Source organism: Bombina bombina, chromosome 4 (genome assembly GCF_027579735.1).
Source record: "Bombina bombina isolate aBomBom1 chromosome 4, aBomBom1.pri, whole genome shotgun sequence".
Taxonomy (NCBI): domain Eukaryota; kingdom Metazoa; phylum Chordata; class Amphibia; order Anura; family Bombinatoridae; genus Bombina; species Bombina bombina.
Genome location: NC_069502.1, coordinates 837,251,644 through 837,395,822, shown reverse-complemented (window position 1 = coordinate 837,395,822; position 144,179 = coordinate 837,251,644). Strand labels below are relative to the sequence as shown.

The 144,179-nt window shown below is 40.6% G+C and overlaps 1 protein-coding gene across 1 annotated transcript; it reads right to left on the bottom strand.

Moving 5' to 3' along the window:
- Positions 1-28,878: 28,878 nt before the first annotated feature.
- Positions 28,879-139,520, bottom strand: LOC128655639 (oocyte zinc finger protein XlCOF6-like). The gene is made up of 6 exons (XM_053709230.1): positions 139,407-139,520; positions 112,832-112,939; positions 111,750-111,854; positions 85,342-85,455; positions 67,347-67,454; positions 28,879-30,850 (listed from the first exon to the last, which is right to left on the bottom strand). The coding sequence occupies exons 1-6, from the start codon at positions 139,450-139,452 to the stop codon at positions 29,037-29,039; spliced, it is 2,295 nt and encodes a 764-aa protein (XP_053565205.1). The 5' UTR covers positions 139,453-139,520; the 3' UTR covers positions 28,879-29,036.
- Between the last annotated feature and the right edge of the window lie 4,659 nt (positions 139,521-144,179).

Below are 144,179 nucleotides of genomic sequence, written 5' to 3'. Positions count from 1 at the left end.
GAATCCGGTCCCAAAATTTTGCTGAAAATTTATTGGGGGCATAAATATTACAAAATATGTATTTGACAGAGTTTATCAACACCTGTAACAACATATATCGGGCCAAAGAGTCATACTCCACAGCCAGTGTTTTGATAACCAATTTGCGCTTTGCGGGAGAGGAAATCCCCCCCACATTCCATGAAAGAATTCTACAGCCCACCGCTATACTTTAGTCTAACTCGCATACCAAGCCCTATAGCAGACATATAACTGGCAATATCAACCAACAAAAACAGAAGAAAAACAAATAAAGGGGGGGCACGGGAGGGAGGAAAGGGAAAGAAGAGAAAAAAAAAAAAAAAACAGAACCCAAAATATTGACTCATTTTCAGAGATTTTCGTAGAACAAATTTAGCATATACATGTCTCTCAAACAACATTGAGGAAAAAAAAAAGAAATTTACTAAAAATAAATAAAAATCAGGAAATAACCAAAAACCAGAAAAATCAAAACTTTCCTGAAAGAATATATGAGCCTAAACTAGCCTAAAAACAAAACCTAGCTTAATAACAAGCCCAAATCTAGGAGTCAAGAGTTTTCAGAAAATCTTTAACCTCAGCAACTTCATTAAATGTAAATTTGGCTCCCTTATTTTCCACTATAATTTTGGCCGGATAAAATAAACTGGCTTTAATACCTTTAGAAATCAATTGAGAACAGTACGGGGCCATAAGTCTTCTACGAGCGGAGGTCTCCGCCGAGAAGTCCTGGAACAGCAAAATCTTGCTGTTCCCAAATTCTAATGAACCAGCTTTCTTTGCTAACTTTAGGATCTCAAGCTTATCCTGAAATTTTAATAACTTAAAAATACACATCCTGGGTTTACCCAGACCACTAGCTGAATCCCTTCTGGAACCCACTCTGTGGGCTCTCTCTATTGCTAGAGGGAGAGACTGGGGTGTAAAACCAATGGCGAGGGGGAGAGTGGAGGAAGTGAATTTAACAAGATCCTCAAATTCAGGCAATTCAGGGAGACCTATAACCCTGATGTTGTTGCGCCTGGAGCGATCCTCAAGATCCTCCAGGCGCGACTGCATGCTATTGAGTTTGACTTCCTGGGCCTGGATAATAGCACCTTGGGCTGTTAGCCTGTCTTCAGTAGCAGAAATTCTATTTTCTGCTTCTCCAATTCTCTGCGAAAATTTTTTGACTTCTACTGAGAGTGTAGCTAACTCTGAGGAAATACCTCCCAGCTCTTTTTTAATACCCTCAAACTGGGGAGAGAAGATTGCTGTGAGTTGAGCAATCAAGACCTGAGTATCAATTACTGTAGGTGCACTTTCTGCGGATATATCTACACTTGTGTCACCGCATTTAGAGTTTTTCTTGTCCCTAGATTTAACAGGCATTTTAGGTGTAGTGTTGTTACTGTGAGTTATAAATTTTTCCATGAATAGTGACAAGTGAAAGAAAATAACAAAAACAAATACTGTGCACAATTAAACAAAATATAGGTCCCCTCTGTGAGGGAGAACAATAGTGAAGCCAAACCTGACACACAAAAATTTGTCTCTTCTTTTTTTTCCCTTTTTTCTCCCTTTCTCTTCTCTCCCTTTCCTTCACCCCCTTTCTCTCTACTATTTCTTTCTTTTCCTTTCCTTAACTTAAGTGCACACTTACATTAGTGCTTGTGCGTGGATATAATCTATATAGTGGAAATAAAAAAAAAAAAAAAAGCCCCTAGAAAAATTGTGCTATATAGACTTTCAAAAATGGAGCCTAATATCAATGGCCAGTGTTATTATAAAATAAAAAAAATAAAAAAAACCGTGCCTTGAGGAAAAACCTATAAACAAATGCCTGTACTTTTATAAGAAAAAAAAGAAAAAAAAAGCACACCCCTTTATATTCTTATGTGTATGACAAGATAAACACCTGTGTAGAAAAACATTGCCCTATTAAACCTTCCAGCATAACACACAGGATATAAAGTATTATATTGATATAAGACTCAGGGTGACAGTCCCCACTCTGCCTAAGCCCCAGGCAGAGTCCTTTAAAAGTTCATAGGGCCCAGTAGACTTCACGGCCTTGTATCATACAGCTTCACTTCTGAGGAAATTAAGTAATCTCTGGAAAGAGAAATGTTAGTACTTCAGCCCGCTTCTGCTCCCGGCACAGCTTCCTCTATAGTGGGACAAGACTCCAGGGCCGTCCCTCCCAGGCTGGCTGCTCACAGGGTCGATTCACCTGTCACTCACGAGGACTTACTCCACCTCCTCAGGCTATCTGCTCCGCTCCTCCACCAGCCCCACAGAGGGGCAGCGAGACCGGCGATTCACTCCGGCAAGCAAGATAGAGGCAGGTTAGTGCTAACTCCTTGGCAGTTCCGATAATTCTGGCAACAGTTTGTGTAAAAATAAATGCGGATTTACCGCTGCTAATTCAGCAATAGAGGTTTCCCTTAAGCTTGCGGTGTCATGTCAAGCTATAGCCCAAGCCCAAACAGGTACAGCGGGCAAATAGTGAAGGCTGTGATGGCTGCTGTCGGCTCAGACGCCGAGTCGGAGCACCTGTCTTGTTGCTCCGCCTTCTCACCGGAAACCTCAGACTGAAGGTATTTCAAGAGAAGACTCTAAACAATATATATGTATCTGTTAAGGACAATATTGGTTTACGCAAATATTCACTTAAAAGCGTCCTACACCTAATTTGTTAAAACAATATTTGCTAACGTGTCTAATATGTAACATATCAGTTAATAACATTTGCGATTTACTGTGTAACAAGTTAGTTCAGATCATTCTTATCCCTCACTGATATTCTAATATTCCTTATCTATAACAAGTTTATGCATACTTATATTCAGCAAAATAAGGTCCTGTTTTTTTAAAAGGTATCATCAAAAACTTAGATTCACAATATGTATATATAAATAATGTTCTACACATAATATTATTTGATGACATTTTTAAGCGTAAATGAAGGTTATAGATTATAATATCAGACACAGATATTCGTTATGATATCAATGATTTTTTATATTTTGTAATTATTACAAGTCTGTCTTAAAATAAATAAATAAGGGTATTCTTAGTTAGTAAGAGGATTTCTCAAGGATGGAAAGTGAGTCGTATATTTATAAGAAATGATGTAACTCAAAGTCCTTGTTAAGGCCGTTCAGTATGAAACTGTCCATAATATGGATCCATTTAATCTCAAGACGACCCAATTGATTCTGTACATCACCTCCTCTCCAACTATATTCTATCTTCCTAATACCAAGAAAAACACAATTTATGCTTACCTGATAAATTTATTTCTCTTGTGGTGTATCCAGTCCACGGATCATCCATTACTTGTGGGATATTCTCATTCCCAACAGGAAGTTGCAAGAGGACACCCACAGCAGAGCTGTAATATAGCTCCTCCCCTAACTGGCTTAGCCAGTCATTCGACCGAAAACAAGCCGAGAAAGGAGGAACCATAGGGTGTAGTGGTTACTGTAGTTTAAATTTAAAAATTACCTGCCTTAAAATGACAGGGCGGGCCGTGGACTGGATACACCACAAGAGAAATAAATTTATCAGGTAAGCATAAATTGTGTTTTCTCTTGTAAGGTGTATCCAGTCCACGGATCATCCATTACTTGTGGGATACCAATACCAAAGCTAAAGTACACGGATGAAGGGAGGGACAAGGCAGGAACTTAAATGGAAGGAACCACTGCCTGTAAAACCTCTCCCCCAAATATAGCCTCCGAAGAAGCAAAAGTATCAAATTTGTAAAATTTTGAAAAAGTATGAAGCGGAGACCAAGTCGCCGCCTTGCAAATCTGTTCAACAGAAGCCTCATTTTTAAAGGCCCAAGTGGAAGCCACAGCTCTAGTGGAATGAGCTGTAATCCTTTCAGGAGGCTGCTGTCCAGCAGTCTCATAGGCTAAGCGGATTAAGCTTCTTAGCCAAAAAGAAAAAGAGGTTGCCAAAGCCTTTTGACCTCTCCTCTGTCCAGAGTAGACAACAAACAAAGCAGATGTTTGACGAAAATCTTTAGTAGCTTGTAAGTAAAACTTTAAAGCACAGACCACGTCCAGATTGTGTAACACAAGGATGGAACCACAATCTCTTGATTGATATTCTTGTTAGATACCACCTTAGGTAAGAACCCAGGTTTGGTACGCAGGACTACCTTATCCGTATGAAAAATCAGATAAGGAGAATCACATTGTAAGGCAGATAGCTCAGAGACTCTAGGAGCCGAGGAAATAGCTACCAAAAAAAAAAAAAGAACTTTCCAAGATAAAAGTTTGATATCTATGGAATGAAGAGGTTCAAACGGAACTCCTTGAAGAACCTTAAGAACCAAGTTTAAGCTCCATGGTGGAGCAACAGGTTTAAACACAGGCTTGATTCAAACTAAAGCCTGACAAAATGCCTGAACGTCTGGAACATCTGCCAGACGCTAGTGCAAAAGAATAGACAGAGCAAAAATCTGTCCCTTTAAGAAACTAGCTGACAATCCTTTTTCCAAACCTTCTTGGAGAAAAGATAAAATCCTAGGAATCCTGACCTTACTCCATGAGTAACCCTTGGATTCACACCAATAAAGATATCTACGCCATACCTTTTGAAAAATTTTCCTGGTGACAGGCTTTCGTGCCTGTATTAAGGTATCAATAACTGACTCGGAGAAGCCACGCTTTGATAAAATCAAGCATTCAATCTCCAGGCAGTCAGCCTCAGAGAAATTAGATTTGGATGGTTGAAAGGACCCTGAAGTAGAAGGTCCTGTCTCAGAGGCAGAGACCATGGTGGAAAGGATGACATGTCCACTAGATCTGCATACCAGGTCCTGCGTGGCCACGCAGGTGCTATCAGAATCACTGATGCTCTCTCCTGCTTGATCTTGGCAATCAGTCGAGGGAGCAGAGGAAACGGTGGAAACACATAAGCCAGGTTGAAAGACCAGGGCGCTGCTAGAGTATCTATCAGTGTCGCCTTGGGATCCCTGGACCTGGATCCGTAACACAGAAGCTTGGCGTTCTGGCGAGACGCCATGAGATCCAGTTCTGGTTTGCCCCAACGGAGAATCAGTTGTGCAAATACCTCCATATGGACTTCCCACTCTCCCGGATGAAAAGTCTGACGACTTAGAAAATCCGCCTCCCAGTGCTCTACACCTGGGATATGGATAGCTGATAGGTGGCAAGAGTGAATCTCTGCCCAGTGAATTATTTTTGAAACTTCTAACATCTCTAGGGAACTTCTTGTTCCCCCTCGATGGTTGATGTAAGCTACAGTTGTGATGTTGACCGACTGAAATCTGATGTACCTCAGAGTTGCTAACTGAGGCCAAACCTGAAGAGCCTTGAATATCGCTCTTAGTTCCAGAATATTTATTGGAAGGAGAGACTCCTCCTGAGTCCACGATCCCTGAGCCTTCAGGGAGTTCCAGACTGCACCCCAACCTAGAAGGCTGGCATTTGTTGTTACAATAGTCCAATCTGGCCTGCGAAGGTCATACCTTTGGACAGATGGACCCGAGATAGCCACCAGGGAAGAGGATCCCTGGTCTCTTGGTCCAGATTCAGTTGAGGGGCCAAATCTGTGTAATCCCCGCTCCACTGACTGAGCCTGCATAGTTGCAGCGGTCTGAGATGTAAGCGTGCAAACGGCACTATGTCCATTGCCGCTACCATTAAGCCGATTACTTCCATACACTGAGCCACCAAAGGGCGCGGAATGGAATGAAGAACCCGACAGGAATTTAGAAGCTTTGATAACCTGGACTCCGTCAAGGTAAATTTTCATTTCTACAGAATCTATCAGAGTCCCTAGAAAGGAAACTCTTGTGAGTGGGGATAGAGAACACTTTTCCTCATTCACTTTCCATTCCAACGCCCAGGGATCCTGAACATCTCTTGCCCACGCCTGGGCGAAGAGTGAAAGTCTGCCCCCTACTAGATCCGTTACCGGATAGGGGGTCGTTCCTTCATGCTGTCTTAGAGGCAGCAGCAGGCTTTTTGACCTGCTTACCTTTTTTCCAGGTCTGGTTTGGTCTCCAGACCGTCTTGGATTGAGCAAAAGTTCCCTCTTGTTTATTATTAGAGGAAGTTGATGCCGCACCTGCCTTGAAGTTTCGAAAGGCACAAAAATTAGACTGTTTGGCCCTAGATTTGGACCTGTCCTGAGGAAGGGCACAACCTTTTCCTCCCTTGATATCAGCAATAATCTCCTTCAAACCAGGCCCGAATAGGGTCTGCCCCTTGAAGGGAATGTTAAGTAGCTTAGATTTTAAAGTCACGTCAGCTGACCATGATTTAAGCCATAGCGCTCTGCGCGCCTGTATAGCAAAACCAGAATTCTTAGCCGTTGGTTTATTCAAATGAACAATGGCATCAGAAATAAAATAATTGGCTAGCTTAAGTGCTCTAAGTTTGCCAAGTATGTCATCCAATGGAGTCTCTACCTGTAAAGCCTCTTCCAGAGACTCAAACCAGTACGCCGCAGCAGCAGTGACAGGGGCAATGCATGCAATGGGCTGTAGGATAAAACCTTGTTGAATAAATATTTTCTTAAGGTAACCTAATTTTTTATCCATTGGCTCTAAAAAAGCACAACTGTCCTCGACAGGGATAGTAGTACGCTTTGCTAGAGTAGAAACTGCTCCCTCCACCTTAGGGACTGTCTGCCATAAGTCCCGTGTGGTGGAGTCTATTGGAAAACATTTTTCTAAAAATAGGAGGGGAAGAGAACGGCACACCTGGTCTATCCCATTCCTTATTAATAATTTCTGTAAACCTTTTAGGTATTGGAAAAACATCAGTACACACCGGCACTGCAAAGCATTTATCCAGTCTACAAAATTTCTCTGGCACTGCAATGGTATCACAGTCATTCAGAGCAGCTAAAACCTCCCTAAGTAACACGCGGAGGTGTTCAAGCTTAAATTTAAATGTAGAAATATTAGAATCAGGTATCTTTCCTGAGTCATTAACATCACCCACTGACTGAAGCTCTCCTTCCTCAGCTTCTGCATATTGTGAGGCAGCATCAGACATGGTTCTTAAAGCGTCAGTATGCTCTGCATTTTGTCTCACCCCAGAGCTATCTCGCTAACCTCTAAGTTCAGGTAGTCTGGCTAATACCGCTGACAGTGTATTATCCATGACTGCCGCCATGTCTTGTAAAGTAAACGCTATGGGCGCCCTAGATGTACTTGGCGCCATTTGAGCGGGAGTCCCTTGGGCGGGAGTCAAAGGGTCTGACACGTGGGGAGAGTTAGTCGGCATAACTTTCCCCTCGTCAGATTCCTCTGGTGATAATTTTTTTAAAAACAGAATATGATCTTTATTGCATAAAATGAAATCAGTACATTTGGTACACATTCTAAGAGGGGGTTCCACCATGGCTTTTAAACATAATGAACAAGGAGTTTCTTCTATGTCAGACATGTTTATACAGACTAGCAATGAGACTAGCAAGCTTGGAAACACTTTAAATCAAGTTAACAAGCAAATATAAAAAACGGTACTGTGCCTTTAAGAGAAACAAATTTTGTCAGAATTTGAAAAACAGTGAAAAAATGCAGTAAATCAAACGAAATTTTTACAGTGTATGTAATAGGCTAGCAGAGCATTGCATCCACTTGCAAATGGATGATTAACCCCTTAACACAAAAAACGGATCAAAAAAACGAAATAGACTTTTTTTTTTTTTTTTTTTTTAACAGTCACAACCAACTGCCACAGCAAGCTGTGGTCCTACCTTCCCCAATAAACGACTTTGGAAAGCCTTTGAGCCCTTTAGAGATGTCCTATAGCATACAGGGGACTCCTGAGGGAAGCTGGATGTCACAGTTTGTAATTTTAACTGCACCAACTGTAACTTTTATACTATAACAGTGGAAAGCCTCAGTAAAACTGTTTCTAGTCAAAATTTAAGCCAGCCATGTGGAAAAAACTAGGCCCCAATACAGTTTTATCACCAATGCATATATAAAAACGATTAAACATGCCAGCAAACGTTTATATTGCAATATCATAAGGGTATTACCCCTGGGAGTAAGCATGATACCAGTCGTTATTAAATCACTGTATTCAGGCTTAACTTACATTAATCCGGTATCAGCAGCATTTTCTAGTGTTTTCCATCTCTAGAAAAAATTATAACTGCACATACCTGATAGCAGAATAAACTGCACGCCATTCTCTCGCTGAAGTTACCTCATCTGTGTAATCCCCTCAGACATATGTGAGAATAGCAATGGATCTTAGTTACAACCTGCTAAGATCATAGAAACCTCAGGCAGATTCTTCTTCTATTTACTGCCTGAGATAAAATAGCACAACTCCGGTACTATTTAAAAATAACAAACTTTTGATTGAAGAAAATAAACTAACTATATTTAACCACTCTCTCCTACAACATCCTAGCTTGTTGAGAGTTGCAAGAGAATGACTGGCTATGACAGTTAGGGGAGGAGCTATATTACAGCTCTGCTGTGGGTGTCCTCTTGCAACTTCCTGTTGGGAATGAGAATATCCCACAAGTAATGGATGATCCGTGGACTGGATACACCTTACAAGAGAAATCAAGATCTTCTATTCTCCTATTATGTTTTCTGTCAAAGTGTGCCGATAATGAATGTTTTTGAAAACCTTTTTCTATATTATAAATATGCTCATTTAGTCTAGTTTTGAGAAGCCTAGAAGTGCGGCCTATGTAAATTAAATTGCACGTACAACGTAATAAGTATATTACGTTCTTGCTGTTACATGCGATGAACTGGTTAATATCATAGGTTTTATTGCCATCAGCAGAATGGAATTTATTGCATATCCTGGGTCCCTTTCTCATTCTCTTGCAGGCATTGCAAAACTGGCACCTTCTAAATCCCGCTTGGGGAGAGGATAACCAGTTGTTATTTAAATTCATTTTTTCTACCTTTGTTATTTTGTGTGAGAGTTGTAGTTTTAAGTTAGGTACCTTTCTAAAAATTATATTTGGTCTGTCTTCTATGACTTCTGTTAGACTTGGGTCTCTAAATAGAATACCCCAGTGTTTCTGTATAATCTCTCTAACTTCGTTACTTTGAGTGCTGTGTTGTAGAATAAGTCTACTTGCTGTTTTATTATTATCCATTATCGGTATCCCCTTACTTTTATGTTTGTACTGCAATAACTCATTCCTATCTAATTTCGCAACTTCCTCTATTTTTTCTTCTAAGAAGGCATTAGGATAGTTTTTTTCTTTGAATCTATCTTTTAGTATTTTAGCTTGGGTTTGGAAAACAGCCTCATCCCTACAGTTGCGTCTAAGACGAACAAATTGCCCATTTGGTATATTTTTTAACCAATGTTTTTGGTGACAGCTATTAAGACTAATATAGTTATTCACATCAATACTCTTGAAAAAGTTTTTTGTTTTTAGCATATTATCTTCTATATAAATTTCTAAATCGAGAAATTCTACCCTAGTACTACTATGGGTCCATGTTAATGATATATTAAACTCATTATTTTCCAGATATTTTTTAAATTCGTCTAATTGACACTCAGTTCCTGACCAAATCAGGAACAGGTCGTCTATGTAACGACGATAGGACACCAGATACTGCGCCCAGGGGGAATTGTAGATGTGGAGATTTTCCCAATTAGCCATATAAAGATTGGCATAACTGGGCGCAAATCTGGTGCCCATAGGCGTTCCACTTATCTGAAGATAATAGTCTTTATTAAACCAAAAATAGTTGGTTTCAAGTATAATCCTAATCCCATCTAAAATAAACTGTAATTGTTTAGGGTCAAGGGTAGTGTCTTTTAAGATATTTTGCACTGAAGTGATACCCAGCTCCTTATCTATAATGGTATAGAGAGATGTTACATCTCCAGTTACTAGTAGCCAGTCGTTATTCCATTTGATGTTTTCCAAATCATTCAGTATGCTGATCGTGTCTTTTAAATACGATTTGGTATTTTTGACATATGTTTGCAAGAATGTATCTATATAGGCTGACAGATTGCTAGTGTGTGAATTGACCCCAGACACAATAGGTCTCCCTGGAGGGTTTTTTAGATCTTTATGGATCTTGGGGAGTACATAGAAATTAGCAGTCTTGGGGAATTTATTATATATATATTGATATTCCTTCTTATTTAGAATACTTTCTTTTAACCCTTCATTCAGATATTTTTCAATTCTTTTTTTGAAGGTAAATGTAGGATTTGAATCTAATTTTTTATATGTACTTGTGTCGTTCAACTGTCTGAGGCATTCTTCATTATATTTATTTCTGTCCATTATAACTGTGCCTCCACCCTTATCGGCCGGCTTCACCACTATCTCATTATTATCTTGTAATTCTTTTAATGCTACCTGTTCCTCCTTAGTCAAATTGGATGTATAATTAGTTTTAAGATGTTTAATGTCCCTATGAACTAATTCCAGGAAAGTTTCCATTGGGGCTGATTTGTATTGAGTGGGATTAAATACAGATGTGTTTTTCACTTCTGTATGTCTGTATTTGTTAGATTCCGGGATACTATTTTTTACAATTGGACTGTTCAAAAAATACTTTTTAATGCACAAGTTACGTATAAATGTTTGCACTCCTATGTATGTATCGAATTTATTGATCCTATAACTGGGGGCAAAGTTTAGTCCCCTATTTAGGACTGAAGTCTGTGCTTCTGTTAGTGTTACTTTGGATAAATTAAAGATACCTTTGCCTGACTTTTCCTTATTTTCATTTTCTATTGCAGGTTTTCGTTTAATGATTTTTTTTGTTTATCAGTGTTCTACCCTGTCCATATTTCTTCTCCTTTTGTTGAACAGGTCTAAGTCTGTTCGATTGTATTTCCTTTTGCCTGCCTCTAAAAAAACCTCCTCATCTTCTTCTGAGCTAAATCTATTTAAATTGTCAAATCTATTATGTGTAGAGATATCTTCCTGATAATATACTCTCTGTTTTTTAAAGGGATTTCTAGGTTGCTGCCAGTCATATTCTTCCTTCCTCTGTTGTTCTGTGCGGTAATAGTTCCCTTTGTGTTGCATATGATTGAACAACAGAGGAAGGAAGAATATGACTGGCAGCAACCTAGAAATCCCTTTAAAAAACAGAGAGTATATTATCAGGAAGATATCTCTACACATAATAGATTTGACAATTTAAATAGATTTAGCTCAGAAGAAGATGAGGAGGTTTTTTTAGAGGCAGGCAAAAGGAAATACAATCGAACAGACTCAGACCTGTTCAACAAAAGGAGAAGAAATATGGACAGGGTAGAACACTGATAAACAAAAAAATCATTAAACGAAAACCTGCAATAGAAAATGAAAATAAGGAAAAGTCAGGCAAAGGTATCTTTAATTTATCCAAAGTAACACTAACAGAAGCACAGACTTCAGTCCTAAATAGGGGACTAAACTTTGCCCCCAGTTATAGGATCAATAAATTCGATACATACATAGGAGTGCAAAAATTTATACGTAACTTGTGCATTAAAAAGTATTTTTTGAACAGTCCAATTGTAAAAAATAGTATCCCGGAATCTAACAAATACAGACATACAGAAGTGAAAAACACATCTGTATTTAATCCCACTCAATACAAATCAGCCCCAATGGAAACTTTCCTGGAATTAGTTCATAGGGACATTAAACATCTTAAAACTAATTATACATCCAATTTGACTAAGGAGGAACAGGTAGCATTAAAAGAATTACAAGATAATAATGAGATAGTGGTGAAGCCGGCCGATAAGGGGCGGAGGCACAGTTATAATGGACAGAAATAAATATAATGAAGAATGCCTCAGACAGTTGAACGACACAAGTACATATAAAAAATTAGATTCAAATCCTACATTTACCTTCAAAAAAAGAATTGAAAAATATCTGAATGAAGGGTTAAAAGAAAGTATTCTAAATAAGAAGGAATATCAATATATATATAATAAATTCCCCAAGACTGCCAATTTCTATGTACTCCCCAAGATCCATAAAGATTTAAAAAACCCTCCAGGGAGACCTATTGTGTCTGGGGTCAATTCACACACTAGCAATCTGTCAGCCTATATAGATACATTCTTGCAAACATATGTCAAAAATACCAATTCGTATTTAAAAGACACGATCAGCATACTGAATGATTTGGAAAACATCAAATGGAATAACGACTGGCTACTAGTAACTGGAGATGTAACATCTCTCTATACCATTATAGATAAGGAGCTGGGTATCACTTCAGTGCAAAATATCTTAAAAGAAGACACTACCCTTGACCCTAAACAATTACAGTTTATTTTAGATGGGATTAGGATTATACTTGAAACCAACTATTTTTGGTTTAATAAAGACTATTATCTTCAGATAAGTGGAACGCCGATGGGCACCAGATTTGCGCCCAGTTATGCCAATCTTTATATGGCTAATTGGGAAAATCTCCACATCTACAATTCCCCCTGGGCGCAGTATCTGGTGTCCTATCGTCGTTACATAGACGACCTGTTCCTGATTTGGTCAGGAACTGAGTGTCAATTAGACGAATTTAAAAAATATCTGGAAAATAATGAGTTTAATATAGCATTAACATGGACCCATAGTAGTACTAGGGTAGAATTTCTCGATTTAGAAATTTATATAGAAGATAATATGCTAAAAACAAAAAACTTTTTCAAGAGTATTGATGTGAATAACTATATTAGTCTTAATAGCTGTCACCAAAAACATTGGTTAAAAAATATACCAAAGGGGCAATTTGTTCGTCTTAGACGCAACTGTAGGGATGAGGCTGTTTTCCAAACCCAAGCTAAAATACTAAAAGATAGATTCAAAGAAAAAAACTATCCTAATGCCTTCTTAGAAGAAAAAATAGAGGAAGTTGCGAAATTAGATAGGAATGAGTTATTGCAGTACAAACATAAAAGTAAGGGGATACCGATAATGGATAACAATAAAACAGCAAGTAGACTTATTCTACAACACAGCACTCAAAGTAACGAAGTTAGAGAGATTATACAGAAACACTGGGGTATTCTATTTAGAGACCCAAGTCTAACAGAAGTCATAGAAGACAGACCAAATATAATTTTTAGAAAGGTACCTAACTTAAAACTACAACTCTCACACAAAATAACAAAGGTAGAAAAAATGAGTTTAAATAACAACTGGTTATCCTCTCCCCAAGCGGGATTTAGAAGGTGCCAGTTTTGCAATGCCTGCAAGAGAATGAGAAAGGGACCCAGGATATGCAATAAATTCCATTCTGCTGATGGCAATAAAACATATGATATTAACCAGTTCATCGCATGTAACAGCAAGAACGTAATATACTTATTACGTTGTACGTGCAATTTAATTTACATAGGCCGCACTTCTAGGCTTCTCAAAACTAGACTAAATGAGCATATTTATAATATAGAAAAAGGTTTTCAAAAACATTCATTATCGGCACACTTTGACAGAAAACATAATAGGAGAATAGAAGATCTTGATTTTCTTGGTATTAGGAAGATAGAATATAGTTGGAGAGGAGGTGATGTACAGAATCAATTGGGTCGTCTTGAGATGAAATGGATCCATATTATGGACAGTTTCATACCGAACGGCCTTAACAAGGACTTTGAGTTACATCATTTCTTATAAATATACGACTCACTTTCCATCCTTGAGAAATCCTCTTACTAACTAAGAATACCCTTATTTATTTATTTTAAGACAGACTTGTAATAATTACAAAATATAAAAAATCATTGATATCATAACGAATATCTGTGTCTGATATTATAATCTATAACCTTCATTTACGCTTAAAAATGTCATCAAATAATATTATGTGTAGAAGATTATTTATATATACATATTGTGAATCTAAGTTTTTGATGATACCTTTTAAAAAAACAGGACCTTATTTTGCTGAATATAAGTATGCATAAACTTGTTATAGATAAGGAATATTAGAATATCAGTGAGGGATAAGAATGATCTGAACTAACTTGTTACACAGTAAATCGCAAATGTTATTAACTGATATGTTACATATTAGACACGTTAGCAAATATTGTTTTAACAAATTAGGTGTAGGACGCTTTTAAGTGAATATTTGCGTAAACCAATATTGTCCTTAACAGATACATATATATTGTTTAGAGTCTTCTCTTGAAATACCTTCAGTCTAAGGAAGTCTAATCATTGACCATAAACAACATATTATGACCACTTCCAAAATGGAGGACTAAATACCGGATATCCGGTTCAACGAATCTGAAGTATTCAAATAAGGTTTTCAGACATGCGCACACCATTCCTTGAAAAAGCTCTTTTGCGAAACGTACGTCGGATATATTGTTCTTTGGCGTCCTTCCAAGAATCTGCACACCAGTAAGGAGAGCAACATATACTGGACTCTTAAGGGGGAGGTTGTGTGGTTAAATTTCTGCACTCCTTACCACGGTCTCTGGTATTGTGTATAAGCTCAACTTGAGCAAATACTTGATTGTATTGCCAATCCTATTGTATTTGGTGGTCTTTGCAGCTCTTGTGGCGCTTTTTATATTTGTATTTTAAATAAATCTTTTTATTCAAAATCCTGTTCAAGCAGCTGTTTACCCAACAGTATAACATTGGGTGTGCGCACTAACCTGAGCTTGGCTATAGCTCCATCTCATGTGAGTAATCATTTGTACATACACATTCTGCATTGAAAAAAAGGTTACAGAGTTACGCTATGTGGCATTTCTTCTTTCTTTTCATATGAGGATCAAAAGAAAAATAGAAGCGTGAAGATTTTGGAAGAACACACATATCCTTATATGAACTTTTATAAATATTTAGGTTTCACACATATGTATATTTTATGATCACTTTTTGTCCACAATTTTATCACATTTATTTCATATTTAGGATGGATACCTCGTGTATATATATATATATATATATGTATATTTCCTTTTATCTTATCTTTTTTTATATGGTAGGAAATATAGATATAGGTTATTTTTAATATTATACACATGGAGAGAAAAAATTATTGTACACTTTATAGATACGTCCCTTAGTAATATTAAACTTCTCAAGCAACATAAATTAGATTGAGTACATTGGTAATAGGGAACACTTATTTATAGCCAGATCACATCTATAGTTTATATATACAGATCACATTTGTAGGTCACACCACACATCACATTATAATAGTAATATTAAACTTCGTAAGCAACATAAATTAGTTGAGTTTATTGGCAATAGGGAGTTCTTGATAACAGTTAGATCACAATTATAGTTTATACCACACATCACACTACAATAGTTCCATTTGGATACATCACTTGAAGATGGATGAATATGAGCATAATTGATGTGCCATATTATAATATTGGGACACTTCAATTATAGACAAATATAGGGGAAAAGTTATCCCAGATTTAATGTAGTGTATATAATATAATTATTTGATTAGTCAGATGATATATTTCACACTATTATAACTCATTAGAATTTAGATTAAGTTACAAAGGGGTTAAATCATAAAATCACATATGATGACTTATCAGCTTTTAGTAGATATAAACTGTATGATATTAGAGAAGGGAATATAAGACGAGTCCTCATTGTTGTTAACTAAATCAAATAGGATAAACTTTTAGATATAATAGAATGGGGTTAAGATCTTTCTGTAAGCCATCGGTAATGCTGTATTAGCTTAGATAGGGTAATTTGAACAATCTAACTCACTCCAGATATAGCCTCCTTCACTATTGTAGTCTTCTCACAAGTGACCACACTAAAAGTTCTTGAAAAAAGGCTCTGTTGCCGATACGCGTTGATCCGCCCTACAGCTACAGACAGACTTGGCACCCAGGACCGTTGTCTCTAACAGGAGGTTTGAAATAAGAAATCCCTGTTAGTTATTGTACAGCGAGAGGAGCCACATACTGAAAAATATTTAAAGGAATGAGTGCGCGCACTTATTTAAACAAGGAGATCCTCTGATTAGTCACAAACAACCCACGTGACTCTATTGCCGAACCGGACAGCTGATATATTAAAACGCTGACAGGAAAAGTAAGAATATACAGAGGAGCGGTTTTTTTATACATAAAGGTACTGTGTGACATCTCTAATTGGGAACTTTTAAAGGAACCACAAAAAAGGAAAGACTGTGGGTAAACACCTGCTAGGAAAAGCCCTCTAATTAAAGCTTGCAACACTGTGTTTAATAAGACACATGCCACTTTGAAAAACACTTATTACAGACTATCAATACAGAAAAGGCTTATCATTGTTTTTTACTATTGGTTCATACTGGTGTATGAAAGCTAACCGCACGTATACTATATACAGAGAAGATCTACCTGGTGACATAGAGTCACTTTAAACTTAAACTGCTCTAACACTAATTTCACACCTATTTACTCTCACAATTGAATATAATCTTTTGCCCTAAACAAGGAGAAATTAGCATGTTTTAAATTTTATTAACACTTTCACTAAGTAGCTTTCTACGCAGCACACTTTATACTATCACTGAAAAGATAGAAGATTATTATACTATTGTATTTTATTTTTAGCATCACACCTGAACCTTATATTATTGGTATTCTCTACCCTAACTAAAAGATTAACACTTTCATTAACACTTTCACTAAGTAGCTTTCTACGCAGCACACTTTGTATTATCACTGCAAAGATAGAAGATTATTATACAAATTTATTTTATCATCACACCTTGAACCTCATATTATTGGTATTCTCTACCCCAACTAAAAGACAGAAGATTATTATATTATATTATTTTATTTTACCATCACACCTCATATAAGATTTAATATTGGTATTCTCGACCCCAACTAAATATAAATTAATGCAAAGGTCTTAGATATATACATTTCCAGATTGCAGTCCAGCGCCCCTTCCTACCCCACTATAATCTCTTTTTTTTTTTCAAATGCTGTATTAGCTGTCAGGTGTTTGAAGGGGCGATAGTAGAAGCACACACACCTCCGCTTTGATAGGTTACTTTGCTAGTATACACGCCTTACACCGGCATTAGCACATATGGGCCAATCAGATTCCAGCTGAAACCAAACACAGAAGTGTATCATGCTTGTATCACAGTTAAATTACAGCTGGAACAAAATACGGAAGTGTATCATGCCTGTTACACAGTGTCAACTTAGAGCACTCAAGCATTTGGCTAGCGATATACTGTTGGAACTGATACAGTTCGAGACGGTAATAATGTAGACATTCTCTTCTAGGGAAGAGAAATGAACGGTTCACGCATACAAAGGTAGGATGTGAGTGTATACGTGGGAAACTTTGTCTTTTTGCTATTATTGTTTGGGGGGGAATAAATGAGAACTCCATCGAGTAACAGGTTCACAACAACAATACAAATGACTTTAATTTATTACCCATTGAAACCAAGTGGTGGATCTAACCTATTTGAACATGAAACATGATATCCATATCATATGGAGGAAGGGTTGTTTGCTTCTGTTGCTGTTTATTTATACATACAGTACAATACAATGAGAATATATATATTGTTTGTTAAAAAGTATGAAATGAAATAATATACTCTTTATAAAAAGGAATATAAAAAGGAAAGTAAGAAATGTATGATGGGAAATGAATTAAGTTTTGTTTTTGTTCGATAATTGTTTTTATATATATATATATATATATATATATATATATATATATATATATGGTAATCTAATGGATGCAATATGTGTCTTACAATAGTTATATTATCAACAAGAAGAAATTCCCCTGTATACGGTTCCCAGACCAAGTGAGATGTCCACTAAGTCAGGCACAACACAAGCACATAAGTCGAGATAAAGTAAATCAATTCATACCTTTATTGTGGCATGTCGGACAAACACTCTGCATACAATTGCGGTGACTACCAGGAGACACAGGTGTGTGTGGAGTTTGACGTCATCTGACGCGTTTCACGCCCTTCTGGCGCTTTGTCAAAGATGTGGAGGTGTGTGTTATTAGCATACTTTTAAATGGTTACCAAAGAACCTGAAAAACTCCTCCCTTAATGTGATGTCACAGTATTAAACTATATTTCAAAATTCGCTAGATACATTTTATGTGATAAAAAGTGCTAAAGATAGTGATAGAGGTGCAAGTTACGTGTATTCATTCAATAGATGAATATTAGATTAAAGACTAAGAAAACTATAAAACTATACGGCTCTTAGATACTCATATCTTATGGCAAGATTAATGACTGATTATTTATATTTATTAATTTGTAATAAATTACTTGTGTTGGATTTTCACTTTTGTGATACTATTTTATCAACTATTTTGTTAGTATTGCATAGATGTATATTTGTATATTGTTGTTTCTTCATATCTACAAAGTGTTATTCCCTTTCTCTATTGACATTTAAATTATTTCAAGCTTCTTGTCTGTCTGTGGTCTTGCCTTTCATGTGACTAACCCTTTCATCACCATTTCGAAACTATTGCGTTATAGCTCTTAATTCGCAAATTGCTTGTATTATTGAGTGACCGGTTAGCTTAGAGTGTTAGAGCCGATGTTTCATATCAGCACTAGAATATTAAAATATTAAAAATATTTAGTGTATGAAATATATGAAACAGTTGTTAAACTTTATACCTGACTAATGTATTATTTAATATTGAACTTTATTCATTTGACCCTTCTATATTGAATGTAAAAATTTATTCTATTGTGGATATTTACTAAACTACGTAATGTTTCTAAAAACTATTCTTACTTATGGATTTTTATTGACTTAATTTGTTGAACTTACAAAAATGGGATGTATTCGTTGCTATTAGTAATAATATTTTTATAGACAATTTAGATGGTGTTTGTATAGAGAGTAAAAAGGATTATAGTTTCTTCAAGGAATTTAATATTGTTTTAATTTTTGTTTTAATTTCCTTGATATAGGTCTAAATCCCAGCTAGAATTTATTCCCTTAGGTTCTTTTGTTCCTAATTTGAATATCCACTTCGCCTCTCTGTCCAGCAATTTTCTAAATCTATCCCCTCCTCTCTTGTTAGCTGGTATAAAGTCAATAGCTTGAAATTTGAATGCTTTTTTACTTTCTTCAATGGATACTCGGTGGTTAGCATAATGTTTAGCTATTGGTGTTTTGGGTGGAATTAAGAGCTATAACGCAATAGTTTCGAAATGGTGATGAAAGGGTTAGTCACATGAAAGGCAAGACCACAGACAGACAAGAAGCTTGAAATAATTTAAATGTCAATAGAGAAAGAGAATAACACTTTGTAGATATGAAGAAACAACAATATACAAATATACATCTATGCAATACTAACAAAATAGTTGATAAAATAGTATCACAAAAGTGAAAATCCAACACAAATAATTTATTACAAATTAATAAATATAAATAATCAGCCATTAATCTTGCCATAAGATATGAGTATCTAAGAGCCGTATAGTTTTATAGTTTTCTTAGTCTTTAATCTAATATTCATCTATTGAATGAATACACGTAACTTGCACCTCTATCACTATCTTTAGCACTTTATCACATAAAATGTATCTAGCGAATTTTGAAACACAGTTTAATACTGTGACATCACATTAAGGGAGGAGTTTTTCAGGTTCTTTGGTAACCATTTAAAAGTATGCTAATAACACACACCTCCACATCTTTGACAAAGCGCCAGAAGGGCATGAAACACGTCAGATGACGTCACACTCCACACACACCTGTGTCTCCTGGTAGTCACACCGCAATTGTATGCAGAGTGTTTGTCCGACATGCCACAATAAAGGTATGAATTGATTTACTTTATCTCGACTTATGTGCTTGTGTTGTGCCTAACTTAGTGGACATCTCACTTGGTCTGGGAACCGTATACAGGGGAATTTCTTCTTGTTGATATTTATACCTGAGAACTAGCAGCCTGATCTGTAAGCTTAGGTTTGTGCCGGGAGAGGCGCCGACACAGCTTCCCTTTACGCTCCCATTCAGACCTAACCGCTCAATTCTTAACTCTCACCCATCCGTGTACATTAACAATAGTTATATTATATATATAAAACATTATAACTTGAATATTAGTTAATCATGTAAGCAGATTCAGGGCCAACAGGTGTCCCACATTAATTAGAGAACACGCTCCCCTAAAGGGAGGAAAATGTTCATTTCTGTCAGGGAGCAGATATATAAAGCAGGGTTAGTGGTAAGGTGAACATATGCCTGAGGAAACGGCGTTCTAAGCCGAGAAACGCGTTGCAGTTTTAGGGGGTCATTGGAATACCCCTTATCCACTTTTTTTGCATTGCTGTTTTTTATAAATATTATACTTTTTATGAAAAAATCTTTCTGAGTGGATATACCTTACCTGCCTGCTATTCTGATCAATATATGGGTGACCAACCATTTAAATCTGTATGCTCCTGAAATACAGCCTATTTTGGAGTCCTGCATATGGGGTGAGCTGACACACCTTTCCCCAATCTGCCAGCCTGCTCCTACCAGCACATTAGTGTGTTCAGCCTAAATGTGAGTACCCATTTGGCAATCTACTAAAGCTAATATAATTGTACTCTAAATGATCTGCACATGTAGTGCCTGTCTTTGTGTTTGCTTTATCCCAGCACTACAGCACACGGGAAATTCCTATTGTGGGTGAGCTGTTACACCTGTTTAAATCTACAGCCTGCACCTACCAGCACATTGGTGTGCTCTTGGAATATGTGAGTACCCACTTGGCTTTATTGCTTATTGTATCTATATATACTTGATGATACTACACATGAGGCACCTCTCTGTTCTTCCTTATTCTTCATAGTTAACCCGGACCAGTCGTTGAGGAGGAGGCAGCCATTATCTGTTTCTTTGGATTTAAAGAGGACTTTTTGATCTTTACATTTTTAAAAGTGATAATAAATCCATATTATTATATTGTTATTTTTACCTTTATGACAATTTTGCATATATCACATATATATCACTTTGGTATTATATAATAGTTAGTACTTATTTTACATTCTATATATCTAGTTTGTTTGTTCTCTCATTAGCGCCCCCTCCCTGTGACTAGTTTTTATTATCACAAGTGTGACAGGTTAGTAGCATCGCTCCTGACATGGACTTGAGTGCAGAAAGCAGGCAGCGAAACTCGTCAACGCTGATTGCTAATGAAGCTGTTAATCTGAGTCGGGATGGTTTTGCAGAAAGACTCTCCCTGCATCTTCGGACTCTAAGTTTCATCCATGCCCTCACTGAGACTAACAGGACTACGTAAAACTCCAGTCCTATCTCGAAGAGTACTACCCTCCATAAGAGACTACTCCTAATATTCCGACACTTCTCTGCCAACCTCCTGTGACGAAAGGCAAAGAATGACTGGGGGATGAGGACAGTGTGGGAGGTATTTAAGCCTTTGGCTGGGGTGTCTTTGCCTCCTCCTGGTGGCCAGGTTCTTATTTCCAACAAGTAATGAATTGTAATGCTCATGGGATACTCCTCTATCAGACCAAACTCGGCCAGTAGTCTTGTTATCCCGGCGTCGAGCCAGAATGATAAGGAATATCCCAGAGCAGAGTAAGTTAGTAAGATGAGGGTGGCACTCATCACAGGCAGGACAGTCCCCAGTGGCAATGGCAGAGCAGTCCAAGGCAAATCACTAGAATGGTCAGACAGGCAAGATTTGGCAACAGTAAAGCAGTCCAAGGACAAACCACTAGAATGGTCAGGCAGGCAGGATTTGGCAACGCTAAAGCAATCCAGCAAATTAGGGGGTTAAACAGGCAGAGTAGTCAGACAGGCAGGGTTCAGCAGCAATATATCAATCCAGCAAATTAGGGGTTAAACAGGCAGAGTTCAGCAGCAGTATATTAATCCAGCAATTCAGGGGTATAACAGGCATAGTCAGACAAGCAGGGTTCAAACACTTTAAGGCAATACTGAAGTAACGATCTATCATACCCAGGAGCACACAAAGTAAAACCTATACTTGGGCAGTGATAGATCGTTACTGAGAGACTTACATAGGCGCAGGATTCGTGCCACAGGAATCCAGACCACAATCTGAGAGGAGCGTGCAGCGATGACGTCAGCACCACACGCATCCGGACCCGACAGTCCCTAGCAACGAGCAGGGAAGGAGACGCCACACCCCTAGCTAGAGTGGCGTGACATAGCCCCCTTCTCAAGGGTTCCCTCCGGGAACCAGAGCCGGCCTTAAAGGATGAGCAGCATGGAATCTGGAGACCAAAGATGGAGCATGCACATCACGGGCAGGAACTCAGGAATGATCTGCCACAGAGTAACCCTTCCAGTGTATTAGATACTGCAGTTGTCTGCGCCTGTATCTGGAGTCCAGGATCTTAGCTACCTCATATTCAGGGTCAACAGGGACTAGGAGCGGAGAAGGATCTTGGAGACGGGTATTTCTATCCATGATGTAAGGCTTGAGTAGTGAGATGTGGAAGACTGGGTATATGCGCAGGGTTTTGGTTAAGGCCACTTTGTAGGCAACAGGAGATAATCTTTTCAGGACCTTGTAAGGGCCGATAAACCTAGGCCCCAATTTGTGACAGGGTTGACGCAGATGAATATGTCTAGTAGAGACCCAAACACGTTCACCCACTGGGATGGCACATACAGAAGCTCTATGACGATCAGCAAACGTTTTATATCTAAAGACAGCTGAACATAGCTGAGAGCGAATACGTTGCCAATGAGTGGTGAGTCCAGTGACGTGTTCGTCTGCAGCAGGAACCCCAGTGGACTGAGCAGAAAGAGTGAAAACACTAGGTTGATACCCTGCTGCGGCTTGAAATGGAGAACATTTAAGAGAAGAGTGCCAATGAGTGTTTCTTGACAGCTCAGCTAGGGGTAACAACTCAGACCAGTTGGTATGGCGAGCATTGACAAAGGCTCTAAGATAGGCTTCAAGATCCTGATTTACTCTCTGTTAGTCCATTGGTCTGAGGATGGTAGCCAGAAGACAAGGAAACAGTGGTTCCAATCAACTTACAAAAGGCTGTCCAAAAGGTAGAGATGAACTGTGGACCTCTGTCGGAAACAATATTCACAGGAATACAATGAAGTTGTACCACATGCAAGAGAAAAAGAGATGATAATTCTTGGGCAGAAGGCAGTTTGGTTAGGGGTACAAAATGAGCCAGTCTGGAAAAACAATCCACCACAACCCAGATAACTGTATGGTGGCCAGAAGGTCCACAATGAAGTCCATTGTTATGTGTGTCCATGGTTGTTTGGGAATGGACAATGGTTGGAGCAAGCCAGGAGGCAAGGATCGTGGAATTTTGTTTACAACACAAGTTGTGCAGGCTTTCACATAATCCTGAACATCAGACTTCATAGTAGGCCATCATACGTGTTGGGAAAGACGGTTAAAGGTCCTAGTCAAACCAGGATGTCTTGAGAGTTTACTATCATGAGCCCAGGATAGCACAGGGATCTGTAGGTTCAGAGGTACAAAGAGGATATCAGAGGCCACGGGGGCTAAAGGAAGTTTACTAGACTGGGCATGTAGCAATCTTTGCAGAAGGGTGGTGTTTAGTTGAGCAACCACACAGGAGGAAGGTATGATGTGTTCATAAGGAGCTTCAGAGGAGTCACTTGAGTGAGGGAACTGACAGAAAAGGGCGTCCACCTTCCTGGACTCAGGAAGATAAGAGACCACAAAGTTAAAACGGGAAAAGAACAAGGCCCACCTGGCCTGTTGAGGATTGAGTCAATGAGCAGTCTCTAGGTAAGTGAGATTCTTGTGGTCAGTGAGAATCTGAATGGGAATGGCGGTGCTCTCTAACCAATGATGCCATTCAGTCAAAGCCATCTTAATAGCTAAGAGCTCACGATTACCCACATCGTAATTCCTCTCAGCAGGAGTAAAATGTTTAGAGAAAAAGGCTTCAGGTTGTAACTTGGAGGTCAAAGGATCCCTTTGGGCTAGAACTGCTCCAGCCTCTATCTCTGAGACATCAACCTCTAAAGTGAACTGTAGGTCAGGATGGCGGAGCACAGGAGCAGAAAAGAAAGCCTTTTTCAGACAAGAGAAGGCATTTATGGCTTCAGGAGGCCAATGTTTATAGTCTTATTTCCGTTTGGTCAGTTCAGTAAGAGGAGTGACTGTGAAAAGTTCTTTATAAACTTGCGATAATAATTGGAGAACCCCAAGAACATCTGTATTTCCTTTAAAGAAGTAGGTTGAGGCCATTCTAGAACTGCGGTGAGTTTAGCAGGATCCATTGCAAAACCTTCTTTTGAGATGACATAACCAAAGAATTGGATCTAAACTTGATCAAACTCACATTTTTTTAGCTTGGCTACCAAAGAATTGTCTCCGAGACGTAGAAGAACTTGTCTCACGTGTTTGTGATGCTCCTCTAAGGTGGAAGAGAAAACAAGGATGTCATCCAGATAGACAATGACAGTTCGGTTGAGAAGGTCGTGGAAGACATCCATGCCCGGAAGACTGCAGGGGCGTTACAAAGTATTCGTAATGCCCGGATCTTGTGTTGAAAGCGGTCTTCCATTCGTGGCCTGGAAAGATACGAATCAGGTTGTATGCCCCACGTAAGTTCAACTTGGTGAAAAAGCAAGCATCCTGGAGCGAGTCATACAGTTCGGTGATCAATGGAATGGGATAGCGATTCTTGATAGTTATGTTGTTCAAGGCCCTTTAGTCGATGCAGGGTCTGAGACCACACACCCTTTAACTGACAAAAAAGAAGCCTGCCACAGCAGGAGAGGATGAAGGGCGAATAAAACCTTTAGCTAGGTTCTCTTGGATGTACTCCTCCATGGATTTGGTTTCAGCTTTGGAGAGTGGATAAGTCCTCCCTTTAGGAAGTGGGGCTCCGGGAAAGAAGTCGATCTTGTAGTCATAAGGACGATGAGGTGGCAGCACGTTGGCTGCTTTTTTTTTTAAATACATCTGCAAAGTCTGCATATACTGAAGGAAGGTTTGGAGGAGTCTGTATACTGGCTATGGGGATGCGGAGTAGAGGAATGACTTTAGCAAGGCAGGAGTGGAAACAGGAGGTACCCCAGGAGGCCAGTTGTCCAGCCCAGTCGAACTGTGGATTGTGTACCCAAAGCCAAGGAAAACCAAGGATGACAGGCTGTGCTGGGGAATGAATGACCTCGAACTGCAGCTGTTTGGTATGAAGGACTCCCACGGTCAGTTAGGGGTGTTGACTCAAAATGGATCAACCCTGAACCAAGGGGGGTGCCATCCAGAGTAGATATTTTGAGACAATGTCTTTTCTGCAAAAGAGGCAAACCAGCTTGAATCATGAAACAGTGATCCAGGAAGTTTGCAGCTGCCCCTGAATCAATGAAGGCTTGAGTGTGGACAGTATTATGAAGGTAAGGGTAACAGGTAACAGGATCCGAGAGAAGTGAGGGGATTTAGTAGAGATCAAGCTTAGAGGTACCCCTGTGCTATCCCCTAAGCATTGGCATTTCCCGGCCGAATGTCACAGTCCTTTAGTTGGTGGGTATTGGACCCACAATAAAAGCATAGTCTCAATTTCCTTCTCTGTCTTTCAGACTCTGAAGGTTTGAAGGAGAGATCCATGGGTTCCTCCACTGAGGTAACTGGAGCTTCTGAGGGGGTAGAGGTTACTGCCGAAATTGGACGAATAGGACGGGAGGGAAGGAACCTTCTTGTTCTGTCTCTCTCGGCTTGTCTCTCCAGAAAGTGAGAGTCCAGACTGATACAAAGCATTATAAAAGTCATCCATAGAAGGAATATCACGATAAGTGAGTTCATCTTTGATGCATTCATGCAGACCCCTCCTAAAGGCTGCCTTGAGAGGACTGCCCTCCCAAGTGGTTTCAAGTGCCAAGGTGCGAAACTCAATGGCAAATTTTATCACAGTTCTATTGCCTTGGTGGAGGTCTAGGAGAGAAAATTCTACAACAGAGGTATGGCCAGAAGTCCCAAAGACCGAAGACAATGCAGAAATGAAATCATCAGCATCATCAGAATATCCCAGAGCAGAGAAAGTTAGTAAGATGAGGAGGGTGGCCAGGCAGGTCAGTCCCCAGTGGCAACGGTAGAGCAGTAAAAGGCAAATCACTAGAATGGTCAGACAGGCAGGATTTGGCAAAAGTAAAGCAGTCCAAGAACAAACCACTAGAATGGTCAGGCAGGCAGGGTTTAGCAACGGTAAAGCAATCCAGCAAATTAGGGGTTAAACAGACAGAGTAGTCAGACAGGCAGGGTTCAGCAGCAGTATATCAATCCAGCAATTCAGGGGTATAACAGGCAGAGTAGTCAGACAGGCAGGGTTCAAACACTTTAAGGCAATACTAAAGTAACGATCTATCACATCCAGGAGCACACAAAGTAACACCTATACTTGGGCAGTAATAGATCGTTACTGAGAGACTTACATAGGCGCAGGATTCCCCCACAGGAATCCAGACCGGCATCTGAGAGAGGAGCATGTGGCGATGACGTCAGCACCGCACGCATCCGGACCCGACACAGCCACTGCAACGAGCAGGGAAGAAGCGGCGCCCCTGGCAACAGCTGGAGCAGCGCAGTGTGACATGAATGAAGCCGTGGACTCTCGTCCCATTAAGATGGAAATTATATGCATGTGAAACACCTGTAAAGTTTAAAAAATGTACATGAGTGAAAACATACATAAAAAAAGGTTTTAAAGGTAAATTAAATAAATATATAACAATAACCTAAGAGGCTAATAGATTGCCAAATAACAAAATATATAGTACTTAACATTGGACACCCTACTAAGGGAGAAACCAGTAGGAAGCCAAAACCAGTGCTGAAACATAACAGCGGAGGATCTGGAATAGGAGTATATTCACAAACCAACAGAAAGAGGCAAAGGACATGTCCCTGTGACACATGTGGAAAGGCTTGTGATTAAATCCCAATAGGTGAAAAATATATCACTACCTATACTACATATAAATCCCTCCAAAAATCACTGTACTCTGAGGGGAGAACCCCTCCCACCAAAGAATCAAATGGATTGTGGCCTCTCACCACCTGTATGAAATAAATATTTTTATTACAATTTCAATACACAAGATTATTGAGGGTATTTTTTCAAATGTAGTCAAAACATTTATAGATTTATAAATATATTAAGAAACCTTTCTAAAATAATTCAGTGTTTTTATTTTTAATAAAAATTTGTATTTGGAAATCAAAAAACAAAATAGTTTATTTGTTATAATTCAGCACTATGAATTTTATGCAGCTAAGGGGAATATCCTAAACCAGATAAGGGCTTAACATAGGGGTTCACTCTGTGCAAAATATTAGAATGTGTTATCTCCCAAATGAATTTTCTGATGCACAATAAGTTTTAACTTCGGAGAAAAACTTTTCCCACGTTCAGAACATGAGAATTCATAAAGAAAACTTTTCCCACGTTTCAGAACATGAAAATGCTTTCTCTCCTTTATGAATTCTCTGTTTAACCCCTTAAGGACCACAGCACTTTTCCGTTTACTGACCGTTTGGGACCAAGGCTATTTTTACATTTCTGCGTTGTTTGTGTTTAGCTGCATTTTCCTCTTACTAATTTACTGTACACACACATATTATATACAGTTTTTCTCGCCATTAAACGGACTTTCTAAAGATACCATTATTTTGAACATATAATTTACTAGAATTTATTTTATAAAATATGATAAAAATGGAAAAAAAACACTTTTTCTAACTTTCACCCCCAAAATCTGTTACACATCTACAACCACCAAAAAAACAATGCTAAATAGTTTCTAAATTTTGTCCTGAGTGTTCTTTGCTTTTTTTAAAGTTATAAGGCAATAAATACAAGTAGCACTTTGATATTTCCAAAACCACTTTTTTTTTTAAAAAATAGCGATAGTTACATTGCAACACTGATATCTGTCAGGAATCCCTGAATATCCCTTGACATGTATATACATTTTTTTAGAATACAACCCAAAGTATTGATCTAGGCGCATTTTGGTAAATTTCATGCCACCATTTCACCGCCAAATGAAAAAAATTGTTCACTACTTTTTTCACTAACTTTAGGTTTCTCACTGAATTTATTTACAAACAGCGTGTGCAATTATTGCACAAATTGTTATAAATGCTTCTCTGGAATCCCCTTTGTTCAGAAATAGCAGATATTTATGGCTTTGGCATTATTTTTTGGTAATTAGAAGGCCGCTAAACGCTGCTGCGCACCACATGTGTATTATGCCCAGCAGCGAAGGGGTTAGTTAGATAGCTTGTAGGGAGCTTGAAGGGTTAATTTTAGCTTTAGTGTAGAGATCAGCCTCCCACCTGACACATCCCACCCCCTGATCCCTCTCAAACAGCTCTCTTCCCTCCCCCACCCCACAATTGTCCCCGCCATCTTAAGTACTGGAAGAAAGTCTGCCAGTACTAAAATAAAAGCTTTTTTTAAATATATTCTGCTGTGTAGGATCCCCCCTTAGCCCCCAGCCTCCCTGATCCCCCCAAAGAGCTCTCTAACCCTCCCCCACTATATGCCCCCATTTTGGTTACTGGCAGCTCTCTGTTAGTACTCACTTTGCAATCAAATGTGGAGCTTTTTTGTAAAAAAATAAAGCCCACTTTTTCTGTAGTGTAGCTGCCCCCTCCATACCCTACCCCCTCCCTGATCCCTTTTTTAGTTGCTAAATATCCCCCTCCTCTGCCACCCACCACCCTCTCCAACCACCCTCTCCTACAACTTCAAATTTACAAATGCCTTAGATCACAGCCGTGCATGCGCACACACTGGATAACCTCCAGAAGTTTACCAGCGATGGGCCATCCACCCTTCTCCCTGCAGCTGCTCCCACCCTCTCTGCATTGGTGTGCCAAAAAAGGTATTGCAGTGATGCCTCAATATTGAGGCATCACTGCAATACCTTGAAAGTGGCTGGAAGTGATCAGAATCGCTTCCACAGCTTGAAACCCCTAAGGACGTACAGGGTACATCCTTCGTCATTAACTGACCTTTTTTTGTAGGATGTACCCTGTACGTCTTTGGTCGTTAAGGGGTTAATAATAGTTTATTTCTGATTAAAACATTTCCCACATTCACATGAAAATACTTTCTCTCCTGTACGAATTTTCTGATGGCTTCTAAGAGTTAATTTTTTACTAAAATACTTCCCACATTCACAACATGAAAATGCTTTCTCTCTTGTATGAATTATCTGATGTCTAATAAGAGTCAATTTGTCAGTAAAACACTTCCCACATTCACCACATAAAAATGCTTTCTCTCCTAAATGAATTCTCTGATGAGCATGAAGAGTTGATTTCCAAGTAAAACATTTCCCACATTCAGAACATGAAAATGCTTTCTCTCCTGTATGTATTTTCTGATGGTTTCTAAGAATTGATTTCCACGTAAAACATTTCCCACATTCAAAACATGAAAATGCTTTCTCTCCTGTATGAATTTTCTGATGGCCTCTAAGAGTTGATTTGTCAATAAAACACTTCCCACATTCAGAACATGAAAATGCTTTCTCTCCTGTATGAATTCTCATATGTCTAATAAGAAATGATTTCTGAGCAAAGCATTTCCCACATTCAGAACATGAAAATGCTTTCTCTCCTGTATGAATTTTCTGATGTCTCATAAGAGTTGATTTCTGAGTAAAACATTTCTCACATTCAGAACATGAAAATGCTTTCTCTCCTGTATGAATTTTCTGATGGCCTCTAAGAGTTGATTTGTCAGTAAAACACTTCCCACATTCAGAACATGAAAATGCTTTCTCTCCTGTATGAATTTTCTGATGGCCTCTAAGAGTTGATTTGTCAATAAAACACTTCCCACATTCACAACATGAAAATGCTTTCTCTCCTGAATGAATTTTCACATGTCTAACAAGAATTGATTTCTGAGCAAAACATTTACCACATTCAGAACATGAAAATGCTTTCTCTCCTGTATGAATTTTCTGATGGCCTCTAAGAGTTGATTTGTCAATAAAACACTTCCCACATTCAGAACATGACAATGCGTTCTCTCCTGTATGAATTTTCTGATGGTTTCTAAGAGTTGATTTCAAATTAAAACACTTCCCACATTCAGAACATGAAAATGCTTTGTCTCCTGTATGAATTTTCTGATGTCTCATAAGAGTTGATTTCTGAGCAAAACATTTCTCACATTCAGAACATGAAAATGCTTTCTCTCCTGTATGTATTTTCTGATGTTTTCTAAGAGTTGATTTCAAAGTAAAACACTTACCACATTCAGAACAGGAAAATGCGTTCTCTCCTGTATGAATTTTCTGATGGTTTCTAAGAGTTGATTTCAAAGTAAAACACTTCCCACATTCAGAACATGAAAATGCTTTCTCTCCTGTATGAATTTTCTGATGTCTCATAAGAGTTGATTTCTGAGTAAAACATTTCTCACATTCAGAACATGAAAATGCTTTCTCTCCTGTATGAATTTTCTGATGTCTAATAAGAGTTGATTTGTCAGTAAAACATTTCTCACATTCAGAACATGAAAATGCTTTCTCTCCTGTATGAATCTTCTGATGGCCTCTAAGAGTTGATTTGTCAATAAAACACTTCCCACATTCACAACAGGAAAATGCTTTCTCTCCTGAATGAATTTTCACATGTCTAACAAGAATTGATTTCTGAGCAAAACATTTACCACATTCAGAACATGAAAATACTTTCTCTCCTGTATGAATATTCTGATCTCTTAAAAGATTTGATTTCCTGGTAAAAAAAATCCCATATTCAGAACATAAATTTTCCACGTTGCTTCTTTGATTTTGAAGAAGATTGAAACAAGTATCTGTATTTTCACCATGGCTAGGACTAGGATTACTGAAGTTTGTAAATTCACCTGTTAAGATATACAATGGGATTAATGTTAGTTATTAATGACATAATAATTATATTTTGAGGACTTTTCAACTGTTATTAATGAGTGTCTACCACAAGAGTAAGAGGCAGGCTATGACCCCCTACACCTTTCCCTAGCTTCATGCTAATGCTTAAAGGGATATGAAACCCAACATTTTTCTTTCATTATTCAGATAATACAATTTTAAAAAAGTTTCCAATTTACTTCTCTTATCAAATGTGCATCGTTCTCATGTTATTCTTTATTGAAGAGATACCTAGGTTAGCAGCTTGCACATGCCTGAAGTATTACATGATAGGAAATTAAAGCTTAAGTTGTTGCAAAACTGCTGTCATATAGTGCTGCAGACAGGTGTGCACTCCTGAGATTACACTCCTGCTTTTTAAACAAAGGAAAACAAGAAAACTAAGAAAATGTTATAATAGAAGTCAATCAGAAAGTTGTTTAAGAATATTTTATATTTATTTTATAGCCAACATTAAAGGGACAGTCAAGTAAAAAAAAAACCCTCATAATTCAAATAGGGCATGTAATTTTCAACAACTTTCCAATTTACTTTTAATCACCAATTTTGCTTTGTTCTCTTAGAATTCTTAGTTGAAAGCTAAACCTAGGAGGTTCATATGCTAATTTCTTAGACCTTGAAGGCCGTCTCTAATTTGAAAGGATTTTTACAGTTTTTCACCACTAGTGGACATTAGTTCATGTGTTTCACATAGATGACATTGAGCTCATGCACGTGAATTTATCAAGGAGTGAGCACTGATTGGCTAAAATGCAAGTCTGTGAAAACAAATGAAATAAGGAGGCAGTCTGCAGAGGCTTAGATACAAGTTAATTACAGAGGTAAAACATGTATTATTATAACTGTGTTGGTTATGCAAAACTGGGGAATGGGTAATAAAGGGATTATCTATCTTTTTAAAACAACAATAATTCTGGTGTTGACTGTCCCTTTAAATTACAAAAGATAGGATTTATTTATCTATTGTAAACGTAAAATATGTTTATGTTGTCTACAAAATAAAATATGGTAAACAGAGAATTTGTCTATAAATATAACACGTCAAATATTATTTTCTGTAATGTTAATCTTATAACGCAATATTGACTTTAAAATGTATTACAATTTAGACCAAAATTAATAACTATTTGAAAAATACCAGATATAAACCCAGATTACAAGTAGAGCACTAATTATAGTGTGGGGTGCAATATCACTGGACCATGCTAAAATAAGCGCACAATTTAATACTACAGGTCCAGAGTAAAACAAATTTACCAGAGAAGGTTTAACGCAGCAAACACATCCTTAGCATGCCCTCTAATTTTAATGGAGATTGTGACTGTGATAAATATTGCTCATATTACAAGTTTAAAGTTATAAAATAGCGCTAAAAGGGGGGGGGGGGGCGTGCCTGACCATCGCCCAAGATGGCTGCTTAAAACTTGGGCTGTGATTTAGTGCAATTCAGTCCGCTGGTTATTGCCTAATTACCACACAATTTACAGCATCCCTGAGGGGAATAGTTTATTTAAACATCTGAGGAACAGACTTATATATTTTTCTCCTACGACAATCCAGCCCAGCAGACCATATTAGAGGAGGTATACAGCGGAGGCCTTCCTGCGGCCTAGACCTTCATCTACCCCCCCCTCTATACCTGTTTAAGGTTTGAAGTACACAGATACTATAGTTGTTCTAAGCCCTTGCGCTATACTCAAGACCTATTGAGAGAACTTTACTTGGTTTATGCCGCTGTCTAATATGGAGGATATCCAGCGGGTGCTGCAGGCCCTCTTTGCAGATTTCAAGGTGGAACTAGGGAAGCAGCTGGAGCGGCTGGGAAAGATTACTAAACCCAGTGTGATGCAATCACCGGATCACGGGCAAGTACCTACAGATGCGCCATTGATCGCAGTGCAGCGGGAACCCGACTATAATGAGATGGTATGGGACAGCTTAGCCACGGGGAAAGTAGCAGACCCGGAGACATGGGAGGTATCCCAATCGGCTTATACAGGTGGCAGACCAATTCCCATACAGAGCAACCCCCAGGAATGCATGGAGTCCTACATGTTTATTTGGCCATTTCTTTCTGTGGAGTGGGTTGGCTGTGTTCTCACGCAGCTGAGTCTGAAGGCGCTATCCTCAGTACTACAAATCTGCTTCGTAGGAGCCGGAGCCATGGGTATGCAGTCCCTACCTAGCTGCTCTGCAACCCCATTGGGATGTATTGTCTGGCAATTTGATACGGGGTAAGATAAACATTGCTTCACCGGTGGAAACTGTCTTGCTTTGCTGGTGAGACACTGTCCTCCTTCAGACTGTTTAGCTAGTTATAGGAGATATGAACGGCAAGACAGCAACTGACATTACAGCATGTTAATCTCCTACTTGAGGCTATGTTATACTCTGTTATGAGATGCTGGGAACGCTTACAGCACCTACCGGTCAAATCCCTCAATAGAGCAGGAGCAGGCTGAATCTACAGCTGTGAAGCTGGATAGAGTCGCAAGTGTTTTTATTTTTTTTATTTTTTTTTTACACTGATGCAGGGTATCTATGCTAAGCGAAGTAAGATCGCTGATTGAGGCAACCATACGGAGCAGACTTGGCATAGGATAAAGACAAAGAAAGGGATAGCGTTAACAGGACTGCTTATCAAGTCTCTGCAAATGAGCCAGATCTATGTTTGCAAGACTCATATGTTTAAATTTAACATTAAGTTTTTTTTGTTTTGTTCTCTCAAGCATATACCTTGATTTGCTTTGGACTTTTATATGGGGTCCTTTGATCTTCACATATACGGTTAGGGTACAGTTACCCATAGTTTTTGCTTCAAGCTCTAATAGTACATATGGACTTTAATAATACTTTTCTTGTACCTCTCTTTGAGGGATAGTGGCGATGTTAGGCACATTTATGTCTTTATTTCTGCACTTAGTTATAGGACCTATTGCATATTATTTCTATCTGACCACGATATTCTGTATGTGATACTGCTTAGTCACAATATTGTCCACTAATAATGAAAAAATGTCAGGGCTGTTGAGAGTACTGTTACAGAAGCATTAGTTATTTTGTTGTGAAGAGCTTATTTCCCAGCAGCAATGCCTGAACCAGCAAGCCAGCGCCTAAGAAGGGCTCCAAGAAAACCGTAACAAGTATCATTTCATAAAGAGTTAACTCTTTTTTTTCAGCTTTTAGAAACTATTGTCTAATTACACATTTGCTGGCCTCAGCTCTAAGTTTAGTGATAACAAATCCCATTGTCTAATCACCTCTGGAGCCAGACTGCTAATTGATAAGATGAACTTGTAAACTTGTTATCTTAAGTACTGTAATCCTATTGTGGCCTGTCAAAGGACAGTGCTCTCTATCTAAATGTGTGATGGGGGATTTTGTGCTTCCCCCCCTCTCCCCCTGGGAGTGCCCTGTGTGCATGTAACCTTAATAAAAAGCAGGCTGGGCATCCCAGTCCTGAGTTCTTGTTTGACCCTCAATCGCAGCATTGACTCGTTTTTGTGGGCAGAAGGGTATCCTAGCTGTACTGCAGCTAAGGGAGATTATTCTATATTTGCGAGACTCATATAGAATACTATGGAAAGCAGCTTCTGCCCTCTTTAGCAATAGGGATCCAGGCTACTAAGCGGTCCATCTCTCAGCGAGACTAAGGGTAACCGTAACATTTGGCGGCAGCGGCGGGATTTTCCTGGATTTCCTAGGAGAGGTACAGAACGGATGGAGAGCGCTTACGAAAAATTGAAGCGTACAACCCTAAAGGATTTACTTGAAAGCAGAGGGGGGTACGCCAGCAACCGGCCGAGGAGAGAGCTGATCCCAGAATTGACCGAACTGGATCAGAGCTTCACAATGGCGGAAACAAGGACCACGATTAGTGACGAAAAAACCAGGATTGTTCGGGAAAGGCTCTCATTATACGGGCCGAACCCCTCCATGGAATTGGTACAGCAGTTGATGGCGGAGGCGGACGAGGATATACGAGAGACTCGAGCCCACGAACTCAACCTAGCGAACGCACACCGCAATGCTGAAGCCCCGCAGGTAATCATCCCTGTCGAAAATGCTGGGAGGCCCAAGATACCCTATGCGGCATTTCGACCCTTCCTAGAGAGCGAGACAGGGATTGATGAATATTTGGCGGACTTCGAAAGGCAATGTGCCCTGCACCAGATTCCCAACAGAGAGTGGCCCACGATATTGTCTGGGAAACTATCCGGGCGAGCCCTGGAAGCCTTTCGTACTCTGGGTGCTGAGGAAGTGACACAGTATGAGCTAGTTAAGGAGACACTGTTGCGACGGTACGCTGTAACTCCGGACACGTATCGCCGACAGTTTCGGGGCACGGAAAAGAAGCCTAACGATACCCATATGGAATGGGCGCACCGAATGCGGAGAGCGGCAAATCACTGGCTGAGCGGAAGTAAAGCGGTGACTGGGGAGGAAATTTTACAATTGTTTCTCTTAGAACATTTTTATAATGGCATGGAACAGCAAGGGAAGGAATGGCTGCGAGACAGGCGGCCTTCTACCTTAGAAGAAGCAGCCAAATTGGCCGATGAACATTATGACTCCCGTCTTCACGAACCCATGAACTACCGAGCTCCAGCACGGGTCGAACCCAGAGAGGTTTACCATGCACCCCCTCGTGCTGAATTCCGAGCCCCGGTGCCCACAGGGCCCGTCCGACACTCAGGACCACCCAATAACAGCTCTGAGCGTCCCAGACCGACTTGCCACCGATGCAAGCAACCAGGGCATTTCATGGCTAGCTGCCCCCTTAATACGCACCAGACACCCAGGAATTACAATTACCCCTCTGGGTCCTATCGTCCGGCCCGGGCCCTCTGTGTTAACCAAGAGGCCCCTATGGAGGGATATGTGGGGCCGCTTCACGAGGCAGACCCTGTATATGCTGCCTCAGATAACCGCCAGCACCATCGGCAGAGGGTATGGCTCGAGGGGCGATCTACCGAGGGATTGCGAGACACAGGGGCTACTATCACGCTGGTACAGAGTCATTTGGTGCCAGAGCACAAGCGATCCGGACAGACTGTGGCCGTTAGAGTGGCGGGGGGGGATGTGTACAAAATTCCAACAGCTAAAGTGCATCTTGATTGGGGAGCGGGAAAGGGGGCTGTGAACGTGGGCCTAATGGATAATTTACCTGCCGAAGTACTACTGGGCAACGATTTGGGCCCCATGAATTCTGCCTATGCTCCAGTATGCAACAACGAGGCGGACCCAGTGACTACACGGGCCCAAGCCCGGACGGAGCGAGAGCTCTCACCAGTGCGGGAGACACAGGTAAGACCTACACCGACCTTGCCTGACAGGTTAGGCCCCATACCCTGGGACACCCCAGATGCTTTCGAGGCAGAGTCTAAGACTGACCCGACCTTACAAAAGTACCGGGAACGAGCAGAGACCGGAGGGGGCGGGGCAGATAACGAAACATTCTTATGGGAAAAAGGGAAACTATACCGCTGGACAGAGAAAAGGGGACAGCGTAGGCGACAGCTGGTAGTGCCCCACAAATACCGTCAAGAAATCCTCAAAATAGGCCACGACATCCCCTTAGCAGGCCACCTAGCCGTTACCCGTACCCTACACCGCATTACTCACACGTTCTTTTGGCCAGGGGTGCACGCTGACGTTAGAACTTACTGTAACACCTGCGATGTGTGTCAACGAGTAGGAAGGCGAGGCGATCACCCTAAAGCCCAGCTAGTAAATATGCCCATTGTAGAGGAACCCTTCAGCCGGGTTGCTATTGACCTAGTGGGACCACTGGCTACCCCTAGTCCCTCCGGTAAGCGATACATTCTTACCGTAGTGGACTACGCTACCAGGTACCCAGAGGCTGTCGCCCTATCCAACATACAAGCGGATACGGTAGCGAATGCACTAGTACAGGTGTTCTCCCGGGTAGGATTTCCAAAAGAAATCCTATCCGACCGAGGCACCCAATTTACGGCTGAATTGACCCAACAACTCTGGCAGGTTTGCAAAATTAAGTCCCTCCTGAGCTCCCCATACCACCCCCAGACGAACGGGCTGTGTGAGAGGTTCAATGGGACCCTCAAGCAAATGCTCAAGACATTCACTCAGGAATACCGAGACTGGGAACGCTTCCTGCCGCACCTCCTATTTGCTTATCGGGAGGTGCCCCAGGAAACGACAGGGTTCTCTCCCTTCGAGTTGCTCTACGGAAGAAAGGTACGGGGACCCCTAAACCTGATCCGGGAGCACTGGGAGGGAGAGATGGAGGCTGACGGTGTCCCCATTGTGCCATACGTGCTGGAACTCAGGGACCTAATGGAGCAATTAGCCAAATCCGTGCGGGCTAATCTCCAGTTGGCCCAGAGAAGACAGAAAGTATGGTACGATCGGGGGGCCCGAAAGAGAATCTTCACCATAGGACAAAAGGTGTTAGTACTTAAGCCGGTGAAGACAGACAAATTGCAGGCGTCCTGGCAGGGTCCCTACCAGATCGTAGAGAAAAGGGGAGACACCACTTATGTGATAGCTAGCTGCCACGACAACAATCTTAGAAAGACATTCCATGTAAACATGCTCAAGGAATATTTTGAGCGACCAGAGAACGTGACGGCCGTATGTTGTTCCCCTCAGGAAGACCCCGACAGTTTACCCATTCCAGACCTATTAGAAAAGAGCCTCCCCACAGGTATAGTGGCGCAAGTTCAGATAGGGGACCGACTTAGCCCCACTGAAAGGGAGCAGCTCAACCAACTCCTCCAGTCCAAACACCTCACCTTCTCCCCGAAGCCAGGGTACACTACTTTAACCACCCACCAGGTAGATACTCCGGGACAAGCTCCCTTGCGCCAGGCTCCGTACCGAATCCCCGAAGCAGTTAGGACAGGAATGAAGAAGGAGATCGATGAGATGCTCAAGCTCAGGGTAATTGAGCCCTCCGATAGTCCCTGGGCCTCCCCAGTTGTCTTGGTGCCCAAGAAAGATGGGACCACCCGGTTCTGCGTAGACTATCGGAGGCTCAATGAAAATACCGTGATGGACGCTTACCCTATGCCCAGGGTAGACGAGCTACTCGATCGTATAGCCAGGGGAAATTACCTGACCACTATTGACCTCTGCAAAGGTTACTGGCAGATTCCCCTGGCCCCGGAGGCTATCCCCAAGTCGGCATTCGTCACCCCATTCGGCTTATATCAGTTTAGGGTAATGCCGTTTGGGATGAAGAATGCCCCAGCTACATTCCAGCGCTTGGTGGATAGGCTCCTGGATGGCTTCCAGAGTTTTGCTTGCGCCTACCTGGACGATATAGCGATCCACAGTGAGTCCTGGGAGGACCACTTAGCTCATGTGGGAATGGTTCTGGATCAGATCCGGGCTGCTGGCCTGACTCTGAAGCCAGAAAAATGCCACTTTGGGATGGCCGAGGTACAGTACCTGGGTCACCGGGTGGGGTGTGGAAAGCAGCGACCAGAGCCGGCCAAAATAGAAGCTGTCGCCAATTGGCCCACCCCCATCACTAAGACTCAGGTCCTAGCCTTCCTGGGCACGGCAGGGTACTATAGACGGTTCGTACCAGACTACAGCACACTTGCCAAACCCCTGACTGACTTGACCAAGAAGAACTTACCTCGACAGGTCCTGTGGTCTCCCCACTGTGAAACGGCTTTCCAGGCTCTCAAAAATGCTCTAATTAACGCTCCTGTCTTGGCGGCCCCAGCCCTTAACAAACGTTTTATCGTCCATACAGATGCTTCCATGTTCGGGCTGGGAGCCGTCCTCAGCCAAGTAGGCGAAGATGGAGGGGAGCATCCAGTTGCCTACATCAGCCGGAAGCTCCTGCCCCGCGAAGTCAGCTATGCAGCGGTCGAAAAGGAGTGTTTGGCTTTGGTGTGGGCATTAAAGAAATTGACTCCCTATTTATATGGTCAGGAGTTCACTCTGGTCACCGACCATAACCCGTTGGTGTGGCTGAACCGGGTCTCTGGAGATAACGGCAGGCTATTACGTTGGAGCTTATCGTTGCAACCCTTCAATTTCACCATTACTTACAGACCTGGGAAACAGAATGGCAACGCCGACGGGTTGTCCAGACAAACCGACCTCAGCCCCGCATAACCAGCGGTCTGGACAGCCTTAGTCTGCCCCGAAAAGGGGTCAGACCGTGTCTGCCAGAGTGTTCCACAGAAAGGGAGCACTGTTACAGAAGCATTAGTTATTTTGTTGTGAAGAGCTTATTTCCCAGCAGCAATGCCTGAACCAGCAAGCCAGCGCCTAAGAAGGGCTCCAAGAAAACCGTAACAAGTATCATTTCATAAAGAGTTAACTCTTTTTTTTCAGCTTTTAGAAACTATTGTCTAATTACACATTTGCTGGCCTCAGCTCTAAGTTTAGTGATAACAAATCCCATTGTCTAATCACCTCTGGAGCCAGACTGCTAATTGATAAGATGAACTTGTAAACTTGTTATCTTAAGTACTGTAATCCAATTGTGGCCTGTCAAAGGACAGTGCTCTCTATCTAAATGTGTGATGGGGGATTTTGTGCTTCCCCCCCTCTCCCCCTGGGAGTGCCCTGTGTGCATGTAACCTTAATAAAAAGCAGGCTGGGCATCCCAGTCCTGAGTTCTTGTTTGACCCTCAATCGCAGCATTGACTCGTTTTTGTGGGCAGAAGGGTATCCTAGCTGTACTGCAGCTAAGGGAGATTATTCTATATTTGCGAGACTCATATAGAATACTATGGAAAGCAGCTTCTCCCCTCTTTAGCAATAGGGATCCAGGCTACTAAGCGGTCCATCTCTCAGCGAGACTAAGGGTAACCGTAACAAGTACATTATTTCAAATTGATTTTTTCTTACTTTTAGGTTCATGTTATCTTGATGAGCTGCTTATATTTGCACCATTCAAATATTTACATTATGTTGGAAGAGATATGTCTCAGCTGTATGCTATGGGTTGATATGTATATATTTACATCTTAGTATGGTACCATACTTACTTTTAGACATACTAACCAAAATCCAATACCCTTTAGATATACTGTTCATAACATAAGATTGGGGTTACAAGTCAGTCAGATGCGCAGTTTATACTATTTTGAGGAATGTATTTCTCTACTGCTTGTTTATTGTGCACAATGAATCATGCTGCATTTTTGTGTTTGAATGTACTAATAGCTGTTTATTCTCATGTAATAGAATAATGTAATGTAATGTAATATTACAGATATGAGTGGTGGCACTTAGCAAGTGGGCCTGGCACACACGCTGGCAGGCAACTGCAATTAGATTACACTAGCAGACTGATGTTTCACAGTCAAAATTACACAGGCAAAAAAAAGATGTTCTAGCCCTAAAAAGGGCTTTTTGAGGTGCTGTCCTTACAGCAGAGATCAGATGAGTCCTTCAGGACTGTAGTGGACACTGAATACATTAGCCTAGCTATGAATTTCCCTATAAAATCAGCAGCAGCTACACTATCCCTCCTCTCACTAAGAATGCAGGATCAGAATGAATCTAAAATGGCTGCTGTCCAGGAGCTGGGAGGGTCTGGGAGGGAGTGTCTGCTGCTGATTGGCTGAAATGTGTCTGCAGACTGTGAGATACAGGGTCAAAGTTTACTCAATGAAAAAATTTCGGTACGTGAACGGCAGACTCGAACTTCCGCAACTGTTCGCGAACCGGGCGAACCGCCATTGACTTCAATAGGCAGGAGAACTTTAAAACCAACAGGGACTCTTTCTGGCCACAATAGTGATGGAAAAGTTGTTTCAAGGGGACTAACACCTGGACTGTGGCATGCCGGAGGGGGATCCATGGCAAATCTCCCATGGAAAATTACATATTTACACTACTGTTACAACAAATATGAGTGGTGCCACTAACTTGGCAAGTGGGCCTGGCACACACGCTGGCAGGCAGGCAACTGCAATTAGATTACACTAGCAGAGTGATGTTTCACAGTCAAAAAAGTTTTTTTTTTAAATATTTACACTAATGTTACAACAAATATGAGTGGTGCCACTAACTTGGCAAGTGGGCCTGGCACACACGCTGGCAGGCAGGCAGGCAACTGCAATTAGATTACACTAGCAGACTGATGTTTCACAGTCAAAAAAGTTTTTTTTTTAAATATTTACACTACTGTTATAACAAATATGATTGGGGCACTAGTTGGCAAGTGGGCCTGGCACACACGCTGGCAGGCAGGCAACATAGGGGTAAGAATGAATCTTTCTTTCTATTTTAGGGTTTGGGGTAATACTACTAAGTCCACTGTCATTATAATGTCTGTATCTAATAAAGGCATATATTTTCTATTTTAGAACAAAACCTAACCTTGATTGTTTAGGCCATAGAGATTATCTTTTATTAAATAGTATGGCAACCCCTCTAGATGATTTGGAGAAAGATGAGGAGACATCCGTTTTATATATATATATATATATATATATATATATATATATCCCTTGTCTTTTGTAGGTTCATATATGCACATAATATCACAGTCTAATTTATTTAAATGATTCAAAACAGCTTTTCATTTAATGGGGTACGTATACCCTCACATTCTGTTATACCAATTTAAACATATCCCTCATTCCATGTAAATTATTTTGTTTTGTTTTTATTCTTAAATATATTTTCATCTAAAACCATAGTAGATGAGATTGAAAGAAGTCTATGGGTCAGATTACAATTGGAGGGCTAACAATTATACGCAAGCGATAGGGTGCCGTGGTGACTGTAGTTAAAGAAATAAATTCATCAAACCTGATTAAAAAACCAGGGCGGGCCGTGGACCGGACACACCGTTGGAGAAAGAAATTTATCAGGTAAGCATAAATTCTGTTTTCTCCAACATTGGTGTGTCCGGTCCACGGCGTCATCCATAACTTGTGGGAACCAATACCAAAGCTTTAGGACACGGATGAAGGGAGCCAATCAGGTTACCTAAACGGAAGGCACCACGGCTTGCAAAACCTTTCTCCCAAAGATAGCCTCCGAAGAAGCAAAAGTATCAAATTTGTAGAATTTGGCAAAAGTGTGCAGGGAAGACCAAGCCGCTGCCTTACATATCTGATCAACAGAAGCCTCGTTCTTGAAGGCCCATGTGGAAGCCACAGCCCTAGTAGAGTGAGCTGTGATTCTTTCAGGAGGCTGCCGTCCGGCAGTCTCATAAGCCAATCGGATGATGCTTTTCAGCCAAAAGGAAAGAGAGGTAGCAGTAGCTTTTTGACCTCTCCTTTTACCAGAATAGACGACAAACAGAGAAGATGTTTGTCTGAAATCCTTTGTTGCTTCTAGATAAAACTTTAAAGCACGGACTACATCTAAATTGTGTAACAAACGTTCCTTCTTTGAAACTGGATTCGGACACAAAGAAGGCACAACTATTTCCTGGTTAATATTCTTGTTGGAAACAACTTTTGGAAGAAAACCAGGTTTAGTACGCAAAACGACCTTATCTGAATGGAACACCAGATAGGGCGGAGTACACTGCAGAGCAGATAACTCAGAAACTCTTCTAGCAAAAGAGATAGCAACTAAAAACAAAACTTTCCAAGATAACAACTTAATATCTATGGAATGTAAAGGTTCAAACGGAACCCCTTGGAGAACTGAAAGAACTAAATTTAAACTCCAGGGAGGAGTCAACGATTTGTAAACAGGCTTGATCCTGACCAAAGCCTGAACAAAAGCTTGAACATCTGGCACAGCTGCCAGTCGTTTGTGTAACAAGACAGATAAAGCAGAAATCTGTCCCTTTAGAGAACTCGCTGATAATCCCTTATCCAAACCCTCTTGTAGGAAGGAAAGGATCCTAGGAATTATGATCTTACTCCATGAGAATCCCTTGGATTCACACCAACCAATATATCTTTTCCATATTTTATGGTAAATCTTTCTAGTTACAGGTTTTCTGGCTTGTACCAGAGTATCTATCACAGAATCCGAAAACCCACGCTTAGATAAAATCAAGCGTTCAATTTCCAAGCCGTCAGCTGGAGAGAGACTAGATTTGGATGTTCGAATGGACCCTGTACTAGAAGATCCTGTCTCAAAGGTAGCTTCCATGGTGGAGCCGATGACATATTCACCAGGTCTGCATACCAAGTCCTGCGTGGCCACGCAGGAGCTATCAAAATCACAGAGGCCCTCTCCTGTTTGATCCTGGCTACCAGCCTGGGAATGAGAGGAAACGGTGGAAAAACATAAGCTAGGTTGAAGGTCCAAGGCGCTACTAATGCATCCACTAGAGTCGCCCTGGGATCCCTGGATCTGGACCCGTAGCAAGGAACTTTGAAGTTCTGACGAGACGCCATCAGATCCATGTCTGGAATGCCCCATAATTGCGTCAACTGGGCAAATATCTCCTGGTGGAGTTCCCACTCCCCCGGATGGAATGTCTGACGACTCAGATAATCCGCCTCCCAGTTTTCCACTCCTGGGATGTGGATCGCAGATAGGTGGCAGGAGTGATCCTCCGCCCATTTTATGATCTTGGTCACTTCTCTCATCGCCAGGGAACTCCTTGTTCCCCCCTGATGGTTGATGTAAGCGACTGTCGTCATGTTGTCTGATTGGAATCTTATGAATCTGGCCTTTGCTAGCTGAGGCCAAGCATTGAGAGTATTGAATATCGCTCTCAGTTCCAGAATGTTTATCGGGAGAAGAGATTCTTCCCAAGACCATAGACCCTGAGCTTTCAGGGAGTCCCAGACCGCGCCCCAGCCCACTAGACTGGCGTCGGTCGTGACGATGACCCACTCTGGTCTGCGGAAGCTCATTCCCTGGGACAGGTGATCCTGGGTTAGCCACCAACGTAGTAAGTCTCTGGTCTTCTGATCTACTTGAATCACTGGAGACAAGTCTGTATAATCCCCATTCCACTGTTTGAACATGCACAGTTGTAATGGTCTTAGATGAATTAGCGCAAAAGGAACTATGTCCATTGCTGCAACCATCAACCCTACTACTTCCATGCACTGAGCTATGGAAGGTCGTGGAACAGAGTGAAGAACTTGACAAGCGTTTAGAAGCTTTGACTTTCTGACCTCTGTCAGGAAAATCTTCATTTCTAACGAATCTATTATTGTCCCCAAGAAGGGGACTCTTGTCGACGGAGACAGGGAACTTTTATCTATGTTCACCTTCCAGCCGTGAGATCTGAGAAAGGCCAGAACGATGTCTGTGTGAGCCTTTGCCCTTGAAAGAGACGACGCTTGTATCAGAATGTCGTCCAAGTAAGGTGCCACTGCAATGCCCCTTGGTCTTAGAACCGCTAGAAGGGACCCGAGTACCTTTGTGAAAATCCTTGGAGCAGTGGCTAGCCCGAATGGGAGAGACACAAACTGGTAATGTTTGTCCAGAAAGGCGAACCTTAGGAACTGATGATGATCTTTGTGGATAGGAATATGTAGATACGCATCCTATAAATCCACGGTAGTCATAAATTGACCCTCCTGGATTGAGGGTAAAATCGTTCGGATAGTTTCCATTTTGAACAATGGTACTTTGAGAAATTTGTTTAGAATCTTTAAATCCAGAATTGGTCTGAAGGTTCCCTCTTTTTTGGGAACTACAAACAGATTTGAGTAAAAACCCAGTCCTTGTTCCACAGTTGGAACTGGGTGTATCACTCCCATTTTTAACAGGTCTTCTACACAATGTAAGAATGCCTGTCTCTTTATTTGGTTTGAAGATAAGTGAGACATGTGGAACCTTCCCCTTGGGGGTAGTTCCTTGAATTCCAGAAGATAACCCTGAGAAACTATTTCTAGTGCCCAGGGATCCTGAACATCTCTTGCCCAAGCCTGAGTAAAGAGAGAGAGTCTGCCCCCTACTAGATCCGGTCCCGGATCGGGGGCTGCTCCTTCATGCTGTTTTGGTAGCAGCAGCAGGCTTCTTGGCCTGTTTACCCTTGTTCCAGCCTTGCATCGGTTTCCAAGCTGGTTTGGTCTGCCAAGCATTACCTTCTTGTCTAGAAGCTGCAGAGTTGGAGGCCGGTCCGTTCCTGAAATTGCGAAAGGAACGAAAATTAGACTTATTCTTGGCCTTGAAAGGCCTATCTTGTGGAAGGGCATGGCCCTTACCCCCAGTGATATCTGAGATAATCTCTTTCAACTCTGGTCCAAAAAGGGTTTTACCCTTGAAAGGGATATTAAGCAATTTTGTCTTGGAAGATACATCCGCTGACCAAGACTTTAGCCAGAGCGCTCTGCGCGCCACAATTGCAAACCCAGAATTTTTTGCCGCTAATCTAGCTAACTGCAAAGCGGCATCTAAAATAAAGGAATTAGCTAACTTAAGTGCGTGTATTCTGTCCATAACCTCCTCATACGGAGTCTCTCTATTGAGCGACTTTTCTAGTTCCTCGAACCAGAACCACGCTGCTGTAGTGACAGGAACAATGCACGAAATAGGTTGCAGGAGGTAACCTTGCTGAACAAAAATCTTTTTAAGCAAACCCTCCAATTTTTTATCCATAGGATCTTTGAAAGCACAATTATCCTCGATAGGAATAGTAGTGCGCTTGTTTAGTGTAGAAACTGCCCCCTCGACCTTAGGGACTGTCTGCCATAAGTCCTTTCTGGGGTCGACCATAGGAAATAATTTCTTAAATATAGGAGGGGGAACAAAAGGTATGCCGGGCTTCTCCCACTCCTTGTTCACTATGTCCGCCACCCGCTTGGGTATAGGAAAAGCGTCGGGGTGCACCGGAACCCTCTAGGAACTTGTCCATCTTACACAATTTTTCTGGAATGACCAGGTTGTCACAATCATCCAGAGTAGATAACACCTCCTTAAGCAGTGCGCAGAGATGTTCTAACTTAAATTTAAATGTCACAACATCAGGTTCTGCCTGTTGAGAAATTCTACCTGAATCTGAAATTTCCCCATCTGACAAAACCTCCCTCATGGCCCCTTCAGAATGGTGTGAAGGGGGAGACACACTGGCTTCCATACATACAGAACATAGCTTATCTGAAGGTACAGACATGTTAAACAGGCTTAAACTTGTCAAAAAAGCACAAAAACCGTTTTAAATTAAAAACGTTACTGTCTGTTTAAATTTTAAACAGGGCACTCTTTATTACTGAATATGTGAAAAACAATGAAGGAATTGTTCAAATTTTACCAAATTTTCACCACAGTGTCTTAAAGCATTCAAAGCATTGCACCCCAAATTTCAGAGCTTTAATCCTTAAAATGAAGAAACCGGAGCCGGTTACAGTTTTAACCCCTCTACAGTCCCAGCTACAGCCTTTGCTGCGACTTTACCAAACCCAGGGGGCAGCTGCATGTCCTGCTCTCAAAAGTAACTGCGCAGTAATGGCGCGAAAATGAGGCTCAGCCTACTACAGTGAAGGCCCTTCCTGACTGAAAAGGTGTCTAAACCAGTGCCTGACGTTAAAAAACGTTCCCCAAAGTTTATAAGTGTGAAAATCAACCTCAATCTGTATAAAATGCCCAAATAAAGCAATCGATCTTGCCCATAAAGTGTCTACCAGCTTTATAGCCCATATTAAGCCCTTTATTCTGTTTGAGACTAAGAAAATGGCTTACCGGTCCCCATGAGGGGAAATGACAGCCTTCCAGCATTACACAGTCTTGTTAGAAATATGGCTAGTCATACCTTAAGCAGAAAAGTCTGCTAACTGTTTCCCCCAACTGAAGTTATTTCATCTCAACAGTCCTATGTGGAAACAGCAAACGATTTTAGTTACTGCTGCTAAAATCATATTCCTCTCACAAACAGAACTCTTCATCTTTTTCTGTTTCAGAGTAAATAGTACATACCAGCACTATTTTAAAATAACAAACTCTTGATAGTAGAATAAAAAACTACAACTAAACACCACATACTCTTAACCATCTCCGTGGAGATGTTGCCTGTGCAACGGCAAAGAGAATGACTGGGGTGGTCGGAGCCTAGGAGGGACTATATGGACAGCTTTTGCTGTACTCTTTGCCATTTCATGTTGGGGAAGAGATATTCCCGCACAAGTTATGGATGACGCCGTGGACCGGACACACCAATGTTGGAGAAAACAGCTTTTTTTCACTGAGAATATAAATCCACAACCCCACAAAAACATTTTTTTTTATAATGCTATTAAAACCAGAAACAAGTCTCAAGTAGAGAAAACTTCCTTGCAGGACCTTTCTACCAAATGCTGATTTGGAAGAAGCAAAATCATACAAATTGTAAAATTTTGTGAAAGTATGCAAAGAAGACTAAGTAGCTACTTTGCAAATCTGATCAACTGAAGCGTAATTTGTGAAAGCTCAAGAAGAGGCAACTGACTTGGTAGAATGAGCTTTAATTTGCTGTGGAGAAGACTGACCTGTTTCTGAATAAGCTTTGTGAATCAGAAGCTTCAACCAAGAGGCTAAAACCACTGCAGAGGCTTTTTGGCCTTTTTTGAGAACCAGAAAAACAAACAGACTAGAAGTCTTTCTAAAATCTCTTGTAGCAACCACATATATTTCAAAGCCCTGACAACATCCAGAAAATGCAAAGATCTGCTACTGCATGTGGATCCCTGGACCTTGCAAAGTACCTGCCAAGTTTGTTGTTCAATTGAGAGGCCGTCAGATCTACCTTTGGTAGACCCCAAAGATCCACTATCAGACTGAATACCTCCTGATGAAGGGACCACTCCCCTGGATGTAGAGACTGACAACTGAAGAAGTCTGCTTCCCAATTGATCACTCCTGGAATATTAACAGCAGAAATCAGACAAGAGTTGGTTTCTGCCCAGGAAAGTATCCGAGCCACTTCCTTCATGGCCAAGGAACTGTGAGTTCCCGCCTGATGATTGACATAAGCTACTGCTGTAACTCTGTCTAACTGGAAGCAGAGATAAGATTCCATTTTCAACAGAGGCCAAGCTTGAAGGGCCCTAAATATAGCACTTAGTTCTAGAATATTGATAGGAAGCCTCACCTCCCGAGGGCTCCAAGCAACTTGTGCTGTCAGAGACCCCCAAACTGCACCCCAACCTGAAAGACTTGCATCTGTGGTGATCACAAACCAAGTAGGATGAGCAAAAAAGCACCCTGAATAATAAACTGAAGATTCAGCCACCAATCCAGAGACTGACTTGTACTAGAATCTAGAAATATCTTTTGAAATAATTGAATAATCCCTGCACCATTGGTCCAGCATACAAAGCTGAAGAAGCCTCATGTGAAAACAAAATAATTGCATATGAGGCTGCAATCATAAGACCTAAAACTTCCATACTCTGAGCCAATGTAGAGAAAGAGAGCTACTGAAGGTTCAGACAAGCTGATACTAATTTCACTCTTCTTAGATCTGTCAAAGACAGAGTCATGGACACTGAATCTATCTGGAAACCAAGGAAAGAAATCCTTACGAGGAATCAAAGAGCTCTTCGTCAAATTGATCCTCCAGCCGTGATTTTGAAGAAACAAAAACAACTGTTTTGTATAAAATTCTGCTAAAAGAAAAGATGGAGCTTGAACCAAGATATCGCCCAGTTAAGTAAATACTGCAATCCTCTGAGTTCTGATTACAGACAGAAGGATACTCAGTACACCTTGGTGAATATCCTTAGAGCTTTAGCTAGACCAAATGGAAGAGCAACAAACTGATAGTGTCGCTACAGAAAAACAAACTTCAGAAACGGATGATGTTCTGGGTGAACAGAAAGATGAAGGTAAGCATCCCTTAAATATATTAAGGTCATAAATTTACTTTGCTGCACAAAAGGCAGAATAGTCCAGATTGGATTCCACCTTTCAGAATGGAAACTAACAAATTTGTTTAGAGTTGTTAGATTTAAAACTGGTCTAAAAGTACCGTCTTTGAAACAATTATGAGATTTCAATAAAACCCCATCCCTTGCTCCTGTAAAGGAAATAAAACAATCACTCCCATTTCCTCTAAATCTGAAATACACTTCTGAAAAGCCCGAGTTTTTACAGGATTCCTTGGAACATGGGACAGAAAAAAACCTATCTTTGAGAGGCCTTGATGTAAATCATATATCCGGTAACCCTGAGAAACAATATTCTGAACCCAAGGATCTAGGGCAGACTGAAACCAAACATCCTGAAAAAGCTTTAATCTGCCACCTACCAGAACTTCTGAAACAATGTCGGAAACTTCATGCATACTTAGAAACTGGGGTAGACTTTTTACCCTGTTTAGATTTGTTTTAATTGGCGGCAGGTCTCCAGGCTGCACTCAAATTGCCTTGTCTTTGAAAGGGTCTGACTCTCTGAACCTTGTTTTCCTTTGGATTTCTTGTCCTGAGAAAGAAAAGCCCCTGTACCACCAGTAACCGTAAAAATGATAGAATCTAAATCAGACCCAAAAAGTTTCTTTCCCTGAAAAGAGAGAGATAACAATCTAGACTTAAATATCATGTCAGCATTCCAGGATTTAAGTCACAAAGCCCTCCTGGAAAGAATAGACAGAGACATGCTCTTAACATTGATTTTCATAATATCAATATAATAGCATCTCCATTAAAAGAATTTGCATGTTTGAGCAAATTCAACAAATTAGAAATAGCAGGATCAGAAGAATATTGCTGAGCAAGACTATCCAATCAATAAGAGGTGGCAGCAGAAACATCAGCAACAGCAATACCCAGAATGCAAAAAGGACCTTCTCAAAAAGGATTCTAATTTCCTATCAAGGGGGTCTTTAAAAAGAGTCTAGTCAAAATTAAATTTTCATGATTCAGATAGGGCTTGCAATTTTAAACAACTTTCCAATTTACTTTTATAATCAATAAATAAAAAGAGAGAAGCGCTCAACCTGGGAACTAACAATAGCATAATTGTTCTATGGCTAGTTACCACCCAAGAAGCAGCCTCTTTTTGCTCAACATGTGCCTTTCGCAGAGAAGAACTTTCCTGTAGCATATCAGTCTAATCCTGACTTAACAGTACAGTCCAGCCCTGAAATACCAGGCAATCCCTCTCTGAACAAAACGTTAAAACTCCAGACGTACGTTTCGGCCTATTGTGGGCCTCGTCAGTGAGGTGCAGCCCTCTAGGCACACTGAGCAACGGGTCCACGTCTGGATTCCCGCATCATGCTTAGGGAGACTTCAATCAAGACGTGGACCCGTTGCTCAGTGTGCCTAGAGGGTCTGGGGTTTTGCCGTTTCTCTTGTTCAGAGAGAGATTGCTTGGTATTTCGGGGCTGGACTGTAACAGCAAAAATATTGATAAATTATATTTTTCCTCTAATGTTTGGAATATCCACAGCAATCTGTGTCTCTTAAGACCCATAGAATGTTATAAATGTGACTCTTCTAGGGGTAAAACGTGATCACATAGTACAGGGACCAGCTTTTAGGTCTCATAACTTGGATAAAGAGTTTGAAATTAGGTTTTCTAACAACTGTAATACAAATTATGTTTTGTATCTAATTACATGTTTAGGCTGTAATAAGCAATATACAGAGGAAACTAAATGTGACCTACTTCATAGAGTACTTGAACATATAAGAGCAATAGAAGAATTGCTGGGAGCTCTCTTTTAAAGGTTCAAGGAACACAGTTAATTCCTAGGCACACCAGCCTCTGGGATATAATGTACAAATGGTTTTAATTTATTAATTACATAAGTTTCCTTATTTTTGCATAACTTCTATGGTAATGAGGTTATATTTTCATACAGTATAAATTATACTGATTTAGTAAGCATACCTAGGAGATTGTCTAAATATATGACTTTTTACTTATTGGGGTTAGATCATACCATCAGATGAAAGTGAGTTGTATCAATTTGTATGTATCATAAATGTGAATTTTGTGTATTCTCCACCCTTAGTTTCAGTGAACAAGTGCTGTGCGCATGAAACGCGTCTGATTGTGGGGTTAGAGATCCCATTGCACCACTGGTTTATGGGGTTTCCTTTGTTTGTCACACGTTTTTAGAATATTTTTTGGAATAAAGTAAATTTCTCATATGCCGCCATATAAGGAGACAAAGAAGCTGGGAAAAAGTAACAAGTGTCTGTGCCGGAAGTGCAGGCAATGCAAAGCGGAGAGGTGTGGCTGTCCTGAGAGCAGAGATCAAAGCATTCTCCCAAGTGCCAGAGCCATTTTTCTAGACACTGCTGTTGCTTGGATTAATTTAGTCCTCAGGAAGTACAATTTCAGTATTTAATAATGTAGCAGGGCAGTATGTGGTGGCGTGCCCCAGGGTTCATTGCAGAGGCTTGTTATGTTTAATACTGTTTTAAGTAATATTGCTAATGGGCATTAAAGTGATGGTAAACTCTCCCCTTTATAAAAACAGATCCGGAAAGTTAGTGATATTTAAGATGGAGTTTAATTTACCATTTGTAATAAAGATGCGCTATAAAACTTACTTTTTAATATAGATATGAAATTTAAATACCCCACTGCCCACTTCAAAAGCCAATTTTTATGTGAGAGAATGGTATGAAATGTTCTCAATCAGCGCTTTAGCTACAACCAAAGTGTCATATGGGGAGAAAGCTAATTGGAGAACAATTCAAACCATTAACTAACAGAAAAAAAATTACTTTTGAAGTGGGCGGCGGATTGCAGGGTATTTGAATTTTCATATCTATATAAAAAAGTAAGTTCTAGAGCATCTTCATTACAGCTGATGAATGGAACTCCATCTAAAATATCACTAACATTCCGGATCTGATTTTAAAAAGAGCTTTCCATACTCTCACAATATCCAGTCCGGCTCGAATCTGTTAAAACCATCTTTTATTATCCATATTTAAAATAATTCCAAGCAGCATAAAACCAAACAGAAATAATGTAAATTACAGGGAAGTGCTCCCTGAACAAAAGACAGTCTCCAGAAGCTCAGCAAGCCTCTTGTGCAACAAAACAGATAATGCTGAAACATATCAGCAGAGGTAATGGTAGAGAAGTATAATGTCGATCTGTAAAGGGAGGTGGCAGTTGAATCCCCACAACCGAATTTACAGAGAGCCATAGAAAAGATTTCCCACAGGTGAAAACATGGCATCATTAGGCAAATACTCCCTTCACATTCCTCAGACAAACACTGTACTTTGAGAGGAACTGGGCTTTAAAATGCTTAGAAGCGCCTTTCACAGATGAACTCAAGCACGACTTGCTTCACCATCCTCCAATGAAGACAAAGTTTGTAAAACTGAAGTATGAGTGAGGTGGGAGGTGTATTTATAGGTATTTTGAGGTTTGGGAAACTTTTCCCCCTCCAGGTAGGAATGTATATCCCATACGTCACTAGCTCATGGACTCTTGCCACTTACATGAAAGAAATTTATTTAGGATTTAAAAAAAATAAAAAAAAATATATGTGTTACAGATATGAGTTACTTTAGTACCAGGAAAACAAAGGAATAAAATGAAGGAATTAATTTGCCAGATGATTTAAAGGTAGGTGAGCATTACACTAATGCGTTAGGAAAGCAGCGGAATTTTAGAGGTAATACCAGCAGGGTGGATAAAAAAACAATGATTTAAAAATAATTATCTGTTTTATATCTATTATATTATTGGTTTTATAGTTCTCTAAACTGTGAATCTGTCTACAGAAATAACATGCCCCTTTTTCACAGCAAATATTTCATATGTTCTAAAATAAACTTACAGGGGCCGAATTATCAAGCTCCGAATGGAGCTTGATGCCCCTGTTTCCATGCGAGCCTTCAGGCTCGCCGGAAACAGCAGTTATGAAGCAGTGGTCTTAAGACCGCTGCTTTTTAACTGGTCCGCTGCCTCTAATGCGGCGGACAGCAATCTACCCGATCCTATACGATCGGGGTGATTAACACCCCCTGCTAGCGGCCGCAAATCTGCAGGGTGCGGCATTGCACAAGCAGTTTACCAGAACTGCTTGTGCAATGATAAATGCCGACAGCGTATGTTGTTGGCATTTATCGATGTGCGGCGGACATGATACGCTACTTCGGATTATGTCCGCCCGCAGTATGATAATTCGGCCCCACAGAGTTGAGAAATAGACCTTAAAGGGACAAAAACACAAACTTTTTCTTTCATGATTCATCAGATGTGCTTCATTCTATTGGTATCGTTTGTTGAATGACAGCAATGCTTTACTGTAAGCTTACTGAACACAATGGGTCAACCAACGACAAGCAGATAGCTCACAGTAGTGCATTGCTTCTGAGCCTTCCTATGTAAGCTTTTCAACAATGGATATCAAGAGAACAAATCAAATTACATAATAGAATTAAATTAGAAAATTGTTTAAAATTGCATGTTCCATCTGAATCATAAATGTTTCATTTTTACTTTACTGACCCTGTAATGCTATTGCTCCCCTGCAATTCTATTTATACAGAATGAACCCTTACTATGTTTCAGGAAGCTCAATGAATTGTAGTACAATAGATCTGCACTAGGACCTAAGTGTGAGGAGGGAGGAAAGCAATTAAAATGAAATATAATGTTATTTAGTTACATAAAACTATTACATTGTTATTATTAATATAATAATTTTTCTACTTTTAATAAAGTGCAGCTGAAAAGTTGATCAAATATAAATCTACTAGTCCTAAAGCCTGTGCACACGGCCATTTTATGTAGTACAGCGGTCCCACTCCTTGCTCTCTCTCTCCCCCTCTCTTTTGCGCTCTCTCTCCCCCTCTCTCTTGCTCTCTCTCCCCTCTTTCCTTTGCTCTCTCTTGCCCCTCTCCTTTGCTCTCTCTCTCTCCTCTCCTTTGCTCTCTCTCCGCCCTCTCGTTTGCTCTCGCCCCCCCCTCTCTTTTGCTCTCTCTCCCCCCTCTTTTGCTTTCTCTCCCCTCTCTTTTGCTCTCCCCCCCCTCTCTTTTGCTCTCTTTCTCTCTCCCCCCTCTTTCTCTCTCCCCTCTCTTTCTCTCTCCCCCCTCTATTTTGCTCTCTCTTCCCCCTCTATTTTGCTCTCTCTATCTCTCCCACCTCTTTTCGCTCTCAGGCCAGCCCACACCGACCACACCCGGCTACGCCCCCATTGCAGGCACTCCCGTCGGCCACGCCCCTTGTCATGCCCGCTCCGTCCGACCACGACCATGCCCCCCGCAATGGCCAATCTGATGTGGATGTCTCCAGTTGATCCTAAAGGCCAGGTATGTTTGTCCTCGCGCAGTCTCTACTGCTCATGACTGCATCTGACAAACATACCTGGCCTTTTATTATATAGGATTAAACTGGAGATACTTCCCCTCCCAATAATTCCATGGAATTCAATGATCTATGTATGTATTTCTAATGATATATAACCAAATCAGTAATTGTCTGATATAACTGGAAAAATAATCTGAAAACTCATTCTTAAAATGAAACCTTTAGAAAACCATAATTTAAATTAATTTAATTTAGTTTTTGAAGACCGGACATCCATCCTCATCCAGCCAGGAGGTAGGTTTTTATTTGGGGGGTTGGTTGTGTAGGTGGTGGGTTTTACTGTTGGGGGGTTGTTTGTATTTGTTATTTACAGGTAAAAGAGCTGATTTCTTTGGGGCAATACCCCCAAAAGGCCCTTTTAAGGGCCATTGGCAGTTTAGTGTAGGCTAGGGTTTTTTTTTATTTTGGGGGGCTTTTTTATTTTGATAGGGCTATTAGATTAGGTGTAATTAGTTTAAATATTTGATCATTTCTTTTTATTTTATGTAATTTAGGGTTTATTATTTTTTGTAATTTAGTTAATTGTATTTAATTAATGTAATTTATTTAATTTTAGTGTAATGTTAGGTTTAACTGTTAGACAGGTTAGGTTTTATTTCACAGGTGAATTTGTATTTATTTTAACTAGGTAGCTAGTAAATAGTTAATAACTACCGCTTAGACCACAATCGACCACAATCGAAGCGAGACAGCACATAGATTATAGCGATACTACCTAGTATGCTTCAACAATTTACTGCCCTAAATTTACTGCATCTAAGTACAGAAAGGAAACCTAATGCCCGAAAATTATTAGGACAGGAGTCTAGGAGAAAAAGCGCCATTATTTAAAAGCGCGCTAAAAAATTCTGGTCTAAATATAAAAGATCTGAGACAGCATATAAACAAGTTTAGTAAACCCTAACCTTCAGATAAGGTAAAAACGGGTATAGATAGGGGTGTGAGGAGTTACACACAAACCCCATACATAATAAGCCTGGGTCTCTATACTACCTGACCCTTCATAGCCCACAAATCTGCTCTGCTGCAAATTCTCCCAACTTTTTAGAAAAATTAATAAAATACAAACCCTTTCTGAGGGTGACAAAACCCACCAGGTCCCTGAATGTCTGTTCCTCCTTTCTGATTAAATAAATATATAATAAAGGACTTACCCTCCAGGGTCTTCTGCTGTGGAGCAGTTACAGCAGTTTCAGGTCTGTTAGCCTCATCTAACCGCTGACAGGGAAAAGAAAAAAAAACAGAGTAACCAACCCTGGTTTTCTATAAAGGGGTAGCATTGTTGTTAGAAGTTAAGCAAGGACCACCTCACTGCTTTCTAACTGCTAAAAGCCACCATTACTCTTACTAAAGAGATTGACATGGACACAGCAAAGCCTCCAATCCTTGCTTGCAGGGAAAAGTACCCATTAAAGGATTAAATATCTTCAGACACCATCTTCGCATATCTTCCCGTCATAGAGGCAAAGAGAATGACTGGGGGTTATGGGTAAGGGAAGTGACACTTAACAGCTCTGCTGGGTGCTCTTTGCCTCCTCCTGCTGACCAGGAGGTGAATATCCCACTAGTAATTGGAATGAATCGTGGACTCTCCATGCCATAGGAAAGAAAATATATTTCTAAGCTCTCACAATATAGAAAAACAGTCACAATAAATATAATAAAACATATTTACATTCTTCATCTGATCAGCTAAACATCAGCTTAAACTTAACTATTCATTAATGAATCTATAAAAAAAATAACACAAAACACTTTAAAATACAATAATTAAAATAAATGAAACACAAAAAGAAAATTTATGCTTACCTGATAAATTTATTTCTTTTTTGACACGATAAGTCCACGGATCATCTTAATTACTAATGGGATATTCACCTCCTGGTCAGCAGGAGGAGGCAAAGAGCACCACAGCAGAGCTGTTAAATAGCTCCTCCCCTGCCTCCCACTCCAGTCATTCGACAGAAGTCAGGAAGTGAAAGGAAAAGCCAAGGTGCAGAGGTGTCTGAAGTTTACAATAACCCACAACCTGTCTATAAGAACAGGGCGGGCCGTGTCAAAAAATAAATAAATTTATCAGGTAAGCATTCTTTTCTTTTTTAAGACACGATGAGTCCACGGATCATCTTAATTACTAATGGGATTCAATACCCAGGCTAGAGTACACAGATGATACAGGAGGGACAAGACAGGGAACCTAAACGGAAGGCACCACAGCTTGAAGAACCTTTCTCCCAAAAACAGCCTCAGCCGAGGCAAACGTGTCCAATTTGTAAAACTTTGAAAAAGTGTGAAGAGAGGACCAAGTTGCAGCCTTGCAAATCTGTTTCACAGAAGCATTATTTTTGAATGCCCATGAGGAAGCAACAGCCCTTGTGGAATGAGCCGTAACCCTCTCAGGAGGCTGCTGTCCAGCACTCTCATATGCAAAATGTATGATACTCTTCAGCCAAAAAAAAAGAAATAGCCGTAGCTTTCTGTAACCTGCGTTTTCCTGAGAAAACTACAAACAAAGAAGAAGACTGAAGAAAGTCCTTAGTCGCCTGCAGATAAAATTTAAAGCACGGACCACGTCCAAATTGTGCAAAAGTCTCTCCTTCTTAGAAGAAGGATTAGGAAACAAGGAAGGCACAACGATCTCCTGCTTAATATTTCGATCAGAAACAACCTTAGGAAGAAATCCTAATTTGGTACGTAAATCTACCTTATCTGCATGAAAAATCAGATAAGGAGACTCATACTGTTATGCCGAGAAATCTGACACTCTCCGAGCAGAAGAAATAGCTACAAGAAATAAAACCTTCCAAGATAACAGCTTAATATCTAAGGAATGCAGAGGCTTAAACGGAGTCCCTTGAAGAACATTGAGAACTAAATTAAGACTCCATGGAGGAGTAACTGGTTTGAACACAGGCCTGATAATGACTAAGGCCTGACAAAAAGATTGTACATCCAGGACATCCGCCACACGTTTGTGTAACAAAATAGATAATGCTGAGATTTGTCCTTTTAGGGAACTTGTAGATAAACCTTTCTCCAAACCTTCTTGGAGAAAAGACAAAATCCTGGGAATCCTAACTCTACTTAAAGAGTAGCCCTTGGATTCACACCAATAGAGATATTTACGCCAAATCTTATAATAAATCCTTCTAGTTACAGGTTTACGAGCCTGAATCATGGTCTCCATGACCGAATCAGAAAACCCTCTCTTGGATAAAATTAAGCGTTAAATTTCCAAGCAGTCAGCTTCAGAGAAATTAGATTTGGGTGAAGAAAGGGCCCCTGAATCAGAAGGTCTTTCCTCAACGGAAGTCTCCAAGGTGGTAGAGATGTCATCTCCACTAGGTCTGCGTACCAAATCCTGCGAGGCCAGGCCGGTGCTATGAGAATCACTGAGGTCCTCTCCTGTTTGATTCGAGCGATTAGTCAAGGAAGAAGAGCAAACGGAGGAAACAGGTATGCTAGATTAAAATTCCAAGGGGCCACCAGAGCATCTGTAAGTTCCGCCTGGGGGTCCATGGATCTCGATCCGTATCTCGGGAGCATGGCATTCTGTCGCGATGCCATGAGATCTAATTCCGGCTGATCCCACTTGAGAATGAAACTGGAAAACACTTCCGGATGGAATTCCCACTCCCCCGGATGAAAGGTCTGCCTGCTCAGGAAATCCGCCTCCCAGTTGTCCACCCCTGGGATGTGGATCGCCGACAGACATCAAGAATGGGCCTCTGCCCATTGAATTATCTTGGATAGCTCTGACATCGCCAAGGAACTCCTCGTTCCCCCCTGATGATTGATGTAGGCCACTGACGTTAGGTTGTCTGACTGGAACCTGATAAACTGTGCCAAGGCTAACTGGGGCCAGGCCAGAAGAGCATTGTAGATCGCTCTTAGTTCCAGAATGTTTATGGGTAAAGCAGACTCTGCCTGAGTCCATATTCCCTGAGCTTTTAGAGAGCCCCAAACTGCCCCCCACCATAGAAGGCTGGCATCTGTTGTCACAATCACCCAGGAAGATCTGCAAAAGCATGTTCCCTGGGAGAGATGATCCAGAGACAACCACCATTGTAGAGAATCCCTTGTCTCCTGCTCCAGGAGAAGACGAGGTGACAAGTCCGCATAATCTCCGTTCCATTATCTCAGCATGTTCAACTGCAGAGCTCTGAGATGGAAGCGAGCAAACGGGATGATGTCCATTACCGCCACCATCAACCCAATTAACTCTATGCATTGAGCCACCGATGGTCAAGGAGTGGACTGAAAGGCTAGGCAAGTATTGATAATCTTTAATTTCCTGACCTCCGTCAGAAAAATCTTCATATACAGAGAGTCTATTATGGTTCCTAGGAAAGTTACCCTTGTGTTTGGAACTAAGGAACTCTTTTGTAAATTTACCTTCCAGCCATGGGATCTTAGGAAGGACAACACCAAGTCCGTGTGTTATCTTGTTAGCTGAAAGGATGGAGCTTGAACTAGAACGTCATCCAGATAAGGCGTCACTGCAATACCCTTTGATCGAAGTACCGCCAACAGTGACCCCAGAACCTTTGTGAAGATTCTGGTGGCTGTGGCAAGACCGAAAGGAAGAGCCACAAACTGGTAGTGTTTGTCCAGAAAGGCAAACCTTAAGAACTTGTGATGATCCCTGTGAATGGGAACATGTGGGTACGCGTCCTTTAAATCCACTGTTGTCATAAATTGACCCTCCTGGATCAATGGAAGAATGGAACAAATTGTTTCCATCTTGAAGGACCTTACCCTGAGAAACTTGCTTAGACTCTTGAGGTCTAAAATTGGTCTGAAGGTTCAATCTTTTTTGGGAACCACGAACAGATTGGAATAGAACTCCAGGCCCTGCTCCTGAATTAGTACGGGAACAATCACTCCCAGAGCGGAGAGGTCTCCTACATAGTGTAAGAACGCCTCTCTCTTTGTCTGGTCTGCAGATAATCTTGAAAGTAGAACTCTGCCTCTGGGAGGAAAAACCTTGAACTCCAGTTTGTATCCCTGAGACACTATTTCTATTGCCCAGGGATCCTGGACATCCCGAACCCAGGCTTGACCGAAGGAAAGTCTGCCCCCTACCAGATCCGGTCCCGGATTGGGAGCATGCCCTTCATGCGGTCTTGCAATCACTGACCAGCTTCTTGGACTGTTTTCCTTTGTTCCAAGACTGGCTGGGTCTCCATGTAGGTTTAGACTGTTCCTGCTTAGAGGAGGAAGAGGAAGAGGAAGAGTTTCCTATGAAATTTCGAAAGGAACAAAAATTGCTTTGTCGTCCTTCTTGTTTATTTCTCTTGTCTTGCGGGAGAAGATGACCCTTACCTCCCATGATATCAGAAATAATCTCCTTCAGATCAGGTCCAAACAAAGTCTTCCCCTTGTAAGGAATAGCTAGAAGTTTAGACTTGGATGACACATCCGCAGACCAAGGCTTTAACCATAAGGCTCTGCGGGCTAAAATAGGTAAACCAGAAATCTTCGCTCCTAATTTGATAACTTGAAGGGAAGCGTCCGAAATAAAGGCATTGGCTAGCTTAAGAGCTATTATGATATCTTGGATCTCATCCAAAGAAGTCTCAGTCCTGAGGGCCTCAGACAGAGCATCAAACCAATATGCTGCCACACTTGTGACGGTGGCAATGTACACAGCCGGTTGCCCCTGCACACTCTGGTGTACATAAATCTTCTTGAGTAACCACTCTAACTTCTTATTCAATGGGTCTTTGAAAGCACAACTATCCTCTATGGGAATAGTAGTTCTTTTAGCTAAAGTAGAGACGGCTCCTTCTACCTTAGGAACAGTTTGCCAAGCCTCCTCCTTAACAGAGTCGGCTATTGGAAACATTTTCTAAAAAATAGGAGAGGGAGAAAAAGGGATGCCCGGTCTCTCCCACTCCTTAGCAATGACTTTTGAGGGACAACCACCATTGTGGAGTCATTATCGTCTAAGGTGACCAAAACCTCCCTGAGTAACAGACGAAGGTGCTCAAGTTTAAATCTGAAAGATACTACTTCTGAGTCCGTCAGAGGCAATAGGCTCTCTGAATCTGAAATTTCTCCTTCAGAAAGTACTGTAGTATCCTGTTCTTCAGGATGTTGGGAGCAGGCTTCCGAAATTGCAACAATTGCACCTGAAGCCTCGCATACTGAATGTCTGGCTTTCCTCTTACGTTTGCTTTCCTGCAACATTGGAAAGGCAGACAGAGCATCAGAAATAGTGGAAGACATGAGGGAAGCTATGTCTTGTAACGAAATCCCAGAAGGGACTATAGCTGAACTGCAGGACACTGCTTGTGAGGGCAGAATAATTTGGGACGTTTGGGGAGAAAGCTGCGGCATAAATTGTAGACTCAGTAGACTCTTGGAGACCTATTTATCAAGCCGTCAACTGTGCTGCATTCTCCGGCACCAATACGCTTGCCTGACATCGCCTAACATTGCAGCCGCGGACCTGAATACGCTCTCCAAATTTAACAAAAAAGCTGTCAAAAAGCCGCAAGCAGCGGACTGTTGTTAACTAACAGTCATCGATCTAGCTGCTATTCGGCTTTTTAACAGCTTTATTTATACCCTGTCACTAAACGCCGCCACTATACTAAAATGTTTAACCCCTATCCCGCCGCTCCCAGACCCCGCCGCAACTAAATAAAGTTATTAACCCCTAAACCGCCACTCCCGGAGTCCACCGCAACTGTAATAAACTTATTAACCCCTATCCCGCCGCTCCTGGACCCCGCCGTCACCTACATTATGTTCTTAACCCCTAATCTGCCGCCCCCTACACCACCGCCACCTACATTATGTTATTAACCCCTAATCTGCCGCACCCTACACCGCCGCCACCTACATTATGTTATTAACCCCTATCCCGCTGCTCATGGAGCCCACCGCAACTAAATAAAGTTATTAACACCTAAACCGCCAGCCCCCTACATCACCATAAACTAAATTAACCTATTTACCCCTAAACCTAACAACCCGCTAACTTTATATTAAATATTAACTCATCCCTATCTTATAATAAATTTAAACTTAACTTTAGATTTAAATTAAACTATATTAAACTATTAATTAATCTACCCTAACTGTTATACTATATTACATTAAACTATATTAAATTATTAATTAATCTACCCTGTTAGACTAAATTACATTAAACTACAAATTACATTAACTATCATATATTTAAACACCTAACCCTACTCAAATAGTTTAAATCTACACAAAAAAATTACAAAAAACTAACAACTAAGTTACAAAAGATAACAAATACTAAGTTACAAAAAATAACAAACACTAAGTTACAAAAAAAAATAAACACTAAGTTACACAAAATAAAAAAGAAACTATCAAAGATTTAAACTAATTACACCTAATCGAAGAGCCCTACGAAAATAGTTTTTTTAGTTAGGTTTCTATTTGGGGGGTATGGTTGTGTGGGTGATGGGTTTTACTGTTGGGGGGGTTTTTGTATTTTTTATTTACAGGTAAAAGAGCTGATTTCTTTGGGGCAATGCCCCGCAAAATGCCCTTTTAAGGGCTATTTGTAGTTTATTGTAGGTTAGGGTTTTTTTTATTTTGGGGGGGCTTTTTTATTTTCATAGGGCTCTTAGATTAGGTGTAATTAGTTTAAATCTTTGATAATTTCTTTTTTATTTTTTGTAACTTAGTGTTTGTTATTTTTTGTAACTTAGTTGTTAGTTTTTTGTAACTTTGTAATTTGTTAGTGTAGATTTATTATTTGAGTAGGGTTAGGTGTTTAAATATATGATAGTTAATTTAATTTGTAGTTTAATGTAATTTAGTCTAACATTTAGGGTATATTAATTATTAGTTTAATATAGCTTAATGTAATTTAGTATAATAGTTATGGTAGATTAATTATTAGTTTAATATAGTTTAATGTAATTTTAGTATACTAGTTAGGATAGGTTAATTATTAGTTTAATATAGTTTAATGTAATTTAGTATAATAGTTATGGTAGATTAATTAATAGTTTAATATAGTTTAATGTAATTTTAGTATAACAGGGTAGATTAATTAATAGTTTAATATAGTTTAATGTAATTTAGTATAATAGTTAGGATAGATTAATTACTAGTTTAATATAGTTTAATTTAATTCTAAAGGTAAGTTTACATTTTTTATAAGATAGGGATGAGTTAATATTTAATATAAAGTTAGCGGGTTGTTAGGTGATAGTGATGTGGGAGGCCAGGGGTTAATACCTTTAGTTAGTTGCGGTGGGCTCCGGGAGCGGTGGGATAGGGGTTAATAACTTTTATTTAGGTGGCGGCGGTGTCGGGACAGCAGAATAGGGGTTAATAAGTATAAAGTAGGTGGCGGCGGGGCCGGCAGATTACGGGTTAATAAGTATAATGTAGGTGGCGGCGGTGGCGGGGCGGCAGAATAGGGGTTAATAAATATAATGTAGGTGGTGGTGGTGTAGGGGGCGGCAGATTAGGGGTGTTTAGACCCAGGGTATATGTTAGGGTGTTAGGAGTAAACTTAACTTTTATTCTCCCATAGGAATCAATGGGATATCGGGCAGCAGTGAACATGAGCTGACACTGGTTTCAGACTCCCATTGATTCCTATGGCATCTGCGGCCTCCAGGGCGGCGGATTGAAAACCAGGTATGCTGGGCCGGAATAGTGGTGAGCGTACCTGTTAGAAGTTTGATAACTAGCAAAAGTAGTCAGATAGTGCCAAGTTTGCATTCGGAACATCTGTAGTGACGTAAGCATCGATCTGTGTCGGACTGAGACCGGCGGATCGTATGTTACGTCACAAATTTCTACTTTTGCCGCTCTGCAGGCTTTGATAAATAAGGCGAATCAGGTTCGCCACAATTACGCTGCGGAATTCCAGCGTATTTGCGGTTGATGGCTTGATAAATAGGCCTCTTGGACAGCATCTGCCTTAGAGGAAACTGGCTCAGAAAATATCTTATCCCTATAAGTCAAAGTCCTTGCAATACATGAAGGACAGAAACGGATTGGTGGGTCCACATTGGAGTCAAAACATAAGGATCAGGTGACACTGTGAAAGTCCTCCTGATCCATGCTTGTTCACAATTTATCAAATGACAAACAGAATTTATAAAAAGTGTGTGCAATAACGGTAATAGAAAAACCGTTACTGTTTCTTTAAAATTAAAACGGTTTCGTTTCTGCAAAGCAGCCTGTCAGATTAACAAAAGTCCTTTCTGAACTGCTAATAGAAAATAAAATACCTCTGCACCTCAGCTTCTGTTGAAGTGCTCCTACCTGACAGAAGATCGCTAGATGACCGCTTCTAACGATCCATTTTGTACGTTTCGCGAATGTCTCGCTTTGGAGCCGTGAGCAAAAAAAGAAACACCAGTCTGCCCTAGCAACGCATGCCTTTTGCAACATGCGACTCCAGACCAGACCGGCTCCTCTTATGTCGCACTAAGATATAACTGAAGCGCTACAGTGGCGCACAAAAAAACCCGGAAGGACTGCCCATCGTGGGTGTAACCTATGCCGCTCTCCACAGATAATTTAATGACGGCCAAACTGTAGTAAAACCCCCAGAGCCATTAAAAGTGCAAGCTTACTCCAGCCCCAGTGCCTATTAACTGCGGATGACACAGTAACACTGCCTCAATACTTTTACTAATAAAGGATCTTAACATCCCAACATAAAGGGCTATATTCCCACAGAGCCCCTTATGCTCAGATGTGCCTTTCTTACTGTAATTAAACTCTGAGCTCCTTATTCCCCAGAAACACAAAGCAGCACTTACCTTGACTTCTGCCTGGCAGCAAGGCAGCTCTCAGGCTTCAGAGGACTTATCCCTCACATTGACCTGAAGAGAATAACATGCTGAGTTAATGACTACCTAAGGATATAGGGCAGCAAGAAATATGGGAGGCGCAGTGAGAATTATGTCCCACAAGTTCCCATTGCTCTAAAGCCACCAAAGCTCTTCTAAGAGACTGATATGGACTACAGCTACACCCTAGGACAAAGCAGTACAATCTTGCACTACTTTAAAAATAATAAACTCTTGATTGAAGAATCTATACTAACACCTCACTTTACCTCTTCCTATCACTAACGTAGGCAAAGAGAATGACTGGGTGGGAGGGAGGGGAGGAGCTATTTAACAGCTCTGCTGTGGTGCTCTTTGCCTCCTCCTGCTGACCAGGAGGTGAATATCCCATTAGTAATTAAGAAATAATTAAAGTGAATGCAAAGTTTCATGAATGAGTGCCCGGTTTTTAAAAATACTATTAAAAACAGAGGTACTTTTACATTTACATTGCAGCGTTCCGCTGTACTTACCTCGTCAATGACAAAACTGGCTTCATCCAATCATGGTGTGCACCCCAGAGAGTCCATCTTGTGAGGCCACGCCATGATTGGAGGAAGCCGGTTTGGTCATTGAAGTGCAAAGTACAAAGGAGCTACGGGTGGAGGATCGCGGTCTGTGTTTGCAAAAAAAAAAAAGATAAGTATTTTAAAAAACAAAACTCTGCAATGTAAAGTTTCATGAATTAAAGTGCCCCTGTTTTTAATAGTAACACTCATTCATGAAACTTCACATTCACTTTAACAGGCAATTCCTGAGCCATGTGAGCTGAGCGAGAGTCTATTGACAATCAAAGGGAAAGTTATCCGGTCTTCTTTTTAATCAGACAGTCTTGAAAAAGGCCCAACATTGGGCCGAAAGGCGTTGACAGCATATGGTGAACTTTGTTTTAATTATTACTATTTGTTTTAAATGATACTTTGCCATGTTATTATCATTTCTTTTCCACAGGATTTGAAGATACTTATTAGGAGTCTTTGGGATGAAAATCTCCACTAAGGATATTTGTTAAATACTTCACCTAACTCTTAGGAGTACATAACTTTAGTTTTGTTTTGGTTTTTTTGGACACACTTTGTATTTTATTGCATTTTTCATCTATTAATTTTTTTCTTTCATCACATGGTCACAATGGCCTATTTTTAACCTTTTTTGAATTGTGCATTTTTTGAATTGTGCATTTTTTGGATTCTATTTTTGCAAATCATTCACTTTTGATTAATATATCTATTCGATTTTCCATCTGGTTAAATACATATCCTGAGGATTTTTTCTACATTTCTTTCCACATATTTTGAAGATTTTTTCTGCACCAACACTATTTGAACAATTTTTGCACCAACACTAGGGACTACCTCTTATTTGATGAACTATTAAACTCCATTTGGAGACAAAGAACTTACTATCCATAACTGTCTATCTTTGTATCTGGAAGATACTCTGCTCTAATACCGGGACATTGCATATAATTTTTTAACTTAATTTTTAACCAATATTGTCTATATTTTTAACCAATATTGTCTACATTTATTGTTCCTTTATTGTTTTCAATTGTTTTAATTTGCGTCTTTTTGTCTTTATCATTATCATTTTGCACTTTTATTGTCTTCTATAACTCCAATCTCCACATTTTTGTAGTGTGATTTTTTAAACTCCTGTTATATGCCATGGATCCATGCATATGTCTATGATATTTTAGATATTTTTTATATGACATTAAATAATCTGTAAACAAGTATTTCAGTATCCCATTGTTGTATTCTTAGTATTCTACCCATCGTGATTATATTGTTTATACGTTAAACTTTCTACCAGTATTGTGCGTCTACACCCCACGATTATATTGGCACATACACACTCAGATTCTCTCAATAGTCCTTGCCCCCTTAGGGGCGCTCCTTTTGAACTATCCATAACTGTCTATCTTTTTGTGGGTAGCTAGGGACCCATTCTCTCTAGGAGCTTAAGGACTCTCCATTCAGCGCTGTTTGATATATATTTCTCTGTTCATACGAAAGTTAAACCTAACAAAGCTTTAATACTAATACTTGCACACTACAATAAGAAAGTCTTTTAGTGTGAATGCAAGCTCACGTATGGTAATCAGTGAATATAAAAAAATGACTGCTTGGCTGAGATAAATTAACAAAAACGTTCTGCTTACTACCGTACACACAAATAATATCTATAAGTGTGACAATCAAATAAGGATAATACTTCTCGATCTTTTCAAAAAATGTATATGTACTAAAAGATCATCTAACAGTGATAACACCTAAGCACCATATTATACTGATTGCAAGTGGTTTCCTATATCTCACAGAAAACTTATAAGACATGAATGGTTATACTGTATGAGACATCAGCAAACACATTCTAGATGCCAAAATAAGGCGCTAAATACTTACTATTCAAATAGTTCCATCCAAAATAACTCTCAAGCGATATCAACTTTATTATATTAAAAGTGTAAGTCAACAATTACCTCCATTGAGTATTATAATTTTAAGACTACAAAATATAGACAAAGGTAACTCAGAGGGTTTGATTTAATCTGAAGTGAACATATCAGCACCACTTTATATTCAGTAAAAATATACCCAAACATCGGTATACAATGATGCACAGATAGACATACAAAGACACATTAAGTATTTATGCAACGTATCACTCCCAAATCTGGGCACACTTACAGGCATCATTAAGTGATACTTTTACCATCAGTACTAATATGAACTAATTGCGTGACAGCTCTTGAACTTCAGAAAACTATAATATTGAGTTCACTCTAACATAGAGTCGACTAACAATTGACCCAAATTTGGGCACACTCACAAGTCACCTCAAAAAAACTCTATGGTACATAAGCACACTTATGATCCAAGCCAAGAAAATTAGACTATAATCACTCCAAAAAGGAGTCCTTTGTAACTCTGTAGCCCACCCCAATTCTGGCTAGTGACTTTCTCATTACTTGCTATCAATACTGATATTGATAAGAGTTTCCTTGTGTTTTTAAACTGCACACACGTACACCATGATTTTATACAATTTAGGTTAAGAATAAAAGTTATGTTTTAACAAAAACCTCCACCCTTAGTTCTTTTCAGCCCATTTAGGTGTTCCATATATATTGAGGGGTACAGAAGTACTAGACAAGTGCAACCTTGGAATCCCAATCTCTTTTGGGATTCAAACCCCAGTCAGTCATTTGTTTGTTCAGCATTAAGTGTGACTTCAGTCTTAACATCACCTGCATAGATCATATAAATATGGTCACATTTTAGCTTTTTAGCACTGCACAAGGAAGTTGTAATATTACACTCACCTGCGCCTTGCGTCCCTTAGAAACGTCACACACATACACTCACCTGTGACCTTTGTCGCTCAGAAACATCACACATGTACACTCACTTGGTCCATGCACACCTCAAACATGTGACACACGTGCACTCACCTGTACTAATATTGTCAGTGATTTCCTGCTTCAGAGCTTCTCGCTGACTCTTTACATACAGATCATTTATTTGTTCAGTATTAAGTGTAAACTCAGTCTTAACATCACCTGCATAGATCATGCAAATATAGTCACATGTTTGCTCTTTAGAACTACACAATGAAATTGTAATATTAGACACACATAACACAAAAACGTATCACCTGCAATGCTGTCTAAAGCTAAGGGGAAAAAAAAACAGGCAATGATACTGCAAATTAAACTATATTGGATTCAACAAATATAAGCATGCATCCTATAGATTCTCATAAGCTGGTTAGACAAATCTCAGTTTTAATGTTGCCGCAATTTGAGCAGGTCAGAAAAGAGATATCAATGTTATCACAAGAAGTTAAACAATTTTCAAGTAGACTAATAGAAGTTGAAAACAGAATATCTGACTTAGAAGATGCCAATGTTAGACAAGAGTTAATAATCAAAAACCAAACAAACAATCCAGTTGACAGGGATACCTAATAAGTTAGAACTAGAAGATTGCTCAAGGCGTAACAATGTCAGAATTGTTGGTGTACCAGAAGCTATAGAATTTCAGGACTTGGTGAAGCTTTAATAAATCTTTGAAATATAACATTTTATTGAGGGATCTAGAGAGGTATCATTTTACAGATCGAAATAGAGGGTACATTTCTAACTCTGTGTAACTAACGTATATAGACCAAATGGACTAGACAGGGATTTCTGGGAAGGATTGCAAGTTAAATTGATGAATAATAGTTCCAAAAATATTATTATGGCAGGTGACCTGAACATGGTGATGCACCCAACTCATGATAGATTAAAACCATCTCTAAATAAAAATAGTAAACAAGAAACTAAACTCCTTAAGAATTTTTGTAAGATACTAAGACTTAAAGATATCTGGAGAATCCAGAACCCTGATCTAAGGATGTTTTCTTGTTAATCACAAAGACACAAGACAATGTCAAGGATTGGTGCAGTCTTACGGCTAGATTACAAGTTTTGTCGGTAAAAACTTGCGGAGCTAACGGTCCTTTTTTTCCAGCGCTCCCTTTAAACAACACTGGTATTACAAGTTTTCTGAATGGCTGCGTTAGCCTCAGAAAAGTGAGCGTTGAGCAAAATTTAGCTCCACTTCTCATTGTAATACCAGCGTTGCTTACGGTAGCGGTAAGCTGGCAAAACGTGCTCGTGCACGATTTCCCCATAGGAAAAAATGGGGCAGATTCGGCTGAAAAAAAAACCTAACACCTGCAAAAAAGCAGCGTTCAGCTCTTAACGCAGCCCCATTGTTTCCTATGGGGAAAGAAAAAATATGTCTGCACCTAACACCCTAACATGAACCCCGAGTCTAAACACCCCTAACCTTACACTTATTAACCCCTAATCTGCCGCCCCCGACATCGTCGCCACCTGCATTATACTATTAACCCCTAATCTGCTGCTCCGGACACCGCCGCCACCTACATTATACTTATGAACCCCTAATCTACTGCCCCGAACATCGCCAACACCTATATTATATTTATTAACCCCTAATCTGCCGTCCCTAACATCGCTGCCACCTACCTACAATTATTAACCCCTAATCTGCCGCCCCCAACGTCGCTGCTACTATAATAAAGTTATTAACCCCTAACCTAAGTCTAACCCTAACCCTAACACCCCCCTAAGTTAAATATAGTTTAAATAAATCTAAATAAAATTACTATAATTAAATACATTAATCCTATTTAAAACTAAATACTTACCTATAAAATAAACCCTAATATAGCTACAATATAACTAATAGTTACATTGTAGCTATTTTAGGATTTATTTTTATTTTACAGGCAAGTTTGTATTTATTTTAACTAGGTACAATAGTTATTAAATAGTTATTAACTATTTAATAACTACCTAGCTAAAATAAAGACAAAATTACCTGTAAAATAAACCCTAACCTAAGTTACAATTACACCTAACACTACTCTATAAATAAATAAATTAACTAAATTAAATTAAACTAATTACAATTAAATTAAATAAACTAAATAACGAAAAAAAACAAAACACTAAATTACAGAAAATAAAAAAGAAATTACAATTTTTTAAAACTAATTACACCTAATCTAATCCCCCTAATAAAATAAAAAAGCCCCCCAAAATAAGAAAATTCCCTACCCTATACTAATTACAAAAGGGCTTTTTGCGGGGCATTGCCCCAAAGTAATCAGCTCTTTTACCTGTAATCTGACCTCCCTACACCGCCACCACCTATATTAAATATATTAACCCCTAATCTAAAATACAAGACCCCCCCAACATTAAAACCCACCACCCACACACCCCTACTCTAAAACCCACCCAATCCCCCCTTAAAAAAACCTAACACTAACCCCCTGAAGATCACCCTACCTTGAGCCGTGTTCACCCAGCCGGGCCAAATTCTTCATCCAATCCGGGCGATGTGGTCCTCCATCCGGCAGAAGTCTTCATCCAAGCGGGGCAGAAGAGGTCCTCCATCCGGCAGAAGTCTTCATCCAAGCGGGGCAGAATAGGTCCTCCATCCAGCAGAAGTCTTCATCCATCCGCGGCTCCATATTCAAGACCTCTGACGCGGAACATCCTCCTCGGCCGACGGAATAACGACGAATGAAGGTTCCTTTAAATGACGTCATCCAAGATGGTGTCCCTCGAATTCCGATTGGCTGATAGGATTCTATCAGCCAATCGGAATTAAGGAAGGAAAAATCTGATTGGCTGATTCAATCAGCCAATCAGATTGAGCTCACATTCTATTGGCTGTTCCGATCAGCCAATAGAATGCAAGCTCAATCTGATTGGCTGATTGGATCAGCCAATCGGATTGAACTTGAATCTGATTGGCTGATTGAATCAGCCAATCAGATTTTTCCTACCTTAATTCCGATTGGCTGATAGAATCCTATCAGCCAATCGGAATTTGAGGGACGCCATCTTGGATGACATCATTTAAAGGAACCTTAAATCGTCGCGTAGGCGTCGGGGAAGATGGATAGGGGTATGTGAGTGGTGGGTTGTAATGTGGGGGGGTATTGTATTTTTTATTACAGGTAAAAGAGCTGATTACTTGGGGCAATGCCCCGCAAAAAGCCCCTTTAAGGGCTGGTAAAAGAGCTGATGACTTTTTAATTTAGAATAGGGTAGGGTATTTTTTTATTTTGGGGGGCTTTGATATTTTATTAGGGGGCTTAGAGTAGGTGTAATTAGCTTAAAATTCTTGTAATCTTTTTTTGTTTGTAATTTAGTGTTTGGTTTTTTTTGTACTTTAGTTTAGTTTATTTAATTGTATGTAATTTTAGGTAATTTATTTAATTAATTTATTGATAGTGTAGTGTTAGATTTAATTGTAATTTAGGTTAGGATTTATTTTACAGGTAATTTTGTAATTATTTTAACTAGGTAGCTATTAAATAGTAAATAACTATTTAATAGCTATTGTACCTAGTTAAAATAAATACAAAGTTGCCTGTAAAATAAATATAAATCCTAAAATAGCTACAATATAATTATTCATTATATTGTAGCTATATTAGGGTTTATTTTACAGGTAAGTATTTAGTTTTAAATAGGAATACTTTAGTTAATAAGAGTTAATTTATTTTGTTAGATTAAAATTATATTTAATTTAGGGGAGTGTTAGGGTTAGACTTAGCTTTAGGGGTTAATACATTTATTATAGTAGCGGTAAGGTAGTTAGGTGGCGGCGACGTTGGGGGGGGCAGATTAGGGGTTAATAAATATAATGTAGGTGTCGGCGATGTTAGGGGCAGCAGATTAGGGGTTCATAGGGAAAATGTAGGTGGCGGCGATGTGCGGCAGATTAGTGGTTAAAAATATTTATTATAGTGGCGACGATGTGGGGGGACCTCGGTTTAGGGGTACATAGGTAGTTTATGGGTGTTAGTGTACTTTAGAGCACTGTAGTTAAGAGCTTTATATACCGCCGTTAGCCCATAAAGCTCTTAACTACAGCCTTTCCATGAGCGTTAGGAGTCTTGTCGGTAGAGGTGTAGCGCTCACTTCAGCCAAGACTCTAAATACCGGCGTTAGGAAGATCCCATTGAAAAGATAGGATACGCAATTGGCGTAAGGGGATCTGCGGTATGGAAAAGTCGCGGCTTGAAAGTGAGCGGTACACCTTTACCTGGCTGACTCTAAATACCAGCGGGCGGCCAAAGCAGCGTTAGGAGCCCTTAACGCTGCTTTTGACGGCTAACGCCAAACTCTAAATCTAGGCGTATATTAACAAAAATCCCCTTTAATTTTTTATTTTTTTTATAAAACTTTAAAAAGGAACATGCTATCTCTGTCATGTAGAGACAAACCAGTAACAACATAGATATTGCTACAAGACATTGTTATGTATATGAAAAACCAAGGTTTTGCAAGGAACCGCAGAGCCCTGCCTGTGGTTCATAAATTAAATTGGACAACACATGTAAAACGTTGTGGCATGGGTTGTGCAATAAAATCTACACATAATAACATGTTACTGTCCTGCATTTACTCCGTCCAAAGACGCCAAAGAGAAAAGGACAATAAACAGTTGAAATACATCTTACTATGTCTTTAAAACATAAAAGGAAAACTATGTTAGTGCAAACAAATATCCAAATCACCAAGGATGGATTAGCAAACCAACAGTTGAAAAGGCTGTAATAAACTGACACCAAGAAAACTGTACTGTGTCTTTAAATGTTAAAGTAACACTTTAATTCTTGTGTGTTAAAATGTTCCAGGACACCCCAGATGAAGCAGAAAGACCTTTGCAAAAGTTTACTGCAAATGTGTAATTTAACAAGCCACCTGAGAAAATACAGCAGCTAAAAAGAGTACAAGCTGCATAATATACTCCAGCACCATAGCTTCCGATAACCGGAAGAGATCTAAGAAGTGCTCAGTACAGACATCGTAGCAACTAGAGTGTTCTATTCCTTGCCAATGCCTAGCCCTGCAAGGAGAAAAATGCCTCTAGGACACTGAATAAAGTACTAAACCTCCGCTCCTTACAACATTGTACTCAAATGGTTATAAGGAGGAAGAAGAGACCTCGGCGCTTGGTACTTTCGCGCCCTTTAGAAACCATCATTCTCTATAACAGTCTAACCAACACATATACACAGTGCTCTTAGACAACCAACCCCCACCCCTCGTGGGCGAAAACAACCCTCTCCCGGTCGCCATTACCTTGTTACAGAAAGCGCCGGGGGGGGGGGGGAGGGAGAAATCATGCGGACAGTTTACATTACACTTATACAGAAAAGCGCCAGGGGGGGAAACATACAGACAGATTACTTATGTCAATAATAATCCTCTCCCGGTCGTCATCACATCTTTACAGAAAACGCCGGGGGGAAATTCACACAGACTGTTCATCTATGCTATGCAGCTGGTAGCCGGTAGCGATGGTTAGACAAAGCTAATGGTTACCTAGAAAACCCAAAATCACACATGCCCCACAGTGCCCCATGTGAGGATTGTTAATGCTGTCAGGGGAAAAACAGCCCTTCACTGACAGAGCCCCTGTCCCCAATACACACGTAAGTGCAGAAAAAAACTTCCCAGAGGTACTAAGTCCCTGAGGAACTTTCCCTGCAGAGAAATAAAGGTTGCACTTACCTCATATGCTGTCCGACAGCAGGACAGCTTCAACAGGGTTCAGAGGCCTTAATTGCAGCTTAGGCCATCACAGAAAGGGCAGCAGCACAGTATGGGAGGCGCAGTGAGAATTATGTCCCACAAGTTCCCATTGCTTGAAAGCCACCAAATGCTTCTCTTTTTTACTGAAGAGAGTGATTTGGTCTAGGCTACACCCCAGCACAAAGTAGTACTCAGTGGCACCACTTTAAAATAATAAACACTTGATTGAAAAATCTAAACTAACACCTCACTTTACCTCTTCCTATCACTAACACAGGCAAAGAGAATGACTGGGGTGGGAGGGAAGGGAGGAGCTATATATACAGCTCTGCTGTGGTGCTCTTTGCCTCCTCCTGCTAACCAGGAGGCGATAACCCATAAGTAAGGATGAAATCCGTAGACTCGTCATATCTTGTAAAAGAAATACAACGCCATAATTACGCTCGAAGAGAGCGATGTGAGCCCTGATATGTCACTGTGTAAACAGGTAGACAATAGTAAACTCCCAGTCGGTTCGTCTTTTTATAAATAACCGCCGGGAGAACATGCCCCATGATTGACTAAAATAAGCCCATACTACATGTCACAACGCTATAATAAAACAGTCGCTGTGCCACAGACAAAGTACATATAAAAAAACGCTGGGAGAAAATGCCCCATGTTTGAATAACATAAGTCTATAACCATATGCCACAAATCTATGACAGACGCTGTGCCACAGGCAAGATATAGTAAACTATACAACAAGGGGGGTACCCCAAAAGGTAGTATATGCAACTCTTAAAGCTTGATTTTCCCAAAACTCACACTGTATAAAACAAAAAGTACCAAGGGTTAGAGTGCGCTAAAATATATCTACCATATATCGCTAAAATATATCTACCATATATCAATTGTAGTATCAAACTAATAAAAAATATAAACTAATGGATATACCTGTACAATTTAAAATGTTAATTTATTAAATCTGTTTAATCCTAAAATCAATGCAATTCATACAAATAAAAATAAGGTGCACCTTATGAACATTCTTAAATAACAAATCTTTATACGATAATTCATATACTGATAGCTCGTATATAGCATAAAACAACAATACTTCTATATAGTTAATGCAAGACAAATTTCTAAACGTTCCCAAACATCATGGGCCCGATCCGATATGCAGCGTCGCCAGCAAAAGCCGGTGACGGCAAATTTTGTGCGGGTTTGGTATCCTATATACGGCGTAACCTAGAAGTTACGCTCGTATATTTCTGCCTTCGGCCGTAGTTTTTTGGCCCATAGACAGGTATACCAAACCCGCGCAGTTTGGTATCCAATATACAGCGTAAAGACTTACGTGGCGAAAATTGAGAAATATTACTCCATTTTCACCTCGCCACAAAATGCAGGCGTAGTAAGCCTTACGCTGAGCATTGGAGCCCCGTAACTCCCTAAACTGCCTGCAAAATAAAACCTAACACCTAACGAATGCGCAATGTCTATCTACCTGTCAACCGCAATCCCCCGCCGCAATCCCTAATAAAGTGCTTAACCCCTAAACCGCCGCTCCCGGACCCCGCCGCCACCTACATTAAATGTCTAACCCCCTAATGTGATCCCCCTACACCGCCGCCACCTACATTAAAATTATTAACCCCTAATGTAATCCCCCTACACCGCCGCCATCTATATTAAAATTATTAACCCCTAATGTGAGCCCCCTACCCCGCCGCCACCTATTTTAACTACATTACCCCCTAATCTAATCCCCCTACACCGCTGCCACCTATTTTAACTATATTACCCCCTAATATGATCCCCCTACACCGCCGCCACCTATTTTAACTACATTACCCCCTAATCTAATCCCCCTACCCCGCCGCCACCTATATTAAAATGATTAACGCCTAATCTAATCCCCCTACACCTCTGCCACCTATAATAAATGTATTACCCCCTAAAATACTAAAATGTCCCTACCCTAAACTAAATTACAAATAGCCCTGAAAAGGGCCTTTTGCGTGGCATTGCCCCAAAGTCACCAGCTCTATTACCAGCCCTTAAAAGGGCTTTTTGCGGGGCATTGCCCCAAAGTAACCAGCTCTATTACCAGCCCTTAAAAGGAAAGGGCCTTTTGCGGGGCATTGTCCCAAAGTAATCAGCTCTTTTACCTGTAATCTGACCCCCCTACACCGCCGCCACCACCTATATTAAATATATTAACCCCTAATCTAATCCCCCTACACCGCCGCCACCTATATTAAATGTATTAACCCCTAATCTAATCCCCCTACACTGCCGCCACCTATATTAAATGTATTAACCCCTAATCTGACCCCCCTACACCGCCACCACCTATATTAACCATATTAACCCTAATTATATTAGGGTTAATATAGTTAATAGTTATTATATTATATATATTAACTATATTAACCCTATCTAACTCTAACACCCCTAACTTAATTATTATTAAAATAAATCTAAATAATATTAATAATATTAACTAAATTATTCCTATTTAAAACTAAATACTTACCTATAAAATAAACCCTAAGATAGCTACAATATAATTAATAATTACATTGTTTGCTATTTTAGGGTTTATATTTATTTTACAGGTAACTTGGTATTTATTTTAACTAGGTACAATAGCTATTAAATAGTTAATAACTATTTAATAGCTACCTAGTTAAAATAATTACCAATTTACCTGTAAAATAAATCCTAACCTAAGTTACAAATACACCTACACTATCAATAAATTAAATAAACTACAATTATCTAAACTAAAATATAATTAAATACACTAAACTAAATTACAAAAAAAAAAACAATAAAAAAAGATTACAAGAATTTTAAGCTAATTACACCTAATCTAAGCCCCCTAATAAAATAACAAAGCCCCCCAAAATAAAAAAATGTCTACCCTACCCTAAACTAAATTACAAAAAGTAATCAGCTCTATTACCAGCCCTTAAAAGGGCCTTTTGTGGGGCATTGCCCCAAATTAATCAGCTCTTTTACCTGTAAAAAAAAAGAACAACCCACCACCCACACACATCTACTCTAAAACCCACCCTCCTATCCCCCCTTAAAAAAACCTAAGTCTAACCCCCAAGTGCTCCTTACCTGTACTGAAGACCGGCGGAGAAGGTCCTGTTCCAGGCGGAGAAGTCTTCTTCCAGGCGGCGACCTCTTCTTCTTCCAAGAACCAGCCGGCGCGGAGAGGAGGAGTTGAAGACCGATAACCGTGGAGCTGAAGACCATCCTCCCTGGAACTGAAGACCGGCGATGCAGGAACTGAAGATCGGCGACGCTGGAACTGAAGACTGGAGCCATGGAGCGTGGAGGATCCTCTTCATACGATTGCTGCCATACACTGAATCGGAATTCAAGGTAAGCGATTAAAAATGGCGTCCCTTGAATTCCTATTGGCTGATTTGAGCCTTCAAATTCAAATCAGCCAATCGGATGAGAGCTACTTTAATTCTATTGGCTGATTTGATTCGCCAATAGAATAAGAGCTACTGTAATTCTATTGGCTATTCTAATCAGTGTTCTTTGGGAAAGGTCAGCATAAAATTGGATCACTGTTCCTCTGAATCTGATCGGTTGATTTATCCTTGAGAGATTGAAGATTTCTTCCTTATCCCTATAATTTTTAAATTTGCTAATGATGTCCCTAGGAGGAGCAGAGTCAGGGGGTCTGGCTCTCAGGGCCTTGTGTGCCCTATCCCATGGGATGCCATCTTTTGAGTTGTTCCCCTTGAGGTGGTTAAACAGAGCAGGTAGGAAGGTAGGCAGGTCTTTAGGCAAAACCGATTCCGGTATGCCTCTGATCCGAAGGTTTTTCCTCCTACTTCTGTTTTCTAAGTCTTCTATTTTAGTGTGAAGAGACTCAATAGTAGAGGTATAGCTATCCACCTGAGTTTGTAATCCTTCAAACTCTTCTCTCATGGAATAATTTCCATCCTCTAAGGCTTCAACCCTGAATCCAAGTGCATTAACGTCCTGCTTTAAATCCATTAACTCCTCACAAATGCATGCCCGAACAATATCTGCAATATCTTGCTTAGATGGAAGCGCAGACAGGGCTGCAGAAGAGATTTGAACCATGTCTGAAGATATGTTGTCTGTATTGGCATGGAAGCTTTGAGATGTTCTTGCTTGAGAGGAGGGAGCCTGAGAGGTAGGCATGGTGGGGCTCTCTGCAGAGTTGAAATAGGCCACAGAGGTTGCCTTATGTGCTGGTGTTTTCTGCAGTTTATCAACTTTGGCAGTACGTTTGGATGCCATCTGCATCAAAGGAGCTGTCTCTTACGAGTGCTGTACTGACCCCTCCCCCTTCGTTAGCTAGCGATGACCGAAGACCCACAGAAAGTGTTTGTAGTGACAATAGTAAGCTGTAAAAGTATGTTATCTGAGTCTCTGGGTCTTACGTGAAATTTCTAGTTCAGGGTGAAACCCGCTTCTGTAAATTGTTTGAACTATGTCAATAGATATAGTAGTGTCTGGACATACACAGAATAAGAAAAATCGGTACTTTTTGAATCCTAGGACACTCTCCTGTGAAAATAATGCACCGCATAAACAAAATCTGGGCCTGGGCCTGCCCCTCAAATAGGAATAACTACTTGCAACCTTGATTTGTTTCCCAGGTATGATATCTCCACTGTGTACCAGGAGTAAATAATTCCCACGTGTGCCCGGTAGAAGTGCGTCCCTAATGAGCTGGCGATGTACAGTGTATATTACTTTAAGGACTAATGTCCTTTACTTATTGTGCCTCTATTCCGGAGAGTCTCTTACCACTATGTTCGAGATTAAGTCCAGGTTGTGTTGCTCCTAGATGCAACGCGGTGTGGCGTAAACGCTGGGGTTCAGAACAGGCCGTTCCTTGCTACGGCTCTATCGGGTCATTGGCAACGAGCCTAGAAATTGTAGTTATCGTAGGGTGCAGTCCCCGCTCTAAACTAACAGGGTAAACACCTCAGCAAACAGCTAGGAAGAGTTTTATGGCACTTATGCCTCTATTTTATTGCTGCTTACACGGAGCTCGGAAATTATGTGGCCATCTTAACCGCTACCGGCTCCGCCCCCCCCACTCTCTTTTCTTTTTATGAGTGTTACTGTTACAAGTGCCGTCTTGTTTAGCTTTATGCGGTACCCAAAAGAATAACTCACCAGAATCCGAAAGGTAGATATTACAAGACTTTAATACCTTTCCCTGACCGTGTTTCTTCCTCTTTACAGGGGTATTGGCGTTTCAGATAAGCCGCTAACTCTGGCCGTGAAGTGTATCTTCCACGTGTTCCACTAGTCCGCCAATCACCCGGTCAGGTTGCCGGTGTCAAAATATCAAATCGGGTCTCCGTGTTAGTTAGTATACCCAGTTGTCAGGGTGCAAATCCACAGCGTGTGTTGATAGAAAGTTTTATACACAGCATGTAATTAGCAAGAGTCCATGAGCTAGTGACGTATGGGATAGCAGATACCCAAGATGTGGAACTTCCACGCAAGAGTCACTAGAGAGGGAGGGATAAAATAAAGACAGCCAATTCCGCTGAGAAAATAATCCACAACCCAAATCAAAAAGTTTTAATCTTATAATGAAAAAAACTGAAATTATAAGCAGAAGAATCAAACTGAAACAGCTGCCTGAAGTACTTTTCTACCAAAAACTGCTTCAGAAGAAGAAAAAAACATCAAAATGGTAGAATTTAGTAAAAGTATGCAAAGAAGACCAAGTTGCTGCTTTGCAAATTTGATCAACAGAAGCCTCATTCCTAAAAGCCCAGGAAGTAGAAACTGACCTAGTAGAATGAGCCGTAATCCTTTGAGGCGGGGACTTACCCGACTCTACATAAGCATGATGAATCAAAGACTTTAACCAAGATGCCAAGGAAATAGCAGAAGCCTTCTGACCTTTCCTGGAACCAGAAAAGATAACAAATAGACTAGAAGTCTTTCTAAAACCTTTAGTAGCTTCAACATAATATTTCAAAGCTCTTACTACATCCAAAGAATGTAAAGATCTCTCCATAGAATTCTTAGGATTAGGACACAATGAAGGGACAACAATTTCTCTACTAATGTTGTTAGAATTCACAACCTTAGGTAAAAATTTAAATGAAGTCCGCAACACCGCCTTATCCTGATGAAAAATCAGAAAAGGAGATTCACAAGAAAGAGCAGATAACTCAGAAACTCTTCTAGCAGAAGAGAAGGCCAAAAGGAACAACACTTTCCAAGAAAGTAATTTAATATCCAGAGAATGCATAGGTTCAAACGGAGGAGCCTGTAAAGCCCTCAGAACCAAATTAAGACTCCAAAGAGGAGAGATTGACTTAATGACAGGCTTGGTACGAACCAAAGCCTGAACAAAACAATGAATATCAGGATGATTAGCAATCTTTCTGTGAAAAAGAACAGAAAGAGCAGAGATTTGACCTTTCAAAGAGCTTACAGACAAACCCTTATCCAAACCATCCTGAAGAAACTGTAAAATTCTAGGAATTCTAAAAGAATGCCAAGAGAATTTATGAGAAGAACACCAAGAAATGTAAGTCTTCCAGACTCGGAAATAAATCTTCCTAGACACAGATTTACGAGCCTGTATCATAGTATTAATCACTGAGTCAGAGAAACCTCTATGACTAAGAATCAAGCGTTCAATCTCCATACCTTCAAATTTAATGATTTGAGATCCTGATGGAAAAATGGGCCTTGAGATAGAAGGTCTGGCCTTAACGGAAGTGTCCAAGGTTGGCAACTTGCCATTCGAACGAGATCCGCATACCAAAACCTGTGAGGCCATGCTGGAGCCACCAGCAATACAAACGAACGTTCCATTAGAATTTTGGAAAAAACTTTTGGAAGAAGAACTAGAGGCTGAAAGATATAAGCAGGTTGATAATTCCAAGGAACCGACAACGCATCCACTGCTTCCGCCTGAGGATCCCTGGATCTGGACAGATACCTGGGAAGTTTCTTGTTTAGATGAGAGGCCATCAGGTCTATTTCTGGAAGTCCCCAGATTTGAACAATCTGAAGAAATACCTCTGGGTGAAGAGACCATTCGCCCGGATGTAACGTCTGGCGACTGAGATAATCCGCTTCCCAATTGTCTACACCTGGGATGTGAACCCCAGAGATTAGACAGGAGCTGGATTCCGCCCATACAAGTATCCAAGATACTTGTTTCATGGCAAATAAACGATTCTCTCTTCAGAAGAGGCCAGAACTGAAGAGCTCTGAAAATCGCACGGAGTTCCAAAATGTTGATTGGTAATTTCGCCTCCTGAAATTCCCAAACCCCCTGCGCTGTCAGAGATCCCCATACAGCTCCCCAACCTGAAAGACTCGCATCTGTTGAGATCACAGTCCAGGTTGGACGAACAAAAGAGGCCCCTTGAATTAGACGATGGTGATTCAACCACCAAGTCAGAGAAGATCGAACATTGGGATTTAAGGATATTAATTGTGATATCTTTGTATAATCCCTGCACCACTGGTTCAGCATACAAAGCTGGAGAGGTCTCATGTAAAAGCGAGCAAAGGGGATCGTGTCCGATGCAGCAGTCATGAGACCTAGAATTTCCATGCACAAAGCTACCGAAGGGAATGATTGAGACTGAAGGTTTCGACAAGCTGAAACCAACTTCAGACGTCTCTTTTCTGTTAGAGACAAAGTCATGGACACTGAATCTATTTGAAAACCCAAAAAGGTTACCTTTGTCTGAGGAATCAAGGAACTCTTTGGTAAATTGATCCTCCAACCATGTCTTTGAAGAAACAACACAAGTTGATTCGTATGAGATTCTGCAGAATGTAAAGACTGAGCAAGTACCAAGATATCGTCCAAATAAGGAAATACCGCAATACCCTGTTCTCTGATTACAGAGAGAAGGGCACCGAGAACCTTTGAAAAGATCCTTGGAGCTGTTGCTAGGCCAAACGGAAGGGCAACAAACTGGTAATGCTTGTCTAGAAAAGAGAATCTCAGGAACTGATAGTGATCTGGATGAATTGGAATATGAAGATATGCATCCTGTAAGTCTATTGTAGACATATAATGCCCTTGCTGAACAAAAGGCAGAATAGTCCTTATAGTCACTATTTTGAATGTTGGTATCCTTACATAACGATTCAATATTTTTAGATCCAGAACTGGACTGAAGGAATTCTCCTTCTTTGGTACAATGAATAGATTTGAGTAAAACCCCAGACCCCGTTCCAGAATTGGAACTGGCACAATTACCCCAGCCAACTCTAGGTCTGAAACACATTTGAGAAATGCCTGAGCCTTCACTGGGTTTACTGGAATGCGTGAGAGAAAAAATCTTCTCACAGGCGGCCTTACCTTGAAACCTATTCTGTACCCTTGTGAAACAATGTTCTGAATCCAAAGACTGTGAATCGAATTGATCCAAATATCTTTGAAAAATCGTAACCTGCCCCCTACCAGCTGTGCTGGAATGAGGGCCGCACCTTCATGCGGATTTGGCAGCTGGTTTTGACTTTCTAAAAGGCCTGGATTTATTCCAGACTGGAGAAGGTTTCCAAACGGAAACCGTTCCTTTAGGGGAAGGGTCAGGCTTCTGTTCCTTATTCTGACGAAAGGAACGAAAACGATTAGCAGCCCTATATTTACCTTTAGATTTTTTGTCCTGAGGCAAAAAGGTTCCTTTCCCCCCAGTAACAGTTGAAATTATAGAATCCAACTGTGAACCAAATAATTTATTACCTTGGAAAGAAAGAGAAAGCAAAGTTGACTTAGAAGTCATATCTGCATTCCAAGATTTAAGCCATAAAGCTCTTCTAGCTAAAATAGCTAAAGACATATACCTGACATCAATTCTAATGATATCAAAAATGGCATCACAAATAAAGTTATTAGCATGTTGAAGAAGTTTAACAATGCTATAAGCATTATGGTCTGACACTTGTTGCGCTAAAGCCTCCAACCAGAAAGTGGAAGCTGCAGCAACATCAGCCAAAGAAATAGCAGGTCTAAGAAGATTACCTGAACATAAATAAGCTCTCCTTAGAAAGGATTCAAGCTTCCTATCTAAAGGATCCTTAAAGGAAGTACTATCCGCCGTAGGAATAGTAGTACGTTTAGCAAGAGTAGAGATAGCCCCATCAACTTTAGGGATTTTGTCCCAAAATTCTAATCTATCAGATGGCACAGGGTACAATTTCTTAAACCTTGGAGAAGGAGTAAATGAAGTACCCAGACTATTCCATTCCCTAGAAATTACTTCTGAAATAGCATCAGGAACTGGAAAAACTTCTGGAATAACTACATGAGGTTTAAAAAACGAATTTAAACGCTTAGTAGATTTAGTATCAAGAGGACTAGATTCCTCCATATCTAATGCAATCAACACTTCTTTAAGTAAAGAACGAATAAACTCCATCTTAAATAAATATGAAGATTTATTAGTGTCAATATCTGAGGCAGAATCTTCTGAACCAGATAGATCCTCATCAGAAACAGATAAGTCAGAATGATGGAGGTCACTTAAAAATTCATCTGAAATATGAGAAGTTTTAAAAGACCTTTTACGTTTACTGGAAGGAGGAATAACAGACAGAGCCTTCCTAATAGAATTAGAAACAAATTATTTTACATTAACAGGGACATCCTGAACATTAGATGTTGAAGGAAAAACAACAGGTAAAGGATTATTACTAATGGAGACACTATCTGCGTTAGAAAGTTTATCATGACAACTAACACAAACTACAGCCGGAGGAACAGTTACCAAAAGTTTACAACAAATGCACTTAACTTTGGTAGAACCAGCATCAGGCAGCGTCTTTCCAGAAGCAGATTCTGATCCAGGGTCAGGTTGTGACATCTTGCAATATGTAATAGAAAAAACAACATATAAAGCAAAATTATCAAATTCCTTAAATGACAGTTTCAGGAATGGGAAAAAATGCCAAATAAACAAGCCTCTAGCAACCAGAAGCAATGAAAAAGTGAGACTTAAATAATGTGAAAAAAGGTGGAGACAAGAATGACGCCCACATTTTTGGCGCCAAGAATGACGCCCACATTATTGGCGCCAAGTACAACGCCCATATTTTTTGGCGCCAAGTATGACGCCACATCCTCTGACGCCGAAAAACGACGCCCATATTTTTTGGCGCAAAAAAACGTCTGTAACACATATACGTAAAAAATGACGCAACCACGAACAAACTTCCGGCGTCAACTATGGCGCCGGAAATGACAAAATTTTGCGCCAAAAAAGTTCGCACCAAGAATGACGCAATAAATTTAAGCATTTTCTGCCCCCGCAAGCCTAACAGCCCGCAGGGAAAAAAGTCAATTGAAAATTTTTAAGGTAAGAAAAAAATATTTATTCATATGCATTATCCCAAATAATGAAACTGACAGTCTGAATGAAGGAATACTGATTATCCTGAATCATGGCAAATATAAGTTTAAACACATATATTTAGAACTTTACATATAAAGTGCCCAACCATAGCTTAGAGTGTCATAAATAAAATAAGACTTACTTACCCTAAGACACTCATCTACATATAATAGATAGTCAAACCAGTACTGAAACGAGAATCAGTAGAGGTAATGGTATATAAGAGTATATCGTCGATCTGAAAAGGGAGGTAGGAGAAGAAATCTCTACGACCGATAACAGAGAACCTATGAAATAGATCCCCTAGAGGAAGACCATTGTATTCAAATAGGCAATACTCTCTTCACATCCCTCTGACATTCACTGCACTCTGAGAGGAAAACCGGGCTTCAGCCTGCTGCGGAGCGCATATCAACGTAGAATCTAGCACAAACTTACTTCACCACCTCCATGGGAGGCAAAGTTTGTAAAACTGAATTGTGGGTGTGGTGAGGGGTGTATTTATAGGCATTTTGAGGTTTGGGAAACTTTGCCCCTCCTGGTAGGAATGTATATCCCATACGTCACTAGCTCATGGACTCTTGCCAATTACATGAAAGAAAAGTAAATTGGAAAGTTATTTAAAATTGTATTATCTCTGAATCTATCTGAAAATGTCATGTCTCTGATAATGATTGTGCACAAGGTCACGCTAAGGGTAAGGTTAACAGTTCTGCTCCCCATTCTCTGAAAATCTCTGAATCATGAAAAAAAATGAAGGGTTTCATGTCCCTTTACCGAGGCTGACATTTATTTAGCACACCCTATACTTTGAACGAAGAGCGCAGGATTTGCTACCAACGATCATATTACATTGGCGACATAAGCCAATTACAAAATAGCACTGGGAACTTAATGCTTTAAGAGACCTGAAGTAAAATGTTAAAAAAAAACTTTCATGATTCAGAGAAAGAGAGTAATTTTATACAACCTTACAATGTACTTCTGTTACCAAGAAGGAGCAGCAACGCACTGCTGGGAGATAGCTGTACACATTTGTTGAGCCAATGACAAGAGGCATATATGTGCAGACACCAAGCATCAGCTAGCTAGTAGTGCATTGCAGCCCCTGAGCCTACCTAGGTATACTTTTCAACAAAGGATACCAAGAGAACACAGAAAATTAGATAATAGAAGTAAATTGGAAAGTTGTTTAAAACGTTTAATTTTGACTTTACTGTTCCATTAACTCTTAAATATATGCGCAATAAAAACACATATATAATATATTAAAATTAAGTATTTCACTCAGTTATACATATTTAATAAAAAAAAAGGCTAATTATTGAAATAAATGTTCTAACATTGATTTAAAGGGATACCGTCTATCATATGGGGCACAAAGGTGTATATGTTACAGAAAGGGACTCAGCGAAGTCACAATATCCGAGCTCCAGATGTTAGCGCACCTGAGGCTTTGACTCTTCCGATAACATTTTACTTTCAACTTGTAATACGAGTACAAGAATAGGAGCACTACAGATATAACTGGAGCGGCGTTAGCACTCAGTAGTGCTTATATTTTTGTGCTTCATTTGTAATCTAGGCCTTAGTTATTAATACATGAGCTGCTCACTGACTTGTGTCTGCTGTGTAACCATCTGAGAAAATATAACCTATTTATTTGAGGCAAAATGTCACCATCACATAATATTCCCTATACTTAACCCCTTATTGACAGACATACCTTGTACGTCCTTGGTCGTTAAGAGTTTAACTAGCGCAGCTTCGCCGGCAGTGGTGAAGCTATGCTAGGACTGCATACCTTACTTCCAGAGGCATACAAATATAGCGCAAACCTGCGCTATATCTGGCAGATGTTTGAGGGTATGTCAACCCCCGCTGATGTACAGGGTACATCAGTGGTTAAGGTGTTAATTAATGCTAATCACCTGTAGCGGTATTTATAGGAACTTCATCCTCCTCAGTCTTCACGTAATTACACACATACGGTTCTCCTCCGTGCTCAACCACTGAGCCATCTGAAGGCGTCACATCCATACGGCCTGTGCAAAAAGAATATACATGCACATGTGTAAGCTGTTTCTAGTACTCATAGAGTGTATCAATGTTTCTCTCATTATATATCAATAAAATATCATGTGATGACAAGAGAATTATTTAGTAGACTATCACACTTACTATGCACACTCACCTGTAACTCACACACAATATATGTGCACACTCACCTGTAACTCACACACAATATATGTGCACACTCCCCTGTAACTCACACACAATATATGTGCACACTCACCTGTAACCCACATGCCTCCCACACAATATATATGCACACTCACCTGTAACCCCTGTACCTCACACACAATATACGTGCACACTCAGCTTTAACCCACGTACTTCATACACAATATACATGCACACTCACCTATAACCCATGTAATTCACACACAATATACCTCACACACAATATACGTGCACACTCAGCTTTAACCCACATACTTCATACACAATATACATGCACACTCACCTATAACCCGCGTATCTCACACACAATATACAAGCACACTCACCTATAACCTATGTAACTCACACACAATATACCTCACACACAATATACATGCACACTCAGCTGTAACACACGTACCTCATACACAATATACATGCACACTCACCTATAAACCATGTAACTCACACACAATATACCTCACACACAATATACGTGCACACTCAGCTGTAACCCACGTACCTCATACACAATATACATGCACACTCACCTATAAACCATGTAACTCACACACAATATACGTGCACACTCAGCTGTAACCCACGTACCTCACACACAATATATGTGTACACTCAGCTTTAACCCATGTACTTCATACACAATATCCATGCACACTCACCTATAACCCATGTAACTCACACACAATATACCTCACACACAATATACGTGCACACTCGGCTTTAACCCACGTACTTCATACACAATATACATGCACTCTCACCTATAACCCCCGTATCTCACACACAATATACATGCACACTCACCTATAACCTATGTAACTCACACACAATATACCTCACACACAATATACATGCACACTCAGCTGTAACCCACGTACCTCACACACAATATATGTGCACACTCACTTGTAACCCCCGTATCTCACACACAATATATGTGCACACTCACCTGTAACCCCCGTATCTCACACGCAATATACGTGCACACTCACCTATAACCTATGTAACTCACACACATTATACCTCACACACAATATACATGCACTCAGCTGTAACCCACGTACCTCATACACAATATACATGCACACTCACCTATAAACCATGTAACTCACACACAATATACCTCACACACAATATACGTGCACACTCACCTATAACCCCTGTATCTCACACACAATATACATGCACACTCACCTATAACCTATGTAACTCACACACATTATACCTCACACACAATATACATGCACTCAGCTGTAACCCACGTACCTCATACACAATATACATGCACACTCACCTATAACTAGGGTTGCCACCCGTCCCTTAAAATACAGAACACTTATAAGTTACACATGCTGCAGAGAAACACGATACATGTTCCTCCCTGCACACCCTGCAGCATGTGTAACTCATAAGTGTCCAGGAAAACATGGCTGAGGTGGCAACCCTACCTATAACCCATGTAACTCACACACAATATATGTGCACACTCAGCTGTAACCCACAAGCTTCAAACACAAAATACGTGCACACTCAGCTGTAACCCACGTACTTCATACACAATATTCATGCACACTCAGCTGTAACCCACGTAACTCATACACAATATTCATGCACACTCAGCTGTAACCCACGTACCTCATACACAATATTCATGCACACTCAGCTATAACCCCACTGTTAGGGTTTTTTCCCTGCTTTGTTTGCCATGTGCTGCTGGCAGCCATTTTGCTCACCTTTTCTTGCTGAATCTGGTGCAGAGTGTGTGATGCTGCTCATTTCCTGCACTCCTTTATAATGGTCAGACTGTTGTACATCATCCGTGTGAGACAGGTTGCAGTCTCAGAATTGTGATGTGATCACTTATTATTTAAAGGGCCTCTGTTCAGTATGCTTTGCCCTTGCGTTGTCTCAGACCTGTTTGTGAGTTCCTGTGTATTACCTGGCTAGTCTGACGTCTCTTCTGGTTCCTGATCCCTGGCTTGTTCCTGATTCCGGCTCGTCTGACTACTCGATTTGGCTCCTGACTCAGCTCGGCTGACTACCAGCTCTGGTTTTGACACTTGGCTTGTTATTTGACTTATGGACTTTTTATTATTTTTGTTATTAATAAAGGTGTGATTATTTTTGCACTTCTTGTCTCAGTCTGATTACTGGCACTCTGACATTACGCAAGGGCTATGAATCCTGATGGTGCTAATAATCCACCTTTACTTAAAATCATTTCCAGGATTGAGGAACAGGATCACCGCTTGGATCAATTTGCACTAGCCCTGCAAACCCTGCTGACTCGCACTGCACGTTTGGAGCAGAGTGTCCCACAAGTTATGGCTGCTCCTGTTTCTGCTGCTGCACCTAGTCCTACCAGGAGCATGTCTGGTTCTGCACCTCTACCTCATTGTTATGGAGGCGATCCTAATCAGTGCAGAGGGTTTTTGAACCAGGTGGGCATTTACTTTGAGATGTTACCTCAGGCATTTCCCTCTGACAGAGCTAAGGTGGGATTTCTCATCTCTTTACTCTCTGACACAGCTCTTGCCTGGGCTAATCCCTTGTGGGAGACTAATACACCTGTGATTTCTAATTACCCTGAATTTGTGGCCTCCTTTCGAAGGGTGTTTGATGTTCCGGCTCGCTCCTCCTCTGCTGCCAAATGACTCATGTCCATTCAGCAAGTTATGAGATCTGTTGCTCAGTATGCCATTGAGTTCCGTACGTTTGCCGCAGAGGTTAGTTGGAACAATGAAGCCCTTGTTGCCACCTTCTTTCATGGGCTTTCTGATGTGATTAAAGACGAAGTTGCTGCCAGACATTTATCAGAGGATCTTGAGGCTTTGGTGTCTTTTTTAATCCTAATTGACATCAGACTCAGAGAGAGGCTCTCTTTCAAGCAGTGCTTGCGTAAGCCTCCTGTACCGTTGTCTCCTATGTTGTCATTCCCACCCATGCCTCCATCTACTCCCATGTCTCCTAGTCCCGAGTCACCAGGTACTGCTGTGCCAATGCAGTTGGAATTTTCGCGTCTCTCCGCGGCGGAGAGGGCCTTTAGGAGGAGGGAGGGGCTCTGTCTCTATTGCGGGTTACAGGGCCACCTTTTAAAGTTTTGTCCTACACGGTCGATTGAACGCTCGCACCTAGGGTCCTGACGGGGGCAGACCTTGGGTGGTTTATACTCGTCCCTGGAACCACTACAGGAGAAACCTTTGGTCACAGTTGTCCTTTCCTGGGTGGACTCCTCCATAGTCACCCAGGCAATTGTTGACTCCGGTGCTGCGGGCTATTTCATTAACAGTGCTTTTATATCACAGCACTTTATTCCTGTATTGCCTCGGTCCGTTTCACTTGCTATTGAGGCCATTGATGGCAGGCCTCTTCAGCCTGCACTCGTTACTCACGAAACCACTCTGTTATCCATGGCTGTTGGGGCTCTCCATTTTGAAACACTCCAGTTCCAGGTGATTAACTCTCTGCATTTTCCGGTTGTTCTGGGTTATCCCTGGCTCCAAAAGCACAATCCCAGTCTCAACTGGCGTAGGTCTGAAATTTTGTCGTGGTCTCCGCAATGTATTTCCCTTTGTCTTCGGAAACCAGTCAAAGTCCTGTGCACTTCTTCGGTATCTCAGTAGCCTGTGGAGTACCGATAGTTCCAAGACGTTTTTGACAAGGTGCGTGCCGGTACGTTGCCTCCTCAACACTCTTACTATTGTGCCATAGACCTGCAACCCAGAGCCATTCCTCCTCGGGCCGGGTTTACCCTCTCTCGGTTGCAGAGAATTGTGCTATGGAGGAGTATGTTGCCGATGCTCTGTCACAGGGGATCATCCGTAAATCCTGCTCTCCTGCAGGGGCTGCCTTCTTCTTCGTGTAGAAAAAGGGTGGCGAGTAAAGACCATGTATCATTTATAGGGGTCTTAATGGTCTTACCATTAAGAATGCTTACCCTATTCCACTCATTACGGAACTCTTTGACCGCCTCAAGGGAGCTACGGTCTTTTCTAAACTTGATTTGAGATGAGCATACAATCTCGTTAGGATTAAGGAGGGCCACGAATGAAAAACAGCATTTAACACCAGGAGTGGGCATTATGAGTACCTTGTAATGCCCTTTGGCCTATGTAATGCTTCAGCTGTTTTCCAGGAATTTATTAATGATGTTCTACGAGATATGTTGCAACAGTGTGTTGTGGTGTACTTAGATGATATCCTCATACACTCACCCACTCTTGAGGCTCATCGTTCTGATGTTACACGGGTACTTCAGAGACTATGTGAGAATGGCCTGTTTTGTAAACTCGAGAAATGTGAGTTCCATCAGACTCAAGTAACCTCTCTAGGTTATGTAATCTCCGTTGCAGGGTTCTTCATGGATCCTGACAAGTTGTCTGCAGTCCTGCAGTGGCCTCGCCCAGTTGGTCTTCGCTCTATTCAATGTTTTTTGGGCTTTGCCAATTACTATAAGAAGTTTATTAAAAAAAATTCTTCCTTGGTCAAACCTATCACTGACATGACCCGTAAGGAGAATGATCCACTCCATTGGTCACCTACTGCCAATAAGGTTTTTGAGTGTCTTAAGACTGCCTTTGCAGCCGCTCCAGTTCTGGCTCATCCTAACCCTTTCCTACCTTTTGTTCTTGAGGTTGATGCGTCTGAGACTGGAGTAGGTGACCACTTGTCTCAACGTCCTACGCCTGACGGTTCCTTGCATCTGTGCGGTTTCTTCTCTAAGAATTTGTCTCCGGCGGAGTGCAATTATGAAATTGGCGTCAGGGAATTATTGGCCATAATTTTGGCACTCAAGGAATGGAGGCACCTTCTTGAGGGTACTAGCGTACCAGTGCTCATTCTTACTGACCACAATGTTTGTCGCCCAGACAGGCCAGATGGTCACTATTTTTGTCTTGGTTTAATTATGTGGTCTCCTAACTGTCTGGTAGTAAGAATGTTAGGGCTGATGCCCTCTCTCGTCAATTTTCGCCTCTGTCCAAGGAGGAGTCTGTACCTATTCCAGTTATACCTTCTGACCATATTTTGGCCACCATACGTACTAATTTGACTTCTCCCTTAAGGGAGGAGATCCTGGCTGCACAAACCAATGCACCCCCTGAGAAACCTAGTGGTAAGTGCTTTGTACCTGAGAATCTTCAAACTTACCACTATCCTAAAGACGGAGGTCACCCGGACAAGAACCAAATTATTTGGTCTGTCACTCGACAATTCTGGTGGCCAGGTCTTCGTTCTGATGTTGCTGCATATGTTGCCTCCTGCTCAGTCTGTGCACAGAATAAGACTCCTCGACGTCTACCTGTGGGTCTTCTTCAACCTATTGCTAATGGTGAGCGTCCTTGGACACATCTTTCCATGGACTTCATTGTCAAGCTCCCTGTTTTTAATGTCAATACTGTTATCCTTGAAGAAGTTGCCTACTGCTCAGGCGCTTGCTTCAATTTTTGCCCGGGAAGTCTTCCGTTTACATGGGTTACCCAAGGAGATAGTCTAGGACCGGGGTAGCCAGTTTGTCTCCAGATTTTGGCGTTCCTTTTGTGCTCAAATGGGGATCCAGCTTTCCTTCTCTTCGGCATATCACCCTCAATCCAATGGAGCTGCGGAACAGTCTAATCAAGCTCTGGAACAGTTCCTCCATTGCAATGTCTCAGAAGACCACAATAATTGGTCTGAACTGTTACCTTGGGCAGAGTTCGCTCGTAATAGTGCTATTAATGCTTCCTCCCAGTTATCCCCGTTCATGGTGAATTATGGGTTTCAACCATCCTTGTTGCCCGATTCATTCATGTCTCAGGGAATTCCGGCTTTCGAGGAGCATCTCCAGCAACTCCATTCCACGTGGGTGCAGATTCAGGATTGCCTTTATCGTTCTATGCAGCGCCAAAAGTTACAGGCTAATCGTAGGCGTCTGCCCGCGCCTTCCTACCAGGTTGGTGAGAGGGTTTGGCTGTCTTCCCGCAACTTAAACCTTTGTGTGCCTTCCAAAAAACTGGCTCCCCGTTATGTTGGACCCTTTCGGATACTCCGACGGGTCAATCCTGTGGCCTATGCTCTTGACCTTCCACCTGCAATGTGCATCTCCAATGTTTTTCATGTCTCCCTCTTGAAACCATTGGTTTGTAATCAGTTTCCCACTATGTTGCCTCGTCCCCGTCCTATCTTTGTTGACAAGCATGAAGAATATGAGGTCAGCAGCATTATTGACTCTTGTATGTCCAGGGGTCGCATACAGTATTTGGTTCACTGGAGGGGTTACTGTCCGGAGGATCGCTCATGGGTTCCTTCCTCTGATGTTCATGCTCCTGCCCTACTCCGTGCCTTCCATGCCCGTTTCCCCAATAAGCCTTTTGTCCTCCCGCAGGGGAGGTGTCGTTGAGGGGAGGGTACTGTCAGGGTTTTTTCCCTGCTTTGTTTGCCATGTGCTGCTGGCAGCCATTTTACTCACCTTTCTTGCTGAATCTGGTTCAGAGTGTGTGATGCTGCTCATTTCCTGAACTCTTATGGCCAGACTGTTGTACATCGTCCGTGTGAGACAGGTTGCAGTCTCAGAATTGTGATGTCATCACTTATTATTTAAATATTATTGTTTGTGAGTTCCTGCGTATTACCTGGCTAGTCTGACGTCTCTTCTGGTTCCAGATCCCTGGCTTGTTCCTGATTCTGGCTCGTCTGACTACTCGCTTTGGCTCCTGACTCGGCTCATCTGACTACCAGCTCTGGTTTTGACTCCTGGCTTGTTATTTGACTTATGGACTTTTTATTATTTTTGTTATTAATAAAGGTGTGATTATTTTTGCACTTCTTGTCTCGGTCTGATTCTTGGCACTATGACAGCCACGTACCTCACACACAATATATGTGCACACTCACCTCTAACCCCCGTATCTCACACACATTATATGTGCACACTTACCTGTAACCCCCGTATCTCACACACAATATACGTCCACACTCACCTGTAACCGACGTATCTCCTACACAATATATGTGCACACTCAGCTGTAACCAACGTACCTCACACACAATATATATGCACACTCACATGTAACCCACATACCTCACACACAATATATGTACACACTCAGCTGTAACCCACATGCTTCACACACAAAATATGTGCACACTCAGATGTAACCCACGTACCTCATACACAATATTCATGCACACTCAGCTGTAACCCACATATCTCACAAACAATATACATACACACTCACCTGTAAGCTACCTTTCTCTCACACAATATACGTGCACACTCACCTGTAACCTACGTATGTCACACACAATATATGTGCACACTCACCTGTAACCCACGTATCTCATACACAATATATGTGCACACTCACCTGTAACCCACGTACCTCATACACAATATTCATGCACACTCAGCTGTAACCCACATGCCTCACAAATAACATATGTACATACTCACCTGTAAACCCCATATCTCATACACAATATACGTGCACACTGAGCTGTAACCCACATTTCTCACAAACAATATATGTGCACACTCAACTGTAACCAACGTACCTCACACGCAATATTCATGCGCACTCAGCTGTAACCCACGCACCTCACACACACAATATACGTGCACACTTACCTGTAAACCACTTACCTCACACACAATATATATGCACACCCGCCTGTAACCCCCGTATCTCATACACAATATACATGCACACTCACCTATAACCCATGTAACTCACACACAATATACGTGCACACTCAGCTGTAACCCACATGCTTCACAAAAAATATACATGCACACTCAGCTGTAACCCACATACACGACAAACAATATACGTGCACACTCAGCTATAACCCACGTACCTCACACACAATATTCATGCACACTCAGCTATAACCCACATATCTCACAAACAATATACGTGCACACTCAACTGTAACCCACGTACCTCACACACAATATATGTGCACACTCACCTGTAACCCAAGTATCTCATACACAATATATGTGCACACTCATCTGTAACCCCCATATCTCACACAATATACGTGCAAACTCACCTGTAACCCATGTACCTCACACACAATATATGTGCACACTCAGCTGTAACCCACGTACCTCATACACAATATACAAGCACACTCACCTATAACCCATGTAACTCACACACAATATATGTGCACACTCAGCTGTAACCCACATGCTTCACACACAACATACATGCACACTCAGCTGTAACCCCAGAGGCAGAACTTTTTTTCACTTTCTGCAATGAGATTGTTTTTTAAAATTAGGCAGTTACACTTAAGCACACGTTTAATTGCAATGTGCTGATTAACTGGAGAATAAAGCAATTTTAAAAAGTTTTATAATATAGTGCAGTAGTTGATAATTGGATGGCAAATTATATGCAGCCAAAAAAAATAATTGTCTCTTCAATAAAAAAAAATCCTATTCTCTTGGTCTAATATAGAAATCTACTGCATATTCAAAAAACACTTTGCCATGGATGCACTGTGATAAGGAAAACTTAAACTGTGCAGCCAGAGCTCAGCACTGTTTGAAAAGAACAGCCTGGTGTGGAGCAGTGCTGCAAAGTTAAATCTCTAACAGTTCCTGCATGTGTCCTGTTCTTTCTGCAGACATGATGCATTTTCTGCGATGACATCTCAGTTCACTGTATGTTCTGCCTTGGGGGCTGTAACCCACATACCTCACAAACAATATACGTGCACACTCAGCTATAACTCATGTACCTCATACACAATATTCATGCACACTCAGCTGTAACCCACTGTAATGATTAGCAAGTCTGTTGCTGCTTCTTTGGTCTGAATACAGGTATTCTCTTGTAAATATTTTATATGTCTCATGTGATTAAGTCTGACTGCTAGCGAGGAGACAGAGTCTTAATCACCTGATATAATGTAGCACGTTTATTCACCTCAAAATTATAAGTAGTAAGATCAGGTGCAATAATGACAGGGTCTATAGATATGTTTCTACGTTGCACACTGTAGATAGTAACTAGCAGTTTTATTGAGATTTATGAGAGATAAGTAAGCACCCCTTTAAAGTAATACTGTGCCTTTAACTGTTTACCCTTTTAACTAGCCGGATACAGTGAGGCAAAAGTAAAAGTCTGATGTGTCACTCAGTATGTGCCAACATGTAGGGAGAAATGTAAACTCTATCAGCCTGCTGGCCCTTTAAATAGTACACTTTGCGATGAAGATAAGTTCAGAGTGTTAACGGCAATGACATTTGTTATATACGGAACCTGGCTCTAGCAGCTGTGAGCGTGCAGCCTCTCTGATTCTCTCTGCAGACTGCGGGCTGTGTCCGTTAGCGTGGAAATGGTTAGAGCTGCGTGTAGTGCTGTAGCTGTACCGGAAAAGGCAGACAGGTCTTACTTGATGCAGCATAACACGCTGAGAGGTGTTAGTGAAATGGCTTCCGAAATCCTTCAGGGAAAGGTGAGTTCCGCTTGCTTGTCAGCAGGTGATGTCAGCCTTGGAAGTGAAGTAGCTTCAGTAACGGGTGTCAGAGTTAAACACAGTACAAGTTATACTCCGTATTAGGCAAGTAATGAAGAGAGCTGGAGAGAGAGAATGGGTATTAACCTTCAATAAACCAGCAAAGGTTTATGGGAGATGGAAGGTTTTAAAGGAATAGAGAACCTGATAATTGATTCTTAAGGTGATAGTAGAGATGTAACAGAATAAGTTAAGGTGGAACTGAGGTGTTCATGACACATCCCCCCCTCAAAAGAACCTCAAGGAGGTGTCAAGGTGCAGGACGATCAGGATGCCTACGATGCAACACAGACACCAGACGTGGAGCCGAGAGATTGGATGCTGGCTCCCAGGAATCCTCAGAAGAGTCGTACCCTGACCAGCGGACAAGGTACTGGAGTTCACCCTGATACCTTCGGGAGTCGACTATAGAATGTACTTCGTATTCGGGATCAGGTGTCGGTGATTCTAGAGAAGATGGAGAGACATGAATAGAGGGATTACAGGGTTTGACGAGTGACACATGAAAGGTTGGATGTATGCGGTAAGTTGCTGGGAGTTGAAGGGTAACAGTGACAGGGTTACTTATAGTCACTATTGGAAAGGGTCCCACAAACAGTTTATTGAATTTCCTACAAGGTGTAGGTAATTTAAGATTTTTGGTGGCGAGCCAAACCAAGTCACCCACTTTATAGGCAGGTTGGGGACGATGGCGAAGGTCATAAGATCTTTTTTGGGTGGCCTGTGCTTGCTTGATGTTCTCTTGTATGACTGTATAGGTCTGTTTAATGGAATTGACCAAGTCATTTACTTGCGGACAGGGACTGTCTGCAGGTGGTAAGGGGTGGAAACGAGGATGCCTTCCGTAGTTGACATAAAAGGGTGAATATCCTGTGGATGAGTTAGTAGTGTTATTGAAAGAGAATTCTGCCTGGGGAAGGAGCGAAGCCCAAGAATCGTGTTTATGGGAGCAAAAGCATCTTAGGTATTGCTCCAACCATTGATTGGTTCGTTCACATAGTCCATTTGTTTGCGGGTGATAAGATGTAGTCAGGTGTTGTTGAATGCCAAGAGATTGACATAAAGATCTCCAAAACTTGGATGTAAATTGTGATCCTCTGTCACTGAGTACAGATACTGGGAGTCCATGTAGACGAACAATCTCCTTGATAAATAGATCTGCGGTTTGCTGTGCCGTAGGAAGTGAGCCTGTAGGAATGAAATGGGCCATTCTAGAGAATAGGTCGACAACGACGAAGATGACAGTCATGCCACAGGAACTTGGAAGATCAACGATAAAATCCATGGAGATGTAAGCCCATGGATAGTCTGGTAAGGGTAAGGTTTGCAATAGGCCCACAGGAAGTTGATGAGATGGTTTACAGGTTTGACAGGTGGAACAAGAACTAATATATTGTTTCACTGAGAGTCTCATAGAAGGCCACCAGAAGTACCTTTGTAGAAGGTCATAGGTTTTGTGTATTCCCAAGTGACCAGTTAAGGAGGAATCATGAGTTAAGGATAGCACTTTTGTCCGGAGGGATGGTGGTATATAATATCTTGACTTGTTACATAGGATACCGTTTTTATCGGGGGTGAGAGGATAAGTAGCCCTTCTCGTATCCAATTGTTGTTGGTTCTTTAATTCAGTGCTATCAGGTGAAAGTACACCGACTATGGATGTAATGGGGACTATTGTCGAGTTGGGAGGAGCTGTGGAAGGCTTAATATCTTTTCGAGACAGAGCGTCTGCCTTACCATTTCTTGATCCAGGTCGATATGTAATGGTGAATGAGAATCGTGAGAAGTACAAGCTCCACCTGAGCTGGCGAGCTGACAAAGTACGACTAGTTTGGAGGTATTGTAAGTTTTTATGGTCCGTATAAATTACAATTGGATGTTCTGCGCCCTCCAGTAGATGTCTCCACTGGTCAAATGAGGTCTTAATTGCGAGAGGCTCCTTTTCCCCCACAGGATAGTTGAGCTCAGCAGGAGTCTGGAGAAGTAGCATACTGGATGCAGTTGATCCTTTCGTGAGAGTCTCTGAGACAGAATTGATCCGATGGCATATTCGGATGCATCCACTTCCAAAACAAATTGGGCTTTGCTGTTGGGAATGTGTAGCACAGGGGAAGTGACAAAAAGTGATTTCAGGAGTACGAATGCTTTTCGAGCTTCTGGAGTCCAGATGAATGGTTTGGAGGTCCTAGTCAGGTTAGTGAGCGGCCTAGCAATGGCTGCGAAATTGCAGATGAAGCGCCTGTAAAAATTGGCAAGCCTAAAAACCGCTGGACTTCTTTTATGTTGGAAGGATTTGGACAAGTGGTGATGGCTGAGATTTTACTATCCTCCATTAATACCTTGCTTTTGTTGATGCGATAGCCAAGGAATGATACTTCATTTACATGGAAGAGACACTTCTCCAAGTTGACATATAGCTTATGAGTTTGTAATCTGGATAGTACTAACCTGACGTGTTTGACATGTTCAGAGAAGGAGGAAGAATAGATAAGAATATCGTCTAGATAGACCACCAGAAAAGTGTCAAGGATGTCCCTAAAGATGTCATTAATGAAATTCTGGAATGTTGCCGGAGCATTACATAACCCGAATGGCATAACTGTATATTCGAAAAGACCATACCTGGTCCTAAATGCAGTCAGCCACTCGTCTCCGGACCTTATTCTTACAAGGTTGTAGGCACCCCTAAGATCGAGTTTGGTGAAAATAGTGGCGCCTCTTAACCTCTCGATTAACTCGGGAATGAGAGGTAGTGGGTACCTGTTCTTTTTAGTATGCTTGTTTAATTCCCGATAATCTATTATCGGACGTAATGACCCATCCTTGTTTTTCACAAAAAATATGCTGGCTCCAGCAGGGGAGGTGGATGGCTGAATAAAACCTTTTTTAAGATTATCAGTGATATAGGTTTTTAGATGAGCCAACTCAGGTCTAGAAAGAGGATAGATGTGGCCGTAGGGAATGGTTGCCCCGGGAAGTAGGTCTATGGGGCAATCGTAAGGCCTATGTGGGGGCAACGACTCGGCTTCAGTTTTATTGAAGACAGCAGAAAAGTCAAGATATTGTGCAGGAATAGGAGATGAAGAAGTGGTGAACAAGTGAGTGTTTGGAAAACAGGTTGAGACACAGTATGAAGAGGAGAATGAAATGGTGAGGGTATCCCAATGTACCAGAGGTTGGTGGAGTTGCAGCCAAGTGATTCCCAGAACAATAGGGTAAATGGGAGAAGAGATAATGTCAAAGGAGATAGTTTCAGTGTGACCAGGTGGAGAAGAAACGAGTAATGGAATAGTTTGTTGAGAGACTGGACCGGATGCTAAATGTGAACCATCAATGACTTTTAGAGGCAAAGGTGTGCTTTTAAACTGAAAGGGTATTTTATTTAATTCAACCAAACGTAAATAAATAAAGTTGTCGCAAACGCCTGTATCGATGATGGCGTTACACTCTATCCTGTGTCGATCCCACTGCAAAAGCAAGGGAATGGTAAGTTAAGCTGTAGCAGAGGTTTTAGTGTGGAAACAGTGTTTTATGTTACGCATCTCACCTATCTTCTGCTTTAGTAGGAGAGGGCAATCCTTAACTGCATGATCAATGCCAGCGCAGTACATACATAAATTCAAAGATCGGCGTCTAGCCTTTTCCTGCGGGGTAAGTGGACCCCTAATAAAACTGATGTCCATGGGTTGGTCGGACGGTGGACTAACGGTTGGTGGAGTAGGAAGTACTCTGCGTACTGGTGCTGTAGATGGGGTTTTTTCTTGCTTCCTCTCTCTAAGGCATCTGTCAATTGTAATCGTGAGAGCATAGTGGTCGTCAAGGCGATCCGGTATACCAATCTTGGAGAGCTCATCCTTGATCTCCTCTGCAAGTCCGAGACGGTATTGGTTTTTTAAAGATACCTCATTCCAGAGGGAATCTCTAGCCCAGATTTTAAATCTGGTAATGTACTCCTCTACCGGTGCCTTTGACTGCTTTAAGTTCCTGAGTTTACTCTCTGCAGTTATTTGGCGGTAGGGGTCATCGTAGAGGCCTGATAATGCCTTTAAGAAGGCATCCAGGGAATTTAGAATGGGGTCCTGTGTCTCATAAAATGAGTCTGCCCAGGCCCTTGGTTCTCCCCTGAGATAGGAGAGTACGGTTAGTACCTTGGACCTATCAGTCGCATAAGTCCTAGGACGAAGGTCAAAAAGCAAAAGGCATGCATTCCTAAACTGCCTAAACGTGGAACAATCTCCAGAAAATTTCTCCGGGTAGGAGACTTGAGGTTCCGCTTGATGATCAGTTCCAGAGTTCCTATTTGACAGTGCTTCCCTTAAACAGGCTTTGAGACTCTGGTTTTCTACCTGCAGCTCTCTAAAAGCCTGAGTCAGGTTGTCTAAGCGCTGAGTGAGGGTATGGATTTGTGGTGTCAGGTCACTGGGCTCCATTATCAATATAGATATGGCTGGTTTATTATGTAATGATTAGCAAGTCTGTTGCTGCTTCTTTGGTCTGAATACAGGTATTCTCTTGTAAATATTTTATATGTCTCATGTGATTAAGTCTGACTGCTAGCGAGGAGACAGAGTCTTAATCACCTGATATAATGTAGCCCGGTTATTCACCTCAAAATTATAAGTAGTAAGATCAGGTGCAATAATGACAGGGTCTATAGATATGTTTCTACGTTGCACACTGTATATAGTAACTAGCAGTTTTATTGAGATTTATGAGAGATAAGTAAGCACCCCTTTAAAGTAATACTGTGCCTTTAACTGTTTACCCTTTTAACTAGCCGGATACAGTGAGGCAAAAGTAAAAGTCTGATGTGTCACTCAGTATGTGCCAACATGTAGGGAGAAATGTAAACTCTATCAGCCTGCTGGCCCTTTAAATAGTACACTTTGCGATGAAGATACGTTCAGAGTGTTAACGGCAATGACATTTGTTATATACGGAACCTGGCTCTAGCAGCTGTGAGCGTGCAGCCTCTCTGATTCTCTCTGCAGACTGCGAGCTGTGTCCGTTAGCGTGGAAATGGTTAGAGCTGCGTGTAGTGCTGTAGCTGTACCGGAAAAGGCAGACAGGTCTTACTTGATGCAGCGTAACACGCTGAGAGGTGTTAGTGAAATGGCTTCCGAAATCCTTCAGGGAAAGGTGAGTTCCGCTTGCTTGTCAGCAGGTGATGTCAGCCTTGGAAGTGAAGTAGCTTCAGTAACGGGTGTCAGAGTTAAACACAGTACAAGTGATACTCCGTATTAGGCAAGTAATGAAGAGAGCTGGAGAGAGAATGGGTATTAACCTTCAATAAACCAGCAAAGGTTTATGGGAGATGGAAGGTTTTAAAGGAATAGAGAACCTGATAATTGATTCTTAAGGTGGTAGTACAGAATAAGTTAAGGTGGAACTGAGGTGTTCATGACACCCACGTACCTCACACACACAATATACACGCACACTTACCTGTAACACACGTACCTCACACACAATACATGTGCACACTCACCTGTAACCCATGTACCTAACACACAATATATGTGCACACTCACCTGTAACCCACGTACCTCACAAACAATATATGTGCACACTCATCTGTAACCCATGTACCTAACACACAATATACGTGCACACTCACCTATAACTCACGTACCTCACACACAATACATGTGAACACTCACCTGTATCCCACGTACCTCACACACAATATACAGTGGATATAAAAAGTCTACACACCCCTGTTAAAATGTCAGATTTCTGTGATGTAAAAAAATGAGACAAAGATAAATCATTTTAAAACTTCTTCCACCTTAAATTTGACCTATAAACTATACAACTCAATTCAAAAACAAACTGAAATCTTTTAGGTGGAGGAAAGCAAAAATAAAAAAACTAAAATAATATCGGCTAGATTACGAGTGTTGCGTTATGAGGGGTGCGGTGCTAACTTGCACGTTATTGTCACCGCTCACTTTCCTACAGCGCTGGTATTACAGGTTTTTATAAACCCGGCGTTAAAAGGCAAGAAGTGAGCGTAGAGCAAACTTGTGCTCCATACCGCACTCCAATACCAGCGCTGCTTAAGTCAGCGGTGAGCTAGTTGTACGTGCTCGTGCACAATTTCCCCATAGACATCAATGGGGAGAGCCGGCTGAAAAAAAGTCTAACACCTGCAAAAAAGCAGTGTAAAGCTCAGTAACGCAGCCCTATTGATTCCTATGGGGAAACAAAATTTATGTTTACACCTAACACCCTAACATAAAGCCCGAGTCTAAACACCCCTAATCTTACACTTATTACCCCCTAATCTGCCACCCCGACATCACTGACACCTACATTATACTTATTAACCCCTAATCTGCCGCTCTGGGCATCGCCGCCACTATAATAAAAACATATTAACCCTTAAACCGCCGCACTACCGCATCACAAACATTGGTTAAATATTATTAACCCCTAATCTGCCGCCCCTAACATCGCCGCCACCTACCTACAATTATTAACCCCTAATCTGCCGCCCCTAACATCGCTGCCACCTACTTACATTTATAAACCCCTAATCTGCCGCCCCTAACATCGCTGCCACCTATCTACATTTATTAACCCCTAATCTGTCGCCCCCAACGTCGCCGCCACTATACTAAATTTATTAACCCCTAAACCTAAGTCTAACCCTAACCCTAACACCCACTAATTTAAATATAATTAAAATAAATCTAAAGAAAACCTACTATTAATAACTAAATAATTCCTATTTAAAACTAGATTTAGAGTTGGGCGGTAGCCGTCAAAACCAGCGTTAGAGGCTCCTAACGCTGGTTTTTACCGCCCTCTGGTATTTGGAGTCAGTCATTAAAGGGTCTAACGCTCACTTTGCAGCCGCGACTTTTCCATACCGCAGATCCCCCTACGCCATTTGCGTATACTATCTTTTCAATGTGATCTTTCTAACGCTGGTATTTAGAGTCGTGGCTGAAGTGAGCGTTAGAAATCTAACGACAAAACTCCAGCCGCAGAAAAAAGTCAGTAGTTAAGAGCTTTCTGGGCTAACGCAGGTTTATAAAGCTCTTAACTACTGTGCTCTAAAGTACACTAACACCCATAAACTACCTATGTACCCCTAAACCGAGGTCCCCCCACATCGCCGCCACTCTATTAAAAAATTTTAACCCCTAATCTGCCGACCGCACACCGCTGCCACCTACGTTATCCCTATGAACCCCTAATCTGCTGCCCCTAACACAGCCGACCCCTATATTATATTTATTAACCCCTAATATGCCGCCCCCAACGTCGCCGCTACCTACCTACACTTATTAACCCCTAATCTGCCGACCGGACAGCGCCATTATAATAAAGTTATTAACCCCTAATCCGCCTCACTCCCGCCTCAATAACCCTATAATAAATTGTATTAACCCCTAATCTGCCCTCCCTAACATCGCCGACACCTAACTTCAAGTATTAACCCCTAATCTGCTGATCAGAGCTCACCGCTAAATTTTTTAACCCCTAAAGCTAATTCTAACCCTAACAACCCCCTAAGTTAAATATAATTTTATTCTAACGAAATAAATTAACTCTTATTAAATAAATTATTCCTATTTAAATCTAAATACTTACCTGTAAAATAAACCCTAATATAGCTACAATATAAATTATAATTATATTGTAGCTATTTTAGGATTAATATTTATTTTATAGGCAACATTGTAATTATATTAACCAGGTACAATAGCTATTAAATAGTTAATAACTATTTAATAGTTACCTAGTTAAAATAATTACAAAATTACCTGTAAAATAAATCCTAACCTAAGTTACAATTAAACCTAACACTACACTATCAATAAATTAATTAAATACAATACCTACAATTATCTACAATTAAACCTAACACTACACTATCACTAAATAAATTAAATACAATACCTACAATTATCTACAATTAAACCTAACACTACACTATCAATAAATTAATTAAATACAATACCTACAATTATCTACAATTAAACCTAACACTACACTATCAATAAATTAATTAAATACAATATCTACAAATAAATACAATGAAATAAACTAACTAAAGTACAAAAAATAAAAATAACTAAGTTACAAAAAATAAAAAAATATTTACAAACATTAGAAAAATATTACAACAATTTTAAACTAATTACACCTACTCTAAGCCCCCTAATAAAATAACAAAGACCCCCAAAATAAAAAAATGCCCTACCCTATTCTAAATTTAAAAAGTTCAAAGCTCTTTTACCTTACCAGCCCTGAAAAGGGCCCTTTGCGGGGCATGCCCCAAAGAATTCAGCTCTTTTGACTGTAAAAAAACACATACAATACCCCCCCCCAACATTACAACCCACCACCCACATACCCCTAATCTAACCCAAACCCCCCTTAAATAAACCTAACACTAAGCCCCTGAAGATCTCCCTACCTTGTCTTCACCTCACTGGGTTCAGCGCTCGGTCCAGAAGAGGGTCCGAAGTCTTGATCCAAGCGGCGGCTGAAGAACTCCATCATCGGGCTGAAGTCGGAAGTCCATCATCGGGATGAAGTCTTTTATCAAGCGGCATCTTCAATCTTCTTTCTTCTGGAGCGGAGCGGAGCCATCTTCTTCCCAACCGACGCGGATCCATCCTCTTCAACCGACGCCTACTCGCCGAATGACGGTTCCTTTAAATGACGTCATCCAAGATGGCGTCCCTCGAATTCCGATTGGCTGATAGGATTCTATCAGCCAATCGGAATTAAGGTAGGAATATTCTGATTGGCTGATGGAATCAGCCAATCAGATTCAAGTTCAATCCGATTGGCTGATCCAATCAGCCAATCAGATTGAGCTTGCATTCTATTGGCTGATCGGAACAGCCAATCAGAATATTCCTACCTTAATTCCGATTGGCTGATAGAATCCTATCAGCCAATCGGAATTCGAGGGACGCCATCTTGGATGACGTCATTTAAAGGAACCGTCATTCTGCGAGTAGACGTAGGGAGGGCAGATTAGGGGTTAATACTATTTATTATAGGGTTATTGAGGCGGGAGTGAGGCGGATTAGGGGTTAATACATTTATTATAGTAGCAGTGCGGTTCGGTCGGCAGATTAGGGGTTAATTATTGTAGGTAGGTGGAGGCGACTTTGTGGGGGGCAGATTAGGGGTTAATAAATATAATATAGGGGTCGGCGGTGTTAGGGGCAGCAGATTAGGGGTACATAGGGATAATGTAGGTAGCGGCGGTGTACGGAGCGGCAGATTAGGGGTTAAAAAAAATATGCAGGTGTCAGCGATAGCGGGGGCGGCAGAATAGGGGTTAATAAGTGTAAGGTTAGGGGTGTTTAGACTCGGGGTACATGTTAGAGTGTTAGGTGCAGACGTAGGAAGTGTTTCCCCATAGAAAACAATGGGGCTGCGTTAGGAGCTGAACGCTGCTTTTTTGCAGGTGTTAGGTTTTTTTTCAGCTCAAATGGCCCCATTGTTTTCTATGGGGGAATCGTGCACGAGCACGTTTTTGAAGCTGGCCGCGTCCGTAAGCACCGCTGGAATTTAGAGTTGCAGTGGTCCTCCAGACGGGCAGAAGTCTTCATCCAGACGGCATCTTCTATCTTATAGGATTGAGCTTGCATTCTATTGGCTGTTCCAATCAGCCAAAAGAATGCAAGCTCAATCCTATCGCTGCTTTTTCACCATAATGCAAAACTCGTAATCTAGCCGTATGGTTGCATAAGTGTGCACACCTGTAACATATGCGGTTTCCAAACTACATTATTCCACCTTAACTAATACAGATCCACCTCCTAAGTGACATCATCATCTTACTTAAAGGGGCAGTAAACCTACAAAAACATAATTTATGTAAGAACTTACCTGATAAATTCATTTCTTTCATATTAGCAAGAGTCCATGAGCTAGTGACGTATGGGATATACATTGCTACCAGGAGGGGCAAAGTTTCCCAAACCTCAAAATGCCTACAAATACACCCCTCACCACACCCACAAATCAGTTTAACGAATAGCCAAGAAGTGGGGTGATAAGAAATAAGGAATTGGAATAATTGTGCTTTATACAAAAAAATCATAACCACCACAAAAAGGGTGGGCCTCATGGACTCTTGCTAATATGAAAGAAATGAATTTATCAGGTAAGTTATTACATAAATTATGTTTTCTTTCATGTAATTAGCAAGAGTCCATGAGCTAGTGACGTATGGGATAATGAATACCCAAGATGTGGATCTTCCACGCAAGAGTTACTAGAGAGGGAGGGATAAAATAAAGACAGCCAATTCCGCTGAAAAATAATCCACACCCAAAACAAAGTTTAAATCTTATAATGAAAAAACTGAAATTATAAGCAGAAGAATCAAACTGAAACAGCTGCCTGAAGTACTTTTCTACCAAAGACTGCTTCAGAAGAAGAAAACACATCAAAATGATAGAATCTAGTAAAAGTATGCAAAGAAGACCAAGTTGCTGCTTTGCAAATCTGATCAACCGAAGCTTCATTCCTTAATGCCCAGGAAGTAGAGACTGACCTAGTTGAATGAGCTGTAATCCTTTGAGGCGGAGTTCTACCCAACACAACATAAGCATGATGAATCAAAGACTTTAACCAAGATGCCAAAGAAATGGCAGAAGCCTTCTGACCTTTCCTAGAACCAGAAAAGATAACAAATAGACTAGAAGTCTTTCGGAAATCTTTAGTAGCTTCAACATAATATTTCAAAGCTCTAACTACATCCAAAGAATGCAACGATCTTTCCTTAGAGTTCTTAGGATTAGGACACAATGAAGGAACCACAATTTCTCTACTAATGTTGTTAGAATTCACAACCTTAGGTAAAAATTTAAACGAAGTTTGCAACACCGCCTTATCCTGATGAAAAATCAGAAAAGGAGACTCCCAAGAAAGAGCAGATAATTCAGAAACTCTTCTAGCAGAAGAGATGGCCAAAAGAAACAAAACTTTCCAAGAAAGTAATTTAATATCCAGCGAATGCATAGGTTCAAACGGAGGAGCTTGAAGAGCCCCCAGAACCAAATTCAAACTCCAAGGAGGAGAAATTGACTTAATAACAGGTTTTATACGAACCAAAGCCTGTACAAAACAATGAATATCAGGAAGAATAGCAATCTTTCTGTGAAAAAGAACAGAAAGAGCAGAGATTTGACCTTTCAAGGAACTTGCAGACAAACCTTTATCCAAACCATCCTAAAGAAACTGTAAAATTCTAGGAATTCTAAAAGAATGCCAAGAAAAATGATGAGAAGAACACCAAGAAATGTAAGTCTTCCAGACTCGATAATATATCTTCCTAGATACAGATTTACGAGCCTGTAACATAGTATTAATTATGAGTCAGAGAAACCTCTATGACTGAGAATCAAGCGTTCAATCTCCATACCTTCAAATTTAAGGATTTGAGATCCTGATGGAAAAAAGGACCTTGCGATAGAAGGTCTGGTCTTAACGGAAGAGTCCACGGTTGGCAAGTAGCCATCAGGACAAGATCTGCATACCAAAACCTGTGAGGCCATGCTGGAACCACCAGAAGAACAAACGAACGTTCCTTTAGAATCTTGGAAATCACTCTTGGAAGAAGAACTAGAGGCGGAAAGATATAGGCAGGATGATACTTCCACGGAAGTGACAATGCATCCACTGCTTCCGCCTGAGGATCCCTGGATCTGGACAGATACCTAAGAAGCTTCTTGTTTAGATGAGAAGCCATCAGATCTATTTCCGGAAGTCCCCACATTTGAACAATCTGAAGAAATACCTCTGGGTGAAGAGACCATTCGCCCGGATGTAATGTTTGGCGACTGAGATAATCCGCTTCCCAATTGTCTATACCTGGGATATGAACCGCAGAAATTAGACAGGAGCTGGATTCCGCCCATACAAGTATTCGAGATACTTCTTTCATAGCCAGAGGACTGTGAGTCCTTCCTTGATGATTGACATATGCCACGGTTGTGACATTGTCCGTCTGAAAACAAATGAACGACTCTCTCTTTAGAAGAGGCCACGACTGAAGAGCTCTGAAAATTGCACGGAGTTCCAAAATGTTGATTGGTAATCTCGCCTCCTGAGATTCCCAAACCCCTTGTGCTGTCAGAGACCCCCATACAGCTCCCCAACCTGTCAGACTTGCATCTGTTGAGATCACAGTCCAGGTCGGAAGAACAAAAGAAGCCCCCTGAACTAAACGATGGTGGTCTGTCCACCACGTCAGAGAGTGTTGTACAATCGGTTTTAAAGATATTAATTGAGATATCTTTGTATAATCCCTGCACCACTGGTTCAGCATACAGAGCTGAAGAGGTCGCATGTGAAAACGAGCAAAGGGGATCGCGTCCGATGCAGCAGTCATAAGACCTAGAATTTCCATGCATAAGGCTACAGAAGGGAATGATTGAGACTGAAGGTTTCGACAAGCTGAAACCAATTTCAGACGTCTCTTGTCCGTCAGAGACAGAGTCATGGACACTGAATCTATCTGGAAACCTAAAAAGGTTACCCTTGTCTGAGGAATCAACGAACTCTTTGGTAAATTGATCCTCCAACCATGTTCTCGAAACAAATGATACAAGTCGATTCATATGAGATTCTGCTAAATGTGAAGACTGAGCAAGTACCAAGATATCGTCCAAATAAGGAAATACCACAATACCCTGTTCTCTGATTACAGATAGAAGGGCACCGAGAACCTTTGTAAAAATCCTTGGAGCTGTTGCTAGGCCAAACGGCAGAGCCACAAACTGGTAATGCTTGTCTAGGAAAGAGAATCTCAGAAACTGATAGTGATCTGGATGAATCGGAATATGCAGATATGCATCTTGTAAATCTATTGTGGACATATAATGCCCTTGCTGAACAAAAGGCAGAATAGTCCTTATAGTTACCATTTTGAATGTTGGTATCCTTACATAACGATTCAATATTTTTAAATCCAGAACTGGTCTGAAGGAATTCTCCTTCTTTGGAACAATAAAGAGATTTGAGTAAAACCCCAGCCCCTGTTCCAGAACTGGAACTGGCATGATTACTCCAGCCAACTCTAGATCTGAAACACATTTCAGAAATGCTTGAGCCTTCACTGGATTTAATGGGACACGGGAAAGAAAAAATCTTCTTGCAGGAGGCCTTATCTTGAAGCCTATTCTGTACCCTTGCGAAACAATGTTCTGAATCCAAAGATTGTGAATCGAATTGATCCAAATTTCTTTGAAAAATCGTAATCTGCCCCCTACCAGCTGGGCTGGAATGAGGGCCGCACCTTCATGTGGACTTGGGAGCTGGCTTTGGCTTTCTAAAAGGCTTGGATTTATTCCAGACTGGAGATGGTTTCCAAACTGATACCGCTCCTGTAGGGGAAGGATCAGGCTTTTGTTCCTTATTGTGACGAAAGGAACGAAAACGATTAGCAGACCTAAATTTACCTTTAGATTTTTTATCCTGTGGTAAAAAAGTTCCTTTCCCCCCAGTAACAGTTGAAATAATAGAATCCAACTGTGAACCAAACAATTTATTACCCTGGAAAGAAAGGGAAAGCAAAGTTGACTTAGAAGACATATCAGCATTCCAAGTTTTAAGCCATAAAGCTCTTCTAGCTAAAATAGCTAAAGACATATACCTGACATCAACCCTAATGATATCAAAGATGGCATCACAAATAAAATTATTAGCATGTTGAAGAAGATTAACAATGCTATGATTATTATGATCTGATACTTGTTGTGCTAAGGCTTCCAACCAAAAAGTTGAAGCTGCAGCAACATCCGCCAAAGATATAGCAGGTCTAAGAAGATTACCTGAACATAAGTAAGCTTTTCTTAGAAAGGATTCAATTTTCCTATCTAAAGGATCCTTAAAGGAAGTACTATCTGCCGTAGGAATAGTAGTACGTTTAGCAAGAGTAGAGATAGCCCCATCAACCTTAGGGATTTTGTCCCAAAACTCTAATCTGTCAGATGGCACAGGATATAATTGCTTAAACCATTTAGAAGGAGTAAATGAATTACCCAAATTATTTCATTCCCTGGAAATTACTTCAGAAATAGCATCAGGGACGGGAAAAACCTCTGGAATAACTACAGGAGGTTTAAAAAACGTATTCAAACGTTTAGATTTAGTATCAAGAGGACCAGATTCCTCTATTTCTAATGCAATTAAGACTTCTTTAAGCAAAGAACGAATAAATTCCATTTTAAATAAATATGAAGATTTATCAGTATCAACCTCTGAAACAGAATCCTCTGAACCAGAAGAATCATTATCAGAATCAGAATGATGATGTTCATTTAAAAATTCATCTGAAAAATGAGAAGTTTTAAAAGACCTTTTACGTTTACTAGAAGGAGGAATAACAGACATAGCCTTCTTAATAGATTTAGAAACAAAATCTCTTATGTTTACAGGAACATCCTGAATATTAGATGTTGATGGAACAGCAACAGGTAATGGAACATTACTAAAGGAAATATTATCTGCATTAACAAGTTTGTCATGACATTCATTACAAACAACAGCCGGAGGAACACTTATCACAAGTTTACAACAAATACACTTAACTTTGGTAGATCCAGCATCAGGCAGCAATTTTCCAGAAGTATCTTCTGATTCAGGGTCAATCTGAGACATCTTGCAATATGTAATAGAAAAAACAACATATAAAGCAAAATTGATCAAATTCCTTAAAAGACAGTTTCAGGAATGGGAAAAAATGCCAGTGAACAAGCTTCTAGCAACCAGAAGCAAATAAACAATGAGACTTAAATAATGTGGAGACAATAATGACGCCCATATTTTTTAGCGCCAAAAAAGACGCCCACATTATTTGGCGCCTAAATGCTTTAAGCGCCAAAAATGACGCCACATCCGGTGACGCCGACATTTTTGGCGCAAAAACGTCAAAAAAATGACGCAACTTCCGGCGACAAGTATGACGCCGGAAATGACAAAGAAAATTTTTGCGCCAAGAATGACGCAATAAAATGAAGCATTTTCAGCCCCCACGAGCCTAACAGCCCACAGGAAAAAAGTCAAATTTTAAGGTAAGAAAAAATGTTTATTCAAATGCATTATCCCAAATAATGAAACTGACTGTCTGAAATAAGGAATGTTAAACATCCTGAATCAAGGCAAATAAATGTTTAAACACATATATTTAGAACTTTATATAAAAGTGCCCAACCATAGCTTAGAGTGTCACAAAAATAAGACTTACTTACCCCAGGACACTCATCTACATGTAGTAGAAAGCCAAACCAGTACTGAAACGAGAATCAGTAAAGGTAATGGTATATATAAGAGTATATCGTCGATCTGAAAAGGGAGGTAAGAGATGAATCTCTACGACCGATAACAGAGAACCTATGAAATAGACCCCGTAGAAGGAGATCATTGAATTCAAATAGGCAATACTCTCTTCACATCCCTCTGACATTCACTGCACACTGAGAGGAAAACCGGGCTCCAGCCTGCTGCGAAGCGCATATCAACGTAGAATCTAGCACAAACTTACTTCACCACCTCCATGGGAGGGAAAGTTTGAAAAACTGATTTGTGGGTGTGGTGAGGGGTGTATTTGTAGGCATTTTGAGGTTTGGGAAACTTTGCCCCTCCTGGTAGGAATGTATATCCCATACGTCACTAGCTCATGGACTCTTGCTAATTACATGAAAGAAATAATGTTATATAATTCTGCACATCTTAGCGCAAACTTCATGCAATATAATATTGCAGCTAAAATTTGATTATAAAAGAGGATGTTTCAGACCGCCGCTCTTGCTCTACTGAGCGGGTCTGGTTTTCACCCTGAGCGCATCTGGACAGCTGTCTAGTCACAACCCGGTCTGATCGCGCCCTTACACTCAATGTAGCTCGGTCCCGCTATCAGATAGAGCTTTCAAATGACACCCTGGAAGTGTCGCCACTCCCCCGGGATCAACCCGAAACCGCCACCCCTGGGTCCTGGGATTCTGTGGGACTGTGGCTGCTATGGAGGCGCCGGGCTGTCTGGAGGGGTGGGAAAATTGTGGGATTGTCCAATGGTATAATCAAGATGAGCTTTGTGTATAAAAGGAGTGTGTGTTTTTGCAATAAAATCAGTTCTTGTTTCACCTGAATGCTAGTATGTTTAGTTATTTAGGTGGGCTCTTGCTAAATCATTTCTTCTCAGCTACACATCGGCCCCTTGTCTGGGGGAGGAAGGACCCTCTGGCAGAGCTACCTATTCGGGGTAGCCAGAGTCTGCTACAGGGTGGGACCCTGAATACTGGTGCTGTAGGGCATCAGGGGTGACTACAGGCTGTGGCCTCTTGCCCCGTTTGGCGGAGCTACCCAGCCGGGGTAGTCGGAGTATCCGTCACACTCACGCTACCTTCATCTCTCAGACACAGCATACACTCACCTGTAAACCTGGGTCCCTGAGACACAACACACATGCTAGCTCACTTGTAACCCTTATCCCATAGACATAACATACATGCACACTTACCTGTGACCTTACATCCCTCAGACACAACACACGTGCGCACTCACCTGTCTCCTGTGTCCCTCAGACACAACACACATGCACACTCACCTGGGCTGATACTGTCACTGGTTTTCTCATCAGGAGCTCCCAGCTGATGTTTCACACACAAATCTTCTGTTATCTCAACTTTCACTATATCAGCGTTATCTTCATCTGTACAAATAAAGCAGATTCAGTTTTATATCCCATTATCTAGTTTTTATAACTTCATCATGATATAGTTTGTATATTTCAGAAACAGACAATAGCACCAAATTCACACATGCTCCTGCTTTTTCCTCTCATCCTTTTTTTCTGTGATCCTCTATATTCCAGTATAAAGCTACAACATGAACTAAACAAGGGTTTATCTGCGCTTATAAACCAGACAGTAAACTACAAGGGAGAGCGGTAAGTAACTGTGTGCACAGCCCCGGCAGACTCTCACGTATTACTACTCACCGGCAGGGAGGGAAAGCAGTAAGTAACTGTGTGCACAGCCCCCCAGCAGACTCACGTATTACTACTCACCGGCAGGGAGGGAGAGCAGTAAGTGTGTGCACAGCCCCGGCAGACTCTCACGTATTACTACTCACCGGCAGGGAGGGAGAGCAGTAAGTAACTGTGTGCACAGCTCCGGCAGACTCTCACGTATTACTACTCACCGGCAGGGAGGGAGAGCAGTAAGTAACTGTGTGCACAGCCCCGGCACACTCTCACGTATTACTACTCACCGGCAGGGAGGGAGAGCAGTAAGTAACTGTGTGCAGAGCCCCGGCAGACTCTCACGTATTACTACTCACCGGCAGGGAGGGAGAGCAGTAGGTAACTGTGTGCACAGCCCCGGCAGACTCTCACGTGTTACTACTACTCACCGGCAGGGAGGGAGAGCAGTAAGTAACTGTGTGCACAGCCCCGGCAGACTTTCACGTATTACTACTCACCGGCAGGGAGGGAGAGCAGTAAGTAACTGTGTGCACAGCCCCGGCAGACTCTCACGTATTACTACTCACCGGCAGGGAGGGAGAGTAGTAAGTAACTGTGTGCACAGCCCCGGCAGACTCTCACGTATTACTACTCACCGGCAGGGAGGGAGAGCAGTAAGTAACTGTGTGCACAGCCCCGGCAGACTCTCACGTATTACTACTCACCGGCAGGGAGGGAGCAATGTATTTCAGTCTGATGACTATTCATGTCATCTGTCTCATCCTCTTCCTTCACATTTAATAGCCCAGTGCCCGGGTTTTCCTCTAGACGCCCTGTAATTACAGCAGGAAGTTACCTGATAGAGCACAGTACAGGGTGTAACATAAACTTATATAACAGACGTTTGTACTTTATGATTTAGTTTATTACACAATTAGTGCAAATCTAATAATTTAGCTATTAGTATCACTAGATGGCAGCACTATTTCCTGCTCCAGACACCTACCTAGGTATCTCTTCAGCAATGACTATCATGAAACAAAGCAAATTGGTAACCTTTTTTAAATTTTATTTTCTGAATTACAAAAAAAAATGTGGGTTTCATAACCCTTTAGGTTAATAGGAAACAGCTAAGAGTAGAAATAAACCAGCATCTTGGAAAAGTGTAGTTTATTTTTTGTTTGATCTCACACTCTCTGGTAAATGACCGTACATGAGAGAGTCTATACCAGCGCACTGTGAGGTTTTACATGACTGATTTAATAAAAGCTACACAAATAAACCTAAAGGAAGAGCTTGGTGTCTGATTTACTTTTGTACACACGTAACAGTTGTGGTTTGTGATATACACAATACAGGGCTAAGCAGGTGATCCTAATAGAGGAGTCAGTGTGCAGTAATCCCGGGAAGCTGGATAGCTAATAACACTGTATGAGAATTAGTGCCATTTACAAAGGAGAAAAGGCCGTCTCAGAACTCCATAAAACTGGCAAATAGGAAGCAGTGTGTTGTGCGCAGCAGAGAGATCAGACAGACAAGCAGGATACTAGTGACAGGAAGTACCGGCTAGACACCATCACAATATTAGCAGCACCTCCAGCGCCGCACATACTTTTGCCCCCAGCTACTCACTGAAGAGCTGCACCATATTGTATATAATACGTTTATGTAACCAGCGGTAACAGAATATTAGCTGCCTCAGTGCCGCACATAATTCTGCCCCAGCTACGCACTGAAGAGCTGCACCATATTGTATATAATAAGTTTATGTAACCAACGGTAACAGAATATTAGCTGCCTCAGCGCCGCACATACTTCTGCCCCAGCTACGCACTGAAGAGCTGCACCATATTGTATATAATAAGTTTATGTAACCAGCGGTAACAGAATATTAGCTGCCTCAGTGCCGCACATACTTCTGCCCCCAGCTACACACTGAAGAGCTGCACCATATTGTATATAATAAGTTTATGTAACCAGCGGCAACAGAATATTAGCTGCCTCAGTGCTGCACATACTTCTGTTCCCAGCACTGAAGAGCTGCACCATATTGTATATAATACGTTTATGTAACCAGCGGTAACAGAATATTAGCTGCCTCAGTGCTGCACATACTTCTGCCCCCAGCTACACACTGAAGAGCTGCACCATATTGTATATAATACGTGTATGTAACCAGCTGTAACAGAATATTAGCTGCCTCAGTGCCGCACACATTTCTGCCCCAGCTACGCACTGAAGAGCTGCACCATATTGTATATAATACGTTTATGTAACCAGCGGTAACAGAATATTAGCTGCCTCAGCGCCGCATACTTCTGCCCCCAGCTACACACTGAAGAGCTGCACCATATTGTATATAATAAGTTTATGTAACCAGCGGTAACAGAATATTAGCTGCCTCAGTGCCGCACATACTTCTGCCCCAGCTACGCACTGAAGAGCTGCACCATATTGTATATAATAAGTTTATGTAACCAGCGGTAACAGAATATTAGCTGCCTCAGTGCCGCACATACTTCTGCCCCCAGCTACGCACTGAAGAGCTGCACCATATTGTATATAATACGTTTACGTAACCAGCGGTAACAGAATATTAGCTGCCTCAGCGCCGCACATACTTCTGCCCCAAGCTACACACTGAAGAGCTGCACCATATTGTATATAATACGTTTATGTAACCAACTGTAACAGAATATTAGCTGCCTCAGTGCCGCACATACTTCTCCCCAGCTACACACTGAAGAGCTGCACCATATTGTATATAATAAGTTTATGTAACCAGCGGTAACAGAATATTATATGCCTCAGTGCCGCACATACTTCTGCCCCCAGCTACACACTGAAGAGCTGCACCATATTGTATATAATACGTTTATGTAACCAGCGGTAACAGAATATTAGCTGCCTCAGTGCTGCACATACTTCTGCCCCCAGCTACACACTGAAGAGCTGCACCATATTGTATATAATACGTTTATGTAACCAGCGGTAACAGAATATTAGCTGCCTCAGTGCCGCACATACTTCTGCCCCCAGCTACACACTGAAGAGCTGCACCATATTGTATATAATACGTTTATGTAACCAGCGGTAACAGAATATTAGCTGCCTCAGTGCTGCACATACTTCTGCCCCCAGCTACGCACTGAAGAGCTGCACCATATTGTATATAATACGTTTATGTAACCAGCGGTAACAGAATATTAGCTGCCTCAGTGCCGCACATACTTCTGCCCCCAGCTACACACTGAAGAGCTGCACCATATTGTATATAATAAGTTTATGTAACCAGCGGTAACAGAATATTAGATGCCTCAGTGCTGCACACAGTGACATTGTCTGTAGACGCACACAGCTAGGTAAAAACAAGCAATGCTCCTTATGTTATTACATTTACTTTTTTCTCTTGGTATCCTTTGTTCAAATTTAGCTCCTTCCTATGGAAAAAATACCTAAGTATGCTCAGAAGTGTGCACGTGCCAGGAGCACTGTATATAGAGCACACTAATCAGCCTACTTCAGTATACTCTCATGATAAACATTGCTGCCTTATATAAAGTTTTCTCCTGTGCCTATCTCAGTATGCTCTTATGACAAGCACTGCTACCCTATATAAAGCTTGTTCCTCAGCATGCTCTTGTTAAAAGCACCAGTACCATATATAAAGCACGCTCCTTAGTATACTTCAGTATGCTCTCATGACAAGCACTACTGTCACATATAGAGCACACTCCTTATCATACTGCCTATCTAAATAATGTCAATGTAATTTTTAAATCCATGACCCTATAACGTTTAAATGTTGCCATCCTGCTGTGTCTGCTGCTCTCTTCAAAGCTGATCTCTTATTTTAACCCTTAACAGATGCCCTGCACGTTTACCATCTTGGAGTGTAGGTATTCTCGTACCCTGGAACAGTAGCAGTGCGCATTCACAGACCAGTGATGTTGCCAGCTTTTTACCATCTGTACTGTGCACCTGGGGTTAGTGTGCCTGACTTTGATTTATATTCTTGCAGCAGTTGCATTGCTCTATATTATTCATGTGGCATTAACCCCTAATCCAACATTAACCCACATCACAAAGTCCCTATTAAAACTATTAACCTCTAACCCACCATCAACCCACATCGCAAACTACCTATTAAAACTAATAGCCCCTAAACCGCTATCCCCCACAACGCAAATAAATAATTAAATTACTAAGCCCCCTAACCTAACACCCCTAAATTAAAGGGACACTGAACCCAAATTTTTTCTTTCGTGATTCAGACAGAGCATGCAATTTTAAGCAACTTTCTAATTTACTCCTATTACCAATTTAAAAAATACTAAAGTTACTATTTTAAATAAAAAAACCTAACATAAATAAAAAAAAACATAATTTATGTAAGAACTTACCTGATAAATTCATTTCTTTCATATTAGCAAGAGTCCATGAGCTAGTGACGTATGGGATATACATTCCTACCAGGAGGGGCAAAGTTTCCCAAACCTCAAAATGCCTATAAATACACCCCTCACCACACCCACAATTCAGTTTAACGAATAGCCAAGAAGTGGGGTGATAAAAAAGTGCGAAAGCATATAAAATAAGGAATTGGAATAATTGTGCTTTATACAAAATCATAACCACCACAAAAAAAAGGCGGGCCTCATGGACTCTTGCTAATATGAAAGAAATGAATTTATCAGGTAAGTTCTTACATAAATTATGTTTTCTTTCATGTAATTAGCAAGAGTCCATGAGCTAGTGACGTATGGGATAATGATTACCCAAGATGTGGATCTTTCCACACAAGAGTCACTAGAGAGGGAGGGATAAAATAAAGACAGCCAATTCCTGCTGAAAATAATCCACACCCAAAATAAAGTTTAATGAAAAACATAAGCAGAAGATTCAAACTGAAACCGCTGCCTGAAGTACTTTTCTACCAAAAACTGCTTCAGAAGAAGAAAATACATCAAAATGGTAGAATTTAGTAAAAGTATGCAAAGAGGACCAAGTTGCTGCTTTGCAAATCTGATCAACCGAAGCTTCATTCCTAAACGCCCAGGAAGTAGAAACTGACCTAGTAGAATCAGCTGTAATCCTCTGAGGCGGAGTTTTACCCGACTCAACATAGGCAAGATGAATTAAAGATTTCAACCAAGATGCCAAAGAAATGGCAGAAGCTTTCTGGCCTTTTCTAGCACCGGAAAAAATAACAAATAGACTAGAAGTCTTTCGGAAAGACTTAGTAGCTTCAACATAATATTTCAAAGCTCTAACAACATCCAAAGAATGCAACGATTTCTCCTTAGAATTCTTAGGATTAGGACATAATGAAGGAACCACAATTTCTCTACTAATGTTGTTGGAATTCACAACTTTAGGTAAAAATTCAAAAGAAGTTCGCAACACCGCCTTATCCTGATGAAAAATCAGAAAAGGAGACTCACAAGAAAGAGCAGATAATTCAGAAACTCTTCTGGCAGAAGAGATGGCCAAAAGGAACAAAACTTTCCAAGAAAGTAATTTAATGTCCAATGAATGCATAGGTTCAAACGGAGGAGCTTGAAGAGCTCCCAGAACCAAATTCAAACTCCAAGGAGGAGAAATTGACTTAATGACAGGTTTTATACGAACCAAAGCTTGTACAAAACAATGAATATCAGGAAGAATAGCAATCTTTCTGTGAAAAAGAACAGAAAGAGCAGAGATTTGACCTTTCAAGGAACTGCGGACAAACCCTTATCTAAACCATCCTGAAGAAACTGTAAAATTCTCGGTATTCTAAAAGAATGCCAAGAAAAATGATGAGAAAGACACCAAGAAATATAAGTCTTCCAGACTCTATAATATATCTCTCTAGATACAGATTTACGAGCCTGTAACATAGTATTAATCACAGAGTCAGAGAAACCTCTTTGACCAAGAATCAAGCGTTCAATCTCCATACCTTTAAATTTAAGGATTTCAGATCCTGATGGAAAAAAGGACCTTGTGACAGAAGGTCTGGTCTTAACGGAAGAGTCCACGGTTGGCAAGAGGCCATCCGGACAAGATCCGCATACCAAAACCTGTGAGGCCATGCCGGAGCTACCAGCAGAACAAACGAGCATTCCTTCAGAATCTTGGAGATTACTCTTGGAAGAAGAACTAGAGGCGGAAAGATATAAGCAGGATGATACTTCCAAGGAAGTGATAATGCATCCACTGCCTCCGCCTGAGGATCCCGGGATCTGGACAGATACCTGGGAAGTTTCTTGTTTAGATGAGACGCCATCAGATCTATTTCTGGAAGTTCCCACATTTGAACAATCTGAAGAAATACCTCTGGGTGAAGAGACCATTCGCCCGGATGCAACGTTTGGCGACTGAGATAATCCGCTTCCCAATTGTCTATACCTGGGATATGAACCGCAGAGATTAGACAGGAGCTGGATTCCGCCCAAACCAAAATTCGAGATACTTCTTTCATAGCCAGAGGACTGTGAGTCCCTCCTTGATGATTGATGTATGCCACAGTTGTGACATTGTCTGTCTGAAAACAAATGAACGATTCTCTCTTCAGAAGAGGCCAAAACTGAAGAGCTCTGAAAATTGCACGGAGTTCCAAAATATTGATCGGTAATCTCACCTCCTGAGATTCCCAAACTCCTTGTGCCGTCAGAGATCCCTACACAGCTCCCCAACCTGTGAGACTTGCATCTGTTGAAATTACAGTCCAGGTCGGAAGCACAAAAGAAGCCCCCTGAATTAAACAATGGTGATCTGTCCACCACGTTAGAGAGTGTCGAACAATCGGTTTTAAAGATATTAATTGAGATATCTTTGTGTAATCCTTGCACCATTGATTCAGCATACAGAGCTGAAGAGGTCGCATGTGAAAACGAGCAAAGGGGATCGCGTCCGATGCAGCAGTCATAAGACCTAGAATTTCCATGCATAAGGCTACCGAAGGGAATGATTGTGACTGAAGGTTTCGACAAGCTGAAATCAATTTTAGACGTCTCTTGTCTGTTAAAGACAGAGTCATGGACACTGAATCTATCTGGAAACCCAGAAAAGTTACCCTTGTCTGAGGAATCAATGAACTTTTTGGTAAATTGATCCTCCAACCATGATCTTGAAGAAACAACACAAGTCGATTCGTATGAGATTCTGCTAAATGTAAAGACTGAGCAAGTACCAAAATATCGTCCAAATAAGGAAATACCACAATACCCTGTTCTCTGATTACAGACAGAAGGGCACCGAGAACCTTTGTAAAAATTCTTGGAGCTGTAGCTAGGCCAAACGGCAGAGCCACAAACTGGTAATGCTTGTCCAGAAAAGAGAATCTCAGGAACTGATAATGATCTGGATGAATCAGAATATGCAGATATGCATCCTGTAAATCTATTGTGGACATATAATGCCCTTGCTGAACAAAAGGCAAGATAGTCCTTACAGTTACCATCTTGAACGTTGGTATCCTTACATAACGATTCAATATTTTTAGATCCAGAACTGGTCTGAAGGAATTCTCCTTCTTTGGTACAATGAAGAGATTTGAATAAAACCCCATCCCCTGTTCCGGAACTGGAACTGGCATAATTACTCCAGCCAACTCTAGATCTGAAACACAATTCAGAAATGCTTGAGCTTTCACTGGATTTACTGGGACACGGGAAAGAAAAAATCTCTTTGCAGGAGGTCTCATCTTGAAACCAATTCTGTACCCTTCTGAAACAATGTTCTGAATCCAAAGATTGTGAACAGAATTGATCCAAATTTCTTTGAAAAAACGTAACCTGCCCCCTACCAGCTGAGCTGGAATGAGGGCCGCACCTTCATGTGGACTTAGAAGCAGGCTTTGCCTTTCTAGCAGGCTTGGATTTATTCCAGACCGGAGATGGTTTCCAAACTGAAACTGCTCCTGTGGATGAAGGATTAGGCTTTTGTTCTTTGTTGAAACGAAAGGAACGAAAACGATTATTAGCCCTGTTTTTACCCTTAGATTTTTTATCCTGTGGTAAAAAAGTTCCTTTCCCACCAGTAACAGTTGAGATAATAGAATCCAACTGAGAACCAAATAATTTGTTACCCTGGAAAGAAATGGAAAGTAGAGTTGATTTAGAAGCCATATCAGCATTCCAAGTCTTAAGCCATAAAGCTCTTCTAGCTAAAATAGCTAGAGACATAAACCTGACATCAACTCTGATAATATCAAAAATGGCATCACAGATAAAATTCTTAGCATGCTGAAGAAGAATAATAATATCATGAGAATCATGATCTGTTACTTGTTGCGCTAAAGTTTCCAACCAAAAAGTTGAAGCTGCAGCAACATCAGCCAATGATATAGCAGGTCTAAGAAGATTACCTGAACACAGATAAGCTTTTCTTAGAAAGGATTCAATTTTCCTATCTAAAGGATCCTTAAACGAAGTACCATCTGACGTAGGAATAGTAGTACGTTTAGCAAGGGTAGAAATAGCCCCATCAACTTTAGGGATTTTGTCCCAAAATTCTAATCTGTCAGACGGCACAGGATATAATTGCTTAAAACGTTTAGAAGGAGTAAATGAATTACCCAATTTATCCCATTCTTTGGAAATTACTGCAGAAATAGCATTAGGAACAGGAAAAACTTCTGGAATAACCACAGGAGATTTAAATACCTTATCTAAACGTTTAGAATTAGTATCAAGAGGACCAGAATCCTCTATTTCTAAAGCAATTAGTACTTCTTTAAGTAAAGAACGAATAAATTCCATTTTAAATAAATATGAAGATTTATCAGCATCAATCTCTGAGACAGAATCCTCTGAACCAGAAGAGTCATCAGAATCAGAATGATGATGTTCATTTAAAAATTCATCTGTAGGGAGAGAAGTTTTAAAAGATTTTTTACGTTTACTAGAAGGAGAAATAACAGACATAGCCTTCTTTATGGATTCAGAAACAAAATCTCTTATGTTATCAGGAACATTCTGCACCTTAGATGTTGAAGGAACTGCAACAGGCAATGGTACTTTACTAAAGGAAATATTATCTGCATTAACAAGTTTGTCATGACAATTAATACAAACAACAGCCGGAGGAATAGCTACCAAAAGTTTACAGCAGATACACTTAGCTTTGGTAGATCCAGCACTAGACAGCGATTTTCCTGTAGTATCTTCTGACTCAGATGCAACGTGAGACATCTTGCAATATGTAAGAGAAAAAACAACATATAAAGCAAAATTGATCAAATTCCTTAAATGACAGTTTCAGGAATGGGGAAAAATGCCAAAGAACAAGCTTCTAGCAACCAGAAGCAATGAAAAAATGAGACTGAAATAATGTGGAGATAAAAGCGACGCCCATATTTTTTAGCGCCAAATCAGACGCCCACATTATTTGGCGCCTAAATGCTTTTGGCGCCAAAAATGACGCCACATCCGGAACGCCGACATTTTTGGCGCAAAATAACGTAAAAAAAAAAGAATTTTTTGCGCCAAAAAAGTCCGCGCCAAGAATGACGCAATAAAATGAAGCATTTTCAGGCCCCGCGAGCCTAACAGCCCACAGGGAAAAAAAGAGTCAAATTTTTGAAGGTAAGAAAAAAATGATTAATTCAAGTGCATTATCCCAAATATGAAACTGACTGTCTGAAAAATAAGGAATGTTGAACATTCTGAGTCAAGGCAAATAAATGTTTGAATACATATATTTAGAACTTTATAAACAAAGTGCCCAACCATAGCTTAGAGTGTCACAGAAAATAAGATTTACTTACCCCAGGACACTCATCTACATGTTTGTAGAAAGCCAAACCAGTACTGAAACGAGAATCAGCAGAGGTAATGGTATATATAAGAGTATATCGTCGATCTGAAAAGGGAGGTAAGAGATGAATCTCTACGACCGATAACAAAGAACCTATGAAATAGACCCCGTAGAAGGAGATCACTGCATTCAAATAGGCAATACTCTCCTCACATCCCTCTGACATTCACTGCACGCTGAGAGGAAAACCGGGCTCCAACTTGCTGCGGAGCGCATATCAACGTAGAATCTAGCACAAACTTACTTCACCACCTCCATCGGAGGCAAAGTTTGTAAAACTGAATTGTGGGTGTGGTGAGGGGTGTATTTATAGGCATTTTGAGGTTTGGGAAACGTTGCCCCTCCTGGTAGGAATGTATATCCCATACGTCACTAGCTCATGGACTCTTGCTAATTACATGAAAGAAAATGAAAATAAATTAAATCCTATTGGCTGTTTTGAACAGCCAAAAGGATTTCAGTAGCTCTGATCCTATTAGCTGATTTGAATTTCAAGAATCAAATCAGCCAATAGGAATTCAAGGGACGCCATCTTTAATTGCAAACCTTGAATTCACTATTCAGTGTACGGCGGAGATCGTACAAAGGGGATCCTTCACGCTCCATGGCTCCGCAGTCGCCGGTCTTCAGTTCTAGGGTCGCCGGTCTTCAGCTCCGCGGTCATCGGTTTTCAGTTCCACCTTCCGCTCCGCGCCAGCTTGTTCCTGGAAGAAGAAAGAAGAGGTCGCCGCTTGGAAGAAGACTTCACCGCCTGGAACAGGACCTTCTCTGCCCGATATGCGATAAAAAAAAAAAAAGAAATCATTAACTTTTTCACTAACTTTAGGTCTCTCACTGAAATTATTTACAAACAGCTTGTGCAATCATGGCACAGATGGTTGTAAATGCTTCTCTGGGATCCCCTTTGTTCAGAAATAGCACACATATATGGCTTTGGCGTTGCTTTTTGGTAATTAGAAGGCCGCTAAATGCCGCTGTGCACCACACTTGTATTATGCCCAGCAGTGAAGGCGTTAATTAGATAGCTTGTAGGGTTAATTTTTGCTTTAGTGTAGAGATCAGCCTCCCACCTGACACATCCCACCCCCTGATCCCTCCCTGACCCCTCTCAAACAACTCTCTTTCCTCCCCCACCTCACAATTCTCACCACCATCATAAGTACTGGAAAAAAAGTCTGCCAGTACTAAAATAAAAGGCTTTTTTTATATAATTTATTTTTTTGCAGTGTTGGATCCCCCTTAGCCCCCAACTTCCTGATCCCCCCCAAACACCTCTCTAACCCTCCCCCCACTACCTATTTGCTGCTATATTGGGTACTGGCAGCTGTCTGCCAGTACACAGTTTGGTCAAAATTTTGATTTTTATATAAAATATACCCCATTTTTCTGTAGTGTAGCTGCCCCCCCTCTATACCCTACCCCCTCCCCCTCACAGATCCCTTTCCCAATACTTAATTTTCTTATTTCCCCCCTCCCTCTCCCTCCCTCCTTCCCTTACACAGTCTCCAGCAATCCAGCGCTTAATAGCGTGTGCGCGCGCAGGCACCCCCCCTCACGCGCACTGCTGGAACTGCTAGCCGGATGGGCTGCCCACCCGCCTCCCTACTATTGTTCCCACCCACCAACGCTTCCAGCGCTTGAAAACACTGAGGACGTGCAGGGGTTAAACTCCTGATTTAGTGCTCCCTGTATGTGACCAACAACACCACATACACATTATAGTAACTAGACAGTTCTGTGCCTATAAACCTTATTAAACCCCTGATTTAGTGCTTCCTGTATGTGACCAACAACACCACATACACATTATAGTAACTACACAGCTCTGTGCCTATAAACCTTATTAAACCTCTGATTTAGTGCTTCCTGTATGTGACCAACAACACCACATACACATTATAGTAACTACACAGCTCTGTGCCTATAAACCTTATTAATCCCCTGATTTAGTGCTCCCTGTATGTGACCAACAACACCACATACACATTATAGTAACTACACAGCTCTGTTCCTATAAACCTTATTAAACCCCTGATTTAGTGCTCCCTGTATGTGACCAACAACACCACGTACACATTATAGTAACTACACAGCTCTGTGCCTAAAAACCTTATTAATCCCCTGATTTAGTGCTCCCTGTATGTGAACAACAACACCACATACACATTATAGTAACTACACAGCTCTGTGCCTATAAACCTTATTAATACCCTGATTTAGTGCTCCCTGTATGTGACCAACAACACCACATACACATTACAATAACTACACAACTCTGTGCCTATAAACCTTAATAGAAACCCAGGGGCGGATTGAGACCAACTAGGGCCCCCAGGCAAAAGTGTGGCAGGGCCCCCTCATCCCCTTTTTGCTCCACCTACCTACCTCATCTGCCCCTCTTCCACCCTATTGCCCCTCCTACATCATGTGCCCCTCCTACATCATGTGCCCCTCCCACATCCTGTTTTTAATTGCCATATAAAGAGACATCCCTGTTTTTCAACAAAAGATACAGAGAGAATGATAATAGAAGTAAATTAGAAACTTGTTTAAAATGACATGCTCTATATCATGAAAGAAAAAAAGATGGGTGTCCTATCCCTTTAAAGCTTTTTTTTTTCTAGCTGACAGAACCCTCATAACTGTCAAGATTTCTTAAAGTGCTAGCAATGCAGAAAAATAATTGCACAAAATTAATCCAGGGTTCAGATAAATACTTAAAGCACAAATAAGCATTTTTACTCTGTTGACACCGAAAATATAAATTTAATACCAGTGAACACAAAGAATAGAGATGTAATTCTCTGCATATTTGCATTCTGCTCCCCAGCAACACAGAAACCCTATAGATATGCATTGAAATAAATGCATTATTCACCCTAATTTTATATAGAAAATCCACCTGCAAGCGTCCCTGTGCATGGTCTAGGACAGGGTTCTTCAAACTATGGGTCGGGACCCATTACTGGGTCGCAAAACCATGATTACTGGGTCACGACTTGAGTGTGTATTGTAGGAGATTGTGTGTGGTGTGTGTTGTATGAGAGTGTGTGTGGTGCGTGTGTGTGTGTGTGTTGTATGCAAGTGTGTGGTTCACGTATGTTGTATGAGAGTGTGTGTTGTATGAGTGTGCCTGGTGTGTGTGTACTGTGTGTGTATGTGGGTGTCTAGTATAAGAGTGTGTGTGTGTTGTATGAGAGAGTGTGTTTGTGTGTGTTGTATAAAAAGAGTGTGTGTGTGTTGTATTAGAGTGTGTGCTGTATGAGAGTGTGTGTGTGTTGTATGAGAGAGAGTGTGTGTGTGCTGTATGAGAGAGTGTGTGTGTGTTGTATAAGAGAGTGTGTGTGTGTTGTATTAGTGTGTGTGTGTGTGCTGTATGAGAGAGTGTGTGTGTGTTGTATGAGAGAGAGTGTGTGTGTGCTGTATGAGTGTGTGTGTGTGTGTGTGTTGTATAAGAGAGTGTGTGTGTGTGTTGTATGAGAGAGTGTGTGTGTGTTGTATGAGAGAGTGTGTGTGTGTTGTATGAGAGAGTGTGTGTGTGTTGTATGAGAGAGTGTGTGTGTGCTGTATGAGTGTGTGTGTGTGTGTTGTATAAGAGAGTGTGTGTGTGTGTGTTGTATAAGAGAGTGTGTGTGTGTTTGTTGTATAAGAGAGTGTGTGTGTGTGTGCTGTATGAGAGAGTGTGTGTGTGTTGTATGAGAGAGAGTGTGTGTGTGCTGTATGAGTGTGTGTGTGTTTGTTGTATAAGAGAGTGTGTGTGTGTGTTGTATGAGAGAGTGTGTGTGTGTTGTATGAGAGAGAGTGTGTGTGTGCTGTATGAGAGTGTGTGTGTGTTGTATGAGAGAGTGTGTGTGTGCTGTATGAGAGAGTGTGTGTGATGTATGAGAGAGTGTGTGTGATGTATGAGAGAGTGTGTGTGTTGTATGAGAGAGTGTGTGTGTGTGTGTTGTATGACAGAGAGTGTGTGTGTGTGCTGTATGAGAGTGTGTGTGTGATGTATGAGAGAGTGTGTGTGATGTATGAGAGAGTGTGTGTGTGTTGTATAAGAGAGTGTGTGTGTGTTGTATGAGAGAGTGTGTGTGTGTGTTGTATGACAGAGAGTGTGTGTGTGTGCTGTATGAGAGTGTGTGTGTGTTGTATGAGAGAGTGTGTGTGTGCTGTATGAGAGTGTGTGTGTGCTGTATGAGAGTGTGTGTGTGTTGTATGAGAGTGTGTGTGTGTGTTGTATAAGAGAGTGTGTGTGTGTGTTTGTTGTATAAGAGAGTGTGTGTGTGTGTTGTATGAGAGAGTGTGTGTGTTTTGTATAAGAGAGTGTGTGTGTGTGCTGTATGAGAAAGTGTGTGTGTTGTATGAGAGAGTGTGTGTGTGTGTTGTATGAGAGAGTGTGTGTGTAAAAACATAGATAATCCCTTTATTTACCATTCCCCAGTTTTTCATAAGCAACACTGTTATAGAAAACATAATTTATGTAAGAACTTACCTGATAAATTCATTTCTTTCATATTAGCAAGAGTCCATGAGCTAGTGACGTATGGGATATACATTCCTACCAGGAGGGGCAAAGTTTCCCAAACCTTAAAATGCCTATAAATACACCCCTCACCACACCCACAATTCAGTTTAACGAATAGCCAAGAAGTGGGGTGATAAGAAAGGAGCGAAAGCATCAAAAAAATAAGGAATTGGAATAATTGTGCTTTATACAAAAAAATCATAACCACCACAAAAAAGGGTGGGCCTCATGGACTCTTGCTAATATGAAAGAAATGAATTTATCAGGTAAGTTCTTATATAAATGATGTTTTCTTTCATGTAATTAGCAAGAGTCCATGAGCTAGTGACGTATGGGATAATAAATACCCAAGATGTGGAACTTCCACGCAAGAGTCACTAGAGAGGGAGGGATAAAATAAAGACAGCCAATTCCGCTGAAAAATTAATCCACTACCCAAATCAAAAAAGTTTCAATTTTTATAATGAAAAAAACTGAAATTATAAGCAGAAGAATCAAACTGAGACAGCTGCCTGAAGTACCATTCTACCAAAACTTTTTCTAAAGAAGAGAAAACATCAAAATGGTAGAACATAGTAAAAGTATGCAAAGAAGACCAAGTCATTGCTTTGCAAATCTGATCAACAGAAGCTTCATTCTTAAAAAGCCCAGGAAGTAGAAACTTACCTAGTAGAATGAGCCGTAATCCTCTGAGGCGGGAATCCACCCGACTCCAAATAGGCATGATGAATCAAAAGTTTAAGCAAGATGCCAAATAAATGGCAGAAGCTTTTTGACCTTCCTAAAACCAGAAAAGATAAAAAATAGACTAGAAGTCTATCTGAAATCTGAATAGCTTCAACATAGAATTTCAAAAACTCTTACTATATCCAAAGAAAGTAAGAATCTCACCAAAGAAGTCTTAGGAAAACAATAATTCCTCCCTAATGTTTGTTAGAATTTAAAACTTTAGGTAAGAATTGAAATGAGGACAGCAAAAACCACCTTATCCTGATGAAAAAAAATCAGAAAAAAGAGATTCACAAGAAAGAACAGATAATTCAAAAACTGTTCTAGCTGAAGAGATGTCCAAAAAGAACAATACTTTCCATGAAAGTAATTAATGTCCAGAGCAAGCATATGCTCAAATAGAAGAGCCTGAAAAACCTTCAGAACCCAATTAAGACTCCAAGGAGGAGAAATTGGCTTAATGACAGGTTTGATATGAATCAAAACCTGAACAAAATGATAAATATCAGGAAGTAACACTGCCTTATCCTGATGAAAAATCAGAAAAGGATATTCACAAAAAAGAGCAGATAACTCAAAAACTCTTCTAGCAGAAGAAGTAACCAAAAGGAACAATACTTTTCCAAGAAAGTAATTTAATGTTCAGAGAATGCATAGTTTCAAACGGATGAGCCTGTAAAGCCCTCAGCACCAAATTGAGACTCCAAAGAGGAGAGATTGAATTAATGACAGGCTTGATACGGACCAAAACCTGTACAAAACAATGAATATCAGGATGATTAGCAATCTTTCTGTGAAAAAAGAACAGAAAGAGTAGAGATTTGTCCTATCAAAGAACTGAAGACAAAACCTTATCCAAATCAACCTGAAAAAATTATAAAATTCTATGAATTTTAAAAGAATGCCAAGAAAAGTAGGTCTTTCAGACTCAATAATAAATCTTTCTAGAGACAGATTTACGAGCCTGAAACATAGTATTAATCAAAGAGTCAGAGAAACCTCTATGACTAAAAACCAAGCGTTCAATCTTCATCCCTTCAAATTTAATGATTTGAGATCCTGATGGAAAAAATGGGCCTTGAGAAAGAAGGTCTGGTTTAAACGGAAGTTTCCAAGGTTGGCAACTGGCCATCCAAATGAGATCCGTATACCAAAACCTGAGAGGCCATGCTGGAGCCACCAGCATAACAAACAAATACTCCATAAGAATTTTGGAAATCACTTTGGAAGAACCAGAGGCAAAAAGAAATAGGCAAAAAGATAATTCCTAAGAAATGACAATGCATACACTACTTCCGCCTGAAGATCCCTGGACCTGAATAGGCCCCTGGGAAGTTCTTTATTCAGATGAGATGCCAACAGATCTATTTCTAGAAATGCTCACATCTGAAAAATTGAAAAACATATCTGGGTAAGAGAAACCATTCTCCCGGAAGTAAAGCTTGATTAACAGAGATAATCCGCTTCCCAAATATCTATACCTGGGAAAAAAAACACAGAATTTAGATAGGAGCTGGATTTAGCCCAAGCTAATATCCGAGACACTTCTGTCACAGCCTAAGGACTGATAGTCCTACCCTGATGATTGACATACACCATAGTTGTGATATTGTCTGAAAAACAATAAACGTCTCTTCTTCAAAGAGAAACTAACTGAAAAACTCTGAGAAAGTACGGAGTTCTAAAATATCAAATGGTAATCTCGCCTCCTGAGATTTCCAAACCCCTTGTGCTGACAGAGATCCTCAGACAGCCTCCCAACCAAAAAGAATCCCATCTGTAGAGATCATGGTCCAGGTTGAAAGAAATGAAGAGACCTGTAGAACTAAATGATGGTGATTTTAACCACCAAATCAAGAGAGATAAATATTAGGATTCGAAGATTAAAAATGCAAAATCCTAGAATCCCTGCACCATAATTCAGCATAAAAGACTGGAAAGGTTCTTTCTATTGAAAATGAGCAAAGGGAATTGAATCCAATGCTGTGGCCATAAGAACTAAAACTTCTATGCATATATAGCAACTGAAGGAAATAATAGAGACTAAAGGTACCGACAGACGGAACCCAATAAAATTGTCCCTTGTCTGATAGAGATAAAGACAGTGACACAAACTATCTGGAAACCTAAAAAAGGTGACCCTTGTGTGAGGAATCAAGAGCTTTTGAAAAAAAGATCCTCTAACTATGTCCTGGAAGAACAAAGTGAATCATATGAGATTCCGCATCCTCAGAAAATAATCTGAATGAAAACAGAAAAATGAAAATATGCATTTATTGTATCTAATGAAAACAAATAATGCTATCACTGACCAAAAAAAGGCAGAATAGTTTGAATAAAACTCCAAAACCCAGTTCCTAAAAATGGAACTGGAAGAAATACCCCAGAAGATTCCAGGTCTGAGCAGTGCTTGAACCCCACGGGTGATCAGCCATGCTTCAACAGTACCCAAATATATAGGACCGAAACACACTTAAAGAAAGTGTTAGCCTTACTGGAATAAAATCAAAGAAATTTGGACCGAATAGAACCAAATAAATTTAAAAAAAAGTCTTAACCAGCCCCTTGCCAGCCAAGCTGGAATACGGCACGTACATCGCAATTTTAGGGAGCTGATTTCGAACTGAAAAATTTCCAATTAAAAACATGTTACTTGGGAAAAGAATTCAGGAATTTGTTCCTTAATAAGAACAACCAAACTAGTATAAGCTTAAAGTCTTAGACTTAGAACTCGATCTTGAAGCCCAGAGTAACAGTTAAGAATTGAATCCAATTATAAAACAAATAATTGATAATCTTAGAACAAAAGAAATATGGATTTTTAGAAATCACAAAATTCTTCTAGCTAAAACAGCTAAAGACATAGATTAAACCTCATTTGCGAAAATATTCAATAAAATGAAGACACAAATGAAATTATTAGCATGATAGTCCAGTTAAAGGACCAGTCAATACAGTGGACTTGCATAATCAATAAATGCAAAACAACAAGACAAATCCAACAGCACCTAGTCTAGTAAATTTTGCCGAGAGACGGGCCGGAAAGAGAGCCCCCGCAATGCCCCATGCAGACAGAGATGCATTTGGAGCAGCAGCACCATACTACTGCTGCTGAGTCACTGTCTTGGGCTGACTCTGCTCCTACCCCATCTCAAGCTTCAACAAGGCCATCTCAGCTCCCGGTGCGTGCCACGGAAGATGCGACCGATCCTTGTGAGCGGAGCTTGAATGCTTTGGAAGTCCAGAGAGAATTCGCAGAAGTCATATACAGAGGAAGCTATGGCCTTCTACCCCAGCTTAATGCGGTGTGGCACGCAGATGGGGACTTGAGCTACATGATCGGGAGTGAGCGGTTCCCAGCCAGAGACAGAGTATTTGTGAGTGACTCTTGTGCTTCCCCCCGGCTCTCTCGGGGCGGAAGCACATTACATTATTTGACCATAAGATGAGGAGAGTGGGTGTGGGGTAGGTCTGCAAATTTTATTTGCCCCAGAAAGCTCCTCAAAATTATTCTAAGGAGACTCTTTCATATACCGTTCTCCATTATGAAACTGCTTATGACGATTTGATGGTCTGAAGCCTGAAGCTCACAGACGTGTCCAAGCTCCAAAGTTTCAGAACTTTTCTATATTCATTTAGCATTTTAGCTGAATGTCTGTTATAAACAAATTAGCTTGCTTTGTCCTGCCTAGAGAAGTATTGTTATCTTTAATGCCAGAAAAGTTGTTTTGCATTAGTTCATTTGGTTTGATCACATTAGAATGTTAATTGAAGACAGCTTTATTACTTGCCCATAAGCAAAGAGCACTAGTTTTATTTCATATGTGTTCTATACATTTATTATCTACCTGACAACACTGCTCATTAATATTCCACCATTGGTAAATTGTACATTAATCTGTTTACTTAAGGCAGTTTCTGTTTATATGTTTGCATAGAGCAGGGGGTTTTGTACTCTTACTAGTCCGGATTAGAGTAGTTTTACTATATATGTCTGTACAGCTTGATACCCTTGTCCAAACAATGCATGCTTCACTATGTCTGTTTAGGGGAACTTCATTGACATGCACTGTTCAATAACTTCTGCTTGCATTAACATTACTTAATTGGTAGACTAAACTGAGCTAATAAGTTCCATTAATGATGCTCCCATATTTGGATTTTATATTTATGCAGAGTCCAATCTACCCATAGCTTTGTAACAAGAACACTAGCCAGAGCAGAAACTTATATGTCTGTAATAGATATTTTTGCTATGCAGTATCTAAAATAGAGGAGTGATGGTGGCCTAAAAAAAAAAAAAAAGTAGATTTGATAGTGTCAATATCTGATGAAGAAATTTCTGAATGAGAAAAAACATCATCAGAGAAGAATAAATCAGTATGTTGTTGGTCATTTGAAACTTCAATAATTAAAAAAAAGAAGTTTGAAAAAGACCTAAAAATTTTATTAGAAGGCACGATGTCAGACAAAGCCTTTAAAATAGAATCAGAAAAATATTTCTTATAAATTTTCTAAATATTTCTTGTACATAAGATGTAAAAAGAATGGCAATATATAAAGCATAAATACTAATGGATTCTGCATGTAAAAGTTTATCATGATAACTTATTACAAACCATAGCTAAAGATAAACATTCATAACATTTAAAATAAATGAACTTAGCTTTGGTAGGACTGAACTCAGTCAACAGGAATCCTTTTAGATTGTTTTGAAACAGGAACAGTGAAATCTTGCAATATGTAATAGAAAAAAACAATATTTAAAGCAAAATTATCAAATTCCTTAAATAACAGTTTCAGGAATGGGAAAAGAATGCAAAATAATAAGCTTCTAGAAACCAGAAGCAATAAAAAAGTGAGGTTAAAATAATGTGAGGAAAAAAAGTGAAACAAAAAATACGCCCACATTTTTTGGCGCCAAATATGACGCCCACATTATTGGCGCTAAATACAACGCCCATATTTTTGGCGCCAAGTATGACGCCACATCCTCTGACGCCAGAACCGACGCCCACATTTTTTGGCGCAAAAAAATGTCTGAATACACATGCGTCAAAAATGACGTATTAACAGAATACAAATGACAAAATTTTTCCGCCAAAAAAGTCTGCGCCAAGAATGACGCAATAAAAAGAAACATTTTCTGCCCCCGCGAGCCTAACAGCACACAGGGAAAAATGATCAATTGAAAATTTTCAAGGTAAAGAAAAATAAATTGAATTAAAATGCATTATCCCAAATAATGAAACTGACAGTCTGAATTTTTAAAGGAATACTGATTATCCTGAATCATGGCAAATATAAGTTTAAAGACTTATATTTAGAACTTTACATAGAAAGTGCCCAACCATAGCTTAGAGTGTCATAGTAAAATAAGACTTACTTACCCTAAGACACTCATCTACATATAGTAGATAGCCAAACCAGTACTGAAACGAGAATCAGTAGAGGTAATGGTATATAAGAGTATATCGTCGATCTGAAAAGGAAGGTAAAAGATGAATCTCTACGACCGATAACAGAGAACCTATGAAATAGATCCCGTAGAAGGAGACCATTGAATTCAAATAGGCAATACTCTCTTCACATCCCTCTGACATTCACTGCACTCTGAGAGGAAAACCGGGCTCCAGCCTGCTGCGAAGCGCATATCAACGTAGAATCTAGCACAAACTTACTTCACCACCTCCATGGGAGGCAAAGTTTGTAAAACTGAATTGTGGGTGTGGTGAGGGGTGTATTTATAGGCATTTTAAGGTTTGGGAAACTTTGCCCCTCCTGGTAGGAATGTATATCCCATACGTCACTAGCTCATGGACTCTTGCTAATTACATGAAAGAAATATACTTTTTACCTCTGTAATTACCTTGTATCTGAGCTTCTGCTGACTGCCCCCTTATCTCAGATCTTTTGACAGACTGGCATTTCAGGCAATTAATGCTGACTCTTATATAACTCCACATGCATGAGCACAATATTATTTATATGAAACATATCAAACTAATGCCCTCTATCTGTGAAAATCTGTCAAATGCGTTCAGATAAGAGGCAGTCTTAGAGGGCTTAGAAATGAGCATATGAGCCTACCTAGGCTTAGTTTTCAACAAAGAATACCAAGAGAACCAAGCAAATTCAATGATAAAAGTAAATTACAAAGTTGTTTTAAATTATATGCCGTTTTTACCTACTGAACAGGAAATATCTACCTACTTAGCCCAACTACAGCTCCCATCCCTCTCCACAGAACAACAGACGGCCCTTGACTTACCAATTACCCTTAAAGAGGTCAAGGAAGCCATATCCTCATTTCCGACAGGTAAAGCCCCGGGACCAGACGGTTTCGGATCGGCATACTATAATAAATTCAAAAACACCCTGGCCCCTCACCTATTGTCTTACTTTCAAGAAATAGATGAAAACAAACCCTTCTCCCCATTAGCTCTACAGGCCCACATTACGGTCATCCCAAAACCAGGCAAATCGCCAGACGCCATTCCCAATTATAGGCCAATTTCGTTATTAAATTGTGACTTAAAAATTTTCGCTAAAATACTGGCCACTAGATTAAACCTAATTCTTTCTCCATAATACATCAGGACCAAGTTGGTTTCATACCAAATAGAGAAGCCAAGGACAACACGGTCCGCAATTTGCACTTAATTTGGCATGCTAAGGTCGAGGGCATTCCCGCGGTGTGGTTATCCACAGACGCGGAGAAGGCCTTCGACCGAGTAAACTGGCAGTTTCTTAAGATGGCGCTGCGGTCATTTGGAATTGGAGACATTATGATACAGAGAATTTTCGCTCTGTACTCAAGTCCTAGTGCTAAAATAACCCTAAATGGTATTCTCTCACCGCCTTTCCAGATAACTAATGGTACACGCCAGGGTTGCCCCCTCTCCCCCCTGCTATTTGTATGCCTACTTGAGACCCTGGCCACCAAAATTAGACTTAACAAAGACATCACAGGTATGGCTATTAGAGACAGGGAATACAAACTCTCCCTGTTTGCTGATGATATCCTATTTTCTCTCACTAACCCTGTTAGGTCCATGCCTCCATTGATGGAAGAGTTAAAGACATTCAACAAACTCACAAATTTCCTTATTAATTATACAAAATCTGAAATTCTGGGAGTCTCTCTCCCAGAGTGGATGACACGCCAGATAGCTCAAATTTGTCCATTTAGATGGTGTGAGAAATCCATAAAATACTTGGGAATCCAGTTGGCAGAGGACACGGACAAGATATATAAATTAAATTATATTCCAATCAGAATTGCCCTGGCTAGGGACCTCTCCTCATGGAACTCCAGGAGATTGACATGGTTAGGGAGGATTAACACTGTCAAAATGAACGCCTTTCCTAGATTACTCTACATTATGCAGACCTTACCAATACCGCTCCCAACTAGATACATAGATCAGATTCAACAACTATTCCACTCATTCATTTGGAGGGGTGGACAACCCAGAATAAATAAAAAAAACAATGATGCGCTCGAGAGAAAGGGGAGGGTTGGGAGTCCCAGACAAAGCACTTTATAGGACAGCTATTTTCCTTCAACGCATATTGGATTGGAGGATCCATAAAACACAAAAGAGATGGATAGAGATAGAGCAAAATTTTAACCCAGAAACACCCCTTTCAGCCATCTGTTGGCATCCAAACTTCCATTCAATTGCCAAAAACATTGCTAATCCGATAACCAGAGAAACATTAGAGCAGTGGCATTATGCAAACAAAATAAACCCATTTCTCTCTTCCAACCCCTCACCTCTGACATCACTGACCCATAACAGTGAATTTTCAGTTACTGATCTTGGTGGGGCCTGTGGGCAAGACGGAGTCGTTATAGAAATAGAATTGCACCAGATATCTAGCCATGACCAGCTAATATCCCAAACACAACTACAGGATCAGGGCTTTTCGATATTCCAGAACTGGTTCAACTACAGACGGACTCGTCATTACATACTGACCCACAAATACTGCAACAACATGTTAAGACCCCTCACAAACCTTGAGAAATTATACACGGTAAAACACCCACAGAAGCACACTCTATCCAGAATACACTCTATCCTGAAACAACCACCCCCAGGTGACCTTCCCCCCTCAATTGAGTCGTGGGAAAGAGAACTGGGTACTATAATTCTCCCACATACAGCTGCAGATATTTTCAGAAACACCAAGTCCTCTTCTTCCTCAGCTTACCTGGTTGAATTAAACTACAAAATACTACATAACTGGTATCTCACTCCCAAACGCTTACATAGACTATACCCATCATTTCCAAATAGGTGCTGGAGGTGTGGACACATTGGCAGTGGAATGGGACATATGTGGTGGTGGTGCAATGTTATCAATCAGCTTTGGAGAAATTGTATTGGAGAAATGGAGAAGGCCTTGGAATGCACACTTCCTTTAGACCCCCTAGTCTTCCTACTCAATAAGTTTAGGAAATTGACCTCCAAGGCTCACCAAATTTTATTCCAAATAATGATAAATAGCGTTAAATCCATTATAGCCAAACATTGGAAACTTCACACACCCCCAAATCCCCAGAGATGGAGAGATAAAGTATCTGAGTTAATTGAACTTGAGGAGTTTAGCACATTTAAAAACAACAAGAGAGATCCGTTTATAGAGGCCCAAGCCCTTTGGGACCTTTACCTTTTACACATAAATGAGAGACCAGACATAAACCAGAGACCTGGAGCGGACACGCCGCAGACGAGGCGACCCTTAATGAATACTTAATAGAGAAAGTTAGATCTACCTATGTGTTAAAATTTAGAGTTTTCTTTTACACATCTTACCGGTTTTGGGTTTGTTACTTGGCAAATCCTAGAATAATATGCTTCCCCTGAAGGGGCTTAAAGGTACAAATTTTTTCATTTACTCAATTTTATATGCTAGAATCATTTGTGAAATTTCATATGCTTCACATGTTTAAGCTAAATTGGACCATGTCTTTTTTTGTTTTCTTTCTTTTTCATACATTCATGACGGTTTTCTTTTCCATGTGTACCAATTTTTCATAGCTTGTATTATGATTGATTTATCTTCAATAAAAAGAACTTGGAATAAATTATATGCCGTTTTTTAATCATAAAAGTTTAATTTGAACTTTATTATTCCTTTAGTTGTTTCTGCTGATTTTTCTTAAACGTGCTTTTTGGGATAAATGACAATGTGTGGCAATAGTCAGACTGTTGAGACAGGATTATAATGGGAAAGGCAATTAGAGAATCCAAGCAGATCTGATATATATTTATTCTTAGCCAAAGCAGAAACGTTCATAGCTGAGAGCTCTAATCTATTTTCAATCTCCTGTAATAGAAGCTTTGTTGTAAATGCTCACACAAAAAGAGCATAGACTTTATAGCTAGTATATCAAATAGCTGAACATACATAAGAAGAAGTTTATTGTGTAGCTGATTTTTCTTTTTCTCACTGCTTTGCTCACAAGGTCACATCATTTAGAAAACACTGTCAATTAAAAGACTTGAATGAAACTCAACACCTAATTCTGTTTACTTTCCATAGCAAATTTTAGTTAGTGATTTATTTTTAGTGCAGTTTATGTATAGGAAGTAAAGAGTTAACACCAGACACTGAAACCGGCTGATGGATTGAAAAGCTCAAGACATCTCTACCCTAACCTGGAGTAATTCCCCCTCCTGTGGTGATAGGATAATTTACTTGCACTAATTAACCAGGCTACTTCATTAACAGGCTACTCATTTGTGGGTAACTAGTGACAATGTGTGCACCCCTTGCAGGATCAGCAGAACTAAGGCAGGTCCCTCCAAGTTCATATATCTCAAAGTACTGATGCCATATTTGTTGTTTTTGTAACACATATATATATATATATATATATATATATATACACATACATACATATATATATATATATATATATATATATATATATATATATATACACACACACACACACACACAAATAGAAAAACAGAACAAGCAAAAAAATTATTTCCTATATAATACTGTACTTTAATAATTGTTTAAATCTGATTGGCTGGATGAGAGAAAGTTCCCCTCAGCCTTTAGCGGAAACTAGGGATATACAACGAAATTTCGGCCACAGAAAGTTTCGGCCGATAATTGCATTTTTGGTTATTTCGTTTTTCGTTTTTTTTGCCTTTTATTTTCGGTAAAATTATTGTGTAGCATATTTTAAATTTGATGCCAGCCTAGAGCTGCTGTTTGAGTTCATTACTTGACTTATTGTTTGCATATAATAGTTTTCTAGGACTATACTTTATTTTGATAATTGGTAAAAAAAGAAAGGGTTAAATCTGATTCTGTTACACAGAACTAAATACAGAATAATACTAGCGATGCACCAAAATTTGGGCCGCAGAAAATGTGCAATTCCAATTAATTTCGGACCAAAGAGGACCAAAATGGCTAAAAATGCACAGCCCTCCCCTGTTCTACATGTCTATCCTTAGCATAAGGTGAGCAGCACAGCACTGGCATGGTACACAGAGCACACACCTAAGTGCCATGATATAATGATATTTGAAACCAGCAGTGCCCTTTTTTTTTTTTAGAAGGAAAACAAAGTTCTGAATACAGTATTCAAAGGAGGATAAGTAACATGTTATAAACACTTGATATTATCAGACACAGCCCTAAGCACACACAGTGAATATGTATAAGCCTTGTATACAGTGCTCATACATCAGCCTCTTGTGCGTAGACATTCTATTCATTAGAGGCAAATATGCGTGCACACTATATATGCATAAGCCCCAAGCTCGCACACAGTTGGTACAAATTAGCACCCACCAGACAGTGTATACAAAAAAGCACAGTAACTTTCTATAACCACCTTGCACCTAAGGTCGTAGCTAAGTCTGGTGGTCCTGGTGATAGGTGACAGGCAGCCTCCATTTGGGGCTCCGGACATATAATCTGACGGGTCAGTGTGAGACCCAAACCAGGAACTAGGCAGAGATACGATGAGAGACGATCAGGTGCAGCCACGCCCATCGCACGGATAACTACACCCAAAAACAAAACACATGTCCACCTCGTATTGTTGTCTGGCTATAACCACGCTCTCCCTTGTAGAGCTCCACCAGTTTCACTGCAGATCATGCCCTACGGTACAAGTGACCATGCCCATTTGTTGGAGCTTTCCCGCCTACAAGCTCTCTCAGCTACACACACACACTGTAGTTAAAAAAGAAAAAAAAAAAAAAAAATCGGTTTTGGTTTTCGGCCAGGGGCATCCTGAATTTTCGATATTGGTTTCGGTCCAGAATTTTCATTACGGTGCATCCCTAGTGGAAACCGTGTGCTTGCTTGGGACTAGGAGAGGATTGGGGATACTTCCCCCTTCTCATACAGACATCAGCAAACTCAACCCCAGGCTACAGGCTTTTATTATAAGCAGGCATAGTTCATACTAACTTATCTATTTGGGAGTCCTAGATGCTGCTAAGCTGAAGTATGTACATACATTTTTAACCAAAAAATTTTGACAACAGAAGTGAATTTAAAAGTTTCTTATAATGATATGCTCTGTCTGAACTATGAAAGGCTTTGATGTCCCTTTAAAGGGACATTATACACAAGATTTTTATTTGCATAAATGTTTTGTAGAAGATCCATTTATATAGCCCATCTGGGTGTGTTTTTGTAACAATGTATAATTTTGCTTAGTTTTAAATAACATTGTGATGATTTTCAGACTTCTAACCAAGCCCCAAAGTTTTAGATGTATACTGATGTATACAGACTTCAGACTGCTTCTGTTTGTGTAATGGATCTTTTCATATGAAGGGAATGGGAAGGGGTTCTGCTATCAGCCCTTTTCAGTGGGTGTCCCAGGCTAATCTTATCAACAGTGCTAAATTAGGAGATTCTAAGTAAGTTTTTTAAAGGTTTTATACTGGATTTTTATATCAGTATCTGTGCATATTATTATTTATTGTAGTGTCTATTACATGCAGTTACATGAAAATTGGTGTATATTGCCCCTTTAAGCACAGACTGACACTGACCGTGAGCACCTGGTGCTGATCTTGTTGTTAACAAGGGTAAAGGTTTTTAAATCCTGCTGAGTAGAAACTTCTGTACAGCACCAGCTCCCAACTGACTGCTGTCTGCCTTTATGGTGATCAGATCACTGAGGTTTCTGTTTGGTTACTGAAAATATTATCCCATTCTAAAAACAAAACCAGGTGACATGCACGTGACGTCCTGCTTACCTCTGTATGCATCAGGAAAGTCTGAGGTTTGGTTCTTGTCAGACATTGTCTTGTTCAGCACAAATTAAATTGTCAGATATTTCTGTAGTGTTTCTCCTTTACAGACAAACGCAGTGACGTGTATTGTACGTGATCTTCACAGTAACAGGAGCCTAAACAAAAGGAGAGAGAGAGGTCTTATGTACATTTAATTGTCATGGGGGAAAATGCTGTGAATTATGTGTGACCAACACTCGTATCTTAGCACCATAAACAGACCAGGATACAGGAATCACTGTGCTGGTCACAAAGGGATAAACGTAAATAAAACTGATTAATCCAACTGAAAATGGTGATTATCAAAAATCAATCAAGAAACTGTTCTAGCAAGACATTTTATATCACTAATTACAGATCTTTAACCCTTTTATCTCAGTTACCCATGTGCTGAAGCTGTTTCTAACAATTTGCACATTTTTGTAATTAAATTCAATTCCTGTGTTTTTTTCTGTAAAATAGACAGATTAGATAGATAGATAGATAGATAGATAGATAGATAGATAGATAGATAGATGAGGGCAATAAACCTTTTTAAGATCATGTGACCAAATTGGTGCCAGTCCTCTAAAAACTTGTACAGTACATTGTCTAATTGTTCTTTTGTGATTCAGAGAGAGCTTACACTTCCATTATCAAATGTGCTTCAGTCTTGTGATATTTTTTGTTGACAAGATATCAAAGTAGGTAGTGTGCACAAGTCTGGAAGACAACATGGAAGGATAAAGTGCTGCCATCTAGTGCGCTTGCACATGTATAACACTAGAACTGCTGCCATCTAGTGCTCTTGCACATGTATAACACTAGAAGTGCTGCCATCTAGTGCTCTTGCACATGTATAACACTAGAACTGCTGCCATCTAGTGCTCTTGCACATGTGTAACACTAGAAGTGCTGCCATCTAGTGCTCTTGCACATGTATAACACTAGAACTGCTGCCATCTAGTGCTCTTGCACATGTGTAACACTAGAAGTGCTGCCATCTAGTGCTCTTGCACATGTGTAACACTAGAACTGCTGCCATATATTGCTGCAGACACATGCTGCATACTCATGAGCTTACTTCCTGCTTTACACCAAAGGATTTCAGAAGAACAAAGAACATTTCATAATAGAAGTAAATTGTAAACGTGTTTAAAACTGTGTGCTCTGTTAGAAATGTTGTGGGTTCTATGTCCCTTTAAGCACTACACTGCAGAACTAAAAAATAAGGCTCATGTACTGCAGGGGATATGGCAGACGACATTGGTGCCAGTGTGTATAAAACAATTTAATAAAGCTTTATGTAATTTATGAAAATTTTCTGCAGTCATTTGAAATGAAATTTTAGATTAGGCAGTTACACACCAGCTCAATTGGAATGCGTTGATAAAATGGAGAATATAGCAATTTTTAAAGTTTTATCATCTATTGCAGAGATAAAAAATAATTGTTGTTAAGTTTTGTAATAGTAATGTACTAATGTACTAATAAAATAGGGGCATTGCAAGAGTTACTGCTTTACAGATCGGGAAATTTTGCAGCGCTGCTCCATATTTGACTATTCTCCTCAAACAGAGCTTTGCTCTGGCGGCACTGTGTTAAGGAAAACTTACATATTGCAGCCAGGGCACTGCACTGTTCCAAGAGAACAGCCTGATGTGGAGCAGCGCTGCAAAGCTAAAGTTCTAACAGTTCCTACCAGTGTCCCTTTCTTTCTGCGGACATGCTCCATTTTCTGCAATGACATCTCAGATCACAGCATGTTCTTCCTTGGGGACAGACACTTAACTGAGATGCCCTCTGTCTCACATGCACCACCCCATCCTACATCACGTTATGTAGAGATATACAGTACTATAGAGAGGTTCAAAATGTCTTAACCACACACACAACACTTTATATGTACACATTTAAAACTATACAGGCGTACAAAGCATTTGCCACACACACAGCCCTGTTCCCAGATAACTTTTATGCAGAAATACAATATTATAGAGAGCTTTCCTCACTATTCCTCAGTACCCTCTGACTCACAAATAGAGCCCCCTCCCAAGTACCTTATATAGGCTGCGTTCGGGCAGCGCTCCAAGCGAACTGGAACTTGCTTGGAGCGTTTTTCTCACACTTGCAAGTGAGATGGCTGGCGTTTTTTAAGCGCTCTGGTGACGTAAGTCCCAGCGCTTCCAGTGTGCTGGAAAAGCTGGGACTTTTCAGAGCAAGCTCAGACGCTTGGAAACATGGCAGCCTCCACACACGTGTTGCTGTGGAGGCTGCTATGTTATTTATACATATATAATATGATTTTTTGTGTGCTCTAGAGAATGTAGCCCATTTCTTTTCACTTCATACGTAGCGTATGAAGTGAAAAGAAATGGGCTACATTCTCTAGAGCTCACAAAAAATCATATTATATATGTATATAAACACAAAGACCTGACGTTCAAGCATTATGTGTATTTCCCTTTTATTTTATGTCCATTTTATTTTATGTGTATTTCCCGATCGTTGTGTGGGCGGGTTAGAGATGTGTGGTCGGGGTTCTGGGAATTGCCGATTTTGATCCCCAGAGCCAAGAATGATTTCCCCAGTCTCTCTTGGAAACATTGCAACTCTGACCCACCTCTATTCAGTGCAGGATAAGCTACAGGGGCTGAGCTGAGAGCAGCTGAATGGAGGTGGGTCAGAGTTCCGATGTTTGCGAAGAGACTGGGGAACTCATTCTCGGCAGGCAGCTACAATACAAGGGACCTTAGTAAAAACGTTCGCATGCGCAGTCCATTATTGTGCAGCAGATCCCTTTCCGCATGCAAACGTTTTTTCAAAGCTCCCTTGCTTGTGACGTCACCTAGCGCCACGTCATCGCTGGGAGTGAAGCGCCCCCCACTAGCTCCTGAGCGCTGCCCAAACGCGGCCATACAGATATATAATATTATAGAGAGGTTCCCTCTGCCTCACACACAGAGCCCCTCCCCTTTACCTTATAAATCAATAATATGTAATAGTATATAGAGGTTCCCTCTGCCTTAAACAGACAGCTCTTTACCTTTACTTTATATACAGATATATAATATTATAGAGAGGTTACACACTGACCCTCACAAGTACCTTATATATTGATATATAATACTATAAAGAGGTTCATCTGAATCTCTCACACACACAGTTCCCTCCCCAGTGCATCATATGCAAATACTATAAAGAGGTCCCCTCTGCCTCACATACAACACTCCATCCCCAGTACCTTATATAGAGAAATATAATACTCTCTCACACACATACAACCCCTCCCCAGTACATTATATATACCATACCCCCCAACTGTCCCGATTTAATGGTGACCTCTCTAACCTACCTCTGGTAGTGATGATGTCTAACCCCTGGTGATAATACTAGCATGCCTTCAGTTTTATACAATGAGCAGTGCTAATACCAGGGTAATGAACAGTGGCAGCCGCAGACTGCCAGCTAATGTGCTTGCCAACCCCAGGACCCCATACAATGAATTACAGATACTCATATATGATGTAGTGTGTGTGTCTATCTGTATCCATAACTGTGTGTGTGTATTTGTATGTATAAGTTTATGCTATGTAGTGTGTGTGTGTGACTGCATGTATAAATGTAAGCTATGTAGTGTGTGTATGTGTATCTGCATGTATAAGTGTGTATCTGCATGTATAAGTGTATGCTATGTAGTGTGTGTGTGTGTGTCTGCATGTATAAGTTGTGACAGAAAGCAAGGCCTGGTTATAAATGGAAGATATTTAAGACCAAGCATTGTACATGCTATTTCTCCTTTCAGTTAAAACCCCAGGGAGAAAGAGTGTGTATTTGATTATGCAGTTGATAAACTGTGTTCTGAGTCCCTGGGGTTTGGGATAATTGGAGAGAGGGTGGGCCATTATCCCAGACAGCTGTGAAGCTGTCCAGCAGCTAATCACAGGTGTGGCTAATTAGAAGTTGTGAGGGTTTAAATAGCAGCCTCACTTAGGCCTTGGGAGAGAGTTACACAGCTACAGAAGCTGGTGTGTGTTTGTTACACTGTGTAAAAGACTTTTGTTCCTGTGAACTGTAAAAGGACATTATTTTTACAAAGCACTTGTGGAATGCTGTGAAGTGCTGGGACACATTTAAAAGTACTTAACTTTGCTGCAGAGGAAGGATTTCCCTCTTTTGAAAATGAACTGCCTGTTTGTTATTGCTGTGAAAATTAAAGCCTTTTAAACTACAGTGGACTGTCCTGTGCTGCATTTGTGCCCTAGAAGACCGTGGTTAAAAGTGGTCCCTGTTACACTTGGTGGAGAATACGGGCAACCACGTTGTATGTCTGTGGGCATAATAATCTGCAAGCAACATGGAGGAAGTCATTAAAGCTTTGATCCATTCTAATGCTATACAGCAGGAGACTAACAGAAAAGCTGCTGAAAATAGTGCAGCACTGCAACAGTTGATCTTGGCCCAGTCTGAGAGTGCTATGCTGCTGGATAAATCACAGAAGAACACTGAATTGTTGATACAACAGATGGCTGCTGTGCAAGCTGAGACATTCAGGAAGACCCGGGAAGAGCAACAAAGTGCTACACAAACTCTGCAACGAGAGGTTCAAGCCATATCAGAAAAACTGAACTCTGAATATGTTGGTGGCAGCCAAGGTTCTAGAGTAATAAGGGCTAGTCATTATCTTCAAAAAATGACAGCAGCTGATGATGTTGAGGCGTATCTTTTGGCATTTGAACGCACAGCAGAAAGAGAAAA

Excerpts from the sequence above, each read along its gene's own strand:
- LOC128655639 (XM_053709230.1), bottom strand. The coding sequence starts at position 139,452 with ATGTCTGACAAGAACCAAACCTCAGACTTTCCTGATGCATACAGAG. Across the intron at positions 112,940-139,406 it reads CTTTCCTGATGCATACAGAG|GGCGTCTAGAGGAAAACCCG; the intron begins GTAAGCAGGACG and ends CTGTAATTACAG. Across the intron at positions 85,456-111,749 it reads CAGTGACAGTATCAGCCCAG|GCCGTATGGATGTGACGCCT; the intron begins GTGAGTGTGCAT and ends CTTTTTGCACAG.